This window comes from Lathyrus oleraceus, chromosome 3, assembly GCF_024323335.1.
Source record: "Lathyrus oleraceus cultivar Zhongwan6 chromosome 3, CAAS_Psat_ZW6_1.0, whole genome shotgun sequence".
Taxonomy (NCBI): Eukaryota; Viridiplantae; Streptophyta; class Magnoliopsida; order Fabales; family Fabaceae; genus Lathyrus; species Lathyrus oleraceus.
This window is the reverse complement of record NC_066581.1, coordinates 844,044-971,703: the sequence shown is the minus strand read 5'-3', so window position 1 is coordinate 971,703 and position 127,660 is coordinate 844,044. Positions and strand designations below refer to the sequence as shown.

The 127,660-nt window shown below is 39.4% G+C and overlaps 1 protein-coding gene across 1 annotated transcript; it reads right to left on the bottom strand.

Annotated features, from left to right (window-relative positions):
* Positions 1-25,663: 25,663 nt before the first annotated feature.
* LOC127128787 (zinc finger BED domain-containing protein RICESLEEPER 2-like) lies at positions 25,664-98,555 on the bottom strand. Its single transcript, XM_051058160.1, has 5 exons — positions 98,454-98,555; positions 98,139-98,316; positions 28,607-28,662; positions 26,451-28,515; positions 25,664-26,367 (listed from the first exon to the last, which is right to left on the bottom strand). The coding sequence occupies exons 1-5, from the start codon at positions 98,553-98,555 to the stop codon at positions 26,312-26,314; spliced, it is 2,457 nt and encodes an 818-aa protein (XP_050914117.1). The 3' UTR covers positions 25,664-26,311.
* Between the last annotated feature and the right edge of the window lie 29,105 nt (positions 98,556-127,660).

Below are 127,660 nucleotides of genomic sequence, written 5' to 3'. Positions count from 1 at the left end.
TTTCTGGGCATTTCCCATCCTTATGAGGGTAAAACTGTCCTTACTATTGAGAAGCAAGTAGTTTATCCTTGGGATGTATAAGGGTCATCGTAGGGTCATCGATAGGTCATTGAAGGCAACAGTTGTGAGGATACCTTAGCATTCGAAGGGACTATCATCATTTAACCGTAGGCTACACCGAAGGGTCGTCGAGGGACAAAATGGTATTTTCGAAGGCAACATCCGAGGGACTATGATGATTTTACCGAAGGGTCTTTGCTAAGGATATCCCCATATTCGCGGGACATGACCGTAATATTGTAATCGTGAGGTAATAAAGAGAGGTCCGATGTCATTTATTTAAAGTCCATGTTTTAAGTCCATTAGGTAATTATGATGATACCGCATTAAATCGATACATTAAAATCAACATTACATTAAAAATTAATATAGTAAAATTAATTAGGCACTCAATATGAATCTTCACATTAAAGTGAAATAATTTAGAATCCCTCTCCATGAAGGCTTCCCATGCGTAAAGCGTAGTACCTAACCGGCTATTTCTTCGGAAGTATGCTAACCTTTACCATGAACACACGGATTAAAGCATAAAATACAATTGGAAATTGCATCATAAGATAAATATAGCAGCCAAGAATTTAGGCCAAATAATGCAGAATCATCATTAGGTAAACACGAAATAGGCAGCAAAAAGCAAAGCAGCCCCTGGCCCGGTCGCCTCTGCTTCGCCCAGCGAAGGCTCGCTGCGGGCTCGCCTAGCGATGAGCTAGAGAGCGGCCACGGGTTTGAAATTTGAGAACATTATGACCTCAACCTGCAGCATGGCTTATGGCATCCAACATACAATTATATGGTTCAGTTTCACAATAGGCAAACACATTTAAATTCTCATGCAAGACTTCAAGATGTTTATGAATTCAATTATAATCCACAAATTAAGAACATGAAGTGGTACCATATGCCAATTGAAAATACAAAACGATATCACATGCAAATTAAGATACTAAAATGATACCACATGCAAAATAAGGACACCAAATGATAATCATATGCCAATTAAGAAGCTAAAGCGATAATAGTGAGGCTAACCTGTTTGCAAATCAAGTTGTAACCTTGAATTGGCGAGCCGGATCGAGTTGGACGGCGGTAGCTTCGGAGTGAATAAACGGCCTTCAGGGTTTCCGCCTTCTAAATTCTTTGGATCAGCAGGGTTTCTGTGTTTCTCCCTCTGGATGCGTGTTTCCGTCCGTCTTCGTCCGTCTGTGTGTGTTTTTTCCGTAGCAAAGGAGCAGGTATTTATAGTAGAGGTAGTGGTGACCTAATGGGCTTAAAACGAGGTCCAAAAATCTCAAACTTCGCAAGCTTCGCTAGGCGAAGGAATTGCTCGCCTAGCGAGCAAACTAGGTCTGGGCCTTTTCCTGGATCTGGCGCTTCGCTGGGCGAGTGTCATGACGAAGCATTCGCTAGGCGAAGAGATTGCTCGCCTAGCGAGCAAGCTATTTTGGGCCCCTTTTGGATTGGGCCTGTTGGGAGCTGGGCTTGATGTCGGTGCCTTGCAGAATAAGTCGGGGTCTTGGAAAATGCTTTGTAATACCAACGGGCAAATTTTGGGGTATGACACCTTCGCAGGAGTATCAATCACCATACTCTCATGCATATCAGATATCTCTAATTTAAGTTTCACAGCACAATCCAAAGATATAAAGGAATGAGTCGCACCTGTGTCAATAATAGCTACAAGAGGAAAGCCATTAATATAACACGTACCTCGGATCAAACGATCATCTGCAGAAGTCTCAGAACCCGATAAAGCAAAGACCTTGCCTCCCGATTGGTTCTCTTTCTTCGGCTTAGGACACTGTGGGCTAATATGACCCACCTCTCCACAGTTGAAACAAGTCATAGTCTTCAATCGGCACTCTGCAGCCAAGTGACCACCTTTGCCACACTTGAAACACTTCTTCTCAGTACTGGTACACTCATGGATACGATGTCCAGCCTGACCACATCTGTAACACTTAGCAGGGGCACTGGAGTCTCCCCCACTAGGTCTCCTCATCCCACTCTGTCTCTGGAAACCTTTGCCAGCTGCATACGGTTTCCCACGATCATTCTGATTCTTGCCTTTCCTATCAACCCTCTGCTGATAGCTCTCCGCTCTGGCCTTGGTATCCTGTTCAAAAATCCTGCAACAGTCCACCAAGTCAGAAAACACTCTAATCCGCTGATACCCAATAGCCTGCTTGATCTCGGGACGTAACCCGTTCTCAAACTTCACACATTTCGAAAATTCCCCAGTAGCCTCATCATAGGGAGTGTAATACTTCGACAGCTCTGTGAACTTAGCAGCATACTCAGTAACAGACCGATTGCCCTGCTTCAATTCTAAGAACTCTATTTCTTTCTTTCCTCTAACATCCTCTAGAAAGTACTTCCTCAGGAATCTCTTTCTGAACACCGCCCAAGTGATCTCAGCACTCCCAGCAGCTTCCAACTCAGTGCGGGCAGCAACCCACCAATCATCTGCTTCCTCTGACAGCATATGCGTACCGAACCTGACCTTCTGGTTATCGGCACACTCAGTCACTCGGAAGATCCTCTCGATCTCCTTCAACCACTTCTGAGCACCATCTGGATCGTATGCTCCCTTGAACATCGGAGGATTGTTCTTCTGGAACTCACTCAGTTGACGAGCAGCTCCCATTCCCACAACATTCGGATTCCCTCCAAGTACTCCAGCTAGCATACCCAGAGCCTCAGCAATCGCAGCATCGTCTCTACCTCTCCCAGCCATCTCTATTCCGAGTTAATCCAACAAGCTAAAACAATAAGTACTGATAGGGTTACACAACACCTATCACATACAGGGAAACAGAATAATTACGACTCGACTCGACCGACTATGCTCTGATACCACTAATGTAACACCCTTCTAAAATACCCCAATAATTAATTAAAACAACATAATATAAATCAGAGTAGATATGCAATTTCAGGGTGTCACACTTGACACTTCACACCATTCACCAAAATAACTTGTCATGCTCATTTATTAATCAAAATAAAACATTGCACAATTCGCAGCGGATAGAAATCCAACAACATGCAAACCATGTAACACATTACATGTAAAGTTGTTCAACAACCACAAATGAACACAAAGTAAACATCCCGTCCCGATGTTACATATACCAGAGCATGACCCACTAAGGAACTACACTAGACTCCAAGCACTAGCTTCTACTCAATCACTGCTCGTTACCTGAAACATAGTTGTAAGGGTGAGTTCCTCAATTGATATAATAAGCATTATAAAATATCATGTAATGCTAAGTAAATTAACACATTCATCACCCTAATCAGATCACACATTCAGCAACGGCAACATCAACTCAAAATCATACTCAACACAAACACAAAACACACGTATAATATTGGAATACATCCATTCATATTATACGCCATACATACATTATGCAATGAGACTCCATGCATGCGGTACCGACTATTCGTGAACACATAGTTCAACCTCACCGATCAAACCCAGATACGGCTACCAAGCTCACTAGTCCCACTCATTTGAGACCTAGTGACTCACTCACTAATTCCTCACCATGGGAATTAGCTACCACCATAAAGGCCATGCTATGCACGCTAAATCACCTAGCATGCAAACATCAACAACAATCCACAATAACTCACTCACTAATTCCTCACCATGGGAATTAGCTACCACCATAAAGGCTACGCTATGCACGCTAAATCACCTAGCATACAACCATCAACAACAATCCACAATGGACATATGCTCACACTCTAAGCCATAAACAGTCCATCATACATCATACATACATCACACTCCAATCCACAATAGATATATTCACAGCATTATGCATACCAACATACATCATCAACATATTTATCACAGAATCATATCATGTCATGTCAAATAATAAATCACAGTATTAGCACACTCTACTAATACCTATATTGCTCAAAACAACGGGAAATGATCCCTACTATATCATACACCAATATAGGCCAATCGTCAAATATGTACACAATATTTGAATATCAATTTTTCCACTTTCAAACAGTGTTAACCGGTTAACGCCCTGGTGTAACACCTCAAAACTTGCCCTCCTCTCTTGGGACTAGCTTAACATATTACATATCATTTTTAGGGCATTAGGCATAGCATATTGCATATCATGTGGTTACATTGTGCAAGTCATCCTCCCAAGTCTGGTTCAGAAGATGAGGAAGTCAAAATGCAAGCTAGGGTTTTATTGATTGATCATTGGCCATCTGAGGGTGTGCAAGTTCAAATTAGGGTTTCATGGTTCTCAAAGGATTTGGTCTTCATCTTGTTTGAAATGATTCATCATCATCATCATGGTTTGTCATCATCAAGTGTTGAAGCAGATTCCTTGAGATTAGGGTTTTGACCACTGGTCAACCCTAATCAGTTGCATTGGGCCAATCAGGGCATGATCAGGAGATGGGGTTTATGATGGCTATGGGGTTCATTCTATGATTTTATTGTGCTTATTGAGGCTAGGGTTTCACCCTTGAGCCATTTCATCTGGAGATTGGGGCTTAACTTGATCTATGCATTGCCAGATTCATCTATCAGCTGAAAAGTCAATTGTGGTCAACTGTACATGATTTGATGGAATTGGAGGTGGAAATGAGTTGGATACACTTCATTCATGTTGGAACAAGTGTTATATGACATCTCAAAGCTTAAGAATGGAGAAAATCAAGTCAGAACAAAAACTGCCAAAAATAGAAAGTGACTTGTAATAGAAGTTTCCAAAAATGGAAAGTTTTTCACCTCAAGACCACGTGTCCAAGGAAGCTTCAAATGAAAATTTGTTCAACATGAAAGTTGTAGATCTTGTTCTCACCTTTCTAAAAAGTCCAAGAACTTGAAAATCCCATGTATGGTTGTCAAGTTATGGCTCAGTGAATTTCAAAAATGACCCATAATCAGGAGGCCATAACTTCCACATGGATTGTCCAAATTGGAAGTTCTTTATATGCACAAACTCCATTTGACATGTACTTTCATGGTGCATAATTGGATTTCTTCAAAAGAGGTCAATGCAAAAAGTCAAATTTCAACTGTACAGTTAAATGAACCAGGGGCAAAATTGTCCAACTTGTGAAATAATTGGAATTTTTGAGTGGGGATTTTTGCAACACTTCACAAATGGCATTTGAAAGTTGTTGGAATCATCATAACATGCCAAGGCTTCATGGTTTGAAAATTGGATTTTGAAATGGACTTGAAAATGAACACATAAGCCATCACATAGTGAAAATGAGAATTACACATCCAATGAACATCCAACAAGTGGCAACAGCTCATGACAGGTGTTTAGAGAGTGTGTGAGGTGGCATTGAGCTGTCATGAGCTGGCATGTGAAAGTACCATTTTGTCCCTAACTTGAAAATTAACATTTCACTAACACACTCCATTTGGTTAATGATTGTGATTAAGCTTGGATTAAGGTGGCATATATAATCCTAATCACATTCTAATCATAACAGAAAATCACAATTCCCCAAAATCAATCTCAAATTCTTCAAATTCTCTCAAATTCTTCAAGAACACATCAAAGCCAAATTCACCAAATCTCTCTCAATTCTTAATCAAATTCGAAGATTCTTTTTGTGTTGATCTCCATTCATCATCATCTTCAACTGTTTTTGGTATTCAACATCAAATGCACACCAAAGCTCGACTGTTCAAGTTTGTTCCATCAATGGTGAATCGAAGTTTCGTGCACTAGGAGCAAAATCGACCGAACATGAGCCTTGCATTCAACTTCTTGGAGCCTATGCTGCATCTGTTTTGGATCCAAACGACTTGAAAGCTCCAATTTCGACACTGCCTTCGAATTAAGGTCAGAATTCGAGTTTCATGATTCTTCAAATTGTTGTATGTGTTTGGTAGAGTGTTTATCGTAGAGCATTGTGATGCAATTGGTTTTGAAAATAGTGAACTGTAGATTGAGTTATGTTGATTAGAAGCTTTGATGTTAAAACTTTAAATGATCGATCCGGCTTGTGCAATGAGAGTTAGGCAAAATTAGTTACGTATCCATGATCCTCTTGCTGAGACCTTTCCAAAGGTTATTAGTTTGTAAGTTTTGGTTGAGGAATGAGTAAAACGGAATTGGAAGGTGATGAGTGTGTATCGCGCGAAGAAGAAGAAGTTTGCTGGAAATCTGTTCGTTTGATTCACTGAAATTCCTGGCCAATTTTGAATCCTGTTTGCGCGCCCAAGCCAACCACTCACAGGATGACACCAAATAAATGAAGCGCGGTCGTTTTGATCCTGGGCGAGGAAATTACAAGTTTGCCACTGAAAACACTTAATTGATTAATATAATTCAAATAATTATTAAAAATTCATACAAACCTTAAAAAATTCATAAAAAATGTTTTAAAAGTCAGAAAAATGTGAGGATTTTTTCTATGGATTTCAAATTCCCTGTAGAATTTTATGGACATGAATTTGCAAGTTGTGCTTGGTGGAAATTGGGTTTGACCTAGGGTTATTTGACATGTATGTATTTTTGATACCTTTTGCCATTTCCATTGTGAAATCCTCATGCTCTAAAAGAAATGTTTGAAAATTTTTGTGGTGATTGTAGACATGCCAATGGTGATTTACATGTACATTTTGTGAATTTTGGATTCCTGGTCATTGAGATATGAATTTTGGAACTTAGGTGTGACAATTTGTGTCACACCTCATTATGTCAACTTGCTGGATTTTTTTGAGTGACCTATACTTGTTAGAATAATGTGAAATTTTGCATGATGTTTCATTAACATGTTAAGATGCTATGTGAATTTTTGTGGAATTTTATGTGGCATTTTCAAATTGATTTCCATTTTTCATCTCTGGTGGTCAAAATTGCAAGTTCATGTGATACATGTTGATAGATTTAATGTGAAATGCTCGTATGGTATTGAATGATCATGAAATTTGATATGCTGGTAATAGACACATGATAGAACATCCCTGTTTTGGTCCCATCCATTCCTTTATTGTTTTCATTGAGTTATGAATTTTTGAAGTGGAAGCATGTGTTGATGTTGTGATTTGGCTCATATAATTGTGTCTGTTTTTGTTGATTTTCATTGACATAGTTCCCTTGGTCCAATTAGGCTAAAATTTGACATGCTAGACCTTGAATACCCTCTGTTTAGGTGTAAATTATTTGAGAATTTTTGGAACTGTTTTGATATGGAATTGAATGCAATAGTTCTGTTTGGATGTTTGGTGCTTCATTTGAACTAGTTTGAATTGTTTTGTGCATGGAATGAATATAATGAATGATATGGACATGGGATTAATTGTGTTAGCTTTTGTTTGACATTAATTTGAGTTTGGTTAGAGATACCTTGCTGTTTAGGAATTTTTGTCACCTTTGGACCCTAGGCTTGGCCTAGTGGTCTAGTTTCTAACATTTGATTGATTTTTCAGGATGAAAAGGTGCAATGTGTATGGAGAATGATCCAAGTCAATTCAATTGATGTTGTTTGATGTTTGTACACTAACATAACTTTGTTTTGTAGGTTGTGAAGTTTGGGCTTGAGCTCATAGCTTGCCTTTGTTGTGCATTAGTTTGTATAGTCTGACTGATTAATACTTGCTGTTTATTTTTGTCTGTCTGAGTACTAACTGTGTTTGACTGTTTCCAGGTACTTTTAGTTGCTCAGTTCCTTGTGAACTTTTGCTTTGCTTTGCTTAAGCAACTTGCATCGAGGTATAACTTCCTAACTTCATGTAGTCTGGAGACCCGGTCTGTTATTTGGCCGGGCAAATAAATGTCTGAAGTCCTCCTTAAGAGGCGATGATTGTGATTGTTTAATATTGTGCCTAAGCAGGTAAAGTCCTTAATCAAGGCAATTGGTGGAAGGTAGGGATATGCAATCTATCCCCCACTATTCAGTTGAGTCTTCTCCTTGCTCCCATTACATGGTTGTAGCATTGAGATCACAAGCCCAAGATCTTGTGCAGTGCACATTGTGTCAGAGTCTCTGAGTATAGAAGGGTTCCCATATTCTGGACCCATGCTCATTTGTCAGAAGCTCTCCCTGGTTAGGGATAAGAGCTGTGAGGTCTGATCCTCACTTCATCCTTTCATCTGCTTCACCTTAGCCTCGTAATGGCAAGGTTAAGAGCAAACACAGCCCGTACAGACGACTTGCTGAGGCAGTCAAACCTATTGTGTGAGCCCCTTGTGTGGTTATAGTGCGTGCTATGTGGATATCTGTTTGAGATGCTTGTTCTCATTGGATGTATGCTTGAATTATTCTGTATGCTTGTGTGCTTGCTTCTTTCCTGGATAGGAGTAGTTTGCTTATGCAAGTAGGATAGAAAACCGAACTTAGGGTAAACGATGCATGACAACACTAGGCTCGAGTCCAGCTCCCTAGTAGTGTGTCTTTCCCTGGTTTCTGGCTAGCAATTCAGTCCCTTTCAGGGGAACTACATCGCCCTGATCCTCGTTCCAGACGAGGTATGTAGGCAGGGGGTCGTGCGAGACCTCTCCGGGCAACCTTTTTCTTTTTATTTGTGTTTGCTTGTTATCTGATTGTGTGTTTTGAAAGTAATGCTTCGTCATCAGCATCGAAGAAGCCATTTGGGAACGGTCAAAGGAAGAATGAGGGTGAATCGAGTGCTGTGTATGCCCAGAGAGGACACGGTAAGGATCGTTACTACCAGCACACTGCTGCTGTAAACATCCCTGCTGGTAATCAGTCAGTACGACAACAACGTCAGCCACCTCAACAGAGAGCCGGGTACCCGGTGAGAGGAAAAGGGATTGATCGCCATTTTGACAAGCCGCCCGTGACATACGCTGTTCTGTTCAAAAAGTTGATGGATCTTGGGTTGGTTCAGCCGAGGGCGATGGTTCCGATGAGAACAGATCAGAGGCCTCCTAACTATGATGAGAACGCCCAGTGTGAATTCCATTCTGGAACACCGGGGCATAACATTGAGGGCTGTAGAGCATTCAAGAATGTTGTCCAGGATCTGGTAGACTCCAAGGCTATCAATTTTGCGCCATCTCCGAATGTTAATGCCAATCCCATGCCGGCACACGGTCAGGCAATGGTGAGCGCAATTGCTGAAGATTTGGATCACGCCTGTACAGTGGGTGAAAAGACTGATGGTAATTGCAAGTTTGATGGGTGGATAAAGCCGTGCGTACCAGGAAGCTGGAAGGCTTAACAAGATCATCACTGACACTCATCCGGAAGAGTAATGATTTTCTGTTTTCAGTTGTTATCTGCATGAAAGCCATATGTGTTGCCCGACACGTAATGGTTCATTGTAAGGGCCACCTCATGTTCATAATTTGCATTTTCTGCATCATTAATAAATGGATATTTTTCAGTCAAAAAGCGGTGTTCCCTGTTTTTCATTTATTTTTGCAGTTTAAAAACAAATAAAAATGGCAATGTTTATTTTCATTTTTTCTCCTTTTTTGATCTGTCTCGTCCCAACTTCAAAAATAATTCTCCGGATCTCGTTGATAACGATTTGGTTACACCTCATATGACTTCGACAATCCAAACTGTCATGCCGAAGAAAAAGGCGAAGAAGATTGTGATCTGCTGGAATTAGCCAGGTTGTTAAAACAAAAGGAGAAGGTGATTCAGCCGCTTGAGGAGCGAGTTGAGGTTGTTATTCCAAGCACTGCCGAGGTCAGGAAGGAAGTGAAAATTTGGGCCGCTTCAGAGGCAAGTCGAGAGCAGAATGGTAGTCTTGTTGAAAGAGCATGTGGATATCTTCGCCTGGTCATGTCAGGATATGCCAGGGTCGGATACCGGTGTCGTTGCGCACAAGATACCGTGGAAAGGAGATTGTCCTCTGGAGAAGCAGAACGACAGTGCCTGTATCAGAGAGCCATGGTGACTTTGTTTCATGAGATGATTCATCATGGAATTGAATGCTATGCTATGACATGATAGCAAAGTCCCAAGCAGGCGAGGGGCATCTGGCAGACCGGGGCAAGTCGTTTGACCGGTTGAGACAATTCAAACTGAGGTTGAATTCGAATGAGTGCACTATCAGAGTGCGGTCCGGTAAGACGCTGGGGGTTCATTGTAAGAGAGGAATCGAGGTTGATCCTGCTAAAAAAAAAAGGGAAAAAATATAAAGAAAAAAGAACAATAAGAGAAACGCCTGAACCGAGAAAGAAAAAGAGAGGTTCGTGGTTTCTTAGAAAGATTGAACTACCTGTCATGGTTCACATCTCACCTAATAGCCATGTGTGAACCTATACTCAAGCTGTGAAAAAAAAAAAGATCAAACGGTCAGGTGAAATAATGATTGCCAAGGGGCATCGAAAAGATAAAAGATAAGTGGCAGGAACCTCTGGTTCTGATACCTCCTATGGAAAGAGATTGTTAATCTGGAACTTGACAAGCCTTCGAGGGGTCTACGAGGTGAATTGGGTCAGCATGACGAGTCTCGTCGAAAAGAGCATGCAATTTACCTTAGCAAAAAGTTTACCGACTGTGAAACAATACATTCACTGCTCGGGAAAACTTGATGTACTTTGGCATAGGCTGCTCGCCGACTGAGACAGTATATGCTGGTTCATACCACTTTGTAGATTTCGAGATGGATCTGATCAGGTAGATTTTTGAAAGAGCCAGCAATGACCGGACGGGTTGCGAAAGGGCCAATGATTTTGATTGAATAGGACATATAGTATACTTCTCAGAAAGCAATCAAGGGGAGTGTATTGTCTGATTACCTCGCCCAGCAACTCGTGGAGGATGATCAACCGATGAAGTTTGAGTTCCCTGATGAGGGCATCTCGAGGTGCTCTAATCGAAAGATTGAGAGTAACCGATCCCGGAGGAGGGGCCTGACCCTGAATCCGAACGGATTCTGATGTCTGATGGGGAGGTTAAGGTGAATGAGCTTTTGTTGCCCGGATAACGTTTGAATACACCGATGGTGTGATTGAGTAGGAAGCTTGTATCCTGGGTATCGAACGTCGGTGCGTACGTCTACTGGGACAACTCCTTTCTCATTGGTATATGGGATGGAAGCGGTATTACCTGTTGAGGTTCAGATTCCCTCTTTGAGAGTCCTGAGGGACGTAAAATTGCAAGAGACGGAATGGGTAAGGACCCGGTATGAAGAGTTAAGCCTGATTGAAGAAAAGAGGCTGGAAGCCATCTGTCATGGGCAGTTATACCAGCAAAGGATGAAGCGTGCTTTTGACAAGAAGGTGCGACCTCGAGTATATCACGTAGGTGATATGGTGCTGAAAAGGATCCTTCCTCCTCAAAACGATCGAAGGGGCAAATGGACACCGAATTATGAAGGTCCATTCGTGGTCAAGAAGGTTTTCTCTGGCAGAGCCTTGTTGTTAACGACCATGGATGACGAGGATTTTCCCTCCCCTGTGAATGCGGACGCAGTTAAAAAATACTTCGTGTAAAGAGACCCGCTGGACGAAAAGAATAAAATAGTCCAGGCAAAAATGGGCATCCTGGCGAACCAAAAACATAAAGAAAGGTTCGGGCAAAAGTTAGGGATAAAGAAGAAAAAATGTACACCCGGCAAGTCGAAAACCTGAAAAGGCGACTTGGGCAAAAATGGGTATCCCGGTGGACTGAAAACCCGAAAGGGCGGTCCAGGCAAAAGAGGGATTGAAACGAACAGCTGCGTCCAGCATGATCGTTCGCGCTTTGGTTAAAGCATCATGGATAATACCCGGTAGGGATCAATCAAAACGTCTTGTTCAGAAGGCAGAAAGCACGGAGAGTCTGAGGACATATGGGGTGTAACCGAGTTGGAACTCGATGAGATCACGGGTTTCACATTGCCATTAGGATAGATTTTTCCTTTTGTGCGCGATTACCTCTTTTCAGGAATTGCTTCCTTTGTATTGCTCAATCTGAGCCACACTTCTTCAATCAATAAAATGCATATTCAGTCAAATAATTTTGTTTTTTGTTTTCATTACCGCTTTGATTGCAAAAACATCCAGATATTTTTGATAAAGAATTGTGCATTTTAAGACATACAGGTTCCTTCCAATGCATGTTTATAAGATTGAAAGCTTGAGATCTTATTTGGAAGGATGAGTGACCCAAGTGTTGAAATCTTGACACGCCTGGGGCACGGTTTTATCTAACGATCTGTTTTGCAGGTGCTGTTAGTTATTTTCACTCACTTGCAGGTTGTGATGCGGAAGCTGTTGATGAAACAAATCCCCAGAGAGTTCGCTCAGGAACAAATGAATATGAAAGAATGAAGAGACGTTGAGACGTACGACGATCCTTGATGGTAATCAAGAAGACTCTTCAAAATTGGAAGATTGGAAAGTCTGTAGAAATTCCCCGCAGAGTCCAATCAGGGACAAGCAAGTTGGAGAACGGTGACGAAGACGTCGAGACGTCCGACGACCTTTGGAATTAACCAAGAAGACTCTTCAAAGTCGGAAGATTGAAAAGTATGTATAAATCCCAGGAGTACGATTTTCGCCGATCGCGGCGCGATTTGGAATACAAGATGATGGAGCAGAAAAGGTCCAGACGAGTCTGGGAATTCTCAAAAGTGGAAAACTGATGCGAGATTGGGAGGTGGATACCAGGGTTCGACGAGTCGACGGGTGTTCTATACCAACTTTTCTCATTTCCCAACTAAGTCCCCAAGCAGAGTTATAGGACCAAATCCCTAGCAGATCCAAGGTCTGTGGATTCTCCAGCCGAATCAGGATGGTTATTCCCGGCAGGTTTACAATGATGTTTCTTCAGCAGCCAGACCTGAAGGTTGCTATTCCCCGAGTGGAGCGGGTTCAAAGAAATATATCTCCAGCTATTCCCCGAGTGGAGCGGGTTTCAATGAAATATATCTCCAGCAGTGTTCATCCTACCAGTGGATTGGACAAGTTCCCGTAGCGGACGGATTTTGCATCCCCAGCTGAGTTGATTCTAGCTATGGATTGCATGGGTTGTCCCCAGCGGAGTAGCACTCGTTTTCCCTAGCAGGGTTTGGATGGTTATCCCCAGCAGGTGTCAGATCGATGCTTCCCCAGTTGCCAGGCCTGGAGGTGGCTGTTTTCCCAGCAGAGTATCTGTGAGCATTTCCCCAGTGAAGTCGTCAGGTATCTGTGAGGTTTTCTCGAAGCAGAGTCGGGATTGATATCCCCAGCAAGTCAAAAAACTGTTGTATCCCCACAGAGTGTTGGTGGTTCTTATCCTCAGCATTTCCTCGAGCGGATTGGGTGCAAAGGAGGTTTTCCCCAACAAGGGTTACCTTGTCCCAGTAGCAGTGCTATTCCCCAGCAGGGTGGAGTTGGAGCAATGTCGAGTTCCTCAGCAGAATGTCTCGTGCTCCTCAGCAGAGTTCCTTGAGGGGGATACTTTTTATGCATTCATCATGTAGCGTAATCATAGCATACTGCATAGAAAAAATAAATCGCGTAGCATTTCCATACTTATGGAGCATTACGTAGAAAAAAGATCATGCATCATATTGCAAGCATAGAGCTAGTCTCAAGCCGTGGTTACCGTTTGAGAGGTGGTTTTTGCCAGACATTGGAGGGGTTACTTCGTGGAGTTTAGCCTCGTGCGTCAGATCAGCAGTGTTCCCCAGTAGTGCGATATTGGAGGAAATGTTTCCGTCGGACAGAGATGGAGATAAAATCAGAGGACGTTACGCGATCAGCGCGATTCAAGCCGTGGTTACCGCTTGAGGGTTGGTTTTGCCGGATAGTGAAGATGATACTCCGAGGAGTTCAGCATTGTGAGCAATAGTATTTCCCAGTCATTGTTTAATGTCTGGTCGATCATTGTTTGATGCCTGTCAACATCATTGTTTGATGCCTGTAAACATCATTGTGTGATGCCTGTAAACATCATTGTTCGATGTCCTGTCAACATCATTGTTCGATGTCCTGTCAACATTCTTATTTGATGCCTGTAAACATCATTGTTCGATGTCCTGTCAACATCCTTATTTGATGCCTGTAAACATCATTGTTTGATGCCTGTAAACATCATTGTTTGATGCCTGTAAACATCATTGTCCGATGCCTGTAAACATCGAGTTTTCTCCCAGTCATTGTTTAATGTTTGGTCGAGTTTTCTTTGGTGTCCTGTAAAACATCATCGTCCGATGCCTGTAAACATCGAGTTTCTCCCCGGTCATCTGTCAGTGTCTGGTTGAAGGTGTACCCTCTGATATGTCGCCATCAGAGTGGTGATTGGTGTTATTTCCGACGATTGCTAGCGGAGTTATCACAAGGAAAGAAGATTTCGGGGTTCAAATGCAGTGATCTGGGATCATTTGCGCGAAAGAAAAAATTCGGGGTTCAAGAAAAGCATAAAAAGGAGAGAGAATAGTAATCCCGGGCGAGTGGTGTTCAGGCCGTGGTTGTCCCTGTGTTACCATTTATTTTGGTATCCAGGTCGACAGTGTTGTTTTGGTATCCGGATCGACGTTTATGTTTTGGGGTTCAAGCCGAGTTTTCTCCGTACCAGACGGATTTTCTTTCGAGATTGTGTTCTTCGCCGATTCCGACAGGCGTTGTTAATTATTTTCCCATCAGAGTGCAAATTGTTCGTCTGTTCTTGGTATTCAATCACTCTTCATCCTGATCATCCGAAAGCCGAGGCTATTTCGTATCGACAGGTTCACAGTGGATTGAATAGGGGCAGCTGTAACACCTCAAAATTTGCCCTCCTCTCTTGGGACTAGCTTAACATATTACATATCATTTTTAGGGCATTAGGCATAGCATATTGCATATCATGTGGTTACATTGTGCAAGTCATCCTCCCAAGTCTGGTTCAGAAGATGAGGAAGTCAAAATGCAAGCTAGGGTTTTATTGATTGATCATTGGCCATCTGAGGGTGTGCAAGTTCAAATTAGGGTTTCATGGTTCTCAAAGGATTTGGTCTTCATCTTGTTTGAAATGATTCATCATCATCATCATGGTTTGTCATCATCAAGTGTTGAAGCAGATTCCTTGAGATTAGGGTTTTGACCACTGGTCAACCCTAATCAGTTGCATTGGGCCAATCAGGGCATGATCAGGAGATGGGGTTTATGATGGCTATGGGGTTCATTCTATGATTTTATTGTGCTTATTGAGGCTAGGGTTTCACCCTTGAGCCATTTCATCTGGAGATTGGGGCTTAACTTGATCTATGCATTGCCAGATTCATCTATCAGCTGAAAAGTCAATTGTGGTCAACTGTACATGATTTGATGGAATTGGAGGTGGAAATGAGTTGGATACACTTCATTCATGTTGGAACAAGTGTTATATGACATCTCAAAGCTTAAGAATGGAGAAAATCAAGTCAGAACAAAAACTGCCAAAAATAGAAAGTGACTTGTAATAGAAGTTTCCAAAAATGGAAAGTTTTTCACCTCAAGACCACGTGTCCAAGGAAGCTTCAAATGAAAATTTGTTCAACATTAAAGTTGTAGATCTTGTTCTCACCTTTCTAAAAAGTCCAAGAACTTGAAAATCCCATGTATGGTTGTCAAGTTATGGCTTAGTGAATTTCAAAAATGACCCATAATCAGGAGGCCATAACTTCCACATGGATTGTCCAAATTGGAAGTTCTTTATATGCACAAACTCCATTTGACATGTACTTTCATGGTGCATAATTGGATTTCTTCAAAAGAGGTCAATGCAAAAAGTCAAATTTCAACTGTACAGTTAAATGAACCAGGGGCAAAATTGTCCAACTTGTGAAATAATTGGAATTTTTGAGTGGGGATTTTTGCAACACTTCACAAATGGCATTTGAAAGTTGTTGGAATCATCATAACATGCCAAGGCTTCATGGTTTGAAAATTGGATTTTGAAATGGACTTGAAAATGAACACATAAGCCATCACATAGTGAAAATGAGAATTACACATCCAATGAACATCCAACAAGTGGCAACAGCTCATGACAGGTGTTTAGAGAGTGTGTGAGGTGGCATTGAGCTGTCATGAGCTGGCATGTGAAAGTACCATTTTGTCCCTAACTTGAAAATTAACATTTCACTAACACACTCCATTTGGTTAATGATTGTGATTAAGCTTGGATTAAGGTGGCATATATAATCCTAATCACATTCTAATCATAACAGAAAATCACAATTCCCCAAAATCAATCTCAAATTCTTCAAATTCTCTCAAATTCTTCAAGAACACATCAAAGCCAAATTCACCAAATCTCTCTCAATTCTTGATCAAATTCGAAGATTCTTTTTGTGTTGATCTCCATTCATCATCATCTTCAACTGTTTTTGGTATTCAACATCAAATGCACACCAAAGCTCGACTGTTCAAGTTTGTTCCATCAATGGTGAATCGAAGTTTCGTGCACTAGGAGCAAAATCGACTGAACATGAGCCTTGCATTCAACTTCTTGGAGCCTATGCTGCATCTGTTTTGGATCCAAACGACTTGAAAGCTCCAATTTCGACACTGCCTTCGAATTAAGGTCAGAATTCGAGTTTCATGATTCTTCAAATTGTTGTATGTGTTTGGTAGAGTGTTTATCGTAGAGCATTGTGATGCAATTGGTTTTGAAAATAGTGAACTGTAGATTGAGTTATGTTGATTAGAAGCTTTGATGTTAAAACTTTAAATGATCGATCCGGCTTGTGCAATGAGAGTTAGGCAAAATTAGTTACGTATCCATGATCCTCTTGCTGAGACCTTTCCAAAGGTTATTAGTTTGTAAGTTTTGGTTGAGGAATGAGTAAAACGGAATTGGAAGGTGATGAGTGTGTATCGCGCGAAGAAGAAGAAGTTTGCTGGAAATCTGTTCGTTTGATTCACTGAAATTCCTGGCCAATTTTGAATCCTGTTTGCGCGCCCAAGCCAACCACTCACAGGATGACACCAAATAAATGAAGCGCGGTCGTTTTGATCCTGGGCGAGGAAATTACAAGTTTGCCACTGAAAACACTTAATTGATTAATATAATTCAAATAATTATTAAAAATTCATACAAACCTTAAAAAATTCATAAAAAATGTTTTAAAAGTCAGAAAAATGTGAGGATTTTTTCTATGGATTTCAAATTCCCTGTAGAATTTTATGGACATGAATTTGCAAGTTGTGCTTGGTGGAAATTGGGTTTGACCTAGGGTTATTTGACATGTATGTATTTTTGATACCTTTTGCCATTTCCATTGTGAAATCCTCATGCTCTAAAAGAAATGTTTGAAAATTTTTGTGGTGATTGTAGACATGCCAATGGTGATTTACATGTACATTTTGTGAATTTTGGATTCCTGGTCATTGAGATATGAATTTTGGAACTTAGGTGTGACAATTTGTGTCACACCTCATTATGTCAACTTGCTGGATTTTTTTGAGTGACCTATACTTGTTAGAATAATGTGAAATTTTGCATGATGTTTCATTAACATGTTAAGATGCTATGTGAATTTTTGTGGAATTTTATGTGGCATTTTCAAATTGATTTCCATTTTTCATCTCTGGTGGTCAAAATTGCAAGTTCATGTGATACATGTTGATAGATTTAATGTGAAATGCTCGTATGGTATTGAATGATCATGAAATTTGATATGCTGGTAATAGACACATGATAGAACATCCCTGTTTTGGTCCCATCCATTCCTTTATTGTTTTCATTGAGTTATGAATTTTTGAAGTGGAAGCATGTGTTGATGTTGTGATTTGGCTCATATAATTGTGTCTGTTTTTGTTGATTTTCATTGACATAGTTCCCTTGGTCCAATTAGGCTAAAATTTGACATGCTAGACCTTGAATACCCTCTGTTTAGGTGTAAATTATTTGAGAATTTTTGGAACTGTTTTGATATGGAATTGAATGCAATAGTTCTGTTTGGATGTTTGGTGCTTCATTTGAACTAGTTTGAATTGTTTTGTGCATGGAATGAATATAATGAATGATATGGACATGGGATTAATTGTGTTAGCTTTTGTTTGACATTAATTTGAGTTTGGTTAGAGATACCTTGCTGTTTAGGAATTTTTGTCACCTTTGGACCCTAGGCTTGGCCTAGTGGTCTAGTTTCTAACATTTGATTGATTTTTCAGGATGAAAAGGTGCAATGTGTATGGAGAATGATCCAAGTCAATTCAATTGATGTTGTTTGATGTTTGTACACTAACATAACTTTGTTTTGTAGGTTGTGAAGTTTGGGCTTGAGCTCATAGCTTGCCTTTGTTGTGCATTAGTTTGTATAGTCTGACTGATTAATACTTGCTGTTTATTTTTGTCTGTCTGAGTACTAACTGTGTTTGACTGTTTCCAGGTACTTTTAGTTGCTCAGTTCCTTATGAACTTTTGCTTTGCTTTGCTTAAGCAACTTGCATCGAGGTATAACTTCCTAACTTCATGTAGTCTGGAGACCCGGTCTGTTATTTGGCCGGGCAAATAAATGTCTGAAGTCCTCCTTAAGAGGCGATGATTGTGATTGTTTAATATTGTGCCTAAGCAGGTAAAGTCCTTAATCAAGGCAATTGGTGGAAGGTAGGGATATGCAATCTATCCCCCACTATTCAGTTGAGTCTTCTCCTTGCTCCCATTACATGGTTGTAGCATTGAGATCACAAGCCCAAGATCTTGTGCAGTGCACATTGTGTCAGAGTCTCTGAGTATAGAAGGGTTCCCCTATTCTGGACCCATGCTCATTTGTCAGAAGCTCTCCCTGGTTAGGGATAAGAGCTGTGAGGTCTGATCCTCACTTCATCCTTTCATCTGCTTCACCTTAGCCTCGTAATGGCAAGGTTAAGAGCAAACACAGCCCGTACAGACGACTTGCTGAGGCAGTCAAACCTATTGTGTGAGCCCCTTGTGTGGTTATAGTGCGTGCTATGTGGATATCTGTTTGAGATGCTTGTTCTCATTGGATGTATGCTTGAATTATTTTGTATGCTTGTGTGCTTGCTTCTTTCCTGGATAGGAGTAGTTTGCTTATGCAAGTAGGATAGAAAACCGAACTTAGGGTAAACGATGCATGACAACACTAGGCTCGAGTCCAGCTCCCTAGTAGTGTGTCTTTCCCTGGTTTTTGGCTAGCAATTCAGTCCCTTTCAGGGGAACTACATCGCCCTGATCCTCGTTCCAGACGAGGTATGTAGGCAGGGGGTCGTGCGAGACCTCTCCGGGCAACCTTTTTCTTTTTATTTGTGTTTGCTTGTTATCTGATTGTGTGTTTTGGTTCGGATGCCGACGTAAGTCCATTGATTGGCTGTCGGGCTCCACGTTTGCCGTTTTGGTTGTGTTTTGGTTCGGATGCTGACGTAATTCCATCGAGTGGTTGTCAGGCTCCATGTTTGCCATTTGTTTGTGTGTTTTGTGTTGTTTGGCGTGCGTAAGCCGAACTACAGTGGCTCTGATTCTCATGTCCAGATGAGATATGTAGGCATAGGATGCGATGTCCTATCGAGCTCCCTTCTCCTAACCCCACCTGCGTTCCCCTGTGTGTGTGTGATGTTTAGCAACCTTTTCTTTATTTTAGAACGTGGATCCCGTCGAGTACGACGGACGTGAGGGGTGCTAATACCTTCCCCTCGCGTAACCGACTCCCTTACCCTTTCTCTTTGGTCGCAAGACCATTTCCTTTCCAGGTTTCTCTGAGCGTTTCCTTTCCCTATCTTGGGATAAATAACGCGCAGTGGCGGCTCTGTGTGTGTTTTGTTTTTAGCTCGCCGGTTGATTTTTCGCAGGATGCGACAGCTGGCGACTCTGCTGGGGACTGTGAAAGATGTAGACCTATGCTGGTCCATCGTCCCTGAGCGAGTCCTTCCTAGCGTTTTAGGATAGTTTAGGTCGCTTGTTTTGTTTGATTTATTGCATTTATTATTCTAACCAGTGTATATATTTGCATTAATGTCTGCATGCATCATACTATCATGTTGTTGCCGTCCTCTGTGCAGGTGGTTCCTCTGTTTGGGGTGGGTGTTCTGAGTGGGGCTAAAACCCAGGCCCGAGTATACACCTAGGACTAGTGTGGTCTCATGTTCCTCATTTGCTGGATCAGCATATTGTTGCAACGTGACATACCACAAGCCAGACGAGGTTCATTTGATAGTGCTTTCCTCTGTGGGGTACTCCACTTTGGTTGAGTTACTTCATCTGAACTATTGACTCTGGTGACCGATCATTTCCCGGATCTTTGGTTTAGACGATCTCAGGAGAGCTACAATGGCACACCCGAAAGGGCAAACCCATTGAGTATCTCCGCCCGATTGTCGAGACTATTATCCGCCTTAGGATAACCTGTTTAGAATTTACCTGTGAGGGGAGGGTGATTCTTTCAGATGCATGTTCAGATGGTGACTCAGATGGTGACTTTTGTTCCGTGGGTCCTATTTATAAGTCGGATTTATGGTCATTTATTGCCGAGACGCCGGAGTGCTGTCCGTGATTTATTAGTGGGGATCCGTTTATTTCAGGATTCCCCGGGTCGAGTTACTTATCAGTGGGGATCCGTTTATTTCAGGATTCCCCGGGCCGATTCAGATGATTATGGTTATCAGATCAGTGAGTTTTGTCTGGTGATGATGATGATGTATCTGTCTTCCGTTTATTTCGGAACCCTTGAGAATGGATTGGCGGTTACATGTTTTCCTTCAGATGGTTATGATCAGTCCAGAGACCAGATTCAGTGCAGATGATCAGATGGCTGGGAGGATGGCAACGCATTGCATTCATTCATCAGCATCATTGCATTTTGCATTAATTGCATCTAACACATGTTTACCCATATGCAGGGACACTTTTGATCGAGATTCTGGTTGAGAGACTTTCTGTTCAGATATGAGGACCGGCCTGAAAAACAACATTGCTTACAGTTTCTTCGATCCAGAGATTGGCGTGCTGAAGGATATGATAGCATTGATTACTCCTGACCATGTGGGGATGTTCCGGGAGGCATACGGTAGTATCCTGAAGATGGTTTTCAGACTCGGTGACAGTGACAGAAGCGCCATCCATACCCTTCTCCAGTTCTATGATCCGGGGCTGAGGTGCTTTGTGTTTCCAGACTATCTGTTGGGACCTCTGATGGAGGATTATGTTAGCATCCTGGGTATTCAGATCCGAGATCAGATTCCTTTTCATGTCACCAGAGCAGAGCCAGATGTCCTTGGGATTTCACGTGCTCTTTATTTGAGTCCGGAAATGGTCAAGGAAGGATTGAAGGAAAAAGGAAAGTCACCCGGTTTTCATTTGAGTTTCTTGGAGGCTAAGACCAAGGAACATGCTGTTATGGGTAACTGGAAGACGGTTTGTGCATTGATTGCTGTGAGCATTTATGGGGTTATTCTGTTTCCTAATCAGAAGAACTTTGTGGACCATAATGCTATCAGGATATTCCTGCAGGGAAACCCTATTCCTACTCTGATCGGAGATGTCTATTACTCGGTTCATAACAGGAATGAGAAGAGACGTGGGGGCTTGATCCGATGTTGTGCTCAGTTGCTATTCAGATGGTTTATGGGGTATTTGCCTTCCAGAGGTGCTTTTGCTCATCTTGATCCTTCGGTCAAGTGGTCCTTCAGGTTGATGGGTTTGCGGGCTGATGACATTGCATGGACTCATAATGGTATGGCTGGACGGGATTTCATATACAGTTGTGGGAGATTTCCCAACGTGCCTCTCATAGGTGTTCAGGGTTGCGTTAATTACAACCCGACGCTTCTTAGGAGACAGATGGGGTTTGCCATGGAGGTTCCTCCTCTCGAGCGGGAGATTCAGGAGTCCTTTTACTTCTCAGCTGAGGGCGATCAGGCCAAGCTGGTGCAGGTGTCTGGGGCATGGCGCAACATCCAGAGAAAGGGCAAGGTTCCGTTTGGTAAGGTCAACAGTCGATATTTTCCTCTATTCGAGGATTGGTTGCGGAAGAGGATAGAGCTCACACTTCTACCATTTCCTGGAGGTGATCTTGGGTGTCCTAGGATTGAGGGTCCAAGTTCTTCTGTCAGTGTGGAAGAATTCCTCGAGATGAAGAGGGCCAGAGATCAGTTGCTTGTAGAGAAAACGGATTTGGAGATGACTATTGCTCGGATTCAGACGACCAACCAAGAGTTTAGAGTGAAGATGGAAGATCAAGACAAGCGACATGCCCTAGAAGCAAAGCGCTTTGAGATGGATACTGCCTACTATGGGAAGATCAGTCAAGCCTTAGTATCGTCCAACAGAGAGCACGACATCACTAAGGAGAAGCTATCCAGAGCGTCAAAGGTTATTGAAGATGAGAAGAGGAGGCAGATCCTCGTGAGAGATCAGAGGGACGACAGAGTCCGAGTCCTCATTGCTGAGTGGGAGGCCAAGCTGAAGGCCAAGGAATCAGAGAATGTGAAGATCGTTACCGAGAGAGATCATTACATGGCTGAGAGAGATCACTACTTCAGGCAGATGAAGATTCACCAGAAAGAAGTGGGGAGATTGCAGCAGGAGAACACCGAGCTCAGGTTCGCCGTAGAGTTCGCGAAGATGGAAGATGAGATAGGGCCATCTGTGGGACCCTCATCCAGCTAGTTCTTTCATTTGTGTGGATTACCGTCAGGCTTGTTGACGGAATCTACTTGCTTGTATTTCTTTCCTGATTCCGGAGGATTGTATTTGATTTTTATCTGGATTGATGTATGACTATGGCCCTTATTGTGCACTTTTGGCTATGTGATGGTATTTTTCATTCAGTGGTTGATCTTCAAGCTTTATTTGCCTTACCGTATGCACTCACACAAGCACACACATGGTTGGGGTATTCATGCTAAATCATATATCTCTGATCTGTATGAGGGAAGTAAATGCTGAATATCAGAATATTGCGGCCGGATTATTATTTGTCTCAATGAAGCCAGGATCAAGAGACAAAGTGTTCCTCATGTGGATGGACATTGCATTCATGCATAATAACTTGTTTTCTATTTTGCAGGTGTCAGTTTCTAACCTGTTTGATTGGCACAGGAATGATGAATCCGTCCAACACCGACATTCTCGAGCTGAAAGACAAGATGACTGAGCTGATCAACATCATGCAGGGTTTTGCAGTTGATCAGAAAGCTTTGGCTGACAAAGTTGAAAAGCTCGAGCGGGCTTCTGCAGCAAACAGCGGGGTTAACCTGGATGGTGTCTCCAACCAGGGACTTGGCGGATCCAGAGACGGTGGAAAAGGGGCAACTGTGGGTTTGGTGAATGACAATGCTGCTGGTTTCGGTGCTGTTACAGGTGGTCAACCCGGTCAGGGGCATAACCTGAAGGACAATTTGTTCCCTCCATTCTGTGGGTTTGATGACGACAGGGAAGAAGATAGGGAGGCTGATCAATTCTCCATGCACAATGAGCCATTCGGTCAATATGGTGCTCAGCCACAAAGCAAAGAAATTCAGTTATTGGCAGAGAAGGTAAGGGCTCTGGAAAGCCATGCTACTCCGGGGTTTGTCAACATGTCCAACATGGGGCTGGTCGAGGGGATTGTGATCCCACAAAAGTTCAAGGCGCCCGCATTTGACAAATATAATGGAAGTTCCTGCCCAGAGACTCACCTTCAAGCATTCGTTCGCAAGATCTCTGCGTACACTACAGACCAAAAGCTTTGGATGTATTTTTTCCAGGACAGTTTGTCCGGAGGATCTCTGGAATGGTACACCAAGCTGAAGTCTGCTGATATCAAGAGCTGGCAAGATCTTGGTGATGCCTTCTTTAAACAGTATCAGTTCAACGCTGATATGGCTCCGAGTCGTACCCAGTTGCAGGGTATGTCTCAGAAGAATAGCGAAGGGTTTAAAGAGTATGCTCAGAGATGGAGGGAGTTGGCTGCCAGAGTTCAACCGCCGCTGGTTGACAGAGAGATGTCTGATCTCTTCATGGGTACCCTGCAAGGGGTTTTTGCTGAAAGGATGGTGGGTTGTCCTGTAACCAACTTTGCTGACATTGTGGTGGCTGGAGAAAGAATCGAAAGTTGGCTGAAAATGGGGAAGATACAAGGTAATGCTTCGTCATCAGCATCGAAGAAGCCATTTGGGAACGGTCAAAGGAAGAATGAGGGTGAATCGAGTGCTGTGTATGCCCAGAGAGGACACGGTAGGGATCGTTACTACCAGCACACTGCTGCTGTAAACATCCCTGCTGGTAATCAGTCAGTACGACAACAACGTCAGCCACCTCAACAGAGAGCCGGGTACCCGGTGAGAGGAAAAGGGATTGATCGCCATTTTGACAAGCCGCCCGTGACATACGCTGTTCTGTTCAAAAAGTTGATGGATCTTGGGTTGGTTCAGCCGAGGGCGATGGTTCCGATGAGAACAGATCAGAGGCCTCCTAACTATGATGAGAACGCCCAGTGTGAATTCCATTCTGGAACACCGGGGCATAACATTGAGGGCTGTAGAGCATTCAAGAATGTTGTCCAGGATCTGGTAGACTCCAAGGCTATCAATTTTGCGCCATCTCCGAATGTTAATGCCAATCCCATGCCGGCACACGGTCAGGCAATGGTGAGCGCAATTGCTGAAGATTTGGATCACGCCTGTACAGTGGGTGAAAAGACTGATGGTAATTGCAAGTTTGATGGGTGGATAAAGCCGTGCGTACCAGGAAGCTGGAAGGCTTAACAAGATCATCACTGACACTCATCCGGAAGAGTAATGATTTTCTGTTTTCAGTTGTTATCTGCATGAAAGCCATATGTGTTGCCCGACACGTAATGGTTCATTGTAAGGGCCACCTCATGTTCATAATTTGCATTTTCTGCATCATTAATAAATGGATATTTTTCAGTCAAAAAGCGGTGTTCCCTGTTTTTCATTTATTTTTGCAGTTTAAAAACAAATAAAAATGGCAATGTTTATTTTCATTTTTTCTCCTTTTTTGATCTGTCTCGTCCCAACTTCAAAAATAATTCTCCGGATCTCGTTGATAACGATTTGGTTACACCTCATATGACTTCGACAATCCAAACTGTCATGCCGAAGAAAAAGGCGAAGAAGATTGTGATCTGCTGGAATTAGCCAGGTTGTTAAAACAAAAGGAGAAGGTGATTCAGCCGCTTGAGGAGCGAGTTGAGGTTGTTATTCCAAGCACTGCCGAGGTCAGGAAGGAAGTGAAAATTTGGGCCGCTTCAGAGGCAAGTCGAGAGCAGAATGGTAGTCTTGTTGAAAGAGCATGTGGATATCTTCGCCTGGTCATGTCAGGATATGCCAGGGTCGGATACCGGTGTCGTTGCGCACAAGATACCGTGGAAAGGAGATTGTCCTCTGGAGAAGCAGAACGACAGTGCCTGTATCAGAGAGCCATGGTGACTTTGTTTCATGAGATGATTCATCATGGAATTGAATGCTATGCTATGACATGATAGCAAAGTCCCAAGCAGGCGAGGGGCATCTGGCAGACCGGGGCAAGTCGTTTGACCGGTTGAGACAATTCAAACTGAGGTTGAATTCGAATGAGTGCACTATCAGAGTGCGGTCCGGTAAGACGCTGGGGGTTCATTGTAAGAGAGGAATCGAGGTTGATCCTGCTAAAAAAAAAGGGAAAAAATATAAAGAAAAAAGAACAATAAGAGAAACGCCTGAACCGAGAAAGAAAAAGAGAGGTTCGTGGTTTCTTAGAAAGATTGAACTACCTGTCATGGTTCACATTAGGGGTGTTCACGGTCCGGTTTGGATCGGTTTTGAGACAAAATATCATCCGATCCAAAATATATAAAGCATACGGTTTGGTTCGGTTTTTGGATGACAACAAGAAAAATCCAATCCAATCCAATCCAATTTATACGGTTTACTTCGGTTCGGTTGAATCGGTTTTATTCGGTTTTTAAATCAACACTGTGAAATTTAAAACGAATATATTTCAATACCAGTTACAATTATGCCACCAACGTCTACTAAGACAATATCTAATTTTCATATTATATGGCTATTTGATGTCATTGTTGCAAAGATTCATTATAATATATGGACAATATCTATCCCAACGAAATAGACATTGCTGTAATAAATATTTTATATGGAGACCTGCTTACTTAGTGCTTATAGGGAGACTTGTAATATAAATTAAATATATGACAAATATATATGACAGTAACATACCAAAGCTGCATTAAAGTGAATATAATAATAAAACTTCAAGAAAAATATCAATGACAGCATAATTGATAGTTTCAAAATCACAGCCTGCAACATTGATAGACAAATCTAAAATTTTCTAATTATCCTGAAATTGCTCCAGCTTCACAATAATTATCCTGCAATTGCTCCAGCTTCACAATCTACCCAATTCTTTCAGATATCAAAAGCTAATCAGAGTCTATATCAGATACACCTTCATTCAATTGTGGGATTGGAGCAAGTTCTACAAAAATAAAGATAAATATTACTCAATATAAAAGATAAACAATGCTCAACAAAAAATAATATAAGTTATAAGTAAATTACCTAATTCCAGATTTTCTAACTCATCCACAAGCTCTTCAATATCCACCGACACCGGGGAAGATTTACACCAATTTTGTGTACAAATTAAAGCTTCAACTGTTTTTGGCGTAAGAGAACTTCTATAGCAAGTAAGCACTCTACCTCCGGTAGAGAAGGCAGACTCTGAAGCTACAGTAGATACAGGAATGGCCAATATATCTCTAGCCATTTGACCAAGAATAGGATACTTGTTGGAATTCACCTTCCACCAATTCAAGATATCAAAACCAGGACCTTTCTTCTCCAAATTCTCCATGAGATACAAATCCAATTCATTTTTCTGCATGCTCTCATTAAGATTCATGTCCATCTCAACCTCTAAAGCAAATGCATCCTCTGGTGCTTTAAGTTCTACCAACTCTACTTCTTGAGTGGAATGTGTAACATTTTCAGTTTGACCGTTACCAAGGAAAAGCCTATAACTCTCAAATATTTTATTTAATGTCTCCTCCGTTTTTTTATACAAAGATACAGCAACATCATTTGGATATGCCCTGTTCAATCCCCACCTAACAAACTGCATCTTATGTCGAGGATCAAGCACAACAGCAACAAAGATCAACATATTCATTTTTTCAACCTTACCCCAATATTTATCATACTTAACTTTCATATTTTCAGCCATAATTCCAAGCAAGTTGTCTGAACTTTTTAATTCTATCCACCCGTTCAAGGTAGTCAATATCTTAATATGCTCATTAAAATATTGAGAAGAGGTCACAAAAGTACTACCTGAAACCTTCTTTGTGATATCAAAAAATATTTTCAAAAAATTAACAAAGCATTTTGCATTATCCCAATCCTCTTTATTAGGAATACCATCTTTCATCAGCACAAAATCAGCACACTTCTCACTCAATCTCTTAAATGCCTTTTGAAACTTCAATGCACTTTCAAGCATAATATATGTGGAATTCCACCTAGTGGAAACATCCAACTGAACAATTGATTTTTCTTGTAACCTAACTTCCTTAATGCAAGTTTTAAACCTATCCATACGACCCGGAGATGCACGAACATATCTAACAGCATTCCTAATCTTACTAATTGAAGAATGATAGTCTTCCAGCCCATCTTGGACCACAAGATTCAGAATATGTGCACAATAGCGAACATGCATATGTCCCCCTTTCAATGGATGAGAATTCCAATCGTTAATTGTATTTTTCAAGTAAGTTATAGCAACATCGTTAGAACTAGCATTATCAACCGTAATGGTGAAAACATTACCTATTAGCCATTCCTCCAAACATTTTTCAATTTTTTTGCCGATGGTTACTCCTTTGTGATTCACAATTGGACAAAAATTCAGAATCCTTTTATGGATTTTCCAATCATGATCAATGAAATGTGCAGTGAGACAAAGATAACTCAAATTTTGAACAGATGTCCAACAATCAGTTGTAAGACAGACACATTGATTTGATTTATTTAGCACACTTTTTAACTTATGTTTCTCACTCGTGTACAAATCCCAACAATCTCTAGCAATTGTAATCCTTTTAGGAATTGAGAGTTTAGGTTGCACAACACTCATAAAATGAAGAAACCCCTCTCCCTCAACAAACTTAAAAGGCAACTCATCAACAATAATCATCCTAGCTAAAGCTTTCCTACATGCCTCGGCATCAAAATGAACACCAGTGAAAACACTACCAGATCCATTCCCATCTTCTTTTTTCAATTGTTGAAGAACAAGAGTCTGTTGAGTGGGATCAAGAGACTCTTTTGGAAACTTCTTACACTGATGCAGCAAATGGTGTTTTAAATTACTAGTGCCATTTCTTTGTGAATCAGCAGCATATGTTACATCACACCAATTACACTTAGCTCTTGATCCTATTTTTGTAAAATGTTCCCAAGTCCAAGATCTAGATTTAATAGGTTTTCTGTTACCTGAATCTCCAGCTATAACATTAGAATCATTGGAAGCTTCTCCAACCTTTCTTTTCTTGTTAGCATTTTCTTCATCATTGTTTGTTTCACTACTTTGTACCGATGGAGGTGGAGCTTCAGTTGTTTCAGCCTATAAAATAGGAAACACAATATTACACCATTGTAACATTAACCAACATTTTCAAAGGTAAAATAATCCACTTAAAATTAATTTTTGATACCTGAATAAGGTTGTTGACAATATCAGATTGAGTTACAGGATCAGTTTGGCTCATTCCTGTAAAAATAGATCAAACTTAAAATTAGAACAAAGTATAAACAGCTAGTTGTAAAAAAAGCTAATAAGAATATATTATGAAAAAGTTATGAAACAAAATATGAAAAACTAACAAAGAATAGACCTTGAAGAAATTATGAAAAACTAAATAAAATTTGTTACTGTTATAACCAACATGAAACGATTTCACATCAGAAAACTAATGAAAATAATTTTTAGTAAACTAGTGTTATAAAATTTAGAACATAAGTAAGTTAATTTTAAATAAGATTTCAACAACACAAATTAGAACAACTTTACAAAAGGATAAAAATTAGTACAACTTTAGAAAATCTGATCGAACAAAAGTATAAAGTACAAAAAAGACAAAATCAAAAAAATTAAGAAACTTGCTTACTGATAGTATAATTCAGAAAACTAATTGAGATGAATGTTGATTTAGACTTTTTTTTTCTTTTGATGAAAAGTGATTGAAATTGAAAGAGGAGATACAGACCTTAAATAGAGAACTGAAGAAGAAGAAAGGCCATGATTCAACTTTAACGTTGAGCCGAAATTGAATTTCTTGCGGTTATAATAACAATGAATAGCATTCATTGTATTTAATTTTGCGTATAATTCAAAATCTGAATAGGGAAACTACAGAAGTGATTGAGATTCTCTAGAGAAATTAGTGGTGGCTAACATAATTAATTTAATAGGATGAGTAAATGGAAGTAATACCGGTTCGGTTTGGACCGGTTCGGTTTTCATGAAGCCAACCGTAAACCGAACCGAACCGATCGGTTATGCAACATGGTGATCCAAATACATCCAAAAAAAATCGGTTTTTTTGGATTTCGGTTTTTTCGGTTCGGTTTTTGGTTTTTTTTTTGGATTGGATTGGATCTGAACACCCCTAGTTCACATCTCACCTAATAGCCATGTGTGAACCTATACTCAAGCTGTGAAAAAAAAAAAGATCAAACGGTCAGGTGAAATAATGATTGCCAAGGGGCATCGAAAAGATAAAAGATAAGTGGCAGGAACCTCTGGTTCTGATACCTCCTATGGAAAGAGATTGTTAATCTGGAACTTGACAAGCCTTCGAGGGGTCTACGAGGTGAATTGGGTCAGCATGACGAGTCTCGTCGAAAAGAGCATGCAATTTACCTTAGCAAAAAGTTTACCGACTGTGAAACAATACATTCACTGCTCGGGAAAACTTGATGTACTTTGGCATAGGCTGCTCGCCGACTGAGACAGTATATGCTGGTTCATACCACTTTGTAGATTTCGAGATGGATCTGATCAGGTAGATTTTTGAAAGAGCCAGCAATGACCGGACGGGTTGCGAAAGGGCCAATGATTTTGATTGAATAGGACATACAGTATACTTCTCAGAAAGCAATCAAGGGGAGTGTATTGTCTGATTACCTCGCCCAGCAACTCGTGGAGGATGATCAACCGATGAAGTTTGAGTTCCCTGATGAGGGCATCTCGAGGTGCTCTAATCGAAAGATTGAGAGTAACCGATCCCGGAGGAGGGGCCTGACCCTGAATCCGAACGGATTCTGATGTCTGATGGGGAGGTTAAGGTGAATGAGCTTTTGTTGCCCGGATAACGTTTGAATACACCGATGGTGTGATTGAGTAGGAAGCTTGTATCCTGGGTATCGAACGTCGGTGCGTACGTCTACTGGGACAACTCCTTTCTCATTGGTATATGGGATGGAAGCGGTATTACCTGTTGAGGTTCAGATTCCCTCTTTGAGAGTCCTGAGGGACGTAAAATTGCAAGAGACGGAATGGGTAAGGACCCGGTATGAAGAGTTAAGCCTGATTGAAGAAAAGAGGCTGGAAGCCATCTGTCATGGGCAGTTATACCAGCAAAGGATGAAGCGTGCTTTTGACAAGAAGGTGCGACCTCGAGTATATCACGTAGGTGATATGGTGCTGAAAAGGATCCTTCCTCCTCAAAACGATCGAAGGGGCAAATGGACACCGAATTATGAAGGTCCATTCGTGGTCAAGAAGGTTTTCTCTGGCAGAGCCTTGTTGTTAACGACCATGGATGACGAGGATTTTCCCTCCCCTGTGAATGCGGACGCAGTTAAAAAATACTTCGTGTAAAGAGACCCGCTGGACGAAAAGAATAAAATAGTCCAGGCAAAAATGGGCATCCTGGCGAACCAAAAACATAAAGAAAGGTTCGGGCAAAAGTTAGGGATAAAGAAGAAAAAATGTACACCCGGCAAGTCGAAAACCTGAAAAGGCGACTTGGGCAAAAATGGGTATCCCGGTGGACTGAAAACCCGAAAGGGCGGTCCAGGCAAAAGAGGGATTGAAACGAACAGCTGCGTCCAGCATGATCGTTCGCGCTTTGGTTAAAGCATCATGGATAATACCCGGTAGGGATCAATCAAAACGTCTTGTTCAGAAGGCAGAAAGCACGGAGAGTCTGAGGACATATGGGGTGTAACCGAGTTGGAACTCGATGAGATCACGGGTTTCACATTGCCATTAGGATAGATTTTTCCTTTTGTGCGCGATTACCTCTTTTCAGGAATTGCTTCCTTTGTATTGCTCAATCTGAGCCACACTTCTTCAATCAATAAAATGCATATTCAGTCAAATAATTTTGTTTTTTGTTTTCATTACCGCTTTGATTGCAAAAACATCCAGATATTTTTGATAAAGAATTGTGCATTTTAAGACATACAGGTTCCTTCCAATGCATGTTTATAAGATTGAAAGCTTGAGATCTTATTTGGAAGGATGAGTGACCCAAGTGTTGAAATCTTGACACGCCTGGGGCACGGTTTTATCTAACGATCTGTTTTGCAGGTGCTGTTAGTTATTTTCACTCACTTGCAGGTTGTGATGCGGAAGCTGTTGATGAAACAAATCCCCAGAGAGTTCGCTCAGGAACAAATGAATATGAAAGAATGAAGAGACGTTGAGACGTACGACGATCCTTGATGGTAATCAAGAAGACTCTTCAAAATTGGAAGATTGGAAAGTCTGTAGAAATTCCCCGCAGAGTCCAATCAGGGACAAGCAAGTTGGAGAACGGTGACGAAGACGTCGAGACGTCCGACGACCTTTGGAATTAACCAAGAAGACTCTTCAAAGTCGGAAGATTGAAAAGTATGTATAAATCCCAGGAGTACGATTTTCGCCGATCGCGGCGCGATTTGGAATACAAGATGATGGAGCAGAAAAGGTCCAGACGAGTCTGGGAATTCTCAAAAGTGGAAAACTGATGCGAGATTGGGAGGTGGATACCAGGGTTCGACGAGTCGACGGGTGTTCTATACCAACTTTTCTCATTTCCCAACTAAGTCCCCAAGCAGAGTTATAGGACCAAATCCCTAGCAGATCCAAGGTCTGTGGATTCTCCAGCCGAATCAGGATGGTTATTCCCGGCAGGTTTACAATGATGTTTCTTCAGCAGCCAGACCTGAAGGTTGCTATTCCCCGAGTGGAGCGGGTTCAAAGAAATATATCTCCAGCTATTCCCCGAGTGGAGCGGGTTTCAATGAAATATATCTCCAGCAGTGTTCATCCTACCAGTGGATTGGACAAGTTCCCGTAGCGGACGGATTTTGCATCCCCAGCTGAGTTGATTCTAGCTATGGATTGCATGGGTTGTCCCCAGCGGAGTAGCACTCGTTTTCCCTAGCAGGGTTTGGATGGTTATCCCCAGCAGGTGTCAGATCGATGCTTCCCCAGTTGCCAGGCCTGGAGGTGGCTGTTTTCCCAGCAGAGTATCTGTGAGCATTTCCCCAGTGAAGTCGTCAGGTATCTGTGAGGTTTTCTCGAAGCAGAGTCGGGATTGATATCCCCAGCAAGTCAAAAAACTGTTGTATCCCCACAGAGTGTTGGTGGTTCTTATCCTCAGCATTTCCTCGAGCGGATTGGGTGCAAAGGAGGTTTTCCCCAACAAGGGTTACCTTGTCCCAGTAGCAGTGCTATTCCCCAGCAGGGTGGAGTTGGAGCAATGTCGAGTTCCTCAGCAGAATGTCTCGTGCTCCTCAGCAGAGTTCCTTGAGGGGGATACTTTTTATGCATTCATCATGTAGCGTAATCATAGCATACTGCATAGAAAAAATAAATCGCGTAGCATTTCCATACTTATGGAGCATTACGTAGAAAAAAGATCATGCATCATATTGCAAGCATAGAGCTAGTCTCAAGCCGTGGTTACCGTTTGAGAGGTGGTTTTTGCCAGACATTGGAGGGGTTACTTCGTGGAGTTTAGCCTCGTGCGTCAGATCAGCAGTGTTCCCCAGTAGTGCGATATTGGAGGAAATGTTTCCGTCGGACAGAGATGGAGATAAAATCAGAGGACGTTACGCGATCAGCGCGATTCAAGCCGTGGTTACCGCTTGAGGGTTGGTTTTGCCGGATAGTGAAGATGATACTCCGAGGAGTTCAGCATTGTGAGCAATAGTATTTCCCAGTCATTGTTTAATGTCTGGTCGATCATTGTTTGATGCCTGTCAACATCATTGTTTGATGCCTGTAAACATCATTGTGTGATGCCTGTAAACATCATTGTTCGATGTCCTGTCAACATCATTGTTCGATGTCCTGTCAACATCCTTATTTGATGCCTGTAAACATCATTGTTCGATGTCCTGTCAACATCCTTATTTGATGCCTGTAAACATCATTGTTTGATGCCTGTAAACATCATTGTTTGATGCCTGTAAACATCATTGTCCGATGCCTGTAAACATCGAGTTTTCTCCCAGTCATTGTTTAATGTTTGGTCGAGTTTTCTTTGGTGTCCTGTAAAACATCATCGTCCGATGCCTGTAAACATCGAGTTTCTCCCCGGTCATCTGTCAGTGTCTGGTTGAAGGTGTACCCTCTGATATGTCGCCATCAGAGTGGTGATTGGTGTTATTTCCGACGATTGCTAGCGGAGTTATCACAAGGAAAGAAGATTTCGGGGTTCAAATGCAGTGATCTGGGATCATTTGCGCGAAAGAAAAAATTTGGGGTTCAAGAAAAGCATAAAAAGGAGAGAGAATAGTAATCCCGGGCGAGTGGTGTTCAGGCCGTGGTTGTCCCTGTGTTACCATTTATTTTGGTATCCAGGTCGACAGTGTTGTTTTGGTATCCGGATCGACGTTTATGTTTTGGGGTTCAAGCCGAGTTTTCTCCGTACCAGACGGATTTTCTTTCGAGATTGTGTTCTTCGCCGATTCCGACAGGCGTTGTTAATTATTTTCCCATCAGAGTGCAAATTGTTCGTCTGTTCTTGGTATTCAATCACTCTTCATCCTGATCATCCGAAAGCCGAGGCTATTTCGTATCGACAGGTTCACAGTGGATTGAATAGGGGCAGCTGTAACACCTCAAAATTTGCCCTCCTCTCTTGGGACTAGCTTAACATATTACATATCATTTTTAGGGCATTAGGCATAGCATATTGCATATCATGTGGTTACATTGTGCAAGTCATCCTCCCAAGTCTGGTTCAGAAGATGAGGAAGTAAAAATGCAAGCTAGGGTTTTATTGATTGATCATTGGCCATCTGAGGGTGTGCAAGTTCAAATTAGGGTTTCATGGTTCTCAAAGGATTTGGTCTTCATCTTGTTTGAAATGATTCATCATCATCATCATGGTTTGTCATCATCAAGTGTTGAAGCAGATTCCTTGAGATTAGGGTTTTGACCACTGGTCAACCCTAATCAGTTGCATTGGGCCAATCAGGGCATGATCAGGAGATGGGGTTTATGATGGCTATGGGGTTCATTCTATGATTTTATTGTGCTTATTGAGGCTAGGGTTTCACCCTTGAGCCATTTCATCTGGAGATTGGGGCTTAACTTGATCTATGCATTGCCAGATTCATCTATCAGCTGAAAAGTCAACTGTGGTCAACTGTACATGATTTGATGGAATTGGAGGTGGAAATGAGTTGGATACACTTCATTCATGTTGGAACAAGTGTTATATGACATCTCAAAGCTTAAGAATGGAGAAAATCAAGTCAGAACAAAAACTGCCAAAAATAGAAAGTGACTTGTAATAGAAGTTTCCAAAAATGGAAAGTTTTTCACCTCAAGACCACGTGTCCAAGGAAGCTTCAAATTAAAATTTGTTCAACATGAAAGTTGTAGATCTTGTTCTCACCTTTCTAAAAAGTCCAAGAACTTGAAAATCCCATGTATGGTTGTCAAGTTATGGCTCAGTGAATTTCAAAAATGACCCATAATCAGGAGGCCATAACTTCCACATGGATTGTCCAAATTGGAAGTTCTTTATATGCACAAACTCCATTTGACATGTACTTTCATGGTGCATAATTGGATTTCTTCAAAAGAGGTCAATGCAAAAAGTCAAATTTCAACTGTACAGTTAAATGAACCAGGGGCAAAATTGTCCAACTTGTGAAATAATTGGAATTTTTGAGTGGGGATTTTTGCAACACTTCACAAATGGCATTTGAAAGTTGTTGGAATCATCATAACATGCCAAGGCTTCATGGTTTGAAAATTGGATTTTGAAATGGACTTGAAAATGAACACATAAGCCATCACATAGTGAAAATGAGAATTACACATCCAATGAACATCCAACAAGTGGCAACAGCTCATGACAGGTGTTTAGAGAGTGTGTGAGGTGGCATTGAGTTGTCATGAGCTGGCATGTGAAAGTACCATTTTGTCCCTAACTTGAAAATTAACATTTCACTAACACACTCCATTTGGTTAATGATTGTGATTTAGCTTGGATTAAGGTGGCATATATAATCCTAATCACATTCTAATCATAACAGAAAATCACAATTCCCCAAAATCAATCTCAAATTCTTCAAATTCTCTCAAATTCTTCAAGAACACATCAAAGCCAAATTCACCAAATCTCTCTCAATTCTTGATCAAATTCGAAGATTCTTTTTGTGTTGATCTCCATTCATCATCATCTTCAACTGTTTTTGGTATTCAACATCAAATGCACACCAAAGCTCGACTGTTCAAGTTTGTTCCATCAATGGTGAATCGAAGTTTCGTGCACTAGGAGCAAAATCGACCGAACCTGAGCCTTGCATTCAACTTCTTGGAGCCTATGCTGCATCTGTTTTGGATCCAAACGACTTGAAAGCTCCAATTTCGACACTGCCTTCGAATTAAGGTCAGAATTCGAGTTTCATGATTCTTCAAATTGTTGTATGTGTTTGGTAGAGTGTTTATCGTAGAGCATTGTGATGCAATTGGTTTTGAAAATAGTGAACTGTAGATTGAGTTATGTTGATTAGAAGCTTTGATGTTAAAACTTTAAATGATCGATCCGGCTTGTGCAATGAGAGTTAGGCAAAATTAGTTACGTATCCATGATCCTCTTGCTGAGACCTTTCCAAAGGTTATTAGTTTGTAAGTTTTGGTTGAGGAATGAGTAAAACGGAATTGGAAGATGATGAGTGTGTATCGCGCGAAGAAGAAGAAGTTTGCTGGAAATCTGTTCGTTTGATTCACTGAAATTCCTGGCCAATTTTGAATCGTGTTTGCGCGCCCAAGCCAACCACTCACAGGATGACACCAAATAAATGAAGCGCGGTCGTTTTGATCCTGGGCGAGGAAATTGCAAGTTTGCCACTGAAAACACTTAATTGATTAATATAATTCAAATAATTATTAAAAATTCATACAAACCTTAAAAAATTCATAAAAAATGTTTTAAAAGTCAGAAAAATGTGAGGATTTTTTCTATGGATTTCAAATTCCCTGTAGAATTTTATGGACATGAATTTGCAAGTTGTGCTTGGTGGAAATTGGGTTTGACCTAGGGTTATTTGACATGTATGTATTTTTGATACCTTTTGCCATTTCCATTGTGAAATCCTCATGCTCTAAAAGAAATGTTTGAAAAGTTTTGTGGTGATTGTAGACATGCCAATGGTGATTTACATGTACATTTTGTGAATTTTGGATTCCTGGTCATTGAGATATGAATTTTGGAACTTAGGTGTGACAATTTGTGTCACACCTCATTATGTCAACTTGCTGGATTTTTTTGAGTGACCTATACTTGTTAGAATAATGTGAAATTTTGCATGATGTTTCATTAGCATGTTAAGATGCTATGTGAATTTTTGTGGAATTTTATGTGGCATTTTCAAATTGATTTCCATTTTTCATCTCTGGTGGTCAAAATTGCAAGTTCATGTGATACATGTTGATAGATTTAATGTGAAATGCTCGTATGGTATTGAATGATCATGAAATTTGATATGCTGGTAATAGACACATGATAGAACATCCCTGTTTTGGTCCCATCCATTCCTTTATTGTTTTCATTGAGTTATGAATTTTTGAAGTGGAAGCATGTGTTGATGTTGTGATTTGGCTCATATAATTGTGTCTGTTTTTGTTGATTTTCATTGACATAGTTCCCTTGGTCCAATTAGGCTAAAATTTGACATGCTAGACCTTGAATACCCTCTGTTTAGGTGTAAATTATTTGAGAATTTTTGGAACTGTTTTGATATGGAATTGAATGCAATAGTTCTGTTTGGATGTTTGGTGCTTCATTTGAACTAGTTTGAATTGTTTTGTGCATGGAATGAATATAATGAATGATATGGACATGGGATTAATTGTGTTAGCTTTTGTTTGACATTAATTTGAGTTTGGTTAGAGATACCTTGCTGTTTAGGAATTTTTGTCACCTTTGGACCCTAGGCTTGGCCTAGTGGTCTAGTTTCTAACATTTGATTGATTTTTCAGGATGAAAAGGTGCAATGTGTATGGAGAATGATCCAAGTCAATTCAATTGATGTTGTTTGATGTTTGTACACTAACATAACTTTGTTTTGTAGGTTGTGAAGTTTGGGCTTGAGCTCATAGCTTGCCTTTGTTGTGCATTAGTTTGTATAGTCTGACTGATTAATACTTGCTGTTTATTTTTGTCTGTCTGAGTACTAACTGTGTTTGACTGTTTCCAGGTACTTTTAGTTGCTCAGTTCCTTGTGAACTTTTGCTTTGCTTTGCTTAAGCAACTTGCATCGAGGTATAACTTCCTAACTTCATGTAGTCTGGAGACCCGGTCTGTTATTTGGCCGGGCAAATAAATGTCTGAAGTCCTCCTTAAGAGGCGATGATTGTGATTGTTTAATATTGTGCCTAAGCAGGTAAAGTCCTTAATCAAGGCAATTGGTGGAAGGTAGGGATATGCAATCTATCCCCCACTATTCAGTTGAGTCTTCTCCTTGCTCCCATTACATGGTTGTAGCATTGAGATCACAAGCCCAAGATCTTGTGCAGTGCACATTGTGTCAGAGTCTCTGAGTATAGAAGGGTTCCCCTATTCTGGACCCATGCTCATTTGTCAGAAGCTCTCCCTGGTTAGGGATAAGAGCTGTGAGGTCTGATCCTCACTTCATCCTTTCATCTGCTTCACCTTAGCCTCGTAATGGCAAGGTTAAGAGCAAACACAGCCCGTACAGACGACTTGCTGAGGCAGTCAAACCTATTGTGTGAGCCCCTTGTGTGGTTATAGTGCGTGCTATGTGGATATCTGTTTGAGATGCTTGTTCTCATTGGATGTATGCTTGAATTATTTTGTATGCTTGTGTGCTTGCTTCTTTCCTGGATAGGAGTAGTTTGCTTATGCAAGTAGGATAGAAAACCGAACTTAGGGTAAACGATGCATGACAACACTAGGCTCGAGTCCAGCTCCCTAGTAGTGTGTCTTTCCCTGGTTTCTGGCTAGCAATTCAGTCCCTTTCAGGGGAACTACATCGCCCTGATCCTCGTTCCAGACGAGGTATGTAGGCAGGGGGTCGTGCGAGACCTCTCCGGGCAACCTTTTTCTTTTTATTTGTGTTTGCTTGTTATCTGATTGTGTGTTTTGGTTCGGATGCCGACGTAAGTCCATTGATTGGCTGTCGGGCTCCACGTTTGCCGTTTTGGTTGTGTTTTGGTTCGGATGCTGACGTAATTCCATCGAGTGGTTGTCAGGCTCCATGTTTGCCATTTGTTTGTGTGTTTTGTGTTGTTTGGCGTGCGTAAGCCGAACTACAGTGGCTCTGATTCTCATGTCCAGATGAGATATGTAGGCATAGGATGCGATGTCCTATCGAGCTCCCTTCTCCTAACCCCACCTGCGTTCCCCTGTGTGTGTGTGATGTTTAGCAACCTTTTCTTTATTTTAGAACGTGGATCCCGTCGAGTACGACGGACGTGAGGGGTGCTAATACCTTCCCCTCGCGTAACCGACTCCCTTACCCTTTCTCTTTGGTCGCAAGACCATTTCCTTTCCAGGTTTCTCTGAGCGTTTCCTTTCCCTATCTTGGGATAAATAACGCGCAGTGGCGGCTCTGTGTGTGTTTTGTTTTTAGCTCGCCGGTTGATTTTTCGCAGGATGCGACACCTGGGTTAACCGGTTAACGCAAAACAGAACGCGCTTCCTGGCAAATTTTAACAGTGTTAACCGGTTAACGCCCTGGGTTAACCGGTTAACGCAGACAAACATCAATTCTTTTAATTATCATAACAGTGTTAACCGGTTAACACCCTGGGTTAACCGGTTAACGCAAGACAGAAAGCTGTTCCTGCGCTAACACGAACAGAATGCAGAATTACCCGCATTTTTCGCCGTTGGAGGACTTCTGGACCTCCGATTTCAATTCCGTAAAAAGCTACGCGTCCAGAAAATGACGACTCATCCAAATATAGATTCAATTACAGTTTTAACATAATTTGTTCATCACAATTTGCAGCATTCACCATCCCAATTAGGGTCAATTCAATGGCTTATTACTACCCATTACATGTTAACCCATAATACCCATTAAACGACGATAAACCCCCCTTACCTGAGTTAATCCGGCAAATCTTCTTTGACCTTCAACAATCGTGAATTCTCCTCTTGAGCCCTAGCCTCTTCTCCTCCCTTTCTCAGTTTCTTCTCTGTTTCACGTGTAAAACCTTTTTTACCAAATGGGACTCTTTTCTGATTCCAACTTTATATTCCAATAATAATAATCCAATAATATTCCAATTATTTAATTAAATTAATAAATATACTATTAACTTAAATTAAATAATTATCATATTTTATCGGGGTGTTACAGAAGGACCGTCTGACCCAAGGATAGAAAACCAAAACTCTAAAAAGTCAATTGAGGAGGAAAGTGAACCTAAGGAAAAGGAAGAGAGTAATAAGGAAACCGTAGAAAAGAAGGAACCTTATGTACCTCCACCACCTTATAAACCACCTATCCCTTACCCTCAAAGGCTTATTAAAACCAAAGATGCGGGCCAAATCAAAAAATTTGTTGACCTACTAAAACAATTAAACGTCATAATTCCGTTTACAGAAGCTATTACGCAGATGCCCTCATATGCCAAGTTCTTAAAAGAAATTCTTTCTAATAAAAGGAAACTTGAAGATAGCGAAACCGTTACACTCACCGCTGAATGTAGCGCTATAATCCAGAATATGCCTCCTAAACTTAAAGACCCAGGTAGTTTCTCTATACCCTGTCACATAGGAAAATTTGTCATTGACAAAGCCTTATGCGATTTAGGAGCCGGTATTAGTGTTATGCCTTTATCCATATGCAAGAGACTTGAAATGGGAGAATTAAGACCAACTAAAATGTTTGTGCAACTAGCAGATCGTTCCGTTAGATATCCTGTAGGAATTCTTGAAAACGTTCCAGTGCGCATAGGTCAATTCTACATTCTAACCGACTTTATAATTATGGATATTAGAGAAGATGAAGTTACACCCATTATACTGGGAAGACCGTTCTTAGCAACGGCCGGTGCAATCATAGACGTAAAACGAGGACGACTCACTTTCGAAGTAGGAGAAGAGAAAATTGAGTTCATTCTTTCCCAATTTTTGAAAGCACCTGCAATAGAAGATACATGTTACTTCATGGATATCATCGATGAATGCATAAAAGAAACAGAGTTAGAAAAAGACAAATCATCTGACTATCTTGTAGAAGACAAACTTAACCAATGTTTAGTAATAACACCGGACCCTACGCAATGCCTTAAGAAACCAACCCTAGACCTGAAAACACTTCCCAAAAATCTGAGATATGAATTCCTAGACTTAGAACTTGAATGACCAGTGATAGTTAATGCTGACCTAGGAAGACTCGAAACAGAAAAACTCCTGCATATCTTAAGAAAATATCCAACCGCACTATGATACAACATCACCGATCTTAAAGGAATAAGTCCTTCTATTTGTATGCACCGCATCATGCTAGAAGAAGACTATAAAACTTCTAGGGAACACCAGAGGAGACTAAACCCGATCCTGAGTGAGGTAGTGAAGAAGGAAATAACCAAGTTATTAGAGGCATGTATCATATATCTTATATCTGATAGCAAATGGGTTAGTCCTGTACACGTAGTACCAAAGAAAGGAGGTATAACAGTTATTGAAAATGAAAAAGGAGAAACTATAACCAAACGAATCGAATCGGGATGGAGAATGTGCATTGACTATAGGAAACTAAACAAAGCAACCCGAAAAGATCATTTCCCTTTACCATTCATTGACCAGATGTTAGAACGATTAGCAAAACATTCTCATTTCTGCTATCTAGACGGTTACTCAGGCTTCTTTCAAATACCAATTCACCCTGATGACCAAGAAAAGACAACGTTCACGTGTCCTTTTGGTACCTTCGCTTATAGACGAATGCCGTTTGGCTTGTGTAATGCTCCCGCAACCTTCCAAAGGTGCATGATGGCAATATTCGCCGATTTTCTAGAAAACATCATGGAAGTATTTATGGATGACTTTTCCGTATGCGGACAAAGCTTTGAAGAATGCCTTGAAAACCTAGAAAGAGTTCTAGAGCGATGTGTAAAAGTAAACCTAGTACTTAATTGGGAAAAATGCCACTTTATGGTACAAGAAGGAATTGTTTTAGGACACATCATCTCGAACAGAGGAATTGAAGTAGACACAGCCAAAATAGAGGTAATCGAAAACCTTCAACCCCCGAAAACTGTAAGAGAAGTACGAAGCTTCTTAGGACATGCCGATTTTTACCGACGATTCATTAAAGACTTCTCTAAAATAACTAAACCTTTAACCGGGCTATTAATGAAGGATGCTGAATTCATATTCGACAATAAATGTTTAGAAGCATTTCAAACGCTTAAACAAGCACTGATCTCCGCGCCCATAATGCAGACACCAGATTGGAATGAACCATTCGAAATAATGTGTGATGCCAGTGATTACGCTGTAGGTGCTGTTTTAGGACAACGAAAGGATAAAAAGCTTCACGTTATATATTACGCAAGTAGAACTCTAGATGAAGCACAAATGAATTACGCCACAACCGAGAAAGAACTTCTAGCAGTAGTTTTTGCGCTAGATAAATTTCGTTCTTACTTGGTCGGAGCCAAAATAATCATCTACACTGACCACGCTGCTATCAAATACCTCTTAACAAAAAAGGATGCTAAACCTAGACTCCTAAGGTGGATCTTGTTGCTACAAGAGTTCGATTTGGAAATCAAAGACAAGAAAGGAACTTAAAATGTAGTAGCAGATCACCTCTCTAGACTTGAGAACCTTGAACCGGAAAGAACATCAATTAACGATGATTTCTCGTACGATAAGCTTATATCTACTTTGGAAGAAAATAACGCTGATAAACAGGTAGAAACCACCTTAGTTATATCTGTTACACCGTGGTACGCTGACCTCGTCAATTATTTGGCTGCCGGAATAGTTCCACCTACCTTATCCTACCAGCAGAAGAAACGATTCTTCTATGACATAAAACACTATTACTAGGATGACCCCTTACTTTTTAAAAGAGGCCCCGATGGTATTTTCCGTCGGTGTATACCCGAAGAAGAGGTAGAAAATATAATCCAACACTGTCACTCCGCTCCTTATGGTGGACATGCAAGTACATCCAAGACCTGCTCTAAAATCCTACAAGTCGGTTTCTATTGGCCAAATATATGGAAGGATGTACATGCAGCTATTAAGAAATGTGACAGATGTCAACGCACAGGAAACATATCTAGACGTGACGAGATGCCACAAAAGGGCATTTTGGAAGTAGAGATTTTCGACGTGTGGGGAATAGACTTCATGGGACCTTTTCCATCCTCTTTCGGTAACAAATACATACTCGTGGCAGTTGACTACGTATCAAAATGGATTGAAGCTATAGCTTCTCCAACAAACGACACACGAGTAGTAACTAGACTCTTTAAGAATATAATATTTCCAAGGTTCGGTGTCCCAAGAATAGTAGTCAGTGATGGTGGATCGCATTTCATATCCAAGGTTCTCGAAAAACTACTGCTTAAGTATGGCGTAAGACATAGAGTAGCGACACCTTACCACCCTCAAACCAGTGGGCAAGTGGAAGTGTCTAACAGAGAAATCAAACATATACTAGAGAAAACAGTCGCCACTTTAAGGAAAGACTGGTCATTGAAATTACCAGAAGCTTTATGGGCTTACCGAACTGCTTACAAAACTCCCATAGGGACAACCCCATTTAAGCTCATTTATGGAAAATCCTGCCACCTCCCGGTAGAATTAGAACATAAAGCCTATTGGGCTATTAAAAATCTAAATTTAAACTATAAGGCCGCCGGCGAAAAGAGAATCCTTGATATAAGCGAATTAGAGGAACTCAGAAGAGACGCTTACGAAAATGCCAGAATCTACAAAGAAAGAACAAAGCAATGGCATGACAAGCGCATATCAAGGAAAATATTCAAACAAGGCAATACAGTCCTTTTATTTAACTCTAGGCTAAAGTTATTCCCGGGAAAACTACGATCTAGATGGTCAGGTCCTTTTCAAATCACCAATGTTTTTCCCAGTGGAGCGGTAGAAATTAAAGGCAAATCTATGGAACCGTTTACCGTAAACGGGCAACGTCTAAAACATTATCACTATGCAGAAAACAATGAAGATTCGCAAGTCTTGCACTTAGACGAAATGCCTCCAGAACTTATAGATTATATTTGATAGTTTTTATGTCGAGCTTGCGACATTAAACAAAGCGCTTAGTGGGAGACAACCCACAAATATTCATTTTTTTAATTTTATTTCTTCCTTAATTATTCTTTTAAATTTTGTTTAATGTTCATTCTTAATTTATTTTAATTTATTAAAAAAAAAAACTTTTCTCTTCTTCTTTCGGCATTTGGCCAAATCCTGACTAAAACTATTGTTTTTCTTTTCTCTAGCTAACATTAACCTGATGGGACAAGTCGATCGTATGGGTATCAAATTCAGAGGAAAAGCTCAGAAACAAAAGTTTGAGGAACTAGCCACGAGAGAGATACTACCTAGCCTGTATGCTGATGACTGGGCAATGACTGCCCTTGGCCTAAGAGAAAGTGTCCTGTATTTGCTGAGTCAGATAGGGTGGGAAACCTCTCCTATCCGTAGACATTTCGTCACCTACCGGAGACTAATACTAGAATTCCTTAGTTCCCTGACCTATCTACCCAGCTATGGGAAAGGAATAAGCAGAGGTTTCATCCAGTTCAGAATGTTTAACATGGAGTACCAATTTAATATTCAAGACTTTACCAACCTTTTAGGTTTCCCTACCTCCTTTGACACATTCACAGTGAGCCAAGAAGAACTTTTTGAATATAGAGAACTTGAACACTTTTGGGGAAGCTTGACTGGAAATGACGATCCCGAGGAACATGAGTTTCTCTCTGGAAACATACATAACCCGGCCTTTTGTTATTTCCATAAGATCCTGACCCACACCTTATTTGGGAAGAAGCCAAACAGTACCACAGTTTCACGTGATGAACTCTTCATCATATTTTGTGCTTCCCAGAACCGTCCAGTAAACGGTGCCACTTTTATGTTGGCAAATTTAGACCACCTTATCCAAGATGAACGAGCACCAATTCGAATAGGCGGTTTGATAACCATGATTGGTAATGCTATCGGATTACGTCAGCCTATGCTTGACTTAAGCCCTTTTTGTGGCATTACTATTATGAGTATACCCTTCCTCTTCAACACTATGTTTATAGCAAACCTAGTGTCATACGGTGAACTGACTTTGTGTGTTTTTGCTTTGGAAAGCAAATGTCGCGGATAGCAAGAGTCGCCGCCGACTTTTCTTTTATCCAATAAGGAAAGGCGGAAAAGAACAGGAAAGACCTTGATTAGATTTTGGGTTCGGGAGGTACATTATACAAAGGGAAGGTGTTAGCACCCTTTGTATCCATGGTTATCCATGGGCTCTTAATTGCTTGATCACTTATGTTTTTCTTGTCTGAAAAAGTGTGTGAGAGCTGTTTAGAAAATGTTTTGAAAAGAGAGTTTAACTTTGTAATGATTCTTGTACGAATGTATACAAAGTATTTATCTCGTTTAATTTTGAAAGCTGTTTAGAAAAATATAACTTGGCAATGATTCTAGTACGAATGTATGCCAAGTGGTGATTTTCTAATAGAGGTTTCGAAAAGTGTGAGGTATGAAAAGTAGTTTAAGCTGTGAGCAAGAATTTAGGAGTTATACCTACCCAAGGTCTTTATGGGCATTTCCTATCCTTATGAGGGTAAACTGTCCTTACTATTGAGAAGTAAGTAGTTCTATCCTTTGGATGTAAAGGGTCATCGTAGGGTCATCGATTGGTCATTGAAGGCAACGTTTATAAGGATACCTTAGCATTCGAAGGGACAATCATCATTTAACCGTAGGCTACAACGACGGGTCACCGAGGGACAAAATCATATATATTCGCAGGCAACATCCGAGGGACGATGATTTATTTTATAGGGACATGATGATTTAATCAAAGGGTCTTTGCTAAGTGTACCCCCACATTCGCGGGACATGACCATAATACCGTAATACCGTAAGGCAACAAAGAGAGGTCCAAGATCACATATTCAAAGGCAATATTTTATAATCAATTAGGTAATTAGGATGAATCTCCACGTTATAATCAATTAGATAATTAGGATGAATCTCCACATTAAAATCAATTAAGTAATTAGGATGAATCTCCACAAGGGTATCCCACAAATAAAGTGGAATACCTAGCAAGCTACCTTTTCCGGGAGTATGTGAACCCTTACAAAATTCAGCAAACAGGTCAGAATACCAAATGGGGTGCAATCAAGAGTTGCACCAAACAAAGGAATCACAATAGTAATAGTGTCAGGTAAACAATGCATGGTTAGAATAAAACATGTCAGATGAGCAAAGATCAAAACAGCAAAAAATCAGCGACTGTCATGTTCGTTGTTGCCTCGCCTAGCGAAGGCTTAGCGAGCACTCGCTACATGTTCGCTTAGCGATGTGCTAGCGAACGGCTGCGGGTTCTGGGTTTGATGACAGCACGATTTCAGAAACTCCACACCCTATGGCATCCATTACAGCAATTACATGGTTAAACATTCAAGATATTATTTTGCATATTCATATATACTTAAACCCACATGCAAAGCCTAAGATACGTTTAGAAATTTAATCATAATGTCACGTGTAAATTGGGAACATAAAACGGTAGTGGTAATGCAAACCTGTTTGCAATTGAATTGCAATGTTGAATTGGCAGATCACTCTTAGGGTTGGTGCCGGATTCAGTTGGGCGGAGGTAACCTTTGCGCATATGAGTTTACTTCAGGGTTTCCTTTAGGGTTGCTCTGAATTCTCTCCGTCAGCCTCCAGGGTTTGCTCGGTTGCTTTTGTTAGGGTTTCCTTGCTAGGGTTTCTGTCCGTCTTCTCCGTCTGTCGTTTATGAATGAAGCTCTACTATTTATAATAATTTTTGTGACCTAATGGGCTCAGAATGAAGCCCAAAATTTCTGGTATTCGCAAGCTTCGCTAGGTGAGTGGTGCAGCGAAGGATTCGCTAGGCGAAGGATTTTGCTCGCCTAGCGAGCAAGCCATTTTGAGTCATTTTCTGGATTTTGCCACTTGTGTGCTGGGTCTTTGTTCCTTTAAGATCAATGCCTTGAAGAATGAGTTGGAGTGCCTTGAAAAATGTCTTGTAAGATTAACGGGAAAATTTTGGGGTATGACAGCTGCCCCTGTTCAATATTCTTGAACCGAGAGAGTTAGAATGGTATGTACGCCATTCGTGGTCTGGAGGTGGAAGATTATTGAACACTTAGAATGCCCCAAAAATTTGCACTTGTTAATTAGTCTTGATGGAGATGGGCTTAAAGATGCCATCCAGGAAGTTTGATGATGAGAGTTTCAGAGTGCGTCGTACGCTGCTGGGGATAAAGGATCAGAATGGACCATTCACTAGCTCGTATCTGAATAGCAGAATGAGTTGTCCATTAGGCGGGTGACTTCACTGGGGATGAAAGATCAGAATGGATCGTACGCTAGATCGTATCTGAGTTGCAGAATGAGCCGTCTGTTAGGCCGTATCTGACGAAATAAGAATCGGAATGGATCGTACGCTAGACCGTATCCGAGTTGCAGAATGAGCTGTACGTTAGGCTGTATCTGACGAAGTAAGAATCAGAATGGATCGTACGCTAGATCGTATCTGAGTTGCAGAATGAGCCATACGTTAGGTTGTATCTGACGAAGAAAGTAGTCGTGCGCTAGACTACACCTCGGAATGTACTGTACGCTAGGTAGTATTTGAGGATTTGAAGATCAGAATGGATCGTACGTTAGATCGTATCTGAGTTGCAGAATGAGTCGTACGTTAGGCTGTATCTGAAAAAGAAAGTAGTCGTACGCTAGACTACACCTCAGAATGTACCGTACGCTAGGTAGTATCTGAGGATATGAATATCCAACTGGGTCGTACGCTAGACCGTATTGGAATAATTGAAGGAATCATATGTTGAGCTGAATCAGAATGAACCGTACGTTAGGCTATATCTGATAACCTTTGTATATGTTGTATTTGCAATAAATGTCTGGGATGGGCTTAAAGATGCCATCATTAGGAGGATATCAGAATGCTTGTCAGAATGAATATTCACATGGATTATATCTGAAAGATGTATCTGAATCTCGAATGTAACCGCTGAGGGTGTCTGTCTGAATGAACCTTTATTTTGACTGTATCCGAAGGATAATTAACCTGAAAAATAAAGTTAGCTTTATGCCATGTCATGATGCATGAGATGTTTTATGCTTTCGAAAATAAATGCGAACATTGTATGCATGCGTATGATGTGAAATGATGTAATGAATGAATTATGCGTCTGAAAATTTTGCCAGGGGAAAATAAATCCCAATATTCTGGTTGGAGATATTTGTATTGATGACTCTTTCTCAACTGAGGGTATTTGATTTTTGTTTGATGGTAGAAATATTCACCAGAAGCCTGGCTGGGGATGGAAGAGATGACCAGTCTGTCTAGTGATGCCAATTTCTTCTGGGGAATAACTGGCTTTGCTGGGGAATAATGCCAATTTCTTCTGGGGAATAACTGGCTTTGCTGGGGAATAGAATTAGCAACGGATTCATTGGAAAGCATGGTTAGACCTTATCCTCGATCCCGAAGTCTTTTAGTAATTGTGATCTCTATTTTATGCATGTATTTTTGGTAAACATCGATCATATTCAAATCCATATATTAATTCAAATTAAATCAATGGACGTTTATGCAAACAAAACAGAAAAAGTAAAACAAAAGCATCCTTTTTGGAAATAAAATTGTATTGATTTTGAAAGAGGGCCTATAAACAGGAAATTTGGATACAAGGAGACAGAAATCCTAGGAAGAGGAAATTGTCGAGACAACAAAGAAAAGCTATGAAGAAAAAGTCCTATTGATTCTAGTTCTGCCACTGTCATTATGTCTTCAAGCATCTCATCTCCTGCTGTCGGATAGAAGTGATTGGCTTGTTCAGTCCCTTTGACTTGGGTGAAGGCTGACTGAGAACGGGACATAGTCATACGCTTTAATCCCTAATTTTTGCCTGGACCGCCTTTTCAGGTTTTCAGTCCACCGGGATACCCTTTTTTGCCCAAACCGCCTTTTCAGGTTTTCGACTTGCCGGGTGTACATTTTTGTATGTTAATCCCTAATTTTTGCCCGAACCCTTTTAGTTCGCCGGGATGCCCTTACTTTTGCCTAGATACGTCGACCTAGCGGGTCTCTTTCATGCGTAGTATTTTTTAACTATGTCCGCGTTCACGGGATGTGGGAAGTCTTCGCCATCCATTGTAGCAAGTATCATGGCTCCACCAGAGAATACCTTCTTAACTACAAATGGCCCTTCGTATGTGGGGGCCCATTTGCCTCTGGGATCACCTTGTGGTAGAATGATACGCTTGATCACCAAGTCGCCAATTTGATACACCTGTCTCTTGACCTTTTTGTTAAATGCCTGGGTCATGCGCTTCTGATATATCTGCTCATGACAAACAGCCGCAAGTCTCTTTTCATCAATCAAATTTATCTGATCGAGTCGAGTCTGAATCCATTCATCCTCGTCTAAATCTGCCTCTTTCATGATTCTTAGAGAGGGAATCTAAACTTCCACTGGTAAGACGGCTTCCATTCCGTAGACTAAAGAGAAAGGCGTTGCCCCTGTCGAAGTGCGCACTGAAGTGCGATAACCATGAAGAGCAAAGGGTAACATCTCATGCCAGTCTTTGTACGTTACTATTATCTTTTGTATGATCTTCTTGATATTCTTATTAGCAGCCTCCACGGCGCCGTTCATCTTTGGCCGGTACGGAGAAGAGTTATGGTGTTTTATTTTGAACTGCGTGCAGAGTTCAGTAATCATCTTGTTGTTCAAATTAGTACCATTATCAGTGATAACTCTTTCAGGGATGCCATACCGACAAATAAGACTATTCTTGATGAACCGTGCCACCACATTCTTGGTGACAGAAGCAAATGAGGCTGCCTCTACCCACTTTGTAAAATAATCAATAGCAACAAGAATGAAACGATGTCCATTGGAAGCGGTAGGTTTAATCTCTCCAATCATATCAATGCCCCACATTGCAAAGGGCCAAGGGGCTGTCAACACGTTTAATGGAGCAGGAGGCACATGTACTTTATCCGCATAGATCTGACACTTGTGACAAGTTCTGGAGTGATGATGGCAATCAACTTTCATGGTAGACCAATAATACCCTGATCTCATAATCTTCTTGGCCATCGTATGTCCACTAGAATGGGTCCCAAAAATACCGTCATGCATGTCTTCCATAATCTTTTCTGCTTCCTTTTTGTCCACACAGCGAAGCAAATTCGAATCATGATTACGTTTGTATAATACTCCATTACTCAAAAAGAACTTAGCGGAGAACTTCCTCAGAACTTTTCTGTCGTTGATGGATGCCCCTTCAGGGTATTCCTGAGTTTCCAAATATCTTTTTACTTCGTGGAACCAAGGTTTCTCTTCTACTTCATCAGCGTTAAGTTCATAACAATATGCTGGTTCGTCTAATCGTTCAATGGTGATCATGGGAGCTTCATTGTCCCATCTGACTCTGAACATAGATGACATGGTAGCCAATGCGTCTGCCAACTGATTCTCCTCTTGTAGAATATGTTCGAATGTAATCTCTTCAAAATATGGGATTAGTGTCAACACCCGTTCTCGATAAGGGATGAGATTCGGATGCTTAGTGTAACACCTCAAAATTTGCCCTCCTCTCTTGGGACTAGCTTAACATATTGCATAACATTTTTAGGTCATTAGGCATTGCATATTGCATATCATGTGGTTACATTGTGCAAGCCATTCTCCCAAGTCTTGATCAGAAGATAGGAGGTCATGTGCAAGCTAGGGTTTTATTGGACTGGTCATTAATCATCTGAGGATGTGGAGGTCCAAATTAGGGTTTTGTGATTCTCAAGGAGATTGGTCCTTATCTTGTTTGAAATGATTCATCATCATCATCATGGTTTATCATCATCAAGTGTTTGATCAAGATTCCTTGAGATTAGGGTTTTGACCACTGGTCAACCCTAATCGGTTGCATTGGGCCAATCAGGGCATGGCTAGGAGATGGGGTCTATGATGGATATGAGGATCGTTCCATGATTTTATTGAGCTTATTGAGGCTAGGGTTTCATCCTTGAGCCATTTCATCAGAGGATTGGGGCTCAGATTGATCAGTGCATTGCCAAATTCATCTATCAGTTGAAAAAGTCAACTGTGGTCAACTGTGCTTGATTTTATGGATTTGGAGGTAGGAGAGAGTTGGATACACTTCATTCATGTTGGAACAAGTGTTATTTGACATTTCAAAGCTTAAGAATGAAGAAAATCAAGTCAGGACAAAAATTGCCAAAAATAGAAAGTGACTTGTAATGGAAGTTTCCAAAAATGGAAAGTTTTTGACCTCAAAATTACATGTACAAGGAAGCTTCAAATGAAAATTTTTTCAACATGAAAGTTGTAGATCATGGTCTCACCTTTCCAAAAAGTCTAAGAACTTGAAATTCCCATGTATGGTTGGCAAGTTATGGTCCATTCAATTTCAAAAATGACCCATAATCAAAGTGGCATAACTTCCACATGGAGCGTCCAAATTGAGTGATCTTTTTATGTGCAAACTCCATTTGACATCTACTTTCATGGTGCATAATCAAAATTCATCAAAAATGGTTAATGCAAAAGGTCAATTTTCAAGTGTACAGTTAAAAAGTCAAGGGCAAAATGGTCCAAGTTGAGAAATAATTGGAATTTTGGCATGGGAGTTTTTGCAACACCTCACATTTGCCAATTAGAGATGGTTTGAACTGTCATAAGCTTGCAAAGTCCAATATTTGGTTAAGTCATTTTGGAATTGCACTTGAAATGGACAATTTGGCATAGCATAGTGAAAATGAAAAATACAATGCCAATTGATGTGGGACCAATGCCAACACATCACAAATGATATTTGGAAGGTGTCTGAGCTGTCATACAGCTGTCACAAAGCCTGATGTGAAATACCAATTTTGCCCTTGCCTTAAGAAATTGCATTATGCTAATTACATGTCATTTTGGTTAAGTTGAGATTAGCAAGGTGATTAAGCTGAAGTATAAATCACTAATTATAACTGAATTGCAAATCAGAATCACAAATCACAAGAAACTCTAACTGTTTTTCCCTCCAATTTTCCAAATTCACCAAGATCTTCATCTAACAAAATTCATTGAAACTTCCTCAAATCTTGATCATTTGGCACGATTTTTGTTTGGTTGATCTTCTACAAGCATAGGCTATAACTGTTTTGAGGAATTAGAGGAGGAAAGTATCAAATCCGTGACTGTTCATGAAGAGCTCATCAATGGTGATTTGAAATTTCTTCCAATTGAGGCATCCTAGAGCTGAAGCACGTGATCTATTCAACTCACCTATCCTTCATACACTTCTGTTTTGGACAATTGAAGCTTGGAACGCACAAATCCTCACTGTTTTCATTCAAGGTGCATAAATTCGAATCTCATGTTTTTTTAAATTGTTATATGCATTTTGTAGATCGTGCATCATAGGTTAACATGCAACTTGTGGTTTGTGAAATGATTGGGTGAGTTGAGATAAATCTTGTTTGAAAGCTTTGATGTCAAAACTTCATTTGTTCGATTCTCTTTGCACAAGAATTTCTGGACGATTTCGTTTACATATTTTTGATCTACATGCTTAGACCTTTCCAACCATATAGAGTTTGTGAGTTTTGGTGAGGATTTGTTCATAACTGAATTTGGATGGATGAATGAAGAACATGCGATGATGAACATGATTTCTGGAAAATTTTTGGTGTTTGATCCGTTGCCATGCGTTTCTGTTTGAATCCTGTGTTTAGCGCCAAATGTAACACCCTTCTAAATACCCCAAATTATTATAATTAAAATAACAATATATATTCATCAGAGTAATTATGCCCCGAAGGGTGTCACACAATCATTTCACAACAATTATCAAAATATCCTGTCATGCTCATTTCTTTGATCAAATAAGATTCTTTGCATAAATCGCAGCGGAATAATTCAACATCAATGTAAAACATATGACACAATACATGTCAATCATTCAACAACAGAAATCAAATAAATTAAAACATCCCCTCCCGATGTTACATCTATCAGAGCATGACCCATAAGAACTACTCTAGACTCCAAGCAATTGCTTCTATTCAACTCATTTCTCGTTACCTGAAAAATAGGTGTAAGGGTGAGTTCCTCAATCAATATAACAAGCATTATAGAACAACATGTAATGCTAAGTAATTAACACATTAATTCACCCTAACCAGACTACACATTCAGCAACGGCAGTATCCGTTCAAACATCATATTCAACAATAACATATAGCATATATATAATCTCAACCATATTCAACATTAACAACACAACGCACCTACACACATATGATACTGGAATACATCCATTCATATCATATGCCATACATTCATTATGCAATGAGACTCTATGCATGCGGTACCGACTATTTGTGAACATATAGTTCAACCTCACCGTCCAAATCCAGGCACGGCTACCAAGCTCACTAGTCCCACTCATTTGAGACATAGTGACTCACTCACTAATTCCTCACCATGGGAATTAGCTACCACCCCAAATGGGCCATGAAATGCACGCTACTCACCTAGTATGCAAACATCAACAACAACAATCAAAATGATTTACTCACTAATTCCTCACCATGGGAATTAGCTACCACCCCAAATGGGCCACAACATGCATGCTAATCACCTAGCAATGCAACATCAATAATAATCAAGAATAGACACATGCTCACACTCTAAGCCATAATACAGTCTATTCACAAACGTATACATTCACATCATCATATATACCATCACACATTATCAACATAATTAATCACAAAAGCATATCATATCATGCCACATAATCAAACACAGTATTAGCACACTCTACTAATACCTATACCACTCAAAACAACGGGAAATGATCCCTACAACATCATACCTCAGCTAAGTCTCACTACTCAGCCTAAACAGTCAAAAACTGCACAACAGCAGCACAGGAAATCACAATCCTGCCCATACGCGTATTGCCTATGCCCATACGCGTATTGCCCAAATCCTGACCAAGCCATACGCGTATTGCCCACTTTCATACGCGTATGCTACGCGTACCAACTCCTCATACGCGTACCAACAGAGACAATTTTACGTTAAAAACATCATCTTCCTCATCCATACGCGTATTGCCTAGCGCCATACGCGTACCAGCCAATCTCATACGCGTATTGCCTAGTGCCATACGCGTATGACCAGAAACCAGCATTCTCAGATCTGCAATGGCTTTTCTGCTACGAGTTCTATTCGATCTAACCTTCCACGATTCAATTCTTACACAAAATCACTCCTATCGTCTTATACACTTCATATTCTGTTCAATCTCACAAAATCCTAACACTATTCCCTCTAATTTCTACGGGTTTGCTTCGATTTATCATCCAATTCCATTCATCAATCATTTTCACAAATTCACCATACTCATCCAATTCAAAGGTAAATTAAAGGTTTATCACTACCCATGACATATTATCATATAATACCCGTTAATCAACGATAAACCCCCCTTACCTGAGTTAATCCGGCGGCTTCCGAGCTCCAAGCTTCTCCTTCCTTCAACCTTCGTTCTCTGGCTTTTTGCCCTTTTCCACGTTCTGCCTCTTTTTCCTTTTTCACGTGAGAACAATAAACCTTTTTACCAAATGGGACCTTTTTACTGATTTCCACTTTTATTCCAATTATAAAATAATACTCCAATAATAATAATCCCAATAATTATTATTCCACAAATAATAATATTAATCCAAACTTCCAATTATTCAATTAAATCAATAAATAAAATATTAATTTAAATTAAATAATTAGCTTATTTTAATTGGGGTGTTACAACTCTCCCCTACTAAAAGAGTTTTCGTCCTCGAAAACATACCTCAAGCGAACAGCTCCGGATAAGACTCCTTCATCTGACTCTCAAGTTCCCAAGTCACATTGCCACCTGCTGGTCCTCCCCAAGCTACCTTCACCAAGGCGATCTCTTTACCCCGCAATTGCTTCAACTCTCGATCCTCGATCCTCATAGGTGATGTCTCAACAGTCAGGTTATCTCTCACCTGTACATCATCTATTTGGACTACATGCGACGGATCATGAATGTATCTCCTCAACTGAGACACATGGAAAACATCATGCAAATTCGCAAGCGACGGCGGTAAAGCGATACGATAGGCTACCTCTCCTATCCTCTCCAAAATCTGATAAGGACCAATAAATCGAGGTGTCAACTTCTTCGACTTCAAAGCTCGACCAACACCAGTTATCGGAGTAACACGAAGAAACACATGATCTCCCTCTTGGAACTCAAGTGACTTCCTCCTCTTATCATGATAACTTTTCTGACGGCTCTGAGCAATTCTCATCTTATCCTGAATCATCTTAATCTTTTCTGTAGTTTGTTGAACAATCTCCGGTCCAACCACAGCACTCTCCCCGGACTCATACCAACATAAAGGTGTCCGACATCTCCTACCATACAAAGCTTCAAACGGTGCCATACCAATGCTCGAATGGAAACTATTGTTGTAGGTAAACTCAATCAAAGGCAAATAACAATCCCAAGCACCTCCTTTTTCCAAAACACAAGCTCTCAAAAGATCCTCTAATGACTGAATCGTCCTCTCAGTCTGACCATCAGTCTGCGGATGATATGCAGAACTCAATCTCAGCTTAGTTCCCAAAGCCCTCTGCAAACCTTCCCAAAACTTCGATGTAAATCTAGGATCTCTGTCCGAAACAATACTCGACGGAATACCATGCAAACTTACAATCTTCTCAATATACAACTCAGCTAATCTCTCTAACGGATAATCCATTCTGATCGGAATGAAATGAGCCGACTTCGTCAATCTATCAACAATCACCCAGATAGCCTCAAAATTCTTACTTGTCCTCGGCAAACCAGAAACAAAATCCATACTGATACTATCCCACTTCCACTCTGGAATAGCCAACGGTTGCATTAGCCCAGACGGCTTCTGATGCTCAATCTTTGACTTCTGACAAGTCAAACAGGAATAAACAAAACTCGCAATTTCTCTTTTCATTCCCGGCCACCAAAATAACTTCTTCAAATCATGATACATCTTTGTAGCTCCAGGATGAATACTCAAGCCACTACGATGTCCTTCTTCAAGAATACTCTTCTTAAGCTCGGCAACATCCGGAATACACACCCGGTCACCAAATCTCAAAACATCATTCTCATCAACTCGGAATTCACCACCCTGACATGAGTTCACCAAAGTCAACTTATCAACCAAAAGCATATCAGATTTCTGACCTTCTCTGATCTCATCCAGAATACCACTTGTTAATCTCAACATTCCCAGTTTAACACTATTGTGAGTACTCTCACACACCAAACTCAAGTCTCTAAACTGCTCAATTAAATCCAACTCTTTAACCATTAACATAGACATATGTAAGGATTTCCGACTCAACGCATCAGCCACTACATTTGCTTTACCCGGATGATAATTCAAACCAAAATCATAATCCTTCAGAAATTCTAACCATCTCCTCTGTCTCATATTCAGCTCTTTCTGATCAAACAAATACTTCAAACTTTTATGGTCACTGAAAACTTCAAATCTTGATCCATACAAATAATGCCTCCACAACTTCAGAACAAATACCACAGCTGCCAACTCTAAATCATGTGTCGGATAGTTCCTCTCATGAACCCTCAGCTGTCTCGAAGCATAAGCTATAACCTGCTTATTCTGCATCAACACACCACCTAAACCCAACAATGAAGCATCACAGTAAACCTCAAATAGTTCCGACGAACTCGGTAATATCAGAATAGGAGCAGTAGTCAACCTTCTCTTTAACTCTTGGAAACCTTCTTCACATTTTGAATCCCAAACAAACGCTTGCCCCTTTCTAGTCAACATCGTCAACGGTAACGCCAACTTGGAAAATCCCTCAATAAACTTCCTATAGTAACCTGCAAGTCCAAGAAAACTCCTTATCTCAGAAACTGACTTCGGAGCTTCCCACTTAGACACCGCTTCTATCTTAGAAGGATCAACAGCAACACCACCTCTTGAAATCACATGCCCAAGAAAACTAACTTCTTCTAACCAAAATTCACACTTAGACAGTTTAGCAAATAGCTTCTTTTCTCGTAGAACTCCCAAAACCACTCTCAAATGCTCAACATGCTCTTCTTCAGATTTCGAATACACCAAAATGTCATCGATAAACACCACAACAAACTTGTCTAGGTACGGATGGAAAATCCTATTCATATACTCCATGAATACTCCAGGCGCATTAGTCACACCAAAAGGCATTACAGAATACTCATAATGTCCATACCTTGTTCTGAAAGCAGTCTTCTGAATATCTTCAGTTTTCACACGTATCTGATGATACCCAGATCTCAAATCTATTTTGCTGAACACACTAGCACCAACCAATTGATCCATCAAATCATCGATCCTCGGCAAAGGATACCGATTCTTGATCGTCACTTTATTCAGTTGCCTGTAGTCCACACACAACCTCATAGTACCTTCTTTCTTCTTAACCAACAACACTGGTGCACCCTACGGTGACACACTCGGACGAATAAATTTCTTATCCAACAAATCTTCCAACTGACTCTTCAATTCAGCTAGCTCAACAGCAGACATACGATACGGAGCCATCGATATCGGTCTAGTACCAGGTACCAAATCAATCGAGAACTCAACTTCACGTTCTGGTGGCAATTCATTCACCTCTTCCGGAAACACATCAGGAAAATCACACACCACAGCTAGATCGCCAATCACCAGTTTATCTTTAGCCTCCGAAGTTGCTAACAGCATAAACAACTCTGCCCCGTCTGCCACTTCCTCATCCACCTGCCTCGCCGATAGAAACAAACTCTTTTCTTCCTCAATCGCAGGAAATATCACAGTCTTATCAAAACAATTGATAGAAACTCGGTTGAACACCAACCAGTTCATACCCAGAATAACGTCAATCTGCACTAATGGAAGACACACAAGATCTATCCCAAAGGCTCTACCAAAAATACTCAAAGGACAATTCAAACAAACAGAAGTAGTAGTCACTAAACCCTTCGCAGGAGTATCAATCACCATACTACCAAGCATCTCAGATATCTCTAACTTAAGTTTCACAGCACAATCCAAAGATATAAAAGAATGAGTCGCACCTGTGTCAATAATAGCTATAAGAGAAAAGCCATTAATATAACACGTACCTCGGATCAAACGATCATCTGCAAAAGTCTCAGAACCTGATAAAGCAAAAACCTTGCCTCCTGACTGATTCTCTTTCTTTGGTTTAGGACACTGCGGACTGATATGACCCACCTCTCCACAATTGAAGCAAGTCACAGTCTTCAACCGGCAATCTGCAGCCAAATGACCACCTTTTCCACATTTGAAACACTTCTTCTCATTACTGGTACACTCATGGATACGATGTCCAGCCTGACCACATCTGTAACACTTAACAGGAGCACTAGAATCTCCCCCACTAGGCCTCTTCATCCCACTCTGTCTCTGGAAACCCTTGCCAGCTGCATACGGTTTCCCACGGTCAATCTGATTCTTACCTTTCCTATCAACCCTTTGCTGATAGCTCTCTGCTCTGGCCTTGGAATCCTGCTCAAAAATCCTGCAACAGTCAACCAAATCGGAAAACACTCTAATCCTTTGATATCCGATAGCCTGCTTGATCTCGGGACGCAACCCGTTCTCAAACTTCACACACTTTGAAAATTCCCCAGCAGCCTCAGCATAGGGAGTATAATACTTCGACAGCTCTGTGAACTTCGCAGCATACTCAGTAACCGACCTGTTACCCTGTTTCAATTCCAAGAACTCTATCTCCTTCTTTCCTCTGACATCCTCGGGAAAATACTTCCTCAGAAATCTCTCTCTGAACACAGCCCAAGAAATCTCAGCATCTCCAGCAGTTTCCAACTCAGTGCGGGTAGCAACCCACCAATCATCAGCTTCTTCTGATAGCATATGAGTACCGAACCTGACCTTCTGGTTATCAGCACACTCAGTTACTCTGAAGATCCTCTCGATCTCCTTCAACCACTTCTGAGCACCATCTGGATCGTATGCTCCCTTAAACATTAGAGGATTGTTCTTCTGGAACTCACTCAACTGACGAGCAGCTCCCATTCCCACAACATTTGGATTTCCTCCAAGTACTCCAGCTAGCATACCCAGAGCCTCAGCAATCGCAGCATCGTCTCTACCTCTTCCAGCCATCTCTATTCTGAAAACCCAACAACTAAAACAAATAAGTACTGATAGGGTTACACAACACCTATCCCGTACAGGGGAACAGAATAACTACGACTCAACACGACCGACTATGCTCTGATACCACTAATGTAACACCCTTCTAAATACCCCAAATTATTATAATTAAAATAACAATATATATTCATCAGAGTAATTATGCCCCGAAGGGTGTCACACAATCATTTCACAACAATTATCAAAATATCCTGTCATGCTCATTTCTTTGATCAAATAAGATTCTTTGCATAAATCGCAGCGGAATAATTCAACATCAATGTAAAACATATGACACAATACATGTCAATCATTCAACAACAGAAATCAAATAAATTAAAACATCCCCTCCCGATGTTACATCTATCAGAGCATGACCCATAAGAACTACTCTAGACTCCAAGCAATTGCTTCTATTCAACTCATTTCTCGTTACCTGAAAAATAGGTGTAAGGGTGAGTTCCTCAATCAATATAACAAGCATTATAGAACAACATGTAATGCTAAGTAATTAACACATTAATTCACCCTAACTAGACTACACATTCAGCAACGGCAGTATCCGTTCAAACATCATATTCAACAATAACATATAGCATATATATAATCTCAACCATATTCAACATTAACAACACAACGCACCTACACACATATGATACTGGAATACATCCATTCATATCATATGCCATACATTTATTATGCAATGAGACTCTATGCATGCGGTACCGACTATTTGTGAACATATAGTTCAACCTCACCGTCCAAATCCAGGCACGGCTACCAAGCTCACTAGTCCCACTCATTTGAGACATAGTGACTCACTCACTAATTCCTCACCATGGGAATTAGCTACCACCCCAAATGGGCCATGAAATGCACGCTACTCACCTAGTATGCAAACATCAACAACAACAATCAAAATGATTTACTCACTAATTCCTCACCATGGGAATTAGCTACCACCCCAAATGGGCCACAACATGCATGCTAATCACCTAGCAATGCAACATCAATAATAATCAAGAATAGACACATGCTCACACTCTAAGCCATAATACAGTCTATTCACAAACGTATACATTCACATCATCATATATACCATCACACATTATCAACATAATTAATCACAAAAGCATATCATATCATGCCACATAATCAAACACAGTATTAGCACACTCTACTAATACCTATACCACTCAAAACAACGGGAAATGATCCCTACAACATCATACCTCAGCTAAGTCTCACTACTCAGCCTAAACAGTCAAAAACTGCACAACAGCAGCACAGGAAATCACAATCCTGCCCATACGCGTATTGCCTATGCCCATACGCGTATTGCCCAAATCCTGACCAAGCCATACGCGTATTGCCCACTTTCATACGCGTATGCTACGCGTACCAACTCCTCATACGCGTACCAACAGAGACAATTTTACGTTAAAAACATCATCTTCCTCATCCATACGCGTATTGCCTAGCGCCATACGCGTACCAGCCAATCTCATACGCGTATTGCCTAGTGCCATACGCGTATGACCAGAAACCAGCATTCTCAGATCTGCAATGGCTTTTCTGCTACGAGTTCTATTCGATCTAACCTTCCACGATTCAATTCTTACACAAAATCACTCCTATCGTCTTATACACTTCATATTCTGTTCAATCTCACAAAATCCTAACACTATTCCCTCTAATTTCTACGGGTTTGCTTCGATTTATCATCCAATTCCATTCATCAATCATTTTCACAAATTCACCATACTCATCCAATTCAAAGGTAAATTAAAGGTTTATCACTACCCATGACATATTATCATATAATACCCGTTAATCAACGATAAACCCCCCTTACCTGAGTTAATCCGGCGGCTTCCGAGCTCCAAGCTTCTCCTTCCTTCAACCTTCGTTCTCTGGCTTTTTGCCCTTTTCCACGTTCTGCCTCTTTTTCCTTTTTCACGTGAGAACAATAAACCTTTTTACCAAATGGGACCTTTTTACTGATTTCCACTTTTATTCCAATTATAAAATAATACTCCAATAATAATAATCCCAATAATTATTATTCCACAAATAATAATATTAATCCAAACTTCCAATTATTCAATTAAATCAATAAATAAAATATTAATTTAAATTAAATAATTAGCTTATTTTAATTGGGGTGTTACACCAAATACTGACCACTCACATCACGCCAACACATTAATGAGACGGTACCGTTTTGGTCTGGAACGTGGGATTTACAAGACTGCCATTGCATTTTAATTAATTCATATCCAAATTAAATAATTATTTCACCTAATTTAACAAACTTAAAAAAATCATAAAAAATTCATTATTAATCCAAAAATAGTGAGACTTTTTTTGATAGATCCCAAATTTTGTCTAGAATTTTATAGGCATGATACCATAAGCTGTGCATGGAGAAATTTTGACCTTGCCTATTGATTTTTGACTTGTGTGCATTTTTTTGCATGTTTCACCATATCTATCATGAAATGCACCTACTTGTAAAGAAATGAATGAAAATGTTTGTGCTTATTCTGGACATGTTGATGGTGATTTCCATGTAAAGTTTATGATTTTTGGATACTTGGTGATGGAGATATGATTTATTGAAGTAAGGTGTGACAATTTGTGTCACACCAAGCTAGGTCAACTTTCTGATTTTATTTGCATGACCTAGGATTGTTGAATTGCTCCAATTTTTTGCATGAATGATCAGTAATGTGTCAAGATAACATGTGATTTTTTCTGGAATTTTTGATGGAGTTTTCAATTTGATTGATAATTTTCTTCACTGTATGCTCATTTGGTGACATTGTGTGATACATGTTGGCATATCTTCTGTGAAATTCTCATATGGTTTTGGATGAATGTGAAATTTGGTATGCTGGTTATAGACACATTGTAGGACATCATGCTTTTGGTCCCATTCATTTCTTAATTGTTTTCACTGTTTTATGAATTTTTGAAGTGAATGCTTGTGTTGATGCTATGAATTGGCTTGAATAATTGTGTCTGGATTTCTTGATATTCATTGACCTACTTTCTTTTGTCCAATTGAGCTGAAAATTGACATGCTACTTGTTGATTGTGTCCTGTTTAGGTGTGAATTATTTGAGGATTTTTGGAATTGTTTTGGTATGCCTTTGATTGAAGTCATTCTGTTTGGACTTTTGGTGTTGTATTTGACCTAGTTTGTGGTATATTGTACATGAATTGATATTGGTGAATGGTATAAGCATGGGACCAATTGCATTTGCTTTTGAATGGTTTTAATTTGATTTTGGATTGGTTTGGCTTGCTGTTTAGATTTTTTTCTCCCTTTTGGACCCTAGGCTTGGCCTAGTGGTCTAGTTTCTCACATTTGGTTTGGATTTTCAGGATGAAATGCACAATGCTTAAGGAGATTGCTTCAGGGCAATTTGAATTGAGTTTGGTTGATGTTTATAAACTAACTTGACTTTGTTTTGTAGGTTGTGATGCTTGAGCTTGGGCTTATAGCTTGCACTTGTGTGCATTAACTTGTGTTGTCTGTATAGATTGACATTTGCTGTTTACTGTTTGTTTGTCTGAGTACTGATGATACTTGATTGATTTCAGGTACATTTAGTCGCTTACAGTTCTTTAAGAACTTGCTTGCTGCTGCTTGGTTTTTAAACCACTTGAGGTAGGACTTCTATACTTCATGTAGTCTGGAAGACCTGGCCTGTTACCTGGCCAGGCAACTGTCTGAAGTCCTCCTTAAGAGGCGATGATTGTGTTTGTTTACATTTGTGCCAAGCAGGTAAAGACCTCTATGAGGCAATTGGTGGATCAAAGGGATATGAAATCTATCCCCCACTATTCTGTGAGTCGTCCCTCTGCTCACACGGCTGTGTGTTGATGCATTGGGACACAAACCCAAGATCTTGTGCTGTTGCACAATCGAGTCAGAGTCTTTGAGCGTAGAAGGGTCCCTCCATTCTGGACCCACGCTCCTTTGTCTGAAGCTCTCCCTGGTCAGGGATAAGAGCTGTGAAGTCTAATCTTCACTCACCTTTCATCTGCTTCACCTTAGCCTCGCAATGGCAAGGTTAAGAGCGAATACTACCCATGTACAGATGGCTTGCTTCGGCAGTCAAACCCATTGTTTGAGCCTCACTTGACTGGTTATAGTGTGTGCTTTGTGAATATTTGCTTGAGATGCTTGTTTTGTTTTGTATGCTTGTATGCTTGCTTTCTTCCTGGATAGGATTAGCTTGCAGTTGTGCAAGTAGGTAGAAACCTCAACGTAGGGCAATGATGCATGACAACACTAGGCTCGAGTACAGCTCCCTGGTAGTGTGTCTCCCCTTGGTTTCTGGCTAGATTTTCTTTCCCTTTCGGGGGAACTACATCGCCCTGATCCTCGTTCCAGACGAGGTATGTAGGCAGGAGACCGTGCGAGGTCTCTCCGGGCACCCTTTTCCTTTTTGCGTGTGTTTTGTTTGGCAGCTATCAGGCTCGAGTTCCCGACTCCCTGTTAGTCTGTGTGTGCCGTTTCTTCTGACGTCTCAGCGTCTCTTCTGGCTTGCTTGATGACTTGTAGGCTCGAGTTCCCGACTCCCTACTAGTTTGCATGTTCTTCCTTTCCCTTGAGGGGGAACTACATCGCCCTGATCCTCGTTCCAGACGAGGTATGTAGGCAGGAGACCGTGCGAGGTCTCTCCGGGCACTTTTTTTCTTTTTTTGTGTGTGTTTGCTTGTTATCTTCTTGTGTGTGTTTTGGTTCGGATGCCGACGTAAGTCCAGTGATTGGCGGTCAGGCTCCACGTTTGCCTTCTGATTGTGTGTTTGGTTCAGATGCTGATGTAAGTCCAGTGATTGGAATTCAGGCTCCATGTTTGCCGGTGTGTTTATTTGCTTGTTTGGCGTGCGTGAGCCGAACTACGGCAGCTCTGATTCTCGTTCCAGACGAGATACGTAGGCATAGGATGCGACGTCCTATCGAGCTCTCTCCCCCTTAACCCCACCTGTGTTGTCTTCGGTGCGTGTGTGTGTGTGGTGTTTTAGCAACCTTTTCTTTTCTTAGAGCGTGGATCCCGTCGAGTACGACGGACGTGAGGGGTGCTAATACCTTCCCCTTGCGTAACCGACTCCCTTACCCTTTCTCTTTGGTCGCAAGACCATGCTTTTTCCAGGTTTCTCTGAGCGTTTCCTTTCCCTATCTTGGGATAAATAACGCGCAGTGGCGGCTCTGTGTTGTGTTTTTGTTTTAGCCCGCCAGTTGTTTTTTCGCGGATGCGACACTTAGTGTCCCATGCTCCTTTGATCTGACTGATTACCAAAGCTGAGTCTCCATACACACTCAAAAACTTGATTCTCAGGTCTATAGCAGCTCTGAGTCCCAAAATACATGCTTCATACTCGGCCATATTATTGGTACAATCAAAACATAGTCTAGCAGTGAAAGGCGTATGGCAACCCTTGGGGGAAATAATTACAACACCAACACCATTGCCCAATGCATTAGAAGATCCGTCAAAAACCATAGTCCATCGGGATTCCCTTTCGGGTCCTTCATTCGGTCCAGGTTCTTCATTATCAGTAACAAGCATGACATTCTCATCTGGGAACTCAAAATTCATAGATTGGTAATCATCCACTGCTTGATGAGCCAAATGATCAGCTAGCATGCTTCCTTTGATTGCTTTCTGGGTAGTATACTGGATATCATACTCTGTTAAAATCATCTGCCATCTTGCTATTCTTTCGGAGAGGGCAGGTTTCTCAAATATATATTTGATAGGATCCATCTTAGAAATCAACAAAGTGGTATGATTCAACATATACTGTCTTAGTCGGCGAGCAGCCCAGGCCAAAGCACAACAAGTTTTCTCGAGCAATGAGTATCTTGTTTCACAGTCGGTAAACTTTTTGCTAAGGTAGTATATGGCATGCTCTTTTCGACCAGACTCGTCATGTTGCCCCAACACACACCCCATTGAACCTTCTAACACGGTCAAATACATGATTAGAGGTCTTCCTTCAACTAGTGGCATCAAAATCGGAGGTTCTTGGAGATACTTCTTGATTTTGTCAAAAGCTTCTTGACATTCATCATTCCATATCATCTCTTGATTCTTTCTCAGTAATTTGAAGATGGGTTTGCAGGTAGCAGTCAAATGGGAGATAAATCGGGCAATGTAATTCAAGCGTCCCAAGAAACCTCTGACTTCTTTATCTGTACGGGGAACTGGCATTTCTTGAATAGCTCTCACCTTAGCCGGGTCAACCTCAATTCCTTTGCCACTGACAATAAAGCCCAAGAGTTTACCGGATCTTACTCCAAAGGTGCATTTGTTCGGGTTCAATCTCAACTTGTATTTCTTCAACCTCTCAAACAGTTTGTATAAATGATCGAGATGTTCTTCTTCAGTATGAGATCTGGCTATCATGTCATCCACATATACCTCTATTTCATTATGGATCATATCATGGAACAAAACCACCATAGCGCGCTGGTACGTTGCCCCTGCATTCTTTAAACCGAATGGCATTACTTTATAACAGAAAGTGCTCCATTGCGTCACAAACGTAGTTTTCTCCATGTCCTCAGGTGCCCTCTTAATCTGGTTATAACCCGAGAATCCATCCATGAATGAGAATACCTTGTGTTGAGCGGTGTTATCCACCAGAACATCAATGTGCGGAAGTGGGAAGTTATCTTTGGGACTCGCTTTATTCAAGTCTCTGTAATCTACACACATTCGCACCTTACCATCCTTCTTTGGCACTGGTACCACATTAGCAACCCATTGAGGATAAGAAGTAACATCCAGGAAACCTGCATCGAATTGTTTCATAACCTCGGCTTTGATTTTCTCAGACATTTCAGGACGCATGCGACGAACCTTTTGCTTAACAGGACGACAATCTTCCTTCATCGGCAAACGATGCACTACTATATCAGTATCCAGTCCTGGCATGTCTTCATAAGACCAAGCAAAAATCTCTATATAGTCATGTAACATCTGAATCAACCTTTCTTTGACACTGTTTTCCAAGCCGACTCCTATTTTGACTTCTTTCTTGTCTACTTTGGTACCCAGATTTACAGTCTCAATTGATTCCTCATGCGGCTGTATAGTCTTTTCCTCTTGCAGTAACAGTCCGGTAAGTTCTCCAGGGACTTCACAATCTTCCTCACTTCCATCCTCGGCTTGGTAGATCGGATTTTCAAAGTCATAATGAACAGTAGCAGAATTATTATCAACAGGATCCAGAGTGGATATGGATCTGCAATTTGTTACGTGAGTGTGTGTAAGAGAACATAGCTTGTTTAAAAGATGACAGGAAAGATAAGGAGCGCAATATTTGAATGCAAAAAGTCCATTGATTTATTGAATGTGAATATGCTTATGAAAATGACAAAACCCTTAACAAATTAGCTATTTGTGCCCCGGGTATAGGCACAATGCTTTAAGAAGTTCAATTGTAAAAACTAAAAAGTTTGCAACACTAAAATAGACAATAACAATTACTCCTGACTAAAGGAAATCGGGATAGTGTCTTCAGCCTTCCAATTATTGAGTCCGTCACAGATTGTTGGGAAAATCCAGCTATCCAAGTCGCAATCGCTATCAGCATCTTCTACAACATTAATCTGATCTTTGACTATGTTTTCAGAGCCAAACCCCAGGCCAAATCTATCAGACTTGTACGGTACATTGATCAGTTGACCCCAGCCAGTACGACCACCATCTTCAACCACGGCTTGAGCATCTTTCAGAGAAATCATAGCAGGAGGAGCATGAATAACCTTGGGCACACGGGAAGTTGGCTTAAGGACAGGACTAGTCGGAGGAACTACTTCAAATGACTGTGAAGGAGTCTCAACGAATTCACCATCCATCTCGACGTATCTGAAGGTATGCACACTACTGACTGTCATACGGTGAACTGACTTGGGGTGTTTTGCTTTTTATCGCAATGTCGCGGATAGCAAGAGTCGCCACCGACTTTTCTTTTATCCAATAAGGAAAGGTGGAAAAGAACAGGAAAGACCTCAATAGATTTTGGGTTCGGGAGGTACATTATACAAAGGGAAGGTGTTAGCACCCTTTGTATCCATGGTTATCCATGGGCTCTTAATTGCTGGATCACTTATATTTTTGTCTGAAAAGTGTTCGTGAATTGTTTAAAAAAATGTTTCGAAAAGAGAGTTTAACTTTGTAATGATTCTCGTATGAATGTATACAAAGTATTTATCTCGTTTGATTTTGAAAAAAACAGTTTAGAAAAATATAACTTGGTAATGATTCTAGTATGAATGTATACCAAGTGGTGATTTTCTAGGACTTGCAAAGTGTGAGGGGTGGAAAATGTTTTAGGTTATGATCCAGCAATTGAGAATTATACCTTCCTAAGGTCGTTATGAACGTTTCCTATCCTTATGGGGGTAAAACTGTCCTTACTATTGAGAAGTAAGTAATTTTACCCTTTGGATGTTTAAGGGTCATCGTAGGGTCATCGATAGGTCATTGAAGGCAACAGTTGTAAGGATACCTTAGCATTCGAAGGGGACGATCATCATTTAACCGTAGGCTACACCGAAGGGTCATCGAGGGACAAAATCGTATTTTCGAAGGCAACATCCGAGGGACTATGATTTATTTTAAAGGGACATGATGATTTAATCGAAGGGTCTTTGCTAAGGGTATCCCCACGTTCGCGGGACATGACCGTAATACCGTAATATCGTAAGGCAATAAAGAGAGGTCCAAGATCACATATTTAGAGGCCGTATTTTACAATCGATTAGGTAATTAGGATGAATCTCCACATTACAATTAATACATTAAAATTAATACATTAAAATTAATACATTAAAATTAATACAGTAAAATTAATTAGGTAATTTAGGGTGAAACTCCACAAGGGTATCCCACCCCTAAGGTGGAATGCCTAGCCGGCCATTTCCTTGGAAACATGTAAACCTTTACACAATTCAACACACGGATTAGAGCATCGAGATAAAATATAATTGAAAGTTGCACCATAAAATAAACACAACAATCATGAACTCAAACCCAATGATGCAGAATTATAATAACATAAGATAGAACAGCAAAAAAAAAATGAAACAGCCGCTGTTCCATTCGCCCCTGTTTCGCCTAGCGAAGGCCTAGCGAGTACTCGCTACTGGCTCGCTTAGCGATGTGCTAGCGAGCGCTGCTGGTTTTTGAATATGATATCAGTATAATCTCAACCAATTTTATGCCTTATGGATCTCATTACTGCAATTATACGATTAATCATTTAAGGTATGCATGGTATATATTGAAGTTCACATGCCAAGCTTAAGGTATTTCATAAATCTAATCATAAAGTCATATGCAAATTAAGAATATAAAACAATGATAGCAATGTAAACCTGTTAGCAGCTGAGTTGTGACTTCGAATCGGCAAATCGGATTGAATTGGGCGGAGGTAGAACTTGGTGCCGCCGAGTTCCTTCCAGGTTTGCCTCCAATGAGTATCAGGGTTTGCTTGCTAGGGTTCTCCTTTCGTCCTTTTTCGTTTTTCTTTTCATTACTGAAGTGCTGGTATTTATAATGCTCTTTTTTGTGACCTAATGGGCTCAGAATGAAGCCCGAAATTTTCTGTTGTCTGTCAGCTTCGCTAGGCGAGCGTGTAGCGAACGCGTAGCGAACGTTCGCTAGGCGAGCGTGTAGCGAACGTTCGCTAGGCGAGCGTGTAGCGAACGTGTAGCGAACAGGCCAGTTTGGGCCATTTTCTGGATTGGGCCATTCGTGAGCTGGGCCTTCGTTCCTTTAAGATCAGTGTCATAAAAATGAGTCGGAGTGCCCTGAAAAATGTCTTAAAATATTAATGGGCAAATTTTGGGGTATGACAGCTGCCCCTGTTCAATATTCTTGAACCGAGAGAGTCAGAATGGTATGTACGCCATTCGTGGTCTGGAGGTGGAAGATTATTGAACACTTAGAATGCCCCAAAAATTTGCGCTTGTCAATTAGTCTTGATGGAGATGGGCTTAAAGATGCCATCTAGGAAGTTTGATGATGAGAGCTTCAGAGTACGTCGTACGTTAGAAGATATCTGAAGTCATGGGTGTCACTGGGTCACATGCTAGACCGTATAGTGAGTCATTCATTAGGCCGTCGACTTCCCTGGGGATTTAGAATGGGTCATACGCCGCTGGGGATAACAGATCAGAATGGATCATACGCTAGATCGTATCTGAGTTGCAGAATGGGCCGTCCATTAAGCTGCATCTGACGAAAAGTAGTCGTACGCTAGACTACACCTCGGAATGTACCGTATGCTAGGTAGTATCTGAGGAAAGAACATCCAAATGGGTCGTATGCTAGACCGTATCGGACTTGTTGGAGGAGTCGTATGCTGTGCCGAATCAGGATGAGATAAGAATCCGAATGAGTCATACACTGCTGGGGATAAAGGATCAGAATGGATCGTACGCTAGATCGTATCTGAGTTGCGGAACGGGCCGTCCGTTAGACTGTATCGTTACTGGGGGTGAAGGATCATAATGGATCGTATGCTAGATCGTATCTGAGTTGTAGACTGAGCCGTCCGTTAGGCTGTACCTGATAATGAAGGGGGTAGTCATACGCCAGACTACACTTCAGAATGTACCGTACGCTAGGTAGCATTTGAGGGGATGAACATCCAAGCGGGTCGTAAGCTAGACCGTCTCTGAGTAGCAGAACGAGCCGTCCGTTAGGCTGCATCTGATAATAAAGGGGTAGTCATACGCCAGACTACACTTCAGAATGTACCGTACGCTAGGTAGCATCCGAGGCCTTGAAGGTCCAAATGGGTCGTATGCTGGCCGTATTGGAGTTGTTGAAGGTCGGAATGGATCGTACGTTAGATCGCATCTGAGTTGAAAGATTCATATGTTAAGCTGAATCAGAATGAACCGTACGCTAGGCTATATCTGATAGTATTTGTATATGTTGTATTTGCAATAAATGTCTGGGATGGGCTTATAGATGCCATCACTAGGAGGACGTCAGGATGAATGTTGACATGGAGTGTGTCTGAAAGATGTATTTGAATCTGAACGTAATCGATGAGGATGTCCGTCTGAATCGCTCTCTATTTTGACTGTATCAGGAAGATAATTAACCTGAAAAATAAAGTTAGCTTCATGCCATGTCATGATGCATGAGATGTTTTATGCTTTCGAAAATAACTGCGAACGATGTATGCATGCGTATGCTGTGAAATGATGTAATGAATGAATTATGCATCTGAAAAGTTCTTCCTGAGGACTCTACTGGGGAAAATAAATCTCAATCTTCTGGTTGGGAGATACTGGTATCGATGACCCTTTCTTAGCCGGGGATGCTTGATTTCTGTCTGATGGTAGAAATGTTCAACAGAAGCCCGACTGGGGGGGGAAGAGATGACCCATTTGTCTAGTAATGCCACTCTCTTCTGGGAATGACTGGCTTTGCTGGGGAATAGGATTAGCAACGGATTCATTGGAAAGCATGATTAGACCTTCTCCTCGATCCTGAAGCCTAGTAGTAATCGCTATTTCTATTTTATGCACGCATTTTTGTTAAACATCGATCATATTCAAATGCATATATTAATTCGAATTAAATCAATGGACGCTTATGCAAACAAAACAGAGAAAGTAAAACAAGAGCATTTTTTTTGAAACTAAAATTATATTGATTTCGAAAGAGGGCCTATAAACAGGCAATTTGTGTACAAGGAGACAAAAATCCCAGTAAGAGGAAATTGTCAAGAAAACAAAGAGAAAGCTATGCCGAAACGTCCTATTGACTTTAATTCCACTACTGCCATTATGTCTTCAAGCCTCTCATCTCCTGCTGTCGGATAGAAGTGATTGGCTTGTTCAGTCCCTTTGACCTGGTTGAAGCTGACAGAGAACGGGACATAGTCATACGCTTTAATCCCTAATTTTTGCCTGGACCGCCTTTTCAGGTTTTCAGTCCACCAGGATGCCCTTTTTTGCCCAAGCCGCCTTTTTAGGTTTTCGACTTGCCGGGTGTACGTCTTTATATGTTTATCCCTAATTTTTGCCCGAACCCTTTCAGTTCGCCGGGATGCCCTTACTTTTGCCTAGGTACGTCGACCTAGCGGGTCTCTTTTATGCGTAGTATTTTTTAACTATGTCCGCGTTCACAGGATGCGGGAAATCTTCGCCATCCATCGTAGCAAGTATCATGGCTCCACCAGAGAATACCTTCTTAACTACAAAAGGCCCTTCGTATGTGGGAGTCCATTTGCCCCTGGGATCACCTTGTGGTAGAGTGATGCGCTTTACCACCAAATCACCAATATGGTACACCTGTCTCCTGACTCTTTTGTTAAATGCCTGGGTCATGCGCTTCTGATACATCTGTCCATGACAAACAGCCGCAAGTCTCTTCTCATCGATCAAGTTTATCTGGTCGAGTCGAGTCTGAATCCATTCATCTTCATCTAAGCCCGCCTCTTTCATGATTCTTAGAGAGGGAATCTGAACTTCCACTGGTAAAACGGCTTCCATTCCGTAGGCTAAAGAGAAAGGAGTTGCTCCTGTCGAAGTGCGTACTGAAGTGCGATAACCGTGAAGAGCAAACGGTAACATCTCATGTCAGTCTTTGTACGTCACCGTCATCTTTTGTATGATCTTCTTGATATTCTTATTAGCAGCTTCTACAGCGCCATTCATCTTTGGTCGGTACGGAGAAGAGTTATGGTGTTTTACGTTGAACTGCGTGCAGAGTTCAGTAATCATCTTGTTGTTCAAATTAGTACCATTGTCAGTAATAATTCTTTCAGGGATGCCATATCGACAAATGAGATTATTCTTGATGAATCGTGCCACCACATTCTTGGTGACAGAAGCGAATGAGGCGGCCTCTACCCACTTTGTAAAGTAATCAATAGCAACCAGGATGAAACGATGTCCGTTAGAAGCAGTAGGTTTAATCTCTCCAATCATATCGATGCCCCACATTGCAAAGGGCCAAGGTGCGGTCAACACGTTCAATGGAGCAGGAGGTGCATGTACTTTATCCGCATATATCTGGCACTTGTGACAGGTTCTGGAGTGATGGTGGCAATCAGCTTCCATGGTAGACCAATAATACCCTGATCTCAGAATCTTCTTGGCCATCGTATGTCCACTAGAATGAGTCCCAAAAATACCGTCGTGCATATCTCCCATAATCTTTTCTGGTTCCTTTTTATCCACACAGAGAAGCAAAGTCGAATCGTGGTTACGTTTGTATAATACTCCATTACTCAGAAAGAACTTAGCGGAGAACTTCCTCAGGAATTTTTTGTCATTGATGGATGCCCCTTCAGGGTATTCCTGAGCTTCTAAATATCTTTTTACTTCGTGGAACCAAGGTTTTTCCCGTACTCCCTCAGTGTTAAGTTCATAACAGTATGCCGGTTCATCTAGTCGCTCAATGGTGATCCTGGGAGCTTCATTGTCCCATCTGACTCTGAACATAGATGACATGGTAGCCAATGCGTCTGCCAACTGATTCTCTTCTCGTGGGATATGTTTGAATGTAATCTCTTCAAAGTATGGGATTAATGTCATCACCCGTTCTCGGTAAGGGATGAGATTCGGATGCTTAGTGTCCCATTCTCCTTTGATCTGACTGATTACTAATGCTGAGTCTCCGTACACACTCAAAAACTTGACCCGCCGGTCTATAGCAGCCTTGAGTCCCAAAATACATGCTTCGTACTCAGCCATATTATTGGTACAATGAAAACATAGTCTAGCAGTGAAAGGCGTATGGTAACCCTTGGGAGAAATGATTACCACACCAACACCATTGCCCAATGCATTAGAAGACCCATCGAAAACCATAGTCCATCGGGATCCTAGTGCGGGTCCTTCATCTGGTCCATGTTCTTCATGATTGGTAACAAACATGACATCTTCATCTGGAAACTCGAAATTCATAGATTGGTAATCATCCACCGCTTGATGAGCCAAATGATCAGCTAGCACGCTTCCTTTGATTGCTTTCTGAGTAGTATACTGGATGTCATACTCTGTTAAGATCATCTGCCATCTTGCTATTCTTCCGGAGAGAGCGGGTTTCTCAAATATGTATTTGATAGGATCCATCTTAGAAATCAATAAAGTGGTGTGATTCAACATATACTGTCTCAGTCGGCGAGCAGCCCAGGCCAAAGCACATCAAGTTTTCTCGAGCAGTGAGTATCTTGTTTCACAGTCGGTAAACTTTTTGCTAAGGTAGTATATGGCATGCTCTTTTCGGCCAGACTCGTCATGTTGTCCCAACACACACCCCATTGAATTTTCTAACACGGTCAAGTACATGATTAAAGGTCTTCCTTCAACTGGTGGCATCAGAATGGGAGGTTTTTGAAGATACTCCTTGATTTTGTCGAAAGCTTCTTGACATTCATCATTCCATCTCATCTCTTGATTTTTCCTCAGTAGTTTGAAGAGGGGTTTGCAGGTAGCAGTCAAGTGGGAGATAAATCGGGCAATATAATTCAAACGTCCCAAGAAACCTCTGACCTCTTTATCTGTACGGGGAACTGGCATTTCTTGAATAGCCCTCACCTTAGCCGGGTCAACCTCAATCCCTTTAACACTGACAATAAAGCCCAAGAGTTTGCCGGATCTTACTCCAAAGGTGCATTTGTTCGGGTTCAACCTCAACTTGTATTTCTTCAACCTCTCGAACAGTTTGTATAAATGATCGAGATGCTCTCCCTCAGTATGAGATCTGGCTATCATGTCATCCACATACACTTCTATTTCATGATGGATCATATCATGGAACAAAACCACCATAGCACGCTGGTACGTTGCCCCTGCATTCTTTAAACCAAATGGCATTACTTTATAACAGAACGTGCCCCATTGCGTTACAAACGTAGTTTTCTCCATGTCCTCAGGCGCCATCTTAATCTGGTTATAACCTGAGAATCCATCCATGAACGAGAATACCTTGTGTTGAGCGGTGTTATCTACCAGAACATCAATGTGCGGAAGTGGAAAGTCGTCTTTGGGACTCGCTTTATTCAAATCTCTGTAGTCTACACACATTCGCACCTTGCCATCCTTCTTCGGCACTGGTACCACATTAGCAACCCATTGAGGATAAGAAGTAACAGCCAGAAAACCTGCATCAAATTGTTTCATAACCTCGGCTTTGATTTTCTCAGACATTTCAGGACGCATGCGACGAACCTTTTGCTTAACAGGACGACAATCTTCCCTCGTTGGCAGCCGATGTACTACTATATCAGTATCCAGTCCTGGCATGTCGTCATAAGACCAAGCAAAAATCTCTACATAGTCATGTAACATCTGAATCAACCTTCTTTTGACACTGTTTTCCAAGCCTGCTCCTATTTTGACTTCTTTCTTGTCTACTTCGGTACCCAGATTTACAATCTCAACTGACTCCTCGTGCGGCTGTATAGTCCTCTCTTCCTGCAGTAACAGTCTGGCAAGTTCTCCAGGTACTTCACAATCTTCCACACTTCCATCCTCGGCTTGGTAGATCGGATTTTCAAAGTCATAATGAACAGTAGTAGAACTATTATCAACAGGATCCAGAGTGGGTATGGATCTGCAATTCGTTACGTGAGTGTGTGTAAGAAAACATAGCTTGTTTGGAAGATGACAGAAAAGACAAAGAGCGCAATATTTGAATGCAAAAAGTCCATTGATTTATTGAATATGAATATGCTTATGAAAATGACAAAACCCTTAACAAATTAGCTATTGTGCCCCGGGCATAGACACAACGCTTGGAGAAGTTCAATTGTAAAAACAAAAATTTGCAACACTAAAATAGACAATAACAATTACTCCTGACTAAAGGAAATCGGGATAGTGTCTTCAGCCTTCCAATTATTGAGTCCGTCACCAATTGTTGGGAAAATCCAGCTATCCAGGTCACAATCGCTGTCAGCATCTTCTACAACATTAATTTGACTCTTGTCAGAGCTGAACCCCAGGCCAAATTTGTCAGACTTGTAGGGTACGTTGATCAGTTGACCCCAACCAGTACGACCGCCATTTTCGACCACAGCTTGAGCATCTTTTAGAGAAATCATGGCAGGAGGAGCACGAATAACCTTGGGTACACAGGAAGTTGGCTTAAGGACAAGATTGGTCGGAGGAACTACTTCAAATGACTGACAAGGAGTCTCAATGAATTCACCATCCATCTTGACGTATCTGAAGGTATGCACACTACTGACAATGTGCTCTTCTTCTCCACACACGGTGACAATTTTGCCCTCTGTGGGATACCTCAGCTTTTGATGGAGAGACGAAGCTACAGCACCTGACCCATGAATCCAAGGGCGTCCCAGTAAGCAGGAATAGGCAGGACGAATGTTCATTACATGGAAGGTAGTATTGAAGACTTGAGGTCCTATCTTGATAGGGAGGACTACTTTGCCACGGACAACACTCTTCGCACCATCGTAAGCACGTACCACAATGTCACTAGGTTTCAGTTCGATGCTTTTACAGTCCAGCTTATCCAGCACAGCTGTTGGCAGCACATTCAAGGAAGAGCCATTATCGATCAACACATGAGACAAAGTGATTCCCCTACACTCAATGGAGATATGCAGGGCTTTATTGTGATTCTTTCCCGCCGGTGTCAGGTCAGCATCGGAAAAGCCTAGGCCATTGTCAACAGCCAAGTGAGCAACATAATGTTCGAACTGATCGACAGATGTCTCCTGAGGTACATGAGCGGTCTTCAAGAATTTTATCAATGCATTGGCATGAGGTTCAGAAGATAACAGCAAGGATAACATCGAGATCTTAGACGGGGTATGCCCCAACTGTTCTACAACATCAAAATCACTCTTGCGAATGATTTTCAGCACTTCTTCCATTTCTTGTTTGGCAACATCTTCGGGAGTAACTTCGACCGGTGTCTCTGACTGAGAAGGATTGACTGGTTCCTTTCCTCGAGTTTCAAGGACAGGAGGTGAGATTTCTGGAGAGAAGATCCTTCCGCTTCGAGTAATTTTACTAGTCCCAACAATGCCACTAGTATTAGCAGCATTATCCACTTGCTTCACGCCATGGACGTAAACATCACCGCCATAATTCCACGGAATAGCTTTGCTTGAGGAATACGGGATCGGGCCAGGTGCAGTGATGATTAGGGGAGCAACCCTGGGCTCAGCAGTAATCTTCACAGGCGCCCTGGTAGCGGTAATCTTCACTGGAACTTTGGACCTAGCAATCACAGATATTTCTTCAATAGGAATCCTTTCGAAGAGAACTGTACAATCATCCATCAGCCGTTGAATACCATTCTTCAATTTCAAACAGTCCTCGGGCCGGAGTATGCAGAGATTGCAATCTTCAGCACAACCTGGAAATAAACCAGCTTGCAATAAATTCCTCTTTATGATCGGGAGAGGAGATGTTAAGTCCGCCACATTGGAAATGTGAGAATCGTCATCCATAGCATTAACAGTCTTGTCATGGTTAGGCATAGGAGCTGTGATGACATTAGGAGTCTCCGGAGGCTCAAACTCAATTTCTCCAGCTTCGATCATATCCTGAATCTTATTCTTCAATGACCAGCAATCGTTTGTATCATGCCCGGGGCTATCGGAGTGATATGCACACCTGGCATTGGGATTATAACGAGAAGAGGTAGTGTTGGGATTTGTAGGAGGATCTCTAAGGGTGATCAAATTTGCCTTTAGCATTCCCTGCAGTGCCTGTGCCAAGGTCATATTGATCATGGTGAACTGCCTTCTTGGCCTGTCTTGTTTGGGCTGGAAGTTTTGAGATGGTGGTGCTGCAATCGTAACTGCTCTAATGTCGTGGTCACGGTTTTTCTTGTTACGACCCTTTTGACCGTACACAGCATTTGATTCGTTCCTCCCCTGATAGGACCTTTTGGTGCTTGCAGAGGTAGCCGCCTGTATCTTTCCACTTCGGATGCCGCTTTCAACACGTTCACCTGTTAATATAAGTTCAGTGAAACCTGATGAAGAACTTCCCAGTAGATGGCTGTAGAATGGGCCGGTCAGTGTGCCCATGAACATGTCCACCAATTCTCTGTCAGTCATAGGGGGTTTGACTCTGCCAGCCAAATCTCTCCACTTTTGAGCATATTCTTTAAAGCTTTCTTTAGATCCCATAGTCATATTCTGCAGCTGTAGTCGGGTAGGCGCTAGTTCAGAGTTATACTGGTACTGTTTATAGAAAGCTGTTGCTAAATCAGTCCAGGTGCGGATGTCAGAGCTCTCGAGCTGATAATACCATTCCAACTGTGTGCCAGATAGGCTCTCTTGGAAGAAATGGATCCATAGCTTCCTGTCAGTGGTATGCGGCTGAATCTTTCTCACATAAGCTCTCAGATGCATCTGAGGACAGGACGCACCATCGTACTTAGTGAAAGTGGGGATTTTGAATTTGCGAGGAATGGTCACATCGGAGACCAGACCCAAACTTTCGAAATCCAGACCGGGCGCCTTCTGACCCTCCATAGCTAGCATACGTTCTTCCAGCAACTTGTACTTATCATCTCTTGGAGAGTACTGTTCATTTTCATAATCTTCATCGTCGTCCTCAGGGTTGAAGAGATCGACATTCTCCTCTTCTGAATCATTCTCTGTCTCCTCTTCTGGACCATTCGGAATCCCAAACTTGACTCCCGCGGCCTGTCCTTTACGCCTTCTTCCCGGGTTAATGAAACTCACAGCTTTCTTGTCTTTCTTCTTTTCGAGCAAAAGAGCCTTCAGTTCCTCCTGCCCCTTGGATAAGCTTAGCATCATCTCCTTGAATTGAGCATTCTGAGTCTGGAGATCTTTGACAGTTTGTTCGAGATCCATTTTTCTGTTTAGAAGGAAGACCGTGAGAACATTGAACTTGTAGAATACTTGTTATGCAGTGTTATGTTATGCTATGCAATGTATGAAATGTTTTCAAGGACTTTTGGAATTTAACTTTGCGTAAATCACCAACAAGAGAGAAATGTTTATTGCTAATTTCTTTGATCAATGTTCATTACAAAAGGAATAATAATAAAAATACAATGAAAGCTCAAGTCTCCCAGGGGCGGCTTCTTTTTGGGCGAAGATACGCATTGAGTCTTCGTTCCTCATTAAGCTGACTGGTAAGTTCTAACACTTTCTTCCTTTCTGCGACGAACTGAGTCTCGAAAGTATCCCTTTCTTCTCTCAACTGGATCCAGGATCTCTTTAGTTCCTCAACATTGGTAGGCATATCTGGATAAGGAATGATCTGAGGAGCACCTGCTTCAGGTTCAGGTTCGACAATCTGAGGTCCGATTGCAAGATATGGCATGACAAGTTCACGAGCTCTGGCGCGTACCCATCTAAGATAAGGTTCCATAGGAATAGAATTTTTCTGTCCTAACGTACCTCTCTTCACCATGCCCCAAGCTCGTACAAATCTTTGGCGGAGACCTTGGGAATCGTTGTCATAGTCAAACACAGTGCCTTGGATAATTATCTCATGTGGACCATCTCTTCGAGCATAACCGAATTGACGCAGGGCTAAAGCGGGGTTATAAGTGATACCTCCTCTTATTCCTAGAAGTGGTACATTAGGGAACTCGCCACAACGGTCAATGATGGTAACATTTTCCTTGAACTGAGGACACCAACAGATGTCTGGGTGGGAGAGCGACATTATCCTTTGAGACCATTTCAAATTCCGCTCGTTCTTCAAGATCGATTGAGGAAGGTGCGAAATAAACCACCTAGACAACAAAGGTATGCAGCACATGAGAGTCCCTTGCTTCTTCATGGTACGAGTGTGGAGGGAATGCAAAATGTCTCCCAGCAAGGTAGGTACAGGGTTATGAGTGAGAAATATCTTAATAGCATTCATGTCTATGAATTGGTCTGGATTAGGGAATAACACCAAGCCATAGATTAGCAATGCCAGGATGTCTTCGAAAGCACGGACATTCATAACTTTTAAGAATTCTCGGGCCTTATTTGTCAGGAATTTGGCAAGTAAACCCTTAACTCCACTCCTTGTTACCCAATAAGCTTCAATGTCGGACTTCGTCATGTGTAAAGCTGCGGCAACTTCTTCAGACTTCGGAACCTTTTCTAAACCACTGAACGGTAGTTGATCAAGGATAGGTATCCCAAGCAGTCTGGAGAATTCTTCCAATGTGGGTACCAACTGATAATCTGGGAATGTGAAGCAATGATGTTTAGGGTCGAAGAACTGGAATAAAACTCTCATCATATCTTCTTTGAAACCAATGGTAACCAAATTGAGGAGAGAACCGTGTTTCTTGATGAACTGCGCATGATCAGAAAGTTCTGACACTAAGTTCTTGAGTTGAGGAGAGATTGCTACAAGATTAATCCGGATGGTCTTCCTGGGAGCCATAGCCTTACAAAACAGAGCAAAGTTAAATCCCTAAGTCCTTGAAATGGTTAGTACAATGTTATGATGTCATGATGTTATGATGTTATGAGGTTAAATAAATAACAAGCACAAGCAAGTCACACAACCATCATTCCTAGGTTTTAAGGCTTGCATGAGTTCCATAGGTAAGTACCCTCCCCACTGAAGTTTAGTTGGTTCAACCTGTCCTAGAATAGTAACCAGGTTCTAGAAGGATCTCAAATCACCGACCTTCCTTTAAGTCCACTTCAGTGCAACACCAAGTGGTTGACCGAAGCTTCCCTAAAGTCCAATCTCAAAGAGTGTAGTATCGAGTCTCAACCAACCCCAGTCAGAACCGAAGTCAGTTATCTCACTACTTTCTAATGGCCAGGATGAGTCAATTAGGGTTCTAAAGGTCTGGTTAATGCTTTAATGACACCACGCGGAAGCCAAATTTTTCCTCAAGTGAACATGAGGAACATCAGGACATCCAAAGTGTCACATTAACCGTAGCCATCATTTTAACCATTCCAGTATACGCCGGATAGTCGCGATGATCTATTGCTACTTACCTAAGGTACACTAGATCCGGGTGTAGGATCTTTCACTCAAAAATACCCAAGCAATCCCTTAAAAGTAAATCAGACAATTTGGAATAAGTGATCTTGTTTTTAAGGTAACCTCTCTTTTTAAAGTATCCCCAGCAGAGTCGCCAGTTCTGTCATACGGTGAACTGACTTGGGGTGTTTTGCTTTTTATCGCAATGTCGCGGATAGCAAGAGTCGCCACCGACTTTTCTTTTATCCAATAAGGAAAGGTGGAAAAGAACAGGAAAGACCTCAATAGATTTTGGGTTCGGGAGGTACATTATACAAAGGGAAGGTGTTAGCACCCTTTGTATCCATGGTTATCCATGGGCTCTTAATTGCTGGATCACTTATATTTTTGTCTGAAAAGTGTTCGTGAATTGTTTAAAAAAATGTTTCGAAAAGAGAGTTTAACTTTGTAATGATTCTCGTATGAATGTATACAAAGTATTTATCTCGTTTGATTTTGAAAAAAACAGTTTAGAAAAATATAACTTGGTAATGATTCTAGTATGAATGTATACCAAGTGGTGATTTTCTAGGACTTGCAAAGTGTGAGGGGTGGAAAATGTTTTAGGTTATGATCCAGCAATTGAGAGTTATACCTTCCTAAGGTCGTTATGAACGTTTCCTATCCTTATGGGGGTAAAACTGTCCTTACTATTGAGAAGTAAGTAATTTTACCCTTTGGATGTTTAAGGGTCATCGTAGGGTCATCGATAGGTCATTGAAGGCAACAGTTGTAAGGATACCTTAGCATTCGAAGGGGACGATCATCATTTAACCGTAGGCTACACCGAAGGGTCATCGAGGGACAAAATCGTATTTTCGAAGGCAACATCCGAGGGACTATGATTTATTTTAAAGGGACATGATGATTTAATCGAAGGGTCTTTGCTAAGGGTATCCCCACGTTCGCGGGACATGACCGTAATACCGTAATATCGTAAGGCAATAAAGAGAGGTCCAAGATCACATATTTAGAGGCCGTATTTTACAATCGATTAGGTAATTAGGATGAATCTCCACATTACAATTAATACATTAAAATTAATACATTAAAATTAATACATTAAAATTAATACAGTAAAATTAATTAGGTAATTTAGGGTGAAACTCCACAAGGGTATCCCACCCCTAAGGTGGAATGCCTAGCCGGCCATTTCCTTGGAAACATGTAAACCTTTACACAATTCAACACACGGATTAGAGCATCGAGATAAAATATAATTGAAAGTTGCACCATAAAATAAACACAACAATCATGAACTCAAACCCAATGATGCAGAATTATAATAACATAAGATAGAACAGCCAAAAAAAATGAAACAGCCGCTGTTCCATTCGCCCCTGCTTCGCCTAGCGAAGGCCTAGCGAGTACTCGCTACTGGCTCGCTTAGCGATGTGCTAGCGAGCGCTGCTGGTTTTTGAATATGATATCAGTATAATCTCAACCAATTTTATGCCTTATGGATCTCATTACTGCAATTATACGATTAATCATTTAAGGTATGCATGGTATATATTGAAGTTCACATGCCAAGCTTAAGGTATTTCATAAATCTAATCATAAAGTCATATGCAAATTAAGAATATAAAACAATGATAGCAATGTAAACCTGTTAGCAGCTGAGTTGTGACTTCGAATCGGCAAATCGGATTGAATTGGGCGGAGGTAGAACTTGGTGCCGCCGAGTTCCTTCCAGGTTTGCCTCCAATGAGTATCAGGGTTTGCTTGCTAGGGTTCTCCTTTCGTCCTTTTTCGTTTTTCTTTTCATTACTGAAGTGCTGGTATTTATAATGCTCTTTTTTGTGACCTAATGGGCTCAGAATGAAGCCCGAAATTTTCTGTTGTCTGTCAGCTTCGCTAGGCGAGCGTGTAGCGAATGCGTAGCGAACGTTCGCTAGGCGAGCGTGTAGCGAACGTTCGCTAGGCGAGCGTGTAGCGAACGTGTAGCGAACAGGCCAGTTTGGGCCATTTTCTGGATTGGGCCATTCGTGAGCTGGGCCTTCGTTCCTTTAAGATCAGTGTCATAAAAATGAGTCGGAGTGCCCTGAAAAATGTCTTAAAATATTAATGGGCAAATTTTGGGGTATGACACTGACAATATACTCTTCTTCTCCACACACAGTGACAATCTTACCCTCTATTGGATACCTCAACTTTTGATGGAGAGACGAGGCTACAACACTTGCCTCATGAATCCAAGGGCGTCCCAGCAAGCAGGAATAGGCAGGACGAATGTTCATTACGTGAAAGGTAGTGTTGAAGACTTGAGGTCCTATCTTGATAGGGAGAACCACTTCACCATGGACAACACTCTTCGCACCATCGTAAGCACGCACCACAACGTCACTAGGCTTCAGTTCAATGCTTTTACAGTCAAGTTTATCGAGCACAACTTTCGGTAGCACGTTCAAAGAAGAGCCCTTATCGATCAACACATGAGACAAGGTGATCTCCTTACACTCAATGGAGATATGTAGAGCTTTATTGTGATTCTTTCCTGCTGGTGTCAGGTCAGCATCGGAAAAGCCTAGGCCATTGTCAACAGCCAAGTTAGCAACATAATTCTCGAACTGATCGACAGATGTCTCCTGAGGTACATGAGCGGTCTTCAAGAACTTTATCAATGCATTGGCATGAGTTTCAGAGGATAACAACAAGGATAACATCGAGATCTTAGACGGAGTATGCCCCAACTGTTCTACCACATCAAAATCACCCTTGCGGATGATTTTTAGCACTTCTTCCATTTCTTGTTTGGCAACATCTTTGGTAGTAACTTCGACCGGTGTCTCTGACTGAGAAGGGTTGATTGGTTCCTTTCCTCGAGTTTCAGGGGCGGGATGTGAGATTTCTGGAGAGAAGATCCTCCCACTTCGAGTCATTTTACTAGTCCCAACAATGTCATTAGGATTAGCAGAATTATCAATTTGCTTTATGTCGTGGATGTAAACATCACCTCCATAATTCCACGGAATGGCTTTGCTTGAGGAATACGGTACCGGGCCAGGTGCAGTAATAATTAGGGGAGCTACCTTGGGCTCGGCAGTAATCTTCACAGGCACTCTAGTAGCGGTAATCTTTACCGGAACTTTGGACCTAGCAATCACAGATATTTCCTCAATAGAGTTTTCCACCTTAGGAATCTTTTCAAAGAGAATTGTACGATCAGCCATCAGCCGTTGAATACCCTTCCTCAACTTCAAGCAATCATTGGGTCGGAGTATACAGAGATCGCAATTTTCAGCACAACCTGGAAATAAACCAGCTTGCACTAAATTCTTCTTGATGATCAGGAGAGGAGATGCTAAGTCAGCTAAATTAGTAATGTGAGAATTGTTATCCATAGCATTAACAGTCTTGTCATGATTAGGCATAGGAGCAGTGATGACATTAGGAGTCTCCGGAGGATCAAATTCAATTTCCCCAGCGTCGATCATATCCTGAATCTTATTCTTCAACAACCAACAATCGTTTGTATCATGCACGGGGCTATCGGAGTGATATGCACACCTGGCATTGGGATTATAACAAGGAGAAGTAGTGTTGGGATTTGCAGGAGGATCTCTGAGGGTGATTAAATTTGCCTTTAGCATACCTTGCAGTGCCTGTGCTAAAGTCATATTGATCTTGGTAAACTGCCTTCTTGGCCTGTCTTGTTTGTGCTGGAAGTTTTGAGATGGCAGTGCTGCAATCGTCACTGCTCCAACAGCATGGTCACGACTTTTCTTGTTATGACCCCTTTGACCATACACAGCATTTGATTCGTTCCTCCCCTTATAGGACTTTTTGGTGCTTGCAGAGGTAGCCACCTGTATCTTTCCACTTCGAATGCCACTTTCAACACGTTCACCTGTTAATATAAGTTCAGTGAAACCCGATGATGAAATTCCCAGTAGATGGCTGTAGAACGGGCCGGTCAGTGTGCCCATGAACATGTCCACCAATTCTCGATCAGTCATAGGGGGTTTGACTCGGCCAGCCAAATCTCTCCATTTTTGAGCATATTCTTTGAAGCTTTCTTTAGATCCCATAGTCATATTCTGCAACTGTAGCCGAGTAGGTGCCAATTCGGAATTATACTGGTAGTGCTTGTAATCAATCCAGGTGCGGATGTTAGAGCTCTCGAGCTGATAGTACCATTCCAACTGTGTGCCAGACAGACTCTCTTGGAAGAAATGAATCCATAGCTTCCTATTAGTGGTATACGGCTGAATCTTTCTCACATAAGCTCTCAGATGCATCTGAGGGCAAGATGCCCCATCATACTTAGTGAAAGTAGGGATCTTGAATTTGCGAGGAATGACCACATCAGAGACCAGTCCTAAGCCTTCGAAATCCAGACCGGGCGCCTTTTGACCCTCCATAGCTAGCATACGTTCTTCCAGCAACTTATACTTGTCATCTTTTGGAGAGTACTGTTCATTCTCATAATCTTCATCGTCGTCTTCAGGGTTGAAGGGATCAACATTTTCCTCTTCCGAATCATTTTCTGTCTCCTCTTCGTGATCCTTCGGAATTCTAATCTTGATTCCTGCGGCCTGTCCTTTAAGCCTTCTTCCCGGGTTAATGTAACTCACAGTTTTCTTGTCTTTCTTCTTCTCGAGCAAGAGAGCCTTTAGCTCCTCCTGCCCCTTGGATAAGTTCAGGATCATCTCCTGGAATTGAGCATTCTGAGCCTGGAGATCTTTGACAGTTTGTTCGAGGGCTATTTTTCTGTTTAGAAGGAAGACCGTGAGAATATTGATCTTTTAGAATACCTGTTATGCAATGTTATGTTATGCTATGCAATGTATGAAATGTTTTCAAGGACTTTTGGAATTTAACTTTGCGTAAACTACCAAAAAGAGGGAAACTTTTATTACTAATTTCTTTAATCACTGTTCATTACAAAAATGAAATAATAAAAATACAATGAAAGCTCAAGTCTCCCAGGGACGACTTCTTTTTGGGCGAAGATATGCATTGAGTCTTCGTTCCTCATTAAGCTGGCTGGTGAGCTCTAATACTTTCTTCCTTTCTGCAACGAACTAAGTCTCAAAAGTATCCCTTTCCTCTCTCAACTGGATCCAGGATCTCTTCAGTTCTTCAACATTGGTAGGCATATCTGGATAAGGAATGATCTGAGGAGTACCTCCTTCAACTCCTGGTTCAACAATCAGCGGTCCGACTGCCAGATATGGCATGACAAGTTCACGAGCTCTTGCGCGTACCCATATGAGATAAGGCTCCATAGGAATAGAGTTTTTCTGTCCTAAAGTGCTTCTTTTCACCATGCCCTAAGCTCGTACAAACCTTTGACGGAGACCTTGAGAATCGTTGTCATAGTCAAACACAGTGCCTTGGATAATTATTTCATGTGGACCATCTCTTCGAGCATAACCAAACTGACGTAAGGCTAAAGCTGGGTTATAAGTAATACCTCCTCTTATCCCCAGGAGTGGTACGTTAGAGAATTCTCCACAACGGTCAATGAGGATAACATCTTCTTTGAGATGAGGACACCAACGGATGTCTGAATGGGAGAGCGACATTATCCTTTGAGACCATTTCAGATTTTGCTCATTCTTCAAGACTGATTGAGGAAGGTGCGAAATAAACCACCTAGATAATAAAGGTATGCAGCACATGAGAGTCCCTTGTCTCTTCATAGTACGGGTGTGAAGGGAATGCAAAATGTCTCCAAGCATGGTAGGCACAGGGTTATGAGTGAGAAATATCTTAATAGCATTCATGTCTATGAATTGGTCTGGATTAGGAAATAACACCAAACCATAGATTAGTAATGCTAGGACATCTTCGAAAGCATGGACATCCATAACTTTTAAGAATTCTCGGGCCTTATTTATCAAAAATTTGGCAAGTAAACCCTTAACTCCACTTCTTGTTACCCAATTAGTTTCAATATCGGACTTTGTCATGTGTAAAGCCGCGGCAACTTCTTCAGACTTCGGAATCTTTTCTAAACCAGTGAAAGGTGTTTGATCAAGGATAGGTATCCCAAGCAGCCTGGAGAATTCTTCTAACGTGGGTACCAACTGATAATCTGGGAAGGTGAAGCAATGATGTTTAGGATCGAAGAACTGGAATAGAACTCTCATCATATCTTCTTTGAAACCAGTGGTAACCAAATTGAGGAGAGAACCATGTTTCTTGATGAACTGAGCATGATCGGGAAGTTCTGACACTAAATTCTTGAGTTGAGGAGAGATCGCTACAAAATTGATCCGGATGGTCTTCCTGGAAGCCATAGCCCTGTTACAGAGCAAAGTTAAATCCCTAAGTCCTTGAAATGGTTAGTACAATGCCATGATGTTATGATGTTATGATGTTATGTAAATAACAAGGACAAACAAGTCACACCGCAATCATTCCTAAGTTTTAAGGCTTGCATGAGTTCCATAGGTAAGTACCCTCCCCACTGAAGTTTGGTTGGTTCCACCTGTCCTAGAATAGTAACCGGGTTCTAGAAGGATCTCCAATCATTGACCTTCCCTTAAGTCCACTTCAGTGCAACACCAAGTGGTTGACCAAAGCTTCCCTAAAGTCCAATCTCAAAGAGTGTAGTATCGAGTCTCAACCAACCCTAGTCGGAACCGAAGTCAGTTATCTCACTACTTTCTAATGGTTAGGATGAGTCAATTAGGGTTCTAAAGGTCTGGTTAATGCTTTGATGACACCACGTAGACGCCAAATTTCTCCTCAAGTAAACATGAGGAACATCAGGGCATCCAAAGTGTCACATTAACCGTAGCCATCATTTTAACCATTCCAGTATACGCCGGATAGTCGCGATGATCTCTTGCTACTTACCTAAGGTACACTAGATCCGGGTGTAAGATCTTTCACTCAAGCATAAAATACCCAAGCAATCAGGCAAATCAAATAAGTGATCTTTTTTTTTTTTTTAAGGTAACCTCTCTTTTTAAGGGTCCCCAGCAGAGTCGCCAGTTCTGTCATACGGTGAACTGACTTTGTGTGTTTTTTCTTTGGAAAGCAAATGTCGCGGATAGCAAGAGTCGCCACCGACTTTTCTTTTATCCAATAAGGAAAGGCGGAAAAGAACAGGAAAGACCTTGATTAGATTTTGGGTTCGGGAGGTACATTATACAAAGGGAAGGTGTTAGCACCCTTTGTATCCATGGTTATCCATGGGCTCTTAATTGCTTGATCACTTATGTTTTTCTTGTCTGAAAAAGTGTGTGAGAGCTGTTTAGAAAATGTTTTGAAAAGAGAGTTTAACTTTGTAATGATTCTTGTACGAATGTATACAAAGTATTTATCTCGTTTAATTTTGAAAGCTGTTTAGAAAAATATAACTTGGCAATGATTCTAGTACGAATGTATGCCAAGTGGTGATTTTCTAATAGAGGTTTCGAAAAGTGTGAGGTATGAAAAGTAGTTTAAGCTGTGAGCAAGCATTTAGGAGTTATACCTACCCAAGGTCTTTATGGGCATTTCCTATCCTTATGAGGGTAAACTGTCCTTACTATTGAGAAGTAAGTAGTTCTATCCTTTGGATGTAAAGGGTCATCGTAGGGTCATCGATTGGTCATTGAAGGCAACATTTGTAAGGATACCTTAGCATTCGAAGGGACAATCATCATTTAACCGTAGGCTACAACGACGGGTCACCGAGGGACAAAATCATATATATTCGCAGGCAACATCCGAGGGACGATGATTTATTTTATAGGGACATGATGATTTAATCAAAGGGTCTTTGCTAAGTGTACCCCCACATTCGCGGGACATGACCATAATACCGTAATACCGTAAGGCAACAAAGAGAGGTCCAAGATCACATATTCAAAGGCAATATTTTATAATCAATTAGGTAATTAGGATGAATCTCCACGTTATAATCAATTAGATAATTAGGATGAATCTCCACATTAAAATCAATTAAGTAATTAGGATGAATCTCCACAAGGGTATCCCACAAATAAAGTGGAATACCTAGCAAGCTACCTTTTCCGGGAGTATGTGAACCCTTACAAAATTCAGCAAACAGGTCAGAATACCAAATGGGGTGCAATCAAGGGCGGAGGTAACCTTTGTGCAGATGAGTTTACTTCAGGGTTTCCTTTAGGGTTGCTCTAAATTCTCTCCGTCAGCCTCCAGGGTTTGCTCAGTTGCTTTTGTTAGGGTTTCCTTGCTAGGGTTTCTGTCCGTCTTCTCCGTCTGTCGTTTGTGAATGAAGCTCTACTATTTATAATAATTTTTGTGACCTAATGGGCTCAGAATGAAGCCCAAAATTTCTGGTATTCGCAAGCTTCGCTAGGCGAGTGGTGCAGCGAAGGATTTTGCTCGCCTAGCGAGCAAGCCATTTTGAGTCATTTTCTGGATTTGGCCACTTGTGTGCTGGGTCTTTGTTCCTTTAAGATCAATGCCTTGAAGAATGAGTTGGAGTGCCTTGAAAAATGTCTTGCAAGATTAACGGGCAAATTTTGGGGTATGACACCTAGGATCTGACGAGTTTGAGCTTATAATTAATAACCAAGTTCTTTGCCTATTCACCATGCCCAATCCTAGGACTAGTGTTCATAACCGCAATAACTGGCTCTACAATCTGAACGAAACCCCCTCTCCTGCTAGATCCACTGAATCCATCCAGGACTATGAAATTTGTGATAACCAGATTCCTTATGCTGAATCCGACCCTCAGACACCATCTGGTTATTATGATATTGATCCTCCTCCTCAACCTGTTCAGACCGAAGAATCGGCAATACCCGACCTTAGACATCATATGCCCGAAACTGATTATAACACTGCCATTGAAGCTTTGATGTCAGAACAAGACGCCCTCAGAGAAGAGTTCGCTAACATGAGACACGAATTTCTGGGATACATGAACAGTATGACAAATCAGTTTCACGAGTTGCTATACTGTGTTAACTCCTTTGCTCCTCCGGCCAGAGATCATGCAGATGGATAGAAGTCGTTTTTCTTAGTTATTTAGTTTTAGTTAGATTATTCATTAATGTTATTTCAAATTATGTTCGTATTTGTTTCTCTTTCGCATTTTTTTTCCAATGTTATCTTATGATTATTTTATGAAGCTATTGATTTATTTTACTTTATTATGAATTATGCAATATCTATCAATAATGCTCTCTACTGTTGCTGCCTACATAACTTATTAAAGAAAAAAATATATTTATGCACTATTATACAAAGTAGAATAGCATGCAGGGGAAATTTAAATAGCAGAGTAAAATAATCTGAAGCAAAGCAAAACAAAAAAATAAAATAAATTACTATAATTATTATGAAGAACGCAAACAGTAACCATGCCAGAATGACTGTGTGACGAGCGTCACACAATCTATCACGGACGTCACGCCAAGTGCCTGTGACGCCCGTCACACCCCTGTCACGAGCGTGACACCGTCTACCATGTTAACGTTACTAACCGTTGGGAGACGACCGTTACACCACTTCACCTTTTTACCTTCCCCATTTATTCACATTTACCCACATTTATTTACTTTTCAACCACTCCCTTTCCAACTTCCAATTTTTTCCCCCTATAAATACCCACCATACCTTTCTTCATACACCACAAACCATTCTCTAAAATCAATTTCATTTCCCTTCTCCCCTAATTACCTCTTTCAAACCACTTATCGATATGGCGGGCAACCAAGCTTTCGGAAATATCATCTTCCGATCCGAAGATGATAATTATCAAAGGGAGCAGTTCGAGCGTTTCCAACAACGAGGTGTCACCTCTACCAGGTATCCTGATTTAACTTGTTTACAAGAATTAGGATTACTTCAAGGTATAGAATGAATGCTCCGTCTTGCTGATTTAACCTTTCTATGCACGCATAATCAACCTACCTACCCGTCCCTAACCTTAGAATTTTTAAGTTCATATGCGTACAACACTCCCACCGGTGAAGACGAGTACTTAACCGGTACCGCAACCTTCCGTATGTTCAACACCGAGTACTCCCTATCCCAAAACCAATTGAGTATCATGCTACAGTTCCCCATCGAAGGTCAAGTCTACCCCAGAATCCCTCCAAACTCAAACTGGAACACAGTTGCCGCTTTCGACCTCTTTAGGAAAATATCCGGTGTAGATGCCAACAACTGGGAAGAGCTCCTTGTTTCCCATATACATAACCCAACTATCCGGTACTTTACCCGCATCCTGCAAAACACAGTTTTTGGAAGACCGAACAATAGCAAGGTCAACGCAAAGGAATTATTCTTCCTCGAATGCGTCTTCGAACCGAATACTAAGGTAAACGCCGCCTCCTTCCTATTTCATCATATCCGCACCTTATGTGCTAGAGGCCGTCAACCTTTTGTAATTGGTGGATTAATCACCACCATAGCACTTGGCTTAAACCTAGGGGACCGACTCCAAACTTTAGAATCTTTACCTCCCCTATTTATGGATATAAGCTATTGTCGGTCCAGCCGCCTAATTAAGAATAGAGTAGGCGGAAAATATTACCTTATGGTGAATAACCAGGCAGTCCCAAGCGTTGTTCTACCCAACATTGCCCTAACAGATATCACCAACCCCAACCGCCACCTCTATGATCTGAATGCTCCCGAAGCTACCGAGCCTTCACATGCAAACCCGTCTACAGACAAGTTCGAAGAAATGGAGCAAGATGATCATGCTCCTGCACAACAATCAGTCCCGCTCAACCCTTCCGATAATGCAGCTGACCCATCCTCACGACGTCGTCGACGAAGAAGGCCTGCAACCAACGACGACATCATGGATGCTATTGATGGTATGCAAGCACAGAATCTCGAAATGATGCAAATGATGCGCCAAATGCAACAACAACAGGAAGAGAGGAATGCCATAACCGACCAGCGGTTCACTGATTTGCTTAGCAGGTTTGACAACTTAGAAGTACATCAACGATCACCAGGTCCAAGAACAAGAGGCGGCAGACAGCATTAACTTTAGTTTCTTTTTCCTCTCTTTTTTTATTTATCTTTTGTTTTCTTTGAAACATTGGGGACAATGTTTCATTTAAGTATGGGGGGGAAACCGTGTTCTTTCTATCCTCCTTTTTCTTTTTCAAGTATGTATCTTTCTTTTCATTGTTATTTCCCTTATAAAAAAAACAAAAAAAAAATATTTCTTATAATATAGATTTATTTTAAGTTAAGTCCCAAGTGTGAAAAATTCCTATTATCTATTCCCTCAAAATTTCCATGAGCCATAACAAAAATTCAACACACTCAGTAAGTATAAAGGTTGCTCATTTTATCGAACTTGAGACAAATTAAGATAAAAACTATTACCGCCAAACACTCTAAACAAACTTCAACATGTTAGATCAGAAAGACACCTGTTATACAAGTCCATGGACTTTTAACTTTATAGTAACCCCGAGTAGTTTATACAAGAAGTCAGCACCATCTTAATAGCAAACTACGTGGAGGGCCGATGAATATAAGTGAATGATTCCCAAAATAAAAAATAAAAAATAAAAAAAATATATAAATATATATATATATATATATATATATATATATATATATATATATATCAGGAAATGCACTAATTAAGTTAGGTGATCCTTACCAGATCATTTAATCTAAAGGTTGCATATCATACAAAAACATAATCCGAAAGACCCATTATGAGTTGGTTCAGCAGGTATCTGGTACTGAACTTGGTAGGGAGGACTACGGTCCGATCCCCCGCAATTCGCAATGGACTAAATAACGAAGTTATCCGACTCATGTACCAGAGCTTCAAGCTAAAAAGGGGATCAGAATCACTAACCGGCTACTCCACTATGTGCGCGAAACGATAAAGGGCTTAATGTGATTTCGCTAGAATGAAAATGGGTGAAATAAGAGTAAAAGAACCAGGCTAGCTATAATAGCATGACTCGAACTGGTTTGCATGAGGTAAGATTATCAGATGTGGTAACGGTAGTTCTTGATGTCGAAATAAATTCAAGCTGCTTCTAAACAAAATTTACTTGCAACCTAGTACAAATTGATGTGTGTTTTGAAATTTCATTTGGCTAAAATTTTAAAAACAAGTTCTATACTGTATTTTGCTTGAGGACAAGCAAAAATCTAAGTATGGGGGAGTTTGATAACATGAAATAATATCACATTCTAGGACTCAATTTAATTAAATTATATTATTATTTACTTCAATTTATTTCATTTTACGCGATATTACTCGGTATTTTCTTTCTATTTATCTCAGGTAGTTTATTTGAAGCACAAGTAAAAAAAGGAAGAAAAGGAGGTGCAAAAAGGAATGAAAAGAAGCAAATATCAAAAGCCAAAGCCCAGCCCAAAACGCACAGGCGCTGTGCCTGTGACGAGCGTCACACAGGCTGTGACGAGCGTCACGCTTTACCCACTTGTGTTACGAGCGTAACACATGGTGTGACGGACGTCACACCATTCTCCTATATTTTTGGCTTCAGAAGCGCAACAAAGACGTTGAGGCCTATTGTTACGCTTGACCATTGGAACATGAACGGAAGAATCTTGGAAACCGTTACAACAAAGTGACCAGTATAAATATTGGCTTTGCAAACCCTACAGATCTCTCCGACTTCGTTCAATTTTCTTCTTCCAGCCGTGCAAGCATACCATTATTTTTTCTTTACTGTTTTTGCTTTTAATTGCAGTTTTTATTTCTATTTTTATTTTCTTTTCCAGTTAAGCTTTCAGCACTTAATTAATTCTTTTTCGCACAATAGTTTCTACACCAGAAACTATTGTGTATCTTTTACTAGATCTAACCTTACGTTAGATCCTAGATTTTTATTCCTTCACTTTTATTTTTCTGTCTGATTGAAGAATTCAAGAACAAATCCAACCGGCCTGTGGTGGATGTTCAAGACTGCTATTTAATTACTCAGGTTCTTTAATTATTGTTTGAATTTACATATGCTTTGTTTTACTGTTTATTTATATTATTTGCCTGAGATGGAATTATTTATGCATGCTGATTATTTAGATCTGTTTAGTATGTCTGGCTAATTTATTTAGGTATCGGTATGTAAAGTAAGCGGAATGAAGGAATCAAAACTAAGTTGGTTTAATTAAGTTTAAAATTAAAATCACTCTTTTCACGGCCTCAATTTACAGGTTTAATAATAACAAGGTTTTTGTACGAAAGTAAAAGACATAAAGAAGTTAAAATCAATAGAACGAAAGTTTGAGTTTTTGACTGGACAGTGTAAATTGGACATTAATTCTAGATCAGGGCGAGAGCAATTTTTAGATTTAATTAAATTCTAATCTTTTTCAAAAAGTATTTTTAAAGGTTGAATGTGAGGACGAGAGTTAAGCATTTGAATTTAATTATATAACCTAAGTCAACAGAGCGAGAGTTTGAGACAAGATGTGTTTAAACGATTAGTGTTTTCTTAAAAAGAGTTTCTACGGATTCTATTGTTTTCAAAAAGTGGTTTTTGACTTAACTAATAAGTGACAGCTACGTTAATATAAAATCATGGTTTATTCAACAGAGCGAGAGTTTGAGATAAGACTTTTAATCAATAATGTCAACTGAAAAGATTTATTTTAAAACCAAGAAACCAACGAAGAATTGATTCCCTAATTACGACGAACTACATACCGATATCCGTTTAGTTGATATTTAATTTAGATCCTATTTTTAGTTTTAACTTTTCCCCAAACAATCAAAGTATTACCCGCCTTAGCTTTACGAAGTAACCTTAGAAAACGGTATATCGATTCATAAGTCCCTGTGGGATCAATATCTTTTAAAACTACGCGATAGAACTGTGCACTTGCAGTTTGTACCCCAAATTCGACTCATAAAGTCACGATCAAGTTTTTGGCGCCGTTGTCGGGGACTTTTATTTAGTCGATATCGTAACTCTTCTGTTACGCTGTAGAGACTAAGGCTTTTCCTTTTCTTTTCTTTCTTTCGTTGATTTGTATGCCACACACTCGCTCACAAGGCGAGCCGTTCTACTTACGAATCAACGATATCGAACTATATCTCCGAGTCTTACGACGAATTCAGGAATATCGTGTTGCAAACAATCTCCCTCTTGTCGAACTTCCTAATCTCAAAAATCTTCTTCCTTCGCCGATACCCGAGATGGCAGAACCAACTCGTGCTCTTCGAGATTACGCCGCTCCATCGCAAGATGAGCCGCATTCGAGTATTGCTCCACCCGCAATCGAAGCAAACAACTTTGAACTTAAACCTTCACTGTTGCAGGCAGTGCAACAGAACCAATTCTCTGGAAATCCTACCGAGGATCCAAACCTTCATTTATCCGTATTTTCAGCAATATTGTCAGTGGGTCAGCAATATTGTCAAGTGTAGGTACTCTGCATATTTTCACATCTCCTCTATCTATTATCTCTCGAATGAGGTGATAACACCTAAGTATGTATTTTGATCGTTGGTGAGATCTAGGCTCCTTATCTTGTACGATAGCACCATTGTTATCACAATAGAGAACAATGGGATCTACAATGCTAGGAACTATACCAAGTTCACTAATGAACTTTTTGATCTAAACAACTTTCTTTGATGCATTTGAGGCAGTAATATACTCGGCCTCGGTTGTAGAATCAACAATAGTATCTTGCTTTGAACTTTTCCAGCTCACATCGCCATCGTTTAAGCAAAACACATAACCGGATTGTGATCTAAAGTCATCCTTATCTGTATGGAAGCTAGCATCGGTGTATCCAATTACAACAAGCTCTTCCTGACCTCCATATATCAAGAATGAGTCCTTAGTCCTTCTCAAATACTTAAGGATATTCTTGACAGCTATCCAATGAGCATCACCGGGATCAGATTGGTACCTACTCGTTGAACTTAAAGCATACGAGACATCTGGTCGAGTACATAACATGGAATACATGATAGATCATATTGCAAATGCATATGGAATCTTATTCATGCGATCCCTTTCTTCCTTAGTAGAAGGGGATTGTGTTTTTGATAGACACATGCCATGTTGCATAGGTATGAATCCTTTCTTGGAATCATGCATATTAAAGCGTCTCAGCACTTTGTCTATGTATGTACTCTGACTTAGGCCAAACAATTTTTGTGATCTATCTCTATAGATCTTGATTCCTAATATATAGGCTGCTTCATCCAGGTCCTTCATAGAAAAGCATTTCCCCAACCAAGACTTTACTTGTTGTATGGTAGGGACATCGTTTCCAATGAGTAATATGTCTTCTATATATAATACCAGGAAGACGATCATGCTCCCACTGACCTTCTTGTAGACACAAGGCTCATCTTCATTCTTGATGAATCCATATTGTTTTACTGTTTCATCAAAACGAAGATTTAAGCTTTTGGAAGCTTGCTTCAATCCATAGATTGATCTTTGTAACTTACATATCTTTTGGGCTTCTTCTGGCATGTCAAATCCTTCATAATGTGTCATGTACACATCCTCAAGAAGATTCCCATAAAGGAAAGCAGTTTTGACATCCATCTGCCATATTTCATAATCATGATATGCATCGATAGCAAGTAAAATCCGAACAGATTTAACCATTGCAACTAGTAAAGAGGTTTCATCATAGTCAAACCCATGAATTTGTTTATATCCTTTTGCAACCAGTCTTGCCTTATAGGTATGTATGTACCTTACCATCCATGTCAGTCTTCTTTTTGAAGACCCACTTGCATCCTATAGGGTTAACTCCTACAGGAGGCTCTGCCAAGGTCCAAACCTGGTTTGTGTACATAGAATCCATTTCAGATTTCATGGCTTCTAGCCACTTCTCAGACTCGGGACCAGTTATGGCCTCTTGGTAGGTCACAGACTCATCTTGATCCATGAGTAATACATCACCTTGATCAGTTATGAGATATCCATATCTCTCAGGTAGGTGACGTATCCTGCTTGACCTACGCTGGTCTTATTCTACTTAAGCAGGTTGCTCTTCCACAACTACTTGTGTTTCCTTCTCTAATACCACTGAAGGAGAATAGCGATCCAAAACGTATCGGAAATTAAAAAAATTCTCCTTTAATGATCCTTACGAATGGGCATGATCAGTGATAGAATCATTACCTCTTGTGGCGATTGAAACCTTTGATGTAGATCTAAGGAGTGATCACGAACGTTGAATGGTAACAAAGCCTCTACTCAGTCCACACGAACGGATTCCTTCAATCTCAGTGCTAACTGCTGCGAATGAAGGCTTTGAGTGTGTGAGAGAGAGAGAAACGAAATTTCAACTGCACAAATGCTTCTGCACAAAGGTTCTATTTATAGAACCACTTATGTGGGTTGCAAGCTAAAAAGCCCACTTAAGTGTATGTGGCCCATATCTTATGATATGCCAAAATCACTTAAGCGCGTGGTACCTTACCATATTTTGTATTCTACTTAAGTATATCGTACGTTACGATGTTCTACAATTCACTTAAGTGCACCGTACCCTACGGTGTTCCTTATTTACTTTATCTCATTAATTCGTCCTTTTGTGTGTGACCCTGTAGGTTTTTGCGACATTAGCAATTATATTAAATCACGTATTTAACATAATAAACAGTGAGCGGTATCTAGCAACACATCACTGCTACCCAAGACACGAAAATGTCATGTGATCTGACAAATCCTTTTGTGATAATACTTATGTGTATAATTACCATTTTGCCCCTATGTCTATATTGAACACGAGGCATTGACTGTGTCATCCTTGTCCAGTTCAATATTGGGCCCGTAGACATTAATCTTGTTATGCAGGATGGGCAAATTCCATCTAAGTCACTCATGTCCCTCAGCATGCTTCGCGGAGTACCCATCAACTGTCTTTATGGCCATCCAGTTACGAACAATGTTTGATCAGCAATAAAGCACTCTACATCTAGGGTCCATAGTGGTTTCATATTGAAGGTAGTATACACCACTATCACCATGAGAATAACTTATGACACTTTGCATAACATTCTATATGGTATTCTCATAGCGGGTCAATCTAGTATAAATATTACTCCTAATATTCATACCTATGTTTAAGACTTGATAACTCCTTATCCATGATCCATGAGATGTGATCATCAATCTATATACATAATAGTCTTAATGCTTTAATGTTATCCCACTTCACAATAAAGCTCGACTACGAATACTTTAAAAATAATATCCTTATGTTTAATGGAATCTCATGATTAAGTCACGTTTGATACATTAAACGGACTATCTATTCTAGGGACTTTATTAAATAAACATAATAAAGAAAAAGCTTTTTATTATTAATAAATAATTCGATACAAGTACCAAAAGTATTGGCCTCTAGGGCTTACACCAACACAGTTGTTTAAAACGTCCAAACTAAGGGGACCAAAAGTGCGTTTAAGCCTATTATATTTAAAAAGGGAACTAATACATCTGTAGAAATTTTTGATTACATGAACAAAAACATTAACCAACAAATACGTTAAACCCAAAAATAGATGACAAAAAGCAGGAAGTAAATATCAAAAACTCAACAAATACAATAGTTGATACCACCAACCACACCAGTAAACCCAAACATAGAAACCAAGATCATGGTTTTGGTTCAAAAAGTTATTGGTGCATATAAATAAGAACTGAATTGTCATCTTTCAAATGGCGTATCAAAGTTGTTCTCGCTCCAAAAGTTTATAGGATCTAGACATACATGATCTTGTTGTTACTGCTCTCAGTGACACTAAATTGTATTTTCACCCCTTCAAACAAATGATGCAACTTGCAAAAATTAATTCATCCTTCAGATGTCTTGCATGACATTTCTAGTTTGATCTCAAAATTCAAAATACAATTAAATTTATTTCCACTATAATCAACCAAAAGCAATGCAGAAACAATTGATGGTAAAGTTGATTGACAAAATCCAAGCTAAGGTAAATTGGTCAATACAACACGAAAAAATATATTAAATCACAAAGGAAAAAATATATTTTAATAAGTTTCAATAAAAAAATATAAGATCAAGGATAAAAAAATATACCAACACTCCAAAATTGAGATCAGAGGACGTCGACACTTTCATAAAACTAAAAGTAAACAATTTTGGTATAGGATAGCCAAAAAGGGAAGCAGAAAAATAAGTAGTACTTGATGAGTTAGCTTCAAGAGGTTTTCTAACCAAACACCGTTTAATTGGAGGAATAGAGGTAGGATACTCAAGTTCTTCTTCAAACCTACATGTAAGTCTTATAGTTAAAAGGTCCTTCTATATATATTTAAAGGTAACCCAAGCACCAAATTTTATGTCGTAAACATCTCTCAATCGGATCCAACCATCGTTAAAATATAACTCTCCATTTTTCTTTAGGATTTGCACCTCAAACTCATTATCTTTTGGATCCCAAAGAGTCACATATGGTGCAATTTGGTCTCCAAATTCTTTAGCAAAACATGAAGGAAGTTTTTCCATTATCTGTGTTTTATAAAATGCAATTAGTTAGCAAATAATGCAACCAAACAAATCAGACAAACATTATCAGAAAAACAATGCAAACAACTTATATTTGCAAACAAAATCAATTTATTGGAGAAGAAATACAAATCACTTACATTATGGTTGTCAAACTCCATATGATATGTTTGCATTCTTGCAAGCAAATTCATCATCATCTGAGTGTTGTGTTCATCGTCAATAGTCTTTGCAACTTTCATATCGAGAAACTTTGCATTAACTTCCTGTCGGAGAAACTTTCCATTTTTTCAAAAGGGTTGCTTGAAACCATTGGATTTCTTTAAATAGTTTATGTTTGTTTGTTAAAAGATGTAGGTGATGGAGAGGCAGTGGTAAGTGTGTGGCAAAATATTGATTTATGGAATTGGATTCTCTCCAATTGTTTCTCTCATGTCCTCTCTCATGTGCAATTCTAAATTATTTGATTAATCCAACTGTTAAAATGCAAGAAAGAGAAAAAAATATCATTTAAAGAAGATAGAGAAATACATCAGTTTTAATTTTCTTTTATTTTTTCATCTACTAAATAACTTAACTTAAGAAAATAAAAGACTAAAAAAAGGACCTCGTCACCCCATATAATTTGTTGCTAAAAGCATGTTGTTCTTTTTATTTTAATATTCTTTACCAAATAAATATTTTATACGTTTTTATTTGATAATAATTAAATTATTTAAACTATCTGTAATTAATTTAATTAGTCAATTTTAACTATTTTTTATTTTAATATATTATAAAAATTATATTTGAAATGCATATTTATCGTTAAAGAGTAAAATTAATGTCTATTTTTTATATTATCAAATAAAAATGAATAAAATATATAATATATCAACTATTATTTTTCAAACTTTAAATTTTTAAAGTTGTTTTATTTGAAAATGAGTCATTATATAAATTGTTGAAGCATATAACTTTTACGTTTAATTTTTTTTGTTTTTCACAAATCATAATTATTTAGTTAACTTATCATTATATATTTTCTTGTAAAAATGAGAGTAGTTATAATATATTTATTATAATGTATTATAAAAATATACACAAAATAAATGTTGTGACTAAAGAATTAATTAAAATAACTGTTTTTAAATAACTTAACATTGAAATGAGACACCGTAATCTTATTATTATATTGAAAATAGATTTTATTTTTTATGAAACGTTTAATCTCTTTTAGAGTGAAGATGATTATTTTAATCTTCTTTAATTAATTTTGAAGTGTTCTTCATTTAGCCATAATCAATGTGAGTTGATTGTTTTAGCAATAGTACAGACAATGAGTATCACAATAATTAAAGAAAATAACAACAGACATGTGAAGTGTTCTCATTTGTATTTATTTTTTCCTCTTAAATATTATATTAATAAAAGAAAATTAAAATTAATATATATTTTTATCTCTTCTTTAAATGATGTTTTTTTCTTTGTTGTCAACAGTTGGACTAATCCAATAATTCATAATTGCGCATGAGAGAAGAAATGAGAAAAAAATGCAGAGGATCCAATTCCTAAAAAATAATTTATCAAATAAAAATATATAAAATATTTATTTGGTAAAGAATATTTAAATAATTTAATTATCATAAAATAAAAATGTATAAAATATTTATTTGGTACATATAGTTTAAATAATTTAATTATCATCAAATAAAAATATATAAAATATTTATTTGGTACAAATAGTTTAAATAATTTAATTATTGTCTATAAAATATTTATTTGATAAAAAATATTAAAATAAAAAGAACAACATGCTTTAAGCAACAAATTATATGGGGTGATGTGGTTTTTTTAATGGTTTTTTCTCCTCTTAAGTTAAGTTATTTACTAGATGAAAAAATAAAAAATAAAAAATAAAACTGATATATTTTTCTTTTTTCTTTAAATAATATTTTTTTTCTCTTTCTTGCATTTTAACCGTTGGATTAATGAAACGATTTAGAATTGCACATGAGAGAGCATGAGAGAAAAAGTTGCAAGAGAATCTTATCCTTGATTTATATAGAGGGGCATTGAGAATCATTTATTACTAGCATTTATCTCAAACAAATTCATATCATCTACAAAAGTACAATATATATATATATATATATATATATATATATATATATATATATATATATATATATATATATATATATATATATATATATATATATATATATATATATATATATATATATATATATATTATATATATATATATATATATATATATATATATATATATATATATATATATATATATATATATATATATACCATGTGAATTATGACACTATTGTCATCACTGTTGTTAATAAATAAAATTATAATAGTTGTTTTTTTTTCTTTTTATCAAAAGTAGTAACAATAATTGTTTAAAGATTTAATAAATAAAGAAATATATGGAAAAAATATTTAAAACAAAGATGCATGTAAAAAGGCCATGATGGTGTGTCATCATTAAATGGGTTAAGGAGGGGAAAATTAGTTTCTAGAGTTTGTTATCCGACCTAGTTAGTTTCATTATAATAAAGATAAAACAAATATATGATTTTTAGGTTTCCAAAGTCATAGGTCGCTCTTGAGAATATTACCTCATTAGCAAAATTACTTCCTAGTTGACCATATCCTTAAGAGGACCTCGTCAGGATGTGATTCTCGTGTTACCCCAACAAGACAAGTGCGTCTAACAAACCAACATTATGCAACCACAACGTCTTAGGTTCTAAAGGGTCCTTAGAGTCACGGATCCAATAAGAAAATATTGTCCCTCAGCAAAATCACTTGCTAGTTGATAATATCCTCAAGAGGATATACTCTAAGTATGGTTCTCGTATTACCTCAACAAGATAAGTGAGTCCGGTGGGCTAACACTACATAATCACGTCATATCTTAATGTTTTTCACGAGACTTGGGTATAAAGTCTATCTCACAAAGTATAACAAGCAATTAGAACATCTTTATCAGTACCAGGGACCAATGACGAGCACAAAGGAGATAAAAAAAATAGCAGAAGAAAAATAAATAATGTCAATATTCATCGCAAATTAAACAAAGTTAGGCTTGACTCTCTCTAGCTTAGAGCTAATCCCCATTAAGTCGTCAGCTGTCGCATCTCAAAAAATACAATCCTTCGTGAAGCGTATCATGCACTAACAAAAATGATTTGAATAGATTCGCCACCGAAGTTTATTTATTCCAAAACAGAAAAGGGAAAATATCAATAAAACCCTTAAGAGAGAAAGAAAATGGATGTCGCAATCATATTCAGGTTCGGAAGTCGATTACGTAAGGGGGAGGTATTAGCATCCCTCACGTCCGTTGTACTTAACATGAACCTTTTAGTTAAATTTATGATTGAATGTTAGCTTATGTTATCTATTTTATTCGAGTGATCAAGAGTGCAAAATGAAAACAAAAGGAGTCATAAAAATGGTTTTTATTAGGGTGTTTGACTAAATTGCAAGTCTTACTCCTACGTATCCTCAGGTACAATTAAGAATTCAAAGCTTCGTAGTTCGACCAAGACGAAAGATAATTTTGGTATTTTTTATTATTGTGCCTAACAAGATTTAAAAACCCCACTCCTACATATCTCCAAGTGTGATGGAGAACTCAATGCTACATAGTTCTTTGTAGCAAAGAACCGTTTGTTGGTTGCTTTTAAGGAGTGATCCTTTAGACATATTTAATGGTTAAACATTTGCTTGTTGTTCGCTCCTGGAGGCGGAAGCCTTTGTTTATTTCACGTCGATATGGATAAAGCATACTCGTTTCTGAAAATATTTTTGAAGTCACGTAAGGGAGAAAATAAGTTTGGTGTGTTTGAATATTTTTTATTGATTGACAAATATTCAAATGGTAGGCTAAGTGCGGTCATCACATGAATATTCGAGGAAGGGAGGAGAAAATTACTTCCGCCCCAATCCTTTTTCAATCAGAGTATTTATGAAATTTGTGTGACGAATCAAGTCGTTTCGTTTAACAGGCGACAAGTATTCAAATGGTATATTAAGTGCGGCAATCACACAAATACTCAGGAAAAAAAGGAGAAAATTACTTCTTTCCTAATCATTTTTCGTCCATGAAATAAATAACCTGATTCGGTTATTTAAATGTATTTTTATGCGATCGGCGAATGTACAAACAGTAGGCTAAGTGTAACACCCTTCTACCCAAACGACATATTTAAATTATTTATCAGAGTACAACATGTAGAAGAGTTTACATTTCATAACACATAACAATTATCATATCACAATATAAAATTTATTTTTCATTTTAATAAAACTTCGCAGCGGACAACACACAATTATTATAATTCATCATTTAACAATTCATAAAATGTTTCAACATTTATCTCAACAAAAGATCTCAACATGTTAACCATCATGAACAACGGAAATAATAACATAATATCTATCGAATCCCATAACCCCGGTGTCACATGACCAGAGCATTTGACTCGACTCTGTAGAATAACTCTACACTTATTCTTCAACCTCAACACTAGCTACTCCTCTTTATCTGCACATTGTTCATCATGGATGAACATAAACACATGCAGAAGGGGTGAGAATTACATTATTAAACAATAATATAACGACAGAATATAATATAATTATATTGCACACATGTCAACACAGTTCATCATAATCATCATTATAATCAACAAACTCATGAACATCAACAAAACAACACATCAATTGCAATGCACACACCCATGCATGACTCAACACGACTCGGTATACCCATTTTGTGACCACTACAGGATCACCACTCCCAGATTCATCACCATAGAATCCGAGTTCCCCGTAAGGAACCAAGCCTCTCAACAAGCCCGGAGTCAACAACATCATTGGAACTCAGTCCGTTCATCACTAGGCATCGGCCTTTCATGAATGCATGCACATCAAACATGCATAATAATCATCATAGCAACAACAACATCATATAGTCATGTTATCATCATCATTAATAACATGATATACAACTCAACAAAACAACAACAACATTTCATCGATTTCACATCATTACATAACACATTTATTATTAAACATGTACATTCAACATGTAATCATCATAAACACCTCATACACCATCATATAATCACTATTAATTGTTATAATACAATTACAGCGACCTACTAAGAGACTCGCAACTTAACGTACTCCAAACTCATTAACATCAGATTCTGGATTTATCAGTTCGCGCCGCCAACATAGGTTCGCGTCGCGAATCATCAATTTCGCTTCAGTTCGCGCCGCGAACGAAGGATCGCGTCGCGAACAGTGAATTACAGAACTCCTCTGAATCCTGCTCAATTCGCGCCGCGAACTGAGCTTCGCGCCGCGAACGCGCGCGAACAGAACTCCCCTGCTACGAAAACCAGCGCAGCTTTGCCTCTTTGCTCGCTATAACTCACACCACACGGCTAACAATCCAAAATCAACATTCAACAGTTATATATACACAACATACTTCGATTACAATACATATAACGTCACAAAACTCACAGATCGGACAATTTCCCTCAAAAACCCCAACTTTCCCAATCTCCCTAAAATTCCCAAAATCTATCAACGATCCAACAGATATCGCGAAATTGCTCGCATATTAACGTTTAATAAGATTCAGACCCCTTACCTCTTTGGATTGAAGGAAACTCTGAGCACTCTTTGGCCTTTTCCTCTTCCTTCCCTTTCTCTTCTGCAGTTCTTTCTCTTTTTCTGACTCTGAAGCAAAACACGTGAAAACCGACTGAGTTCTCCTTTTGGCCTCTTATATCCAATTCCACCTTTACCCTTCCACTCTTCATATTCCATTTATTTTATTTATTTAATTATTATTAAAATAAATAACATCTATAATAATAATAATAATTCCCAAAATTTCAACTTTATTTAATTAAATTAATAACATAATATTAACTTAATTAAATAATTCTCTTATTTTAAATCGGGGTGTTACAACTCTCCCCCACTTTAGAAGTTTTCGTCCTCGAAAACATACCTCAAGTAAATAGAGCCGGATACGACTCCTTCATCTGATCTTCACGCTCCCAAGTCAAGCTCTCACCAGCTGGACCTCCCCAAACAACTTTCACTAGAGCAATCTTCTTACCTCTCAGGGTCTTCTCTTCTCGGTCATCTATCCGAATTGGCAACACCTCAACGGTCAAATTATCCCTCACCTGGATATCATCCAACTGAACAACATGCGAAGGATCCGCAATATATTTTCTCAACTGAGATACATGAAACACATCATGCAGATTAGAAAGCGACGGCGGTAAAGCTATCCGATACGCCACTTCCCCAACCCTCTTCAAAATCTGATACGGACCCACAAACCTCGGAGTAAGCTTTCTAGACTTTAAAGCTCTACCCACACCTGTCGTCGGAGTAACTCTCAAGAACACATGATCTCCCTCTTGGAATTCAAGTGCCTTTCTCCTCTTATCATGATAACTCTTCTGACGACTCTGAGAAATCTTCATCTTCTCCTGAATCATCTTAACCTTTTCAGTCGTCTGCTGCACAATCTCAGGTTCGAGTACAACACTCTCACCTGATTCATACCAACACAATGGAGTTCTACATCTCTTACCATACAATGCTTCGTATGGAGCCATACCGATACTAGCATGAAAACTGTTATTATAAGTAAACTCCACCAACGGCAAATAACTATCCCAAGAACCACTCTGCTCCAACACACAAGCTCTCAACAAATCCTCCAAGGATTGGATAGTTCTTTCAGTCTGACCGTCAGTCTGAGGATGATAAGCTGAACTCAACCTCAACTTAGTCCCCAACGCTTTCTGCAAACTTTCCCAAAATCTAGAAGTAAATCTGGGATCTCTATCAGACACAATACTGGATGGAATACCATGCAGCCTCACTATCTCCTCAATATACAACTCTGCCAACTTCTCTAAAGAGTGATTAATCTTCATCGGCAAGAAATGCGCCGACTTAGTCAATCGATCCACAATCACCCAAATAGAATCATTACCTTTCACCGTCCTCGGCAATCCCGTCACAAAATCCATGGAAATGCTATCCCACTTCCATTCAGGAATCTTCAAAGGTTGCATCATACCTGTCGGTTTCTGATGTTCAATCTTTGACTTCTGACAAGTCAAACATGCATACACAAACTTAGCAACATCTCTTTTCATACCAGCCCACCAAAACAACTTCTTCAAATCTTGATACATTTTAGTCGCACCTGGATGGATACTCAATCCACTCCTATGGCCTTCTTCAAGAATACTCTTTTTCAATTCAGACAACTCAGGAACACAAACTCTACCTTTAAATCGCAGGATGCCATTCCCATCAATCTCAAAATTACCATCATTACCCTGGTTAACCATAGTAATATGATCAACTAGAGCGACATCAACTTGCTGACCATTCCGAATATCCTCCAGAATTCCACTAGTCAACTTCAGCATACCCAACTTTACACTATCAGCGGAAACTTCACAACCCAAACTCATATCACGGAACTGTTCAATTAACTCAAGCTCCCGAACCATCATCATAGACATATGTAGAGACTTTCTACTCAGCGCATCTGCAACTACATTAGCCTTACCGGAATGATAACTCAATTCAAAGTCAAAATCCTTCAGTAATTCTAACCACCTTCTCTGCCTCATATTTAACTCTTTCTGATCAAACAGATACTTCAGACTCTTGTGATCACTGAACACTTCGAATCTGGAACCATACAGATAATGCCTCCACATTTTCAACACAAATACAACAGCTGCAAGTTCTAGATCATGCGTAGGATAATTCCTCTCATGAACTTTCAACTGTCTAGAAGCATAAGCTACAACCTTACCATCCTGCATCAAAACACCACCAAGACCCATCAAAGAAGCATCACAATAAACAACGAAGGACTCACCAGGATTAGGTAAGATCAACACTGGAGCACTAGTCAACCGCCTCTTCAACTCAACAAAACTCGCTTCACAAGCTGCATCCCACACATACACTTGACCCTTCTTAGTCAACTGCGTCAACGGCAATGCCAACTTAGAGAAGCCCTCAATAAATCTGCGATAATAACCAGCTAACCCCAGAAAACTACGTATCTCAGTAGCAGACTTCGGAGTCTCCCACTGTGATACAGCATCAACTTTAGCAGGATCAACAGAAATCCCACCACCCGAAATCACATGGCCAAGGAAACTCACTTCCTTCAACCAGAACTCACATTTAGATAACTTTGCATATAATTTCTTTTCTCTTAACACCTGCAGAACAATTCTCAGATGTCCTGCATGCTCTTCTTCCGTCTTAGAATATATCAATATATCATCTATGAACACCACAACAAAATTATCAAGGTACGGATGAAATATACGATTCATATATTCCATAAACACACCTGGAGCATTAGACACACCGAACGGCATCACAGTGTATTCATAATGACCATACCTCGTACGGAAAGCAGTCTTCGCAATATCATCTGACTTCACTCGAATCTGATGATAACCCGACCTCAAATCAATCTTACTGAAAACATGAGCTCCAACCAACTGGTCCATCAAATCATCAATCCTCGGCAATGGATACCGATTCTTGATAGTCACCTTATTCAACTGCCGATAATCGACACACAACCTCATCGTACCTTCTTTCTTCTTCACTAACAATACTGGTGCACCCCAAGGAGAAACACTTGGACGCACAAACTTCTTCTCAAGCAATTCTTCAAGTTGCTTCTTCAATTCAACCAATTCAGTTGCCGACATTCTATAAGGAGACATCGACACTGGACTCGTACCTGGTACTAAGTCAATGGCAAATTCGACTTCACGTTCTGGAGGTAAATCACTTACATCCTCCGGAAACACATCCTGAAATTCACAGACAACAGGCAATTCTACACTCACCACTTTCTCATCCGCTTGCAGAGACGCAAATAAAGCGAATATCTGAGCTTCATCTTTCACAAAATTCCCCACCTGCCTAGCAGATAGAAATCTTGCCTCATCATTCTCACTAACTTCAGGAAACCACACCGTCTTCCTATAACAGTTGATAAACACACCATAGGATTCTAGCCAATTCATTCCCAGAATAATATCAATTTGGTGCAAGGGTAAGCACACCAAATCAACCACGAACTCTCTCTCAAAGATCGTCAAACGACACCCTCGACAGACAACGGAAGTCTGCACAGAACCATTAGCAGGAGTATCTATCACCATACTTCCGCCTAAGGATGACACAATCACACCAATCCTGGTCGCACACTCATACGAAATAAAAGAATGCGTAGCACCAGTGTCAACAATAGCAAGCAATTCAACATTATTAATCAAGCAAGTACCTTTAATCAGATTATCTTCTTTAGGAGCTTCAGTCCCACTCAGAGCAAACACCCTACCAGTAGTATGAGCTGCAGTAGCCGCCTTCTTCGGTTTCGAGCACTGCGAACTGATATGGCCTTTCTCGCCACAATTAAAACATGTCGGACCAGCATCCTTACATTCAGTAACTCTATGACCAGCCTGACCGCATCGGAAACATCTCAGCACTCTCTTGGTACAGCTATCGGCACGGTGGCCTGGCTCGCCACACTTGAAACATTTACCAGCTATGGGAGATCCTCCCCCACTTGGCTTCTTCTCATCTATCACTTTCTGCTTACCTTTACCATTCGGAGATGCATAAGGACTACCACGATCCTTACTCTTCTTCTCACTAAGACTCTTGTAATGAGCTGTCCTCGCCTTGCTATCTTCATCAAATATCCTGCACTTATTAACCAGTGTAGGGAACCTACGAATCTCCTGGTAACCAATGCCTTGTTTGATCTCGGGACGCAACCCGTTCTCAAACTTGACACACTTGGATTCCTCAGCATCAGCATTGTTATAATGAGGACAATACTGCACCAGCTCCTCAAACTTCGAAGCGTAATCAGCAACAGACATGTTACCCTGCTTCAGTCCTAGAAATTCCATCTCCTTCTTACATCGCACATCAGCAGGAAAATATTTCTCCAGAAAGGCCGTCTTGAACCTTACCCAGGTCATCTCCGTACCTGGTACTTCAATTCTCTGGCGAGTGTTATCCCACCAGTTTTCAGCCTCTTCAGATAACATATGCGTACCAAACTGCACCTTCTGTGCTTCAGTACACGTCATCACCCGGAAAATCTTCTCAATTTCCTTCAGCCAAATCTGAGCACCATCTGGATCATAGCGCCCTTTGAATGTAGGAGGGTTATTCTTCAGAAACCTTCCCAAATTCCTAAACTCGTCGACCGGCGGATTCTGTTGCGCCTGCATAGCCTGCGCCATAGCAGTCAAAGCCTCAGCAATCGCACGGTCATTCTCTCCAGCCATACTCTGCACAACACAACTACAACCGTTAAATATCGACAGTGTCATCTACACTAATCGACCAACAGGGAAACATCACATTATGACTCGACTGGACTGACCATGCTCTGATACCACTAATGTAACACCCTTCTACCCAAACGACATATTTAAATTATTTATCAGAGTACAACATGTAGAAGAGTTTACATTTCATAACACATAACAATTATCATATCACAATATAAAATTTATTTTTCATTTTAATAAAACTTCGCAGCGGACAACACACAATTATTATAATTCATCATTTAACAATTCATAAAATGTTTCAACATTTATCTCAACAAAAGATCTCAACATGTTAACCATCATGAACAACGGAAATAATAACATAATATCTATCGAATCCCATAACCCCGGTGTCACATGACCAGAGCATTTGACTCGACTCTGTAGAATAACTCTACACTTATTCTTCAACCTCAACACTAGCTACTCCTCTTTATCTGCACATTGTTCATCATGGATGAACATAAACACATGCAGAAGGGGTGAGAATTACATTATTAAACAATAATATAACGACAGAATATAATATAATTATATTGCACACATGTCAACACAGTTCATCATAATCATCATTATAATCAACAAACTCATGAACATCAACAAAACAACACATCAATTGCAATGCACACACCCATGCATGACTCAACACGACTCGGTATACCCATTTTGTGACCACTACAGGATCACCACTCCCAGATTCATCACCATAGAATCCGAGTTCCCCGTAAGGAACCAAGCCTCTCAACAAGCCCGGAGTCAACAACATCATTGGAACTCAGTCCGTTCATCACTAGGCATCGGCCTTTCATGAATGCATGCACATCAAACATGCATAATAATCATCATAGCAACAACAACATCATATAGTCATGTTATCATCATCATTAATAACATGATATACAACTCAACAAAACAACAACAACATTTCATCGATTTCACATCATTACATAACACATTTATTATTAAACATGTACATTCAACATGTAATCATCATAAACACCTCATACACCATCATATAATCACTATTAATTGTTATAATACAATTACAGCGACCTACTAAGAGACTCGCAACTCAACGTACTCCAAACTCATTAACATCAGATTCTGGATTTATCAGTTCGCGCCGCCAACATAGGTTCGCGTCGCGAATCATCAATTTCGCTTCAGTTCGCGCCGCGAACGAAGGATCGCGTCGCGAACAGTGAATTACAGAACTCCTCTGAATCCTGCTCAGTTCGCGCCGCGAACTGAGCTTCGCGCCGCGAACGCGCGCGAACAGAACTCCCCTGCTACGAAAACCAGCGCAGCTTTGCCTCTTTGCTCGCTATAACTCACACCACACGGCTAACAATCCAAAATCAACATTCAACAGTTATATATACACAACATACTTCGATTACAATACATATAACGTCACAAAACTCACAGATCGGACAATTTCCCTCAAAAACCCCAACTTTCCCAATCTCCCTAAAATTCCCAAAATCTATCAACGATCCAACAGATATCGCGAAATTGCTCGCATATTAACGTTTAATAAGATTCAGACCCCTTACCTCTTTGGATTGAAGGAAACTCTGAGCACTCTTTGGCCTTTTCCTCTTCCTTCCCTTTCTCTTCTGCAGTTCTTTCTCTTTTTCTGACTCTGAAGCAAAACACGTGAAAACCGACTGAGTTCTCCTTTTGGCCTCTTATATCCAATTCCACCTTTACCCTTCCACTCTTCATATTCCATTTATTTTATTTATTTAATTATTATTAAAATAAATAACATCTATAATAATAATAATAATTCCCAAAATTTCAACTTTATTTAATTAAATTAATAACATAATATTAACTTAATTAAATAATTCTCTTATTTTAAATCGGGGTGTTACACTAAGTGCGGCCATCACATGAACATTTAGGGAAATAAGGAGAAATTTACATCCGACCTAATCCTTTTTCAATCAGTTATTTATTGAGAAAAAGCATTTGAAAATAAATAACTTGACATTGGATCGAGTGTTTGAAGTTGATTACAAAAAGAATTTAATGTAAGCGAAAGAGATATTTGACGTTGGATCAAACACTCGAGTTGGTAATAATGGTTTGATTTGTGAAACTTGCTCGACATATGATCAATCACTATTTTTGTTCTTTTTTTTAAATGATTGATTTTAGACTAATCTTGAATTAATAATTAACTAACGCGATAAGAACAAAATAAAGGAAAGCGATAAAATTATTACATATCATGGGAATGGGGGTACGTTTTGTCAAATGAGGATACAATAAAGCTATTAAAATACAAGCCCATTAAACAAGTGAACAAGTGAATTATCATTTAATTAATTAATTAAAATTTTATTAAATTAATTAATTAAGCTAATAAAAATTAATTAACATAACTAAATAATCATAATCAACTAACTAAAACAATATTTACTTAATTGATTAAATGTAGACAACAAATAGTTCATTGTAAGAAGGCCCAATAGAAAGCCAAAGGACCGGAAATAAACTGAAATCTATAGTACTGAATTTGACTCTAAGCTAACTTAAAATGAATTCATGTAGAAATCACTCTATAAGAAATCAAACAAAAATGATATTACAAAATCAAATTTGCAATACAATGAGAAATTCAACAACTCGACAAACTATATACAATAATTACAACGGAAAAATAAATCGAAACTTAAATTTTCGTCTGTAAGTTTACGCACATTTGAGAATCGATTCAACCTGTATGTTTGTATAACCTAAAATTTATTATGGCCGATATTTTAAGTATTGTGCGGAAAGAAATGCATGTTATGATATGCAAAGGATATGGATGTCTTACAAATGCATCGATTTATTGATCGAGGGGTAAATATTGAGGTATGACAATAACGTTTACAATTAAATCTCAACCACACCAATTTCTCCTTCTATTATGATTATAGAGAAGTGAGAACTAGTATGTTATTTATTAAGAAAACTAAAATCCTAGCTTTCAACTAACATTCTAAACAATTGGGTTAACAAACTGTCCCAATTCGACATGCTAACAACCTAGAATATTTTGACAACTACACTAGCTCTTCGACTTCGACAGAGTTTGCTACAACACTAGCTTATAACCCATAAGCTATAAAGAGTAAATGATTAACATGATTATTTTAATCATGTAGAAATGTGTCACACCCTAATTTTGACCCTAAATCACGAATTCCGTACATTCACCATAGTTGTCACATCTCTACATAGCATACCATGCATTCCATACCGCATAGTGCCTAGAATATCAGTCGAAATAAGTTTTTCGGATCTACAGGCAAACCGGTTGAATTAATCGACGGATGTGCGTCAAATCAGTGGACAATTTTTTTTTAAAATCAAGCTTCCAAACATCAGCTTTATTAATCTACGTTTCACGTAGTTTAATCTGGTATGCTCGATTTATTTTTCAGCTAATTTTTTGGAAACTTTTTGATCAGCTCGAGCCTGTTTAACTGGTCAAAATTTATTTCAAAATTAAAAGAAACGCTGTATTTTTCCAATAAGTTTATTTCGCACCGATCATTTTGGCGCCTTCATTTTAATTTTTCGATCACTTTTACGCCCGACTTTTATTCATTTTGAGTCCATATATTTTTATCTTTTTGTCAACAAGTTCATGAAAAATAAATATGATTTTTTTTATAGTTTCATTTTAATTTTATTTTGTTTGAAATTTATTTTGGTTAATTTGTTTTAATTCATGTTGTCACTAAATAATAGTTTAAAGGGGCATTTGTGGAATTCTGAAAATATTAGAGAACCCTAGTATGCACTATATATTGTTTCATTAGCTAGTGAGAGGGGGGGGGGGGGGGACTGATCCAAAAACCTACAAGAAGCGGCGCCCCTCATCCTTGAAACTCATCTGAGTTTTCAAAACAAAAGGTGATAAAACACTTTATTGTACTTTGTTTTCAGACTCACCAATAAAGAAAAAAAAAACAGTGCCCATCTCTTTCTCCACCATAAGTTTTTTCTTCCACTCCATAATCACTCAACCGATGTCCACCATAACCGCACCCACCACCAACATCACTAACCTCTAACTCTCTCTTTATTATGCCCTACATACCACACAAAAGCCTGACTGTATTTTTTCTCCTTCAATATCTCACTTTCTATCTTTATCCTCCAAGTTGAAGTTGTTGAAAAAGAGAGTTGAAGAAGAATATTTGGTTTTCTCACCTATGCTTTCCACCACATCCGCTTGGTCCTCCCTTCACTAAACAACCACTTGCACCGCACTGCACCACCAACCAAGCACAACAATTCCTTCCCTCTGCCATCATTGACTACACCATATAATACTATTTCATAAACTCTACTGCTCTACAAGACACCCATGAACAACAACAACACAATAAGCAAAAAAGCTAAAAATAGAATAAGGATAAGAAGTGGAGTGAGAACACAACACCTTGTCGGAAAAAGTTCATAAATGAAGCACCGACACAAAGCGGACCTCACCACCGAAGCCTTCATTGAACACCATGTATTTCACAACAACATCACCACCCCATGAATGATACATCACCTTGGTAACCACCTTATTTTCCTTGTTATTTTTATCGTTTTGTTTGTCTTGATTAATATTGTTAAGTTTGGTTTTGCAAATGATTATTGTTGTGCTATTGTTCTTTGAGTGAGAGAGTGAGAACAATAAAGTTCTATGTTGGAAGTTGAGAGAGAGAGAGAGAGAGATGAATATTTTTTTATAAAAAAAACACATGTTTGAGAGAGGACATAAAACTGAAAAAGAGAGGTTATCTTGTTTTCTTTCTTCTGCATTTGTTTCTTACAAGATGAAAGAGAAAAAGAGGTTTTATTTATATTTGTTTTATTAATAGCACGGCCATGTGTCTCAATTTTATTTGGTAGGTGTTAAAATTTTATTAAAAAAATAATTTGTTCAAGTGAGGCACCTCACTTTATACTAATGAATTTCTCTAAAACTCAGAACACGTGCATGTATCATCATTTTCATTTCTCTTTGACTTGGGTATGTGGTACCTTTGTACAATTTAAACCAAACTTAAAGAGAAAATTTTATCACATAAAGTGACTTCCAAAATGAGATTATTATAGTGTACATTGCATAAATTTTAAAGATAAATTCACGTCACCATGTTTAATGATGCTTAACCTTGCTTTAGATTTTCTTTACAAATGCCTAGTCTAATTGAAATAAATTCAAATGAAATAGTATAGGTTTTTCTTGTATAATCCATTCAAAGGATTAAATAAATCTTTAAGTTGTTGAATATTGAACTTTTATTTATTTAATTTGTTTTTTTTATTGTGTAGACTACTTAATTGTGTGTTTATTCAAATTCAATGTGTTGAATTAATTAGGTAATTTTTTATATATCTATCCATGTTCATTTCACACATATAAATAATCAAATTCAATTTCACTAACATTTTATTTGATTTTAAAATCAATTCTAATTTTCCTTAAATTCAAAATCCATTTCAAAACAAAGACAAATCATTTTAATCAAAATAACCTCAAACTATCTGCAAACCATTCTCAATTAAAATATTCAAATCATTTTCATAAGTAAGTTAGAAGAAAAAGATTACCTGGATGAAATATTCAGTCGTAATCCCGAATATTAGGCCTAAGTTGTAAGAGCTTGTAAGCCCTATGTATTCGTCTTCTCTTCAAAATATTTGTAAATATTCAAACGTATTTTTCTCAATAAAATCTGAAGAAAAAGATTACCTGGATAAAATATCCAGTCGTAATCCCGAATATTAGGCCCAAGTTGTAAGAGCTTGTAAGCCCTATGTATTCGTCTTCTCTTCAAAATATTTGTAAATATTCAAACGTATTTTTCTCAATAAAATTTGAAGAAAAAGATTACCTGGATGAAATATCCAGTTGTAATCCCGAATATTAGGCCTAAGTTGTAAGAGCTTGTAAGCCCTATGTATTCGTCTTCTCTTCAAAATATTTGTAAATATTCAAACGTATTTTTCTCAATAAAATCTGAAGAAAAAGATTACCCTAGACAGAATATCCAGTCGTAATCCCGAATATTAGGCCCAAGTTGTAAGAGCTTGTAAGCCCTATGTATTCGTCTTCTCTTCAAAATATTCGTAAATATTCAAACGTCTTTTCTCAATAAAATTGAAAGAAAAAGATTACCTGGGTGAAAGGTCCAGACGTAATCCCAAGTATTAGACCCAAGTTGTAAGAGCTTGCAAGTCATAAGTACTCGTCTTTCAAGCCCAAAAATACATCCAACCAATCAAACTCTTTTTCGCCGCCGTGCGATTAATCAAAAAACCCTTTTCATAAACGAAAGATATCTTGTCTTAAGATGATGCAAAGCAATGCTTCGGCCGTAATTGTTGAGTTGAGATAAGTGACGTTTTTCCGAATGTTGATTTGTAAATCCATTCGATGTGTGGTATACGTCCGCTCCTCATCTGTTTTGGATAAAATAATGTTTTCGTCGATTAATACAATATAGCTTTCGCTAAAATTGACCAACAAACAAACATTTTCTATCCAGAACTACGTAAGCCTTGAGTTCTCTATTGCACCCGGAGATACGTAGGAGCAGGATTTGTAAATCTTGTCAGGCCCTTTAATAAAAAACTTAGGTTTAGTCCCCTTCGTTAAAAATCCAAAAACATCTCCTCCTTTCTTTTGATCATATTATTCTTTCCCTCATAATAACTTGCGAAGCCTAACATTTCTAAGCTAACACTAATGCACACAACTAACCTAATGGTTCCCGTTGAGTACAACGGACGTGAGGGGTGCTAATACCTTCCCCTTGCGTAATCGACTCCCGAACCCTGATTTGGTTGCGACGACCAATATCATTGTCGTTCTTTCTTTGGTTTTATCGATATTTCCCCTTTCCTTTTTAGGAATAAATAAAGTTCGGTGGTGACTCTGTTTAGTCCATCATGCGAGCGTGCGATCGCGCTTCACTAAGTCGTGTTCTCATTTTTTCGAGGTACGACAGATGGCGACTCTGCTGGGGATATTTCTCCCTAAGTGAGTCAAGCCTAGTTAGGTCGTTTGTGTGCCTTTGTTAGTTTACTTGTGTGGATTTTCTTTCTTGATTTTGCTATCTTTATTGTCATATTGATATAAATCTGTTGTATTGGTTCGATTATGCTTTGGTACTTGGATACTCTGATTGCAAACCATGTGGGAAAGACTTTTTACCCAAGTCTCGAGTAAAAACATAAGATATGACGAGGTTGAGTAGTGCGGGTCCGCGAGATGAATTTCTCGTTGGGTCAATGCGAGAACCTTACTTAGAGTAGATTCTTGAGAGGATGTTGTCGCTCGGCAAGTAAGTTGCCGTAAGCTTCGATATTTTCTTTAGGATCCATGACTCTGAGATCCATTTGTAGAACCTTAATCCTTTGGCGAACTAGGAAAGATGGTTGCGTAGTATGGGTCCGCAAGATGAATTTCTCGTTGGATCGATGCCAGAACCTCACTTGGAGTAGATTCTTTGGATGTAGTTGATGCCCGACAAGTAAGTTGCCACAAGCAGCAAATAGTCTAATGGATCCATGACTCTGGGAACCTTTATAACCCTAGATCATACCCAGTGAGAACCTATTCTTGGAAAGTAATCAGATTCATCAGTACCTCAGACTCTTGAACCTGTGTATTGAAAAAACAAATATACATGGCTTGCATTGCATTCATTCACATTCCATTGCATCTGCATCTCATCAGAATGCATGTCATTTTCCAGACAAAATACAAAAAAACTCATCCATCCTTTGTCCATGATCAGCAAAGTGATTCCCTACACGCGTTTAGAACAAAGAACCATGTCTCAGGAGATGATGGGCGAGCTAAGGAAAAGTCAAGAAGCATTGAAGGAGGAACTCAATCTTTTGAAAAGCCAGATGGGATGGGTCGTGGAAACCCTGCAAGCCTTATTGAGAAAAGAGGGTCATCCCATACCTATTGCTGTAACGGAGGGAGTTATTACTCCACATCCACTCGATGTTACCCCAAGTCAAGGGAAATTCTATGTGGCAACTCCTCATCTATCGACATATGTCACTCCCTCAGAATGTCATCATCAACATCCTTTGTATATTCCTCCTCAAAATCACCAAAGTCAGGTCCGAAACAAAAATCAGAATCAAGACAAGGGGAACAAAAATCACAACGACCCGATTTCGGTGCCATATAGCAAGCTCTACCAACAGCTGATCCAGAATGCTTTGGTGACCCCTCGAGCTCTCACACCTACGTCACCGTACCTGCCATGGTACAATCCAAATGGAACATGTGAATTCCATAAAGGGGCAGTGGGACATGACCTAGATTCTTGCTTAGCGCTGAAAGCCTTGGTACGAGAGCTGATTAACAAAAAGAGCTTAGTTTTTGAAGAAGATCACCCAAAGGTCAAGTGCGGATACCATACTTGAACAATGGGGCACTCCATTGAGGAATGCAAGAGTTTTAAGCTCAAGCTGCAAAGATTGATTGACATAAGGTCACCAACACTCAAGGAGGAAAGCTCAGGTACATACATCTTGATTTCTGGGCCAGGTAATGAGAAAGGCAAAGGACCCCTGAAACCCCTCAAGGTTTTGTACCACAAGGAAGAGGTCAGGGATGTGGCTAACGAGATATCATTGTTTCCCGGTAAGAGCATTGAGATATCACCTTGGATTTCCAATGTCACGACCCATGCCAACGGAAGCAAAGGAGAAGTGAGTAGTGGATCCAAGAGGGTTGCGTCCAACGATGAGATTGAAGGAAAAGAATTTGAAGATCGTCGTGCCAATGTCAAAAAGCTTCTTGATCCCAACCTTCATGTGGCTGAAAATGAGCAGTTAACGATGCCCAAAGAGCCATACCAGCAACCACTACCTTTTGGTCTTCATTACCAACAATCCTGGTTTGCTTCTCATCCAAATCAACAAGCCCAAGGCCCGAGATATCGAAATCAATGTCAAAATCAGCTTAGGCCCCAAACTAACTTGGAAAGAAGAAATGCTCCTCGTCATCCAATCGTCATGACATATAGCCAACTTCTGCAGCCTTTGATTCAAAACTCGTTGGTGGTTCCCAAGTCTCTTAAGTCGGTTCCACAACCTTACCCACCCGGGTATGACCCAAATGTGCAATGTGGATATCATGCCGGATCAGAAGGGCATTCAACTGAAGACTGTAATGCTTTCAAAGCCAAAGTACAACAGCTTATTGACAACAGGTACATAGCCTTTCAAGAAGGAAGCTTGGTGGTGAACGTCAACCTATCGCCGGGATAAGTGTGAATATCTCAAGGGGTGTCCCCCTAAGTTAATGGATCAAGTTTGAAGAAGTCATTCCCTAAAGCTGGCAATCATTTGGTTGTTTCAGCATTTCTTTTGTAGTTTCCTTGCATGTTGATTGTTAATTGCTTTTAAGCATTGTTGTTTTCTTTGAATTCATAAGATTAATGAAATGTTTATGCATCTTTTGAATTAATCCATTCGTATTCACTCGTTTTTCATTTATGTTAAAAACAAAAATACTCCTCTCATTCACTTTTGTTTATCAAACCGTTGTGTTAACAAAGATTGGAAGGAGGATGATGAAAACGAAACACCTGAAATTGTTATGGTATGCTTTTGAATAAAACCTTGCCGATGATGTAAGGCATTGTTTCAAATCCCCAAACACTGAAGAGATAAGGAGTGAATCCCTAGTCAACCACTTTGAGCCTAGAAGTTGGTGTTTATTTCGGATCTAAAACCCTTAATTTTAACCTGGGGAAGGGTAGTTGTGTTCAGATAGTTTGACCGTGCATTCGATCTTTCAAAAAAACTCGTCCATATGGACACCCTCTAATTAGGTTCAACCACATGTTATCCTTCATGCACATGCCGAAGTGTCGAAGAAGCTAAGAAAAGCTAAAATTAGTATTGGTTGATCCTCATCCACCAATAATGTGGCAGTCAACACCTTTAAAAAAAATAGAAAAAAGCCCGCTAAGTCAAATACCACAAAATGACTTAGGCAAAAGTTAGGGCATCCCGGTGGACCGAAAGCTTTAAAGAAGCGGTCCAGGAAAAATTAGGGATAAAATAAATAAATCAAAAGAGTTCATTAAATCCTTAACAAAAACAAAATAAGGTGACTGCCATTTCAAGAAAATCTCATCTTGAATCCTCATTTTCACTTTCGCACCTTCGAAGTCGATTGCGTGTATTGAATTAACTAAACATAGGAACTGGAGATCATCAAGAAGAAGGGGTGGGTAAAAAATAAATTTTGAGCCTTATATCCGTTTGTTTCAAAAAACCATGAACCAGACCACATTATAATCCTTAAAAGACCTAATTGAGGCAGAGTCTATTTTGAAAGCATATAACAGCAAGGTTGCGTTAACCTGACTCCAAACGATCTTTGTTAATCATTTGTTCACATCATCTTGCACACTGTGAGTGACTAGATCATCATTGTGTTCTTATCATTGACCCTCTTACTATATTTCACCCATTCATATCAATAAATTTTGATTTCAAATTTTTGCATAAGCACTGCATTAAAATTACCATTTTTTGAATGAACAATCTTATTTGCAAGTCAACACTTAGCATCAAAGAAATTCCAACAATATACAGTTGAGGAAATTGATAAAGTGAAAGAAATCCAGTCAGGGGAAATCACTTTGAGTATCAGTCGATCCGAGCCAATCACCCCAAGGGTCATTTAGTTAAGAGTAATTTGCTTCAAGACTCAGACTGGGGCAAGCCACCTCAGAAGCTCATTGAGTCCAACTATCTAAGGACATACAATCAGAAGTCTACCATTCCAGGTCTTGGTTAGTCAGGGTTAGATCATTGCGGTATTCAAACATTGGGGTAAGCTATCTTGATATCGTCTCATGTCAAGCTGTCTCAAACTCACTTTCAAGGTGAACATTTTCAAAGACCCAACAGATTGGAGCAAGATGAGCCACAGAGGGGCAGAACCTCTTTCTTCATGCTTTCAAACTACTCAAACAAATTATGCCACACGTCAACAACTATTGAGTTTAAGATGAGTGCCCGAAAATTATGCTAGCACGATTCATTAATCCTCCAAAAGAATCCCATTGGCTAAGTTGTGGCTATCAAACTTGATAGAATTCTCCTTTGACAATATTTATCACAAAATATTTGGTTGAGTTCTCAGTGTTAAGGAATCATGACCTCCATAAAATCCTTTACAAACTCCCAGTCCATTCAAGTGTCAGCATTTTCATATCATGGTCATTCATATATCATGCATAAAAAAATCCAAATCATGCATAGCTGAAATGTACTTCGTGCTCATTTTGCATTGACCCAGGTCTTATTGTCGATCCTATATCCTTTGACCTCTAATTCCAGTTTGTCTTTGGTGCCCTTAAACCATCATCCGATTTTTGCAGTCATTTTCAAGTCCAACTCAGTTGGCACCTATCAAAATTTTGTCCATGAGGTTCAATTCCTTTTTGGATTATCCGATGAATTTCCGGATTACTCCTTTGTTTATTGATGTATTTCCACAACTTGTCTGATGTATTTCCAGATGTTTCCCCACCTATCTGATGTATTCTCGGACGTGTCTGTATTCTGATGTATTTCCAGAATTTCCTTGATGTATTACCAGATGTGTATGTATTCTGATGTATTTCCATAATTTATGATGTATTCTCGAATATGCTTGTCTTGTATTCTGATGTATTTCCAGAATTTCCTTGATGTATTACCGGATGTGTCTGTACTCTGTTGTATTTCCGAAATATCACTTGTAATTTTGATGCATTTCCAGAATTTGTTTCTTTTACTCTCCGATGAATTCTCGGACATGTCATTTTTGTTCTGACGCACTTCTAGAACCCCTATGCCACTCCCTGGAATTATTTCAAGACTCATTGGTGTCTCCTAAAATTCAGGTGTTACTAGGCATTATTCCAAGCTCAGTTGTTACTAGAACTCATTTTAAACCCAATTTTCGTTGGCATCACTGTCACTCCATTTGTAAATACAATCGTGATTGGTATCTAGAGTTTGGTCGTTGCCAACATCTTTTAAAGTCCAGTTGTTGCTGGCAAACTCCGTTGTAGCCAGTAATTATTCTACTATTACCCTCGGTCAAGTCCAATTGTTGTTGGCAAAATCCGTTAAAAGTTGGTTGTAATCCATTGCTTACGGTCAAAGTCCAATTGTTGTTGGCATATATCCGTTAAAAGCTAGGTTGTAATCCATTGCTTACGGTCAAAGTCCAATTGTTGTTGGCACGAACAGAGAGTTTGATTACCCTGTCTTTCCTGATGGTTCCGTGAAAGTCATGTATGACTCATCATCTTGAGGAATTCCCAGAAGCTTGGAGGTTTTTGTGTTAGAAAACTCCAGTGATGTTGGTTTTGTTTGATTTCTTTGTAAAGAATCATTGTAGCCTTTTGTGTGGATGATCTACTTATAAGAAGACTCCCGTTTATCTTTGTTTTACATAAATTCCCTATTAGGAATCTCCAAAATCTTTTATCAGATGAATTTCTTATGAGAAATCTCCAGAACTATCAGAGGTATTCTAAAGTGTCAGGTCATGTATGAACCTGTTGATGAAACTTGATATGTATGTTTTTCAGTATTGTCAGGTCATGTATGAACCTGTTGTTGAAGTTTTCTTTGAGTTTTCTAGTGGTTTCAGGTCACGTATGAACCTGTTGTTAGAATCTCTGTGAAACCTTCAGAATTGTCAGGTCATGCATGAACCTATGGATATACTTTCTTTGAATTTTCTAGTGTCGTCAGCTCATGCATGAACCTGTTGATAAAACTCCCTTTGATTTTCCAAGTATTGTTAGGTCATGTATGAACCTATGGATGAAACTTTCTTTAAATATCCCAATGTTGAGGTCATGTATGAACCTATTGATTAAAATTTCCTTGATTTTCTAGTATTGTCAGGTCATATCTGAATCTGTTGTTGAAACACTTTGAATTTTCCAATGCTGGCAGGTCATGTATGAGCTTGTTGATGAAAATTTCTTTGTATATTTTATAGTATTCCAGGTCATATTTGGACCTGTTTATGGAACCTTTTGATATCCTTTAGCATTTTCAGGTCACGTTTGAACTTGTTATTGAAACTCTTTGAATATTCCAATGGCCAGGTCATGTATGAACCTATTGATGGAATTCTTTGATTTTTTTCCAATATTGTCAAGTCATGTATGAACCTGTTGACTAAACTTTCCTTGATGTTCAAGCTCTCATTAGGTCATGTTTGAACTTGTTCAAACGTTCTTTATATGTTCCCCAATGCTGTCAGGTCATGTATGAGCCTGTTAATTGAGCACTCTTTGAATATTCCGACTTTGTCAGGTCATGCATGAACCTGTTGGTAAAATCTATGTGCATATTTCCCAGTTGTCTTTCCTCTAGTAGGATTGTTATCTCTAGTGAATTTCTACCCTCATTTTTTATTTTATATGGGTCACCTTTACTATATGTCTACATCATTCTCCATAGATCTTATTCTGCATCCATCATAAAGCATCCTGCTATGGTTTATCTTATGTCTGATCATATCCTTAGCAGATCAAAATAAAAAAGGAGAGAGTCTTGCATCAACACATATCATATCATATCATGCCATAGGGATTCAGGATCAAAATCCGGGTCTTCTTAGTATTTAACTATCTTCCACCATGATCATATGAAGAGTGCCCTACTTCATATTCTCTTGTTGAAGATACTTAAATAGGGGCAACTGTCACACCCTAATTTTGACCCTAAATCACGAATTCCGTACATTCACCATAGTTGTCACATCTCTACATAGCATACCATGCATTCCATACCGCATAGTGCCTAGAATATCAGTCGAAATAAGTTTTTCGGATCTAAAGGCAAACCGGTTGAATTAATCGACGGATGTGCGTCAAATCAGTGGACGATTTTTTTTTAAATCAAGCTTCCAAACATCGGCTTTATTAATCTACGTTTCACGTAGTTTAATCTGGTATGCTCGATTTATTTTTCAGCTAATTTTTTGGCAACTTTTTGATCAGCTCGAGCCTGTTTAACCGGTCAAAATTTATTTCAAAATTAAAAGAAGCGCTGTATTTTTCCAATAAATTTATTTCGCACCGATCATTTTGGCGCCTTCATTTTAATTTTTCGAGCACTTTTACGCCCGACTTTTATTCATTTTGAGTCCATATATTTTTATCTTTTTGTCAACAAGTTCATGAAAAATAAATATGATTTTTTTTATAGTTTCATTTTAATTTTATTTTTATTATTTAATTTTGTTTGAAATTTATTTTGGTTAATTTGTTTTAATTCATGTTGTCAATAAATAATAGTTTAAAGGGGCATTTGTGGAATTCTGAAAATATTAGAGAACCCTAGTATGCACTATATATTGTTTCATTAGCTAGTGAGAGGGGGGGGGGGGGGACCGATCCAAAAACCTACAAGAAGCGACGCCTCTCCTCTCATCCTTGAAACTCATCTGAGTTTTCAAAACAAAAGGAGATAAAACACTTTATTGTACTTTATTTTCAGACTCACCAATAAAGAAAAAAAATAGTGGTCATCTCTTTCTCCACCATAAGGTTTTTCTTCCACTCTATAATCACTCAACCGATGTCCACCATAACCGCACCCACCACCAACATCACTAACCTCTAACTCTCTCTTTATTATGCCCTACATACCACACAAAAGCCTGACTGTATTTTTTCCCCTTCAATATCTCACTTTCTATCTTTATCCTCCAAGTTGAAGTTGTTGAAAAAGAGAGTTGAAGAAGAATATTTGATTTTCTCACCTATGCTTTCCACCACATCCGCTTGGTCCTCCCTTCACTAAACAACCACTTGCACCGCACTGCACCACCAACCAAGCACAACAATTCCTTCCCTCTACCACCATTGACTACACCACATAATACTATTTCATAAACTCTGCTGCTCTACAAGACGCCCATGAACAACAACAACACAATAAGCAAAAAAGCTAAAAATAGAATAAGGATAAGAAGTGGAGTGAGAACACAACACCTTGTCGGAAAAAGTTCATAAATGAAGCACCGACACAAAGCGGACCTCACCACCGAAGCCTTCATTGAACACCATGTATTTCACAACAACATCACCACCCCATGAATGATACATCACCTTGGTAACCACCTTATTTTCCTTGTTATTTTTATCGTTTTGTTTGTCTTGATTAATATTGTTAAGTTTGGTTTTGCAAATGATTATTGTTGTGCTATTGTTCTTTGAGTGAGAGAGTGAGAACAATAAAGTTCTATGTTGGAAGTTGAGAGAGAGAGAGAGATGAATATTTTTTTTATAAAAAAAACACATGTTTGAGAGAGGACATAAAACTGAAAAAGAGAGGTTATCTTGTTTTCTTTCTTCTGCATTTGTTTCTTACAAGATGAAAGAGAAGAAGAGGTTTTATTTATATTTGTTTTATTAATAGCACTGTGTAACACGGTGGGAGAACTGACTTTAGTTAAATGTTGCGGATAGCAAGAGTCGCCACCGACTTTTATTTTATCCAAAAGGAAAGGACATAAAAGAACAGGAAAGACCTTAAAAAGATTTTGAGTTCGGGGGGTAGGTTATACAAAGGGAAGGTATTAGCACCCTTTATATCCATGGTTATCCATGGGCTCTTAGTTACTTAGCTCACTTTGTTTGTTTGCAAGAGTGTAGTGTGTGATTAGAAAAATTTCTTTAAGTACTTTGTAATGACCCTCGTATGGGTGTATACAAAGCCTAGTTTAGAAATTGTGAGGTGTAAAAGTAATTTTGAAAAGTGTGAGCAAGTAACTATGAGATACCTACCCTAGATTAAGTCTTTCGTGTTCTCGTATATTCTTTCAATGGTAAGACTGTCCCTATTATTAAGGAATAGGTAGTCATTACCTTGGATGTGTTTAAGGGACGGGCGTAGGGTCATCGTATGGTCAATGAAGGCAACATAAGGGGTGTCTTTAGCAACTCGTAGGGACTATCATCATATTTACCGAAGGGACAAGATCATTATATCGTAGGCAACCTCGTAGGGACTTGATCTTTTAAGTTTATAGGGACTTGATGATTTTTCTGTTTGAAGGGACTTTGCTTAAGACACCCCTATTTTCGAGGGACTTGACCATTTAAAGAAGGCAACCAAGAGGAATACCCTAGGAAGTACAGATGGCGATCAAAGATCGACTTACGTGTGTGAGTGTTATTTTTCATATATTTGTCTTGAATTTAATTTTCTAAGTTCAATTATTTACAGTTAGTTTTTTGCACTCCCTAAATTATTAACCACGCAATAAATATTTACAAAAATAAAAGCAAGAAAAATAAATTCCTAAACTATTACATGGCTATGGGACAGATACATAATAATCAGGCGAGAAAGAATAAATTTATAACCTATACATTTGTTCCTAATATTATAAATAAAACAAAATTAAAATAAGGAAAATAATGAAGCAAAAATAGAATAGATAAAAGCAAATAATAATAAAATAATAAATAAACAATGGTAATAAAGCAATAATAAAATAACAATAATAATAAAGTGATAATAAAAAGGTTAGAATTTTAAAAGAAATTATTTTAGGTTAAACAAGTTAGATTTTTTTAGAAGTTATTAGAAAAATATGAGTTTAAAATAAATTAGTAATAATAAAAGAATTTAAAATACATTAATGTACAAATTATAAAATAAAAGAGTTATATGAAAAATATTAAGTTTGTTATTTACAAAATAAATAAAGATTATAGAAAATATCAAATTATTAGATTAATAGGTTTATTATTATTATTCAATTAGAAAAATGGTCAATTAGATTTTATTTACAAAATATATAAGGATTTATTATTATAAGTAAGTAATAAAAAAAAAGTTATTAAAATAGTTAGTATTTATTATTTATTTACAAAAAAAATATAAAGGTTATAGAAAAATATTAAATAATTAATTTAGTAGGTTTTTACGCCCTACATTACTAAACGACGCAGTTAATATAGGATCAATGGCAGGAATTTAAATGGCAAAAAAATAAAATGGCAGAAAATAAATGGCAGAAAATAAAATCCTAATTATTACAACGCTTTGGTGCAGTTACATAACAAAGATGGCGAAAAGTAAAACTGAAAATATTACAAGTTAAAACTTAAAATATTACAAGGGCGAAGCAGTTACAGTGTATGAATAACATAAATATGAGCGAAAATAGGAAATAATAATAAGGTTTGTGAAGGTTTAAGAAAAGGTTTATGGTTTAGAGGAAACAACACGGTTAAAGTTTTACGTTTGAAAATTAGAGTTTGTGGCGAAATTGTCAGGGTTTAGGAAAAATCAAGATAGTTAGTTATGAAAAAAATGTGTAGATCTAAATATATGTATATAAAAAAAATATGAATTAAAAAAAAACAACGGCGTTGCTAGCGCAAAATTGCGATCATCGCAACTGGATCGGAAAACACAAATGTCACGCCTCATACACGTATATGTGAAAACGGCGTATTGACACGATCCGATCCGAAAACATAATCAAATTATAACATAAAATAGAGATGTATATATATTTAACCAAACCGCATGTATCTGGAATACATAACACAGTCACACATATGAACATGTATTTGAAACACAGTAACAAATATATCAACAAAATAGATAAAGTATATATCATATATAAACTATTACCAAACTGTGTGTACGATAGTATAGATCAGTCACTCTCAGTTTCTCTTTTTCGTTCTGTCTTTTTTTGGCCTCCTTCTATCAGTCATGCTAGTAAATATATATAGGAACAAATTAGGTTAATGATAATGGGCCTAAGTTTATTTTGAAACCCAATATTAAATTAAAAACTGAATAAAGTTAAATAATTAAAATAGTTAAAATTAAAATAAAAACTAATTAACCTATTTATTTATTCTAGACCCAATATAAAAATAGACTCAAAAAAATAAAAGTCGGGCACCAAAATGCTCGAAAAAATAAAATGAACATGTCAAAATAATCAGCGCAAAATAAATGACTCGGAAAAATACAGCGTTTGGTCGGATTTTGAAATAAAAATTATGACCGTTTAAACCGCTCAGACTGATCAACATATGACCAAAAATAGTCGTAAAAATATTTTTAGCATGTCAAATTTAAACCACGTGAACCGCAGATTAATGTTACCGACATTTGCAAACTTAAACTTGACATTTTTTCGTTGACTAATTTTAGGCACAGTTAAAAAGTTAATTTGACCAGTCTGCTTGTAAATTCCGAGAAATTATTCCGGCTAATATTAAGACAGAAAAAAATGTTATGCTATGAAGATGATGCAAATGAATGTGAAACAAAAAAATGGTTAGAGTTAAAAATAGAGGGAAAATTTTGGGGTGCAACACACTGCCATGTGTCTCAATTTTATTTGGTAGGTGTTAAAATTTTATTAAAAAAATAATTTGTTCAAGTGAGGCACCTCACTTTATGCTAATGAATTTCTCTAAAACTCAGAACACGTGCATGTATCATCATTTTCATTTCTCTTTGACTTGGGTATGTGGTACCTTTGTACAATTTAAACCAAACTTAAAGAGAAAATTTTATCACATAAAGTGACTTCCAAAATGAGATTATTATAGTGTACATTGCATAAATTTTAAAGATAAATTCACGTCACCATGTTTAATGATGCTTAACCTTGCTTTAGATTTTCTTTACAAATGCCTAGTCTAATTGAAATAAATTCAAATGAAATAGTATAGGTTTTTCTTGTATAATCCATTCAAAGGATTAAAGAAATCTTTAAGTTGTTGAATTTTGAACTTTTATTTATTTAATTTGTTTTTTTTTTTACTGTGTAGACTACTTAATTGTGT

What these genes read in the sequence shown, in the direction of transcription:
- LOC127128787 (XM_051058160.1), bottom strand. Translation starts at nt 98,555, where the DNA reads ATGAAAGTTGCAAAGACTATTGACGATGAACACAACACTCAGATGATG. An exon ending in TGTTTACGACATAAAATTTG is followed by an intron (nt 28,663 to 98,138) that starts GTGCTTGGGTTA and finishes CTATTTTTACAG; the next exon opens with GAATGAGCCAAACTGATCCT. An exon ending in GTTAGAAAATCTGGAATTAG is followed by an intron (nt 26,368 to 26,450) that starts GTAATTTACTTA and finishes TTATTTTTGTAG; the next exon opens with AACTTGCTCCAATCCCACAA.